Source organism: Ranitomeya variabilis, chromosome 8 (assembly GCF_051348905.1).
Source record: "Ranitomeya variabilis isolate aRanVar5 chromosome 8, aRanVar5.hap1, whole genome shotgun sequence".
In the NCBI taxonomy this organism is placed as follows: domain Eukaryota; kingdom Metazoa; phylum Chordata; class Amphibia; order Anura; family Dendrobatidae; genus Ranitomeya; species Ranitomeya variabilis.
Window position 1 is genome coordinate 23,579,143 of NC_135239.1, and position 113,194 is coordinate 23,692,336.

The 113,194-nt window shown below is 45.5% G+C and overlaps 1 protein-coding gene across 2 annotated transcripts; it reads left to right on the plus strand.

Annotated features, from left to right (window-relative positions):
* Nucleotides 1–6,446: 6,446 nt before the first annotated feature.
* USP24 (ubiquitin specific peptidase 24) lies at nucleotides 6,447–93,985 on the plus strand. 2 transcript variants are annotated; one of them, XM_077276241.1, is made up of 67 exons: nucleotides 6,447–6,978; nucleotides 39,007–39,172; nucleotides 40,329–40,396; nucleotides 40,926–41,069; nucleotides 41,178–41,300; nucleotides 43,984–44,019; nucleotides 44,300–44,365; nucleotides 45,353–45,418; nucleotides 46,071–46,145; nucleotides 47,479–47,637; nucleotides 48,174–48,288; nucleotides 48,375–48,478; nucleotides 49,330–49,437; nucleotides 49,985–50,080; nucleotides 50,152–50,313; nucleotides 51,063–51,170; nucleotides 51,333–51,482; nucleotides 51,897–52,028; nucleotides 52,936–53,047; nucleotides 53,584–53,660; nucleotides 54,125–54,265; nucleotides 54,351–54,404; nucleotides 54,770–54,885; nucleotides 66,995–67,061; nucleotides 67,291–67,401; nucleotides 68,130–68,228; nucleotides 68,401–68,568; nucleotides 68,726–68,811; nucleotides 68,903–68,996; nucleotides 69,086–69,235; nucleotides 70,774–70,871; nucleotides 71,456–71,551; nucleotides 71,628–71,856; nucleotides 71,946–72,108; nucleotides 72,610–72,765; nucleotides 78,948–79,018; nucleotides 79,119–79,279; nucleotides 79,419–79,480; nucleotides 79,786–79,977; nucleotides 80,062–80,179; nucleotides 82,439–82,583; nucleotides 82,702–82,821; nucleotides 83,022–83,147; nucleotides 83,773–83,871; nucleotides 84,133–84,215; nucleotides 84,336–84,477; nucleotides 84,673–84,792; nucleotides 84,888–85,105; nucleotides 85,187–85,311; nucleotides 85,392–85,533; nucleotides 85,984–86,131; nucleotides 86,383–86,478; nucleotides 86,551–86,654; nucleotides 87,057–87,170; nucleotides 87,423–87,519; nucleotides 87,591–87,707; nucleotides 88,075–88,167; nucleotides 88,296–88,398; nucleotides 88,735–88,850; nucleotides 88,938–89,051; nucleotides 89,329–89,394; nucleotides 89,484–89,547; nucleotides 89,767–89,845; nucleotides 90,213–90,288; nucleotides 90,823–90,909; nucleotides 91,012–91,122; nucleotides 91,572–93,985. In XM_077276241.1, the coding sequence occupies exons 1-67, from the start codon at nucleotides 6,733–6,735 to the stop codon at nucleotides 91,632–91,634; spliced, it is 7,713 nt and encodes a 2,570-aa protein (XP_077132356.1). In that variant the 5' UTR covers nucleotides 6,447–6,732; the 3' UTR covers nucleotides 91,635–93,985. The 2 variants fall into 2 exon arrangements, with proteins under 2 accessions (XP_077132356.1, XP_077132357.1); XM_077276242.1 differs by having other exon boundaries at nucleotides 69,089–69,235.
* Nucleotides 93,986–113,194: the final 19,209 nt, after the last annotated feature.

Genomic DNA, 113,194 nt, shown 5'->3' on the forward strand with positions numbered 1-113,194 from the left:
AATGCAGGACAATGCCAGACCTCATGTGGCTGGAGTGTGTCAGCAGTTCCTGCAAGATGAAGGCATTGAAGCTATGGAATGGCCCGCCCGTTCCCCAGACCTAGAATATGGGATTTTAGTGTTTCCTTTATTTTTTTTGAGCAGTGTATAAAAGACCATAAGATATAACCCAGGCCACTTAAAGAGCAGCCTGGGTTGTGTTTGAGAAAGATTCTGCCATTTTGAGTCGAAATGTTGCATGGGCTGAATAAAACCTGTTCTGTCATCATCTAACTTTGAAGAGCTTCCCCCATTTTTTTAGCTTTTATTTGTCTATCATCTATCTATTATCTGTTATCTATCATCTATGTATCTATCTATTATCTATCTCTATCATCTATGCATCTATCTATTATCTATCTATTATCTATCTATTATCTATCTTATAACCACTTCACCCCTATCTTTCTCATATCTATCCGCTGTACATTTACATCACTGTTTTGTGCTCAGTATTCACTAATTCTCGTGGATTTCCATTATTCCTTCTGGGTTTTTGGCTTTTCATATGTTTTAGAATTTGCACAGAGAAAGAATGTAAATCAGGTCGAGGAATATGTCAGCGGAGAACACTTGCTTCACTGTGATTCATTTGGCGCACAACTGCAGAGACGCTCCAGTGTATTACTCATCTGTGGGACGGATCCATCAGAAATCATTCTGCAGACTTACATGTTATATTAACCCTGTATGTGCCGCACCCTCACTGTGCATATACTCCACTTTGTGCAGCTTTTCACTGCTCCTTAATTTCCTCTGCCGCAACCTAATAAATGTATGAATCAGTAGGGGCTGACAAGCAGCACAGGAGAACGCCACCCCACCCTGAGGTGCAACAAAATAAATCTATTTTATAAAATATCTTTCCCAAGTAACTCAAAGGGGATATCCACTCCTGAAAACAATTATTTTCATTTATTTTAGATTAATAAATTATAATCTCATAATAATAAGATATATTTAAATATTTACATAATTCCCTCCACATAGAAATAGAGATAAATGATACAATTATGTTTACCTGCAGCTACCACTAGGGGGAGCTCACAGCATACTGTATGTACATTGCACTCAAAAATACCACAGTATGCAGTGAGCTCCCCCTAGTGGCGAATTTAGGAAGACAGCATGTTATGTTTTAGTTTTTTTTGTCTATACAGAGGATTTGGTGCTCTGAATCAGAAAATATGGGGTTCAGCTGTGGTAATGGTATAGAATGTTGGACCTAAGAATAACTAAGTGATAAAATTAGATATTTGCTGTAATAACCTTCTGTGTATAATTAATGCGACTAACATTGCCCTTTAATGGATAGAATACCTATGGACGCCAGGTGTGTACAAAAAACTTGCACAAATTAAACATAACTGATACAATGTATCACTCCAGGTAAAATGTAACAAACTATGAGTTGATGTGTTCACAGAGGAAATAGACTGGATGCAATTGTAACAAACCTTCAGGCGTGAGAAGAACTATTCGGTCAGGACACATTTATTCTGAGTTCACATTATGGGGTCCGTCAGGTTTACCTTCAGTGACAGGAAGCGGAGATCTAATGGCAATAAAGGGGCAGATTCCTCATCTGCACATTCTTCTTTGTGGTCTTTGGATTCACCATATCCATCGTTAATTCCTGGAGAGTTTTTGCTTCTGCATCGTTAATATGTGCATGGTGGACAGATCAATATCATGGATAAAGTTAGAAAAAGTTGCAACATATTTGCGCAGTGAAACTACCTTTCACCAATTTTTCATATTTGTATTATTTTTTAAGATGCTCCAAATTTTACAAAACAGTAAGACATTCTGACGCAGAAGGCAAAACCATAAAACTAGGCAGTAATTTAAAAAAAACCCCATATCGAATGATGAATCGGCCCCAAAGTATAATAGAAAGCGCCAGAACTTATTATTATACTATAATTAAGGCTTCATTACCAAGACCTGAGCGTCCCTTTAAGGCGTCTGCTCCCTTTAAGAGCCTGCAAATGAGCTTTACGTAATGTTTGCACATATTTAGCCTTTTTTTTCCATGGATTTCTGGCCAGAATTATGACAGTAGCCAGGAACTCACCCTCCATCAATCATTGCTCTGGAAAAGTAAATGCTCCCTGGCGGAGGAAAAATAATCACTTGCGAGAAGGCGTCTTCTCCGATCGATAAGTCAGGACACCCTGGGCACAGCGGCCGGTGGTGGTGTTACCGTGGGCGGCAGCTGGTCAGGAAACCTTCCATGGATACAAGATTAGAAGGCATCACCGGGACATGGAGGACCGTTATAGGCAACCGTGAGCGCCATATACCGCGTGCAGAATCAGGAGGCAATTTGTATTTTTAATCATTTTATTATTGAACATCTCCAGAGCCGTCATCAATCCAAAAGGTTAATTAACCTGAATATTTAAGAAACTAAAAATGAGGTTGTCTTTATTAGAATCTCTTTATGTGCAGAATTATTATGCAACTAAATGAAAAATGTAAAGTTATTTACTTTAATCTTTACAGTGAGAATAACAACCAAACAACTCAATGTACAAAATGACATTTTACAAGTTCTTGTTCTGATTCCGTCCAGATTATTGAGATGAGACATTGATGTATAACAAGGGATTGATGGAGCAGGATGCTAAAAAGTCATCTTCCAGTAGAGCCATGTATAGGTTGGCATACTGGGGTCATCGTGACGCCCATAGCAGTTCCCTTGTACGTTTTAGCTATCGCTCCTCATTGACAGAGAGGAAGTTATGTGAGAGGATAAATCTGGTAAGTCTCAGAGGAAGTTGAAGAAACACTTGGCCATCAGCTCGTCCATCTTCATCTGTGATATTAGAGGATGGGGACTCCACATTAATGGTGGCTATGATGGGACCTCCGGGAGGGACCTAGTATGGATGGCTTGTTCAGGTCCGTGGTGTCCTGAAAATGGCTGACTGTTCTTCTTACCGGCAGTTAAAGGACATTCTCTGCCCACCCTGAGATTTCGCCAGTGAGTGTCCATATGTGGAGAATGTCCTTAAACCTCTGGTATGAGCAGGCTCCATTCACCCTGATGCTCAGGATCTGCGGGGCCTGCGGTCAGACACCTGGCAATCGGGACGTCATTCCGTACAGAACTTAAGGTTAAATTCTACATTTGACAATAAAGCTTGAAAGTTTTTTTTTGTTTTTTCTAAAGCTCTTGGATAACAGTACAGACATTTTTCAGAATACATTAACCCCTTTATCCCATATAACGTACTATCCCGTCGAGGTGACCTGGGACTTAATTTCCAGTGACGGGATAGTACGTCATAGGCGATCGGCCACGCTCACGGGGGGAGCGCGGCAGATCGCCGCCGGGTGTCAGCTGATTATTACAGCTGACATCCGGCACTATGTGCCAGGAGCGGTCACGGACCGCTCCTGGCACTTTAACCCCCGGAACACTGCAATCAAACCTGATCGCAGTGTTCCGATGGCATAGGGAAGCATCGCGCAGGGAGGGGGCTCCCTGTGTGCTTCCCTGAGACCCTCGGAGCAACGCGATGTGATCGCATTGCTCCAGGGTCTCCTACCTCCTTCTCCCTGCAGGCCCCGGATCCAAAATGGCCACGGGGGGCCTTCCGGGTCCTGGAGGTAGGTGGCTTTCAAGTCTCCCTGCAGTGCCTGTGTGATCGCTGATCTGACACAGTGCACTGCAAAGTGTCAGATCAGCGATCTGTCACTATAATATGATGCCCTCCCCTGGGGCAATGTAAAAACGTTAAAAAAAAAATATTTACATGTGTAAAAAAAAATAAAAAAAAAAAATTCCTAAATAAAGAAAAAATATATATATTGTTCCAATAAATGCATTTCTTTATCTAAATGAAAAAACAATAAAAGTACACATATTTAGTATCGCCGCGTCCGTAACGACCTGACCTATAAAACTCTCCCACTAATTAACCCCTTCAGTGAACACCGTTAAAAAAAAAAAAAAAAACGAGGCAAAAAAACGACGTTCTATTATCATATCGCCAAACAAAAAGTGGAATAACACGCGATCAAAAAGACGGATATAAATATCCATGGTACCGCTGAAAACATCATCTTGTCCTGCAAAAAATGAGTCACCATAGAGCATTATCAACGAAAAAATAAAAAAGTTATAGCCCTCAGAATAAAGCGATGCAAAAATAATTACTTTTATATAAAAGTTTTTATCGCATAAAAGCGCCAAAACATAAAAAGATATAAATGAGGTATCGCCGTAATCGTTCTGACCCGAAGAATAAAACTGCTTTACCAATATTATCAAACGTGGAATGGTATAAGCGCCCCCCCCCCAAAAAAAAAAAAGAAATTCATGAATAGCTGGTTTTTGGTCATTCTACCTCACAAAAATCAGAATAAAAAGCGATCAAAAAATGTCACGTGCCCGAAAATGGTACCAGTATAAACATCAACTCGTCCCGCAAAAAACAAGACCTCATATGACTCTGTGGACCAAAATATGGAAAAATGATAGCTCTCAAAATGTGGAGACGCAAAAACTATTTTTTGCAATAAAAAGCGTCTTTTAGTGTGTGACGGCTGCCAATCATAAAAATCCGCTACAATAACACGCTATAAAAGTAAATCAAACCCCCCTTCATCACCTCCTTAGTTAGGGAAAAATAATTACATTTTAAAAAATGTATTTATTTCCATTTCCCATTAGGGTTAGGGTTGGGGCTAAAGTTAGGGTTGGGGCTAAAGTTAGGTTTAGGGCTACAGTTAGGGTTGGGTTTAGGGTTGAGGCTAAAGTTAGGGCTAGGGTTGGGGCTAAAGTTAAGGTTAGGGTTGGGGCTAAAGTTAGGGTTGGGGCTAAAATTAGGGTTGGGGCTAAAGATAGGGTTAGGGCTACAGTTAGGGCTAGGGTTGGGGCTAAAGTTAGGGTTGGGGCTAAAGTTAGGGTTGGGGCTAAAGTTAGGGTTAGGGTTGGGGCTAAAGATAGTGTTAGGACTACAGTTAGGGTTGGGGTTAGGGTTGGGGCTAATGTTAGGGTTAGGGTTAAAGTTAGGGTTAGGGCTAAAGTTAGGGTTGGGGCTAATGTTAGGGTTAGGGTTGGGGTTAGGGCTAAAGTTAGGGTTGGGGCTAATGTTAGGGTTGGGGTTAGGGCTAAAGTTAGGGTTGGGGCTAAAGTTACGGTTTGGATTACATTTATGGTTGGGATTAGGGATAGGGGTGTGTTTGGATTAGGGTTTCAGTTAGAATTCGGGGGTTTCTACTGTTTAGGCACACCAGGGGCTCTCCAAACGAGACATGGAGTCAGATCTCAATTCCAGCCAATTCTGCATTGAAAAAGTAAAACAGTGCTCCTTCCCTTCCGAGCTCTCCCGTGCGCCCAAATAGTGGTTTACCCCCACATATGGGGTATCGGCGTACTCAGGAGAAATTGGACAACTTTTGGGGTCCATTTTCTCCTGTTACCCTTGGTAAAATAATACAAGTTGGAGCTGAAGTAAATTTTTTGTGAAAAAAAGTAAAATGTTCATTTTTTTTTTTAACATTCTAAAAATTTCCCTGAAGCCCCTGAAGGGTTAATAAACTTCTTGAATGTGGTTTTGAGCACCTTGAGGGGTGCAGTTTTTAGAATGGTGTCACACTTGGGTATTTTCTATCATATAGACCCCTCAAAATGACTTCAAATGAGATGTGGTCCCTAAAAATAAATGGTGGTGTAAAAATGAGAAATTGCTGGTCAACTTTTAACCCTTATAACTTCCTAACAAAAAAAAATGTTGGTTCCAAAATTGTGCTGATGTAAAGTAGACATGTGGGAAATGTTACTTATTAAGTATTTTGTGTGACATATCACTGTGATTTAATTGCATAAAAATTCAAAGTTGGAAAATTGCGAAATTTTCAAAATTTTCACCAAATTTTTTTTTTTTCATAAATAAACGCAGGTAATATCAAAGAAATGTTACCACTATCATGAAGTACAATATGTCACGAGAAAACAATGTCAGAATCGCCAAGATCCGTTGAAGCGTTCCAGAGTTATAACCTCATAAAGGGACAGTGGTCAGAATTGTAAACATTGGCCCGGTCATTAACGTGCAAACCACCCTTGGGGGTGAAGGGGTTAAGACTGATTGAGTCTCCTCTCCCCTCCACTGCCTGCTACAACAGCAACATGCTGACGCCGGCCGGGGAACTGACCGCTGCAGCTAATAATCGGCTGCAGCGGTTACATGTCCTGAGCTCTCCCATGATCAGCTTCACACCAGGAGAAACAGCCACTAGAAACTCCAGTGGAAAAAAAAGTAAAAAAAAAACACAAAACAAAAAAATCCTGAATTCATGATCAAACTCTGTAGATACTAAACCCCAAAACTTCCTGATATTGTAAGCCTCAAAAAATGATCCCGCCATCCACAATATGGTTGCCGAGCTTCTTCCACTCACAAGATGGCTTCCGCCACCATCCGGTTTAGGGTCACATGATTACATCACGTGCTAGCCCCGCCTTTCAGAGCATTCTTCCAACCACAAGATGGCTGGCCATCACGTGAGAAGTCAGTTGACACGGCTCGCTCCGCCCTCATTTCCAGCCGAGTGTGGGCGTGTCCCGGGGCGGACAGTCAGAGCTGCCAGTCAACATGGCGGCGCACAGGAGCTCTCCCGTGAGGCGCAGAGCGTGATTCCCGGTGTGTGCAGCGGGCTGTCCCCGGAGGCTGCAGCATGGAGACGGAGGAGGAGCAGCACATGACTACGCTGCTGTGCATGGGATTCTCGGACCCTGGCGCCATCCGCAAGGCCCTGCGCCTGGCAAAGAACGACATTAACGAGGCGGTGGCTCTGCTGACGAACGAGCGGCCCGGCCTGGACTACGGCTACGAGCCCATGGACAGCGGCTCCCGGAGCGACAGCAGCAGGAGCACAGGCTTCGACCCGCCCCCCGCCTACCATGAGGTGGTGGAGCCAGAGGTGAGAGGAGCTGTCAGACCTCCGCCATGTGTGACAGGAGCAGGGAGGGGCCGTGTGTGACAGGAGGAGGGAACGAGGGGCCGTGTGTGACAGGAGCAGGGAGGGGATGTGTGCGACAGGAGGAGGGAGCGAGGGGCCGTGTGTGACAGGAGCAGGGAGGGGATGTGTGTGACAGGAGGAGGGAGCGAGGGGCCGTGTGTGACAGGAGCAGGGAGGGGATGTGTGTGACAGGAGGAGGGAGCGAGGGGCCGTGTGTGACAGGAGCAGGGAGGGGATGTGTGTGACAGGAGGAGGGAGCGAGGGGCCGTGTGTGACAGGAGCAGGGAGGGGATGTGTGTGACAGGAGGAGGGAACGAGGGGCCGTGTGTGACAGGAGCAGGGAGGGGATGTGTGTGACAGGAGGAGGGAACGAGGGGCCGTGTGTGACAGGAGCAGGGAGGGGATGTGTGTGACAGGAGGAGGGAATGAGGGGCCGTGTGTGACAGGAGGAGGGAGCGAGGGGCCGTGTGTGACAGGAGGAGGGAACGAGGGGCCGTGTGTGACAGGAGGAGGGAACGAGGGGCCGTGTGTGACAGGAGGAGGGAACGAGGGGCCGTGTGTGACAGGAGGAGGGAGCGAGGGGCCGTGTGTGACAGGAGGAGGGAACGAGGGGCCGTGTGTGACAGGAGGAGGAAACGAGGGGCCGTGTGTGACAGGAGGAGGGAACGAGGGGCCGTGTGTGACAGGAGGAGGGAACGAGGGGCCGTGTGTGACAGGAGGAGGGAACGAGGGGCCGTGTGTGACAGGAGGAGGGAACGAGGGGCCGTGTGTGACAGGAGGAGGGGCCGTGTGTGACAGGAGGAGGGAACGAGGGGCCGTGTGTGACAGGAGGAGGGAACGAGGGGCCGTGTGTGACAGGAGGAGGGAACGAGGGGCCGTGTGTGACAGGAGGAGGGAGCGAGGGGCCGTGTGTGACAGGAGGAGGGAACGAGGGGCCGTGTGTGACAGGAGGAGGGAACGAGGGGCCGTGTGTGACAGGAGGAGGGAGCGAGGGGCCGTGTGTGACAGGAGGAGGGAACGAGGGGCCGTGTGTGACAGGAGGAGGGAACGAGGGGCCGTGTGTGACAGGAGGAGGGAACGAGGGGCCGTGTGTGACAGGAGGAGGGAACGAGGGGCCATGTGTGACAGGAGGAGGGGCCGTGTGTGACAGGAGGAGGGAACGAGGGGCCGTGTGTGACAGGAGGAGGGAACGAGGGGCCGTGTGTGACAGGAGGAGGGAACGAGGGGCCGTGTGTGACAGGAGGAGGGAGCGAGGGGCCGTGTGTGACAGGAGGAGGGAACGAGGGGCCGTGTGTGACAGGAGGAGGGAACGAGGGGCCGTGTGTGACAGGAGGAGGGAGCGAGGGGCCGTGTGTGACAGGAGGAGGGAACGAGGGGCCGTGTGTGACAGGAGGAGGGAACGAGGGGCCGTGTGTGACAGGAGGAGGGAACGAGGGGCCGTGTGTGACAGGAGGAGGGAACGAGGGGCCGTGTGTGACAGGAGGAGGGGCCGTGTGTGACAGGAGGAGGGGCCGTGTGTGACAGGAGGAGGGGCCGTGTGTGACAGGAGGAGGGGCCGTGTGTGACAGGAGGAGGGGCCGTGTGTGACAGGAGGAGGGGCCGTGTGTGACAGGAGGAGGGGCCGTGTGTGACAGGAGGAGGGGCCGTGTGTGACAGGAGGAGGGAGCGAGGGGCCGTGTGTGACAGGAGGAGGGAACGAGGGGCCGTGTGTGACAGGAGGAGGGAGCGAGGGGCCCTTTGTGACAGGAGCAGGGAGCGGATGTGTGTGACAGGAGGAGGGAGCGAGGGGCCGTGTGTGACAGGAGGAGGGAGCGAGGGGCCGTGTGTGACAGGAGGAGGGAGCGAGGGGCCGTGTGTGACAGGAGGAGGGAGCGAGGGGCCGTGTGTGACAGGAGGAGGGAGCGAGGGGCCGTGTGTGACAGGAGCAGGGAGCGAGGGGCCGTGTGTGACAGGAGCAGGGAACGAGGGGCCGTGTGTGACAGGAGGAGGGAACGAGGGGCCGTGTGTGACAGGAGAAGGGAACGAGGGGCCGTGTGTGACAGGAGGAGGGAACGAGGGGCCGTGTGTGACAGGAGGAGGGGCCGTGTGTGACAGGAGGAGGGAACGAGGGGCCGTGTGTGACAGGAGGAGGGAACGAGGGGCCGTGTGTGACAGGAGGAGGGAACGAGGGGCCGTGTGTGACAGGAGGAGGGAACGAGGGGCCGTGTGTGACAGGAGGAGGGAACGAGGGGCCGTGTGTGACAGGAGGAGGGAGCGAGGGGCCGTGTGTGACAGGAGGAGGGGCCGTGTGTGACAGGAGGAGGGAGCGAGGGGCCGTGTGTGACAGGAGGAGGGAGCGAGGGGCCGTGTGTGACAGGAGGAGGGAGCGAGGGGCCGTGTGTGACAGGAGGAGGGAACGAGGGGCCGTGTGTGACAGGAGGAGGGAACGAGGGGCCGTGTGTGACAGGAGGAGGGAGCGAGGGGCCCTTTGTGACAGGAGCAGGGAGCGGATGTGTGTGACAGGAGGAGGGAGCGAGGGGCCGTGTGTGACAGGAGCAGGGAGCGGATGTGTGTGACAGGAGGAGGGAGCGAGGGGCCGTGTGTGACAGGAGGAGGGAGCGAGGGGCCGTGTGTGACAGGAGGAGGGAGCGAGGGGCCGTGTGTGACAGGAGCGAGGGGCCGTGTGTGACAGGAGCGAGGGGCCGTGTGTGACAGGAGGAGGGAACGAGGGGCCGTGTATGACAGGAGGAGGGAGCGAGGGGCCGTGTGTGACAGGAGGAGGGAGCGAGGGGCCGTGTGTGACAGGAGGAGGGAACGAGGGGCCGTGTGTGACAGGAGGAGGGAACGAGGGGCCGTGTGTGACAGGAGGAGGGGCCGAGGGGCCGTGTGTGACAGGAGGAGGGAACGAGGGGCCGTGTGTGACAGGAGGAGGGAACGAGGGGCCGTGTGTGACAGGAGGAGGGAACGAGGGGCCGTGTGTGACAGGAGGAGGGAGCGAGGGGCCGTGTGTGACAGGAGGAGGGGCCGTGTGTGACAGGAGGAGGGAGCGAGGGGCCGTGTGTGACAGGAGGAGGGAGCGAGGGGCCGTGTGTGACAGGAGGAGGGAGCGAGGGGCCGTGTGTGACAGGAGGAGGGAACGAGGGGCCCTTTGTGACAGGAGCAGGGAGCGGATGTGTGTGACAGGAGGAGGGAGCGAGGGGCCGTGTGTGACAGGAGCAGGGAGCGGATGTGTGTGACAGGAGGAGGGAGCGAGGGGCCGTGTGTGACAGGAGGAGGGAGCGAGGGGCCGTGTGTGACAGGAGGAGGGAGCGAGGGGCCGTGTGTGACAGGAGGAGGGAGCGAGGGGCCGTGTGTGACAGGAGGAGGGAACGAGGGGCCGTGTGTGACAGGAGGAGGGAACGAGGGGCCGTGTGTGACAGGAGGAGGGAACGAGGGGCCGTGTGTGACAGGAGGAGGGAACGAGGGGCCGTGTGTGACAGGAGGAGGGGCCGAGGGGCCGTGTGTGACAGGAGGAGGGGCCGAGGGGCCGTGTGTGACAGGAGGAGGGAACGAGGGGCCGTGTGTGACAGGAGGAGGGAACGAGGGGCCGTGTGTGACAGGAGGAGGGAGCGAGGGGCCGTGTGTGACAGGAGGAGGGGCCGTGTGTGACAGGAGGAGGGAGCGAGGGGCCGTGTGTGACAGGAGGAGGGAGCGAGGGGCCGTGTGTGACAGGAGGAGGGAGCGAGGGGCCATGTGTGACAGGAGGAGGGAACGAGGGGCCGTGTGTGACAGGAGGAGGGAGCGAGGGGCCCTTTGTGACAGGAGCAGGGAGCGGATGTGTGTGACAGGAGGAGGGAGCGAGGGGCCGTGTGTGACAGGAGCAGGGAGCGGATGTGTGTGACAGGAGCAGGGAGCGAGGGGCCGTGTGTGACAGGAGGAGGGAGCGAGGGGCCGTGTGTGACAGGAGGAGGGAGCGAGGGGCCGTGTGTGACAGGAGCGAGGGGCCGTGTGTGACAGGAGCGAGGGGCCGTGTGTGACAGGAGGAGGGAACGAGGGGCCGTGTGTGACAGGAGGAGGGAGCGAGGGGCCATGTGTGACAGGAGGAGGGAGCGAGGGGCCGTGTGTGACAGGAGGAGGGAGCGAGGGGCCGTGTGTGACAGGAGGAGGGAGCGAGGGGCCGTGTGTGACAGGAGGAGGGAGCGAGGGGCCGTGTGTGACAGGAGGAGGGAGCGAGGGGCCGTGTGTGACAGGAGGAGGGAGCGAGGGGCCGTGTGTGACAGGAGGAGGGAGCGAGGGGCCGTGTGTGACAGGAGGAGGGAGCGAGGGGCCGTGTGTGACAGGAGGAGGGAGCGAGGGGCCGTGTGTGACAGGAGGAGGGAGCGAGGGGCCGTGTGTGACAGGAGGAGGGAGCGAGGGGCCGTGTGTGACAGGAGGAGGGAGCGAGGGGCCGTGTGTGACAGGAGGAGGGAGCGAGGGGCCGTGTGTGACAGGAGGAGGGAGCGAGGGGCCGTGTGTGACAGGAGGAGGGAGCGAGGGGCCGTGTGTGACAGGAGGAGGGAGCGAGGGGCCGTGTGTGACAGGAGGAGGGAGCGAGGGGCCGTGTGTGACAGGAGGAGGGAGCGAGGGGCCGTGTGTGACAGGAGGAGAGAGCGAGGGGCCGTGTGTGACAGGAGGAGGGAGCGAGGGGCCGTGTGTGACAGGAGGAGGGAGCGAGGGGCCGTGTGTGACAGGAGGAGGGAGCGAGGGGCCGTGTGTGACAGGAGGAGGGAGCGAGGGGCCGTGTGTGACAGGAGGAGGGAGCGAGGGGCCGTGTGTGACAGGAGGAGGGAGCGAGGGGCCGTGTGTGACAGGAGGAGGGAGCGAGGGGCCGTGTGTGACAGGAGCGAGGGGCCGTGTGTGACGGGAGGAGAGAGCGAGGGGAGACGTGTGACGTGTGACGGGAGGAGGGAGCGAGGGGAGACGTGTGACGGGAGGAAGGAGCGAGGGCAGGCGTGTGACGGGAGGAAGGAGCGAGGGGAGGCGTGTGACGGGAGGAAGGAGCGAGGGGAGGCGTGTGACGGGAGGAAGGAGCGAGGGGAGGCGTGTGACGGGAGGAAGGAGCGAGGGGAGGCGTGTGACGGGAGGAAGGAGCGAGGGGAGGCGTGTGACGGGAGGAAGGAGCGAGGGGAGGCGTGTGACGGGAGGAAGGAGCGAGGGGAGGCGTGTGACGGGAGGAAGGAGCGAGGGGAGGCGTGTGACGGGAGGAAGGAGCGAGGGGAGGCGTGTGACGGGAGGAAGGAGCGAGGGGAGGCGTGTGACGGGAGGAAGGAGCGAGGGGAGGCGTGTGACGGGAGGAAGGAGCGAGGGGAGGCGTGTGACGGGAGGAAGGAGCGAGGGGAGGCGTGTGACGGGAGGAAGGAGCGAGGGGAGGCGTGTGACGGGAGGAAGGAGCGAGGGGAGGCGTGTGACGGGAGGAAGGAGCGAGGGGAGGCGTGTGACGGGAGGAAGGAGCGAGGGGAGGCGTGTGACGGGAGGAAGGAGCGAGGGGAGGCGTGTGACGGGAGGAAGGAGCGAGGGGAGGCGTGTGACGGGAGGAAGGAGCGAGGGGAGGCGTGTGACGGGAGGAAGGAGCGAGGGGAGGCGTGTGACGAGGAAGGAGCGAGGGGAGGCGTGTGACGGGAGGAAGGAGCGAGGGGAGGCGTGTGTCAGGGCTGTATGGATACAGGAGGAGTACATGGGGGGGACTTGTATGTGACACACTTGGGGGCATGGGACATGTGACATGTTAGTCTTTCCGCTGTATGTAATTTCTGGGGGGCTTCTCAGTGTCTGGACTCCTGGGGTCTTGTGTTATTGCTTCTATTCATCTCACCTTCTTCCCAGTTTGAGGAGTGATGAGATCCCAGAGCTGTCAGTTTTCAGGTCTTCCTGGATTTATGGATATTTTGGGGGTCTCTCGGTTATGGGGCAGCCTCCTCATCGGATGCACCGCCCTCTGTTGTGATGCCTGTATGTATAGAGATACTTCTGTCAGCGGCACATACACATGATTGTCCAGGCTGCAGGAACATATGTCATCTGGTGAAATTATAAATGGCTGTCACTTCATGTAACGGCTGTGGAGCTGACGTATAGTGCGAGTAGTCCGCACACGGGTGACGTTCAGTGTAGGCCCATGTTCACATTCATGATCACTTCTGGGGCTTCCGCCCAAATACATGGAAAAAAAATTGGAATTCAGACAGCGATTTAAAGCGAGTGTCTGGTGCCGTCCTGAGAGCCGGGTGCGAGATGTGTGCAGCAGCCGCAGCTACAGTGTGTCCTATTCGAAGGCGCAGGATACGAGCAGAAAACCTGCAGATCGTGTGCGGGGTCATAATTTCATCTGAACCATTCACCTTCGATGCAGAAGTGAGTAGCTCTGGATTTTACCAAATAACATCATTTGGGCAAATGCAGTCCAAAATCTGAAATCTTGGTCTCGTTCTACCTTGTTTTTTTTTTTTGTTTTTTTTACTGATGGTTTTTATATACATTTTTGTAGTCGTTCCCGCGGTGTTGATGCTTGCGGCTCCGTAGCTGTGATGCAGTATAATGACACGAGATGCTGAGCGCCCAATCAGCGCTGGTGTCAATGTCTCCGCCTTTGGACAAACTGAACATGAAGAGGAAGTCAGGAATGAGCTGCATCCCTGGCTTCCTCTTCATGTTCAGTTCTTACGAAGGTGGAGACAGTGACACCAGTGCTGATTGGGCGCTAGCTCTATCTGTCAACACCGCATCACAGCCCCGGTGAGGGCAAGTGGCGATACCGCGGAAACGGTGCCGGCATGGGAGTTGAGTATGGGCTTTATTATTTTATTGGGGCTGACCATTTAGTTTAAGAAGGGGTTCTCCTAGTAGTGTACACCCCCTTTAAGGAAAAGCAAACCTGTACCACTATCCACTTTATATTGTACTTAGAGCTGCATTCACTATTCTGCTGGTGCAGTCACTGTGTACATACATTACATTACTGATCCTGAGCTACATCCTGTATTATACTCCAGAGCTGCACTCACTATTCTGCTGGTGCAGTCACTGTGTACATACATTACATTACTGATCCTGAGTTACCTCCTGTATTATACCCCAGAGCTGCACTCACTATTCTGCTGGTGCAGTCACTGTGTACATACATTACATTACTGATCCTGAGTTACCTCCTGTATTATACTCCAGAGCTGCACTCACTATTCTGCTGGTGCAGTCACTGTGTACATACATTACATTACTGATCCTGAGTTACCTCCTGTATTATACTCCAGAGCTGCACTCACTATTCTACTGGTGCAGTCACTGTGTGCATACATTACTGATCCTGAGTTACCTCCTGTATTATACTCCAGAGCTTCACTCGTTATCGTCTTCAGTGCTAGCCGCTATTACAAGGCTTCTCTGATTAGTGGCTCCAGTTCACCTGCACGGTTCTTTGGTGTCTATAGTAGTCAGACTTTCACCTCCTGTCTAATCAGGAGCTCAGGCTGCTGTTCTGTTCTTCTCCATGCTTTACACTGCAGCACTACCACAGTTTGGTCATTGGGTTATAAGCAAGAGCTCAGCAGGCAGTCTACATGGAGAGAGGATTTCCATCGCTTAATTATTAAAGAGGAGGATTGTGAGGAAAGGGCCTCAGTATGGGAGGGAGTCTGTGAAGCAGTTTTATGCCTTTTCTTTTAGAGAGACAGAAAATTTAAAATGTCTCAAGTTCTGCAGAAGTGAATGTCACTTGTATCATCTGGAGGTACGTACAGGTCCCACCTCTGGCCTCTCCTGCACTTGCCAGATACTTCCTTCAATACGAGAGTCCGCTGCCATATTTCCCCTCAGTCAGGACACCACATCACTCATAAACCACAAAGCCCCCTATGTGATCCCGGCTATGCAGGGGAAGGAAATGGCCGAGTAGGTAGGCGTATGGTTTCGTTGAGCGAAAAAAATTATTCCCAGGCTGACAAAAGTCTTGTCAAGCATGCCTGGTCTACAACATGCTGGGAGTTGTAGTATTACTAAAGTCTGCAGTTATCTTTTTCCGTGCCATAGAGCTGCATGGTTAGTTAAATCATCCCAGTGAAAATAGCAATATCAGCGGAGATAATCCCGTTTCTTATATTCTCGCAGCGTGAAGACAGGAGAATATCACATCGAGATCATTGACACAAATCCCCTTAAACTAAGAGCAGATCAGAGCCGCCTGTAAGCTGATTGGACTGTGTGGATACTTGGCGCCGTTAGTAAGAGTTATCAGCAGCTAGAATCACTGCTACTGGGCAATATAGACCACAGACACCTAAACCATCGCCTTATAACAGTGCTGGGGCGTTATAAGAGGAGAGAGACCGATATCAGACACCTAAGGCTATAAACGTCTCGAGGTTATAAGATGCTGATATCTGTTACATAAGGATACAAATGTCTCAGGTTATAATGGTTCAGGAGCGTTATAAGATGCTGATATCCGTTACATAAGGATACAAATGTCTCAGGTTATAATTGTTCAGGAGCGTTATAAGATGCTGATATCCGTTACATAAGGATACAAATGTCTCAGGTTATAATGGTGCAGGAGCTTTATAAGAACAGAGACCGATACTGCTATATGTTGATGTAAATGTCTCTGGCATAAAGTAGTGGTCATGCGGCAGAGAGATTTCCAGACTTCTCATCAGGTGACCTACCAAAGAACACTAGAGTCAGCCTGGTATTGGCTGACAACAGGGAACAATAGATTGCCTTCATCTGCACAGCGATTGTAAAAGAGCTGCAGTTCAGTGTCCCTTTAAATCTGTGTTTTGTTTCTGGTCTGGCGAGTGGTCACATTACTTCTCTCTGTGGAAGGTGCTGACTTTGCGGGGCTGACGTGATGGGCACTATAAATAGAAGAATGTCCGCTGGTTACATGTATATGCGAGGTACATCACACGGGCATCATCACAAGTGTTATCCTAAAGCTGCATCATTGTGTAGCTTGCCTATTCTATCATTGTCCTGTGTGTCAGTCTTTACTGTAGGCTTGGCATTGTAGTCATGATGAACAGATATGTAGGTTGCTTTCAGAATGCACAAGATTGTACACAGAAGTGAATATAAATTATAAGCTGGATACATTGTATCTTCTAAAGGTTTGATAATTGTCTACAGTACATGTCCAGGCCTGTTTGAAATTCGCCAATGACCATCTGGATTTTCCAGAGGAGGTGGGAGAAGGTCATGTGGTCAGATGAGACCAGAATAGAACTTTTTGGCGTCCACTCCACTCACTTTGTTTGGAGGAAGAAGGATGAGTGCAACCCCAAGAACACCATCCCAACTGTGAAGCATGGTGGGGGAAACCTAATACTTTGAGGATCATGCTTTTCTGTAAAGGGGGGCAGGACAACGGCACCGTATTGAAGGGAGGATGGATGGGGTTATGGATCACGAGATTTTGGCTAACGACCTCCTTCCCTCAGTAAGAGCATTGATGATGGGATGTAGCTGGGTCTTCCAGCATGACAATGACTCGAAACACACAGCCAGGGCATCTAAGGAGCGGCTCCCTAAGAAGCTTTTCAAGGTCCTGCAGTGGCCTAGCCAGTCTCCAGATCTAAACCCAATAGAAAATCTTTGGAAGGAGCTGAAATTCAATGTTGCCCAGTGACAGCCCCAAAAGCTGAAATATTTGAAGAAGATCTGTATGGAGGAGGGGGCCAAAATCCCTGCTGCAGTGTGTGCAAACCAGGTCAAGAACTACAGGAAACGTCTGACCTCTGTAATTGCAAACAAAGGTTTCTGGACTAAATATTAAGTTCTGTTTTTCTATTGTAATAAATAGTTATTTAATACAATAAAATGCAAATTAATTATTTACAAATCATACAATGTGATTTTCTGGATTTTTTTTTTTTTTTAAGATTCTGTATCTCACAGTTGAAGTGTACCTACGATAAAAATTACAGACATCTCCATTCTTTGTAGGTGGGAAGACTTGCACAATCAGTAATTTATAGAATACTTATTTTCCCCACTGTATATAGCGATGATCAATGCTTAGAGGCAGAATATGTGAGGCCACAGAGGCTGTACTCCCCATAGACCGTAATGGAGAGCTGTTCCCTTAGTCATAGGATGCCATATTGGATCTCTTTCAATCTTTAGTCGTTTGAGAAGCGATACCTGGCAGGTCTCCCGTCCCCTTCTCATACATAGCGTCAGAAAATTATGGGGGAAATCCCGCTTTATGTGATGGCATATCACTATTCCTATGAGAGGTAAGGGGTCTTTCCTGTGGGAATGGTGTTCAGATACTGAATTGGTACGAGGACCGTTCCTTTTCCTACCCTCCCAAGTGTAGGGGCTGCTGCCGGCCTGATTTTTGTTGGTTCTTCTGACGGTTATGTTTCACCCTATCCGTACTTGTATTCCCCATACGATAACAATTCCAGGGCTGCTTTCCTCAGAACTGTGTATTGTCGTTCCTCTGTTTATTCCTCCTAGAAACTTCAGAATAAATTGACAACTGGGTGTCAAAAGTGGTGTGACTAAAATAGTCAGCACTGATTGGACAGTATCCGGCTGTGTCTAAACACACCATCAACTGGTAGCGCCAACCCAGTTGTCAAATTTTTAACTACGTTTCCAGTGTGAATAATAGAGGAACGGCACAACACAGAACAGAGAAGATGCTGCAGAAAAAAATATATCATGGGTGATGCAGTTATTTACTGAAACATATGACAGGAGCCAACACATTCACACCTTCACTGATCGATTTGTTGTTCCTTGTCTGATTAATCACTGTTTTAAGTCATATGCAAATGAGGTTTAAATGCTCTGGGAGTATCCAAGCACTGCCTTAGCCCTTCCTTCCTTTGCTTGACTGACCGCTCACAGTCTATTATATTCTCTGGAGGAGTAGAGGGAGACACAGAAAGAAAGCTACTTTCACAGTTTTTTTTTTTGTTTTTTTGGAATGGTTTTGAAGAATTTGTCAAGTATTCTTGGAGAGTTTGTTTATTGAAGCCTTTTTATTGATTATTGCCTCGTTTTGGAGCATTTTCCATTAGGTGATGCTTCAAAGAAGTAAAATGCACTTTTTTTCCCTTCCGCCAGGGTACTTTTTTCAAACTTGGAAGCGGAGAAAAAACACTCAAAAAGCCTGAAAATATTTACCAGCAAAGTGTTTTCACAATAGAAATAAATAGGAAGAGTCTGGCAAGTGTTAAAAACACGTTTTCAGGCATCTTTTAGAGCTGACGTGCTCCAAAAAACTCCTTGTGCACGAACCCACACAAGGGTTCACCTCACTCCAGAGCTGGATTCACATCTACATTGAGTAGTACTGCTGTATAATAGCCGCGTCTAAAATAACAGCTGCAAATCATGCAGCCGCAGAGACTCGAACATATTATCCGATCTGATAATATCCGATCACGTTTGCTCATCTCTAACGCTCATCTTTGTGTACTAAAAGCAGAAATCCTTCCTGTCTCCAGGAACATCATAGCAGCTGTTCTCTACCAAATAGCTCAGAAAGAAATTATAATTACAGATGGCGCCTGCAGAGGGGAAACTTGGTGATAAATGCAGGATGCAAGTGATAATGGCCAGAATTAGTCTTCCTCGTCTTGTGAGGTGTTATTTAATGTACAGTTACACTTATTCGGCCCCTTCGTTCTCAGATTCGGTGGGAGATGTCCGCTGTGAGATTAAGCTTCTGTCCCCCTGTAATAGGGCTGTGATGTTTGTGCTCGTGGCTCTTATCTCTCTGGCACGTTCAGAATTTTTCTCAGCGATCGGTTTCACATTTGTGACTTCAGGGACATTCTCTGCACATCTGCTGCTTGTACTGGAAAAATCACCTCCCTTAGGAGCCTAGTCTTCTCCTCTGCTGGGGCTGCACGCTCCATAAATACAACATAACAAAGCGAATCCCTGCATGATCTACAGGTTTGCTGCTTACTTACAGACTTCATAGTTCAGATCCTCTTTATTTCTCCTCCCATCAAACAGACATTTTGTTTACAAACCTACAAACATAACGCCTCTCACAGCTGAGGGTTTGCTACATTTGTATCTAGTTTGCACAGTTGTGCTACAATTGTATCTAATTTATGCAATCTCTTTTTGAATACATGCACTGACACATTGTTGCACACTAAGGGTATGTGCACACAAGATTTGCCTGCAGAATTTTCTGCTTGGAATCTGCATCTCTTGGCAGAATCTGCAGGTCAAAATCTGCACTTTGTTTGCGGATTTACTGCAAATTCTTTGCGGATTGTCATCTGTTTTTACACCTGCGAATTTCGATAATGTAATAGGTGAAAAACGCTGCAGATCCGCAAAAAAGTATTGACATGGTCCTTAAAGTAATCCGAGGCGGATGCCGTGCAGATTTTTCCGCAGCATTTGAACAGATTTTTTTTTTTTTCGCATTGATTTACATTGTACTGTAAATTACTTGCGGTTCTGCAGCTATTCTGCGCGGAAATTCCGCCCCAGATCCGCAGCAAATCCACAACGTGTGAACATACCCTAAGAGAGACTTGCGTAACTGCTTTGTTTAGCTCGCACAGGATTGTTTAGATGAGGCTGCATTTGTAACAAACCCACAGCTGTGGATAGACTGGGTCAGCAGTGATGTGAATTTGCGGTCAGTCTATTACTGCACCATGTACAGAGCCGTCAGACGGATTATCTTCCGTGGATTTTGTATTTTCGGCACTGTCGTGTAGCACAAGTAAAATTCTCTAATGAAACTTGTCTGTGGATGATTTTTTTTTTTTTGTCTGTGTGACATGGTCTGATGCAAGGACTTGTCAATATGTGATTCTCTTGCTGTGCAGCCATCTCACCTCCAGTCTCACTACGTATTGTATTAACCTCGTCAATGCCAGTGCATGAGCATGGAGGCTCTGGATGAACATATAAGTCCCGATTCATCATTGTTTTTGCATCTTTTTTTCTTGAGTAAAAATGTATCTTAATTTTACTTTTCTTGCTTTCGTTATTTATTTATTTTCCTTATGTTATTATGTTACATTGTGGATGTGGTTTACTCTGTACAGGAAAATGGCCGCCGCGATCTCCATCTGCGCACGCGCGGCATCCCGCGGCCATTTTCCTGAAGCCCCGGGAAGCCGAGCACTACCATCTGCGCACGCGCGGCCTCAGGAAGATGGCCGCGCCCACGATAAACCGCTGAATAGCGCAGATCGCGCGCTTTTCCTTCAGCTGCGGCGCAGTGGATTCGCCTGTTGGGCATGCGCACACCACTACGCCACCAACGGAAAGCTGAGCAAGATCTGGGGGAGAAACAGCGATGTCACCACGCCCATATGAGCAGACCAGCGTGAGTGACAGCCCAAAACGGCGACTTTTACAAAGGTATTTCGGCAGCATAGGTGGGGAATAAAGGCACAAAAAATACACTAATGTAAAGCACAGCTCTGCCCCTATTTAACGCTATTTTTATCTCATCTTGAAATAAACGGGGTGACAGGTTCCCTTAACCCCTTCATGACCCAGCCTATTTTGGCCTTAATGACCTTGCCGTTTTTTGCAATTCTGACCAGTGTCCCTTTATGAGGTAATAACTCAGGAACGCTTCAACGGATCCTAGCGATTCTGAGATTGTTTTTTCGTGACATATTGGGCTTCATGTTAGTGGTAAATTTAGGTCGATAATTTCTGAGTTTATTTGTGAAAAAAACGGAAATTTGGCGAAAATTTTGAAAATTTCGCAATTTTCACATTTTGAATTTTTATTCTGTTAAACCAGAGAGTTATGTGACACAAAATAGTTAATAAATAACATTTCCCACATGTCTACTTTACATCAGCACAATTTTGGAAACAAATTTTTTTTTTGCTAGGAAGTTATAAGGGTTAAAATTTGACCAGTGATTTCTCATTTTTACAACAAAATTTACAAAACCATTTTTTTTAGGGACCACCTCACATTTGAAGTCAGTTTGAGGGTTCTATATGGCTGAAAATACCCCAAAGTGACACCATTCTAAAAACTGCACCCCTCAAGGTGCTCAAAACCACATTCAAGAAGTTTATTAACCCTTCAGGTGTTTCACAGCAGCAGAAGCAACATGGAAGGAAAAAATGAACATTTAACTTTTTAGTCACAAAAATGATCTTTTAGCAACAATTTTTTTATTTTCCCAAGGGTAAAAGGAAAAACTGGACCACGAACGATGTTGTCCAATTTGTCCTGAGTACGCTGATACCTCATATGTGGGGGTAAACCACTGTTTGGGCATACGGCAGGGCTTGGAAGGAAAGGAGCGCCATTTGACTTTTTGAATGAAAAATTGGCTCCAATCTTTAGCGGACACCATGTTGCGTTTGGAGAGCCCCCGTGTGCCTAAACATTGGAGCTCCCCTACAAGTGACCCCATTTTGGAAACTAGACCCCCCAAGGAACTTATCTAGAAGCATAGTGAGCACTTTAAACCCCCAGGTGCTTCACAAATTGATCCGTAAAAATTAAACAGTACTTTTTTTTCACAAAAAAATTATTTTAGCCTCAATTTTTTCATTTTCACATGGGCAACAGGATAAAATGGATCCTAAAATTTGTTGGACAATTTCTCCTGAGTACACTGATACCTCACATGTGGGGGTAAACCACTGTTTGGGCACATGGTAAGGCTCGGAAGGGAAGGAGCGCCATTTGACTTTTTGAATGAAAAATGATCTCCATCGCTAGCAGAGACCATGTCACGTTTGGAGAGCCCCCGTGTGCCTAAACATTGGAGCGCTCCCACAAGTGACCCCATTTTGGAAAGTAGACCCCCCAAGGAACTTATCTAGAAGCATAGTGAGCACTTTAAACTCTCAGGTGCTTCACAAATTGATCCGTAAAAATTAAAAAGTACTTTTTTTTCACACAAAATTTCTTTTAGCCTCAATTTTTTCATTTTCACATGGGCAACAGGATAAAATGGATCCTAAAATTTGTTGGGCAATTTCTGCTGAGTATGTTGATACCTCATATGTGGGGGTAAACCACTGTTTGGGTGCACGGCAAGGCTCGGAAGGGGAGGCGTGCCATTTGACTTTTTGAATGGAAAATTAGCTCCAATCGTTAGCGAACACCATGTCGCGTTTGGAGAGCCCCTGTGTGCCTAAACATTGGAGCTCCCCTACACGTGACCCCATTTTGGAAACTAGACCCCCCAAGGAACTTATCTAGATGCATAGTGAGCACTTATAACCCCCAGGTGCTTCACAGAAGTTTATAACGCAGAGCCGTGAAAATAAAAAAATAATTTTTCTTTCCTCAAAAATGAGTTTTAGCCCAGGATTTTTTAATTTTCCAAGGGTAATAGGAGAAATTGGACCCCAAATGTTGTTGTCCAGTTTGTCCTGAGTACGATGATACCCCATATGTGGGGGTAAACCACTGTTTGGGCACACGGCAGGGCTCGGAAGGGGAGGCGTGCCATTTGACTTTTTGAATGGAAAATTAGCTCCAATCATTAGCGGACACCATGTCACGTTTGGAGAGCCCCTGTGTGCCTAAACATTGGAGCTCCCTAACAAGTGACCCCATTTTGGAAACTAGACCTCCCAAGGAACTAATCTAGATGTGTGGTGAGCACTTTGAACCCCCAAGTGCTTCGCAGAAGTTTATAACGCAGAGCCGTGAAAATAATAAATGTGTTTCCTTTCCTCAAAAATATTTTTTTAGCCCAGAATTTTTTTATTTTTGCAAGGGTAACAGGAGAAATTGGACCCCAAAAGTTGTTGTCCAGTTTCTCCTGAGTACGGTGATACCCCATATGTGGGGGTAAACCACTGTTTGGGCACATGCCGGGGCTCGGAAGGGAAGTAGTGACGTTTTGGAATGCAGACTTTGATGGAATGCTCTGCGGGCGTCACGTTGCATTTGCAGAGCCCCTGATGTGCCTAAACAGTAGGAACTCCCCACAAGTGACTCCATTTTGGAAACTAGACCCCGCAAGGAACTTATCTAGATGTGTGGTGAGCACTTTGAACCCCCAAGTGCTTCACAGAAGTTTATAACGCAGAGCCGTGAAAATAATAAATGTGTTTCCTTTCCTCAAAAATATTTTTTTAGCCCAGAATTTTTTATTTTTGCAAGGGTAACAGGAGAAATTGGACCTCAAAAGTTGTTGTCCAGTTTCTCCTGAGTACGCTGATACCCCATATGTGGGGGTAAACCACTGTTTGGGCACATGCCGGGGCTCGGAAGGGAAGTAGTGACGTTTTGGAATGCAGACTTTGATGGAATGCTCTGCGGGCGTCACGTTGCATTTGCAGAGCCCCTGATGTGCCTAAACAGTAGGAACTCCCCACAAGTGACTCCATTTTGGAAACTAGACCCCGCAAGGAACTTATCTAGATGTGTGGTGAGCACTTTGAACCCCCAAGTGCTTCACAGAAGTTTACAACACAGAGCCGTGAAAATAAAAAATCATTTTTCTTTCCTCAAAAAAGATGTTTTAGCAAGCAATTTTTTATTTTCACAAGGGTAACAGGAGAAATTGGGCCCCAATGTTTGTTGCCCAGTTTGTTGTGAGTACAGTGATACCCCATATGTGGGGGTAAACCACTGTTTGGGCGCACGTCAGGGCTCGGAAGGGAAGTAGTGACATTTGAAATGCAGACTTTGATGGAATGGTCTGCGGGCGTCACGTTGCATTTGCAGAGCCCCTGATGTGCCTAAACAGTAGAAACACCCCACAAGTGACCCCATTTTGGAAACTAGACCCCCCAAGGAACTTATCTAGATGTGTGATGAGCACGTTCAACCTCCAAGTGCTTCACAGAAGTTTACAACGCAGAGCCGTGAAAATAAAAAATAATTCTTCTTTCCTCAAAAATTATGTCTTAGCAAGTAATTTTTTATTTTTGCAAGGGTAACAGGAGAAATTGGACCCCAACAGTTGTTGCCTAGTTTGTCCTGAGTACGCTGGTACCCCAAATGTGGGGGTAAACCACTGTTTGGGCACACGTCGGGGCTTGGAAGGGAGGGAGCACCATTTGACTTTTTGAATGCAAGATTGGCTGGAATCAATGGTGGCGCCATGTTGCGTTTGGAGACCCCTGATGTGCCCTAACAGTGGAAACCCCTCATTTCTAACTTCAACACTAACCCCAACACACCCCTAATCCTAATCCCAACTGTAGCCATAACCCTAATCCCAACCCTAACCCCAACACACCCCTAACCACAACCCTAACCCCAACACACCCGTAACCCTAATTCCAACCCTAGCCCTAATTCCAACCCTAACCCTAAGGGTATGTGCCCACGTAGCGGATTCGTGTGAGATTTTTCCGTACGACTTTTGAAAAATCTGCAAGTAAAAGGCACTGCGTTTTACCTGCGGATTTACAGCAGATTTCCAGTGTTTTTTTGTGCGGATTTCACCTGCGGATTCCTATTGAGGAACAGGTGTAAAACGCTGCGGAATCCGCACAAAGAATTGACATGCTGTGGAAAATACAACGCAGCGTTTCTGCACGGAATTTTCCGCACCATGGGCACAGCGGATTTGGTTTTCCATAGGTGTACACGGTACTGTAAACCTGATGGAAAACTGCTACGAATTCGCAGCGGCCAATCCGCTGCGGATCCGCGGCCGATCCGCTGCGGATCCGCGGCCGATCCGCTGCGGATCCGCGGCCGATCCGCTGCGGATCCGCGGCCGATCCGCTGCGGATCCGCGGCCGATCCGCTGCGGATCCGCCGCCGATCCGCTGCGGATCCGCCGCCGATCCGCCGCGGATCCGCCGCGGATCCGCCGCCGATCCGCCGCGGATCCGCCGCCGATCCGCTGCGGATCCGCCGCCGATCCGCTGCGGATCCGCTGCCAAATCCGCACATGCCATAACCCTAACCCTACCCGTAACCCTAACCCTAGTTCTAACCCTAACCCTAGTTCTAACCCTAACCACAGTGGGAAAAAAAAATATATATATTTTCTTTATTTTATTATTGTCCCTATCTATGGGGGTGATAAAGGGGGGGGTTTATTTATTATTTTTTTTATTTTGATCGCTGTGGTAGAACCTACCACAGCGATCAAAATGTACCTGTAAGGAATCTGCCGGCCGGCGGGCGTACTGAGCATGCGCCCGCCATTTTGGAAGATGGCGGCGCCCAGCGAGGAGATGGCCGGACACCGGGAGGATCGGTAAGTATGAAGGGGTGGTGGGGGGGTGGATCTGAGCACAGGGGGGGGTGATCGGAGGACGGGGGGAGCGGACAGCAGGACGGGGGAGCGGGCAGGAGCACGGGGCAGCGGAGCACAGGACGGAGGGGACCGGACCCCATAACGGAGCGGTGGGGGGGCGATCGGTGGGGTGGGGGGTGGTCACTTCAGGTTTTCCAGCCATGGCCGATGATATTGCAGCATCGGCCATGGCTGGATTGTAATATTTCACCTGTTTTTTAGGTGAAATATTACAAATCGCTCTGATTGGCAGTTTCACTTTCAACAGCCAATCAGAGCGATCGTAGCCACGGGGGGGTGAAGCCACCCCCCCTGGGCTGAAGTACCACTCCCCCTCTCCCTGCAGATCGGGTAAAATAGGAGTTAACCCCTTCACCCGATCTGCAGGGACGCGATCATTCCATGACGCCACATAGGCGTCATGGGTCGGATTGGCACGGGTTTTCATGACGCCTATGTGGCGTCATGGGTCGGGAAGGGGTTAAAAAAAAAACAAAAAAAGAAGAAAAAAAAATGCGAGAAAAGGTAAAAGTTTGGTCAAACCTCATCATCCCACGCTCGCCTTTTTGGGGCAAAAATTGTCAAGAATTACCACAAAATAAAAACATAAAGCCCATTAAAAGCATAAATGATGAATCAGGTCTTTTTTCTCCTTTCCCACATTTTAGTCTCCAGGATAATTTGTGCATTAGGCTCTTGCAGGTTACTTGCATGAAGTGAAGACGGTCTTATATATGTAGACCAGACAAGTGCAGGACTCTATGGACGGCCAATAATGGCCATTAGCTTCTGCTGGTCCTGTACTGTAACCGCTGGACATGCTGCTTAATAATTAACCAGGCATTTGACGAATCAAGTAATGAGATATAATAGAGCTGCTGTTTAACCCTCCAGAACTTGCTGCTGCCGGCCTTACCTACATTGATTTTAATGTAGGTTGTTTTAGGAACAAAACAAGGGAAACGTATTTTCAGGGTATTAATAAAATAATTCTCTCCTTCCTTTTGTAAATTCTGGTTTATTTAGGGAAGCTCCATGTAGGACTTTCCTTTGGGCAATGGATGAAAGAGTGGCCTCTGATTGCTTTTTTCTCTCTGAAGGTGCCAGCACTTTGGAACTTGGTAATAACTTCCCCTCCCTAAGATGGCGCTGTACGGGAATTTAACATCTCCTGTCCAATTTCCCTACAAGATTGTTTATACATGTGTGGTGCTCTGTCTGCTCATCTTTTCTGTATTTCACAAAAACACAGCAATTAGTATAACAAATCTCAAATTTTGGCTCATCGGACCACAGTACAGATTTCCACTGATCTAATGTCCAGTCCCTTGTGTTGCTTGACCTAAACATGTTTGTTCTTTTTTGCGGTCCTTATTAGTGGCTTCTTTGCATCCATTTGAGCATAAAAGCTTCCTTCCCACCAGGGTGGATTTGATTTAAATCTAACTGATTTAAATCACGATTTAAATCACTAGTCAGTAAGGCTTGATTTAAATCAGTGATTTAAATCAAAGTTTCTACCTAAACTAGTTCTTGCTACTTTAACATGCAAGTAGATGAAGATTTTTAGAATCACTTTTTATATTACTTTTTTCTCCCCAGTTTAATGGGTTAATCATTCATATTTGGACACCACTGTTCTGTTGTACTTAGGAAGGAGAAAGATAATCCTGACCTTAATAACAATTTAAATAGATTTATTCAACTGAAACAATGACAACATTACATCATAAGTTATTTGCTTAAACAAACATCCATGTTTGTTAACTAATTTGGCTAAACAAAATATATATATATTTTAAGAAACTTAGACTGTCAGCCCAGCCGACACATGAAAAACTTAAATACTACTGTCCCTGCTGTCCTCTGTAGCTCACTTGTCGTCATCTTCATCATCATCTTCTTCTTTGTTCCTATTCATAATCTGGAAAAGAAAAACAAGCTTTCCTGCTTTATTGGGTCCCAACCGATTTCTCAATTTAGAATGAATGAGTCCAAAGGAAGAGAATATTCTTTCAACGCCTGCAGAAGAAGCTACTGCTGTTAAAAGTGAAATCATTACTTGAACAGTCTCTAAATCCAAGCGCTTAAGTGACTTCCACCAGTTTACTGGTGTGACCTTCCTTAAAATATCTTCAGCAAACATATATTTCTTGAGTGGTTCCCCCTTAGCTCTGAAGTTTATTATAGTTGGCATTAAAGATGGATGATTGCTGGATACCCATGTCATAGCTAACTCCTCTTCCTCAGCACTTAGGTTTTGACCCTGATATTGGATATTGACAATATTTGCCAAAAAATGAGCTGGAGTCAGTGCTTGTCCCATTCGTTTGTTTACTGCTTGTAATTTAATTCTGTCCATGTGTAGTTCTGTTTTTAAGTGTTCACTCAGTTCCTTCCAAATTTCAACAGCATCCGCAATAAAACAGCTATTTTTCTGTATTTTGTTTAAAGCTTGAGAGATGGGTTTCAGGAAGCTCAGCATATGTTCAACATTTCTCTTAAGCCCAATGTTGAGGATTTTGGCCGTGACAGTGCCATCTATTTTATCTCGATTTTCTTCACAAAGTGTCATCAGAATAGGCCAGTTTTTGATATACTGCTCAAAACAGTCCACCACAGAGTTCCATCTAACATCTTGTGGGAGCGTTAGCTTGGTTCCACCCATCCTTTTCAGAGCTGCTGCAGCAAAATGATTATTACGGAAGTATTTAGCAATTTCAACAACATTAGCCTTTATTTCTGGAACACTTAAGTCTTTGGCTAAGAGGTGCAGCAAATGAGCAGTGCAACCATATGTTATTAGCAGCTTTGTATTCCCTCCCTGCTCTTCTAAATCTCTTCTCATCTTGGATACGTTTGCAGCATTGTCAGTGACCAAACTGCGTACTAGATATTTGAATTTTTGTTCACATGTCGTTATAGCTTTTACTGCCACTTCTTGTAAGTATTCTGCTGTGTGTGCATTTCCTGACGTATCAGTTGTTTGTGCAAGGAAGACTTTACCTTCTTCTGTTGTTATACAAGCACATACAATAGGATCATTGTGGACATTACTCCACCCATCAATACTTAGGTTAACAATTTTACCCTCCAGAGCTGTTGCACATTGCTCCATTTCTCTGTCATACACTTGATCCAGCAGTTTCCCTGCAACATCAGCTCTGCTGGGTGGACTGTATCCTGGTCTCAGTGACTGAACCATATTAATGAAATGTGGGTTCTCAGTCAGATGGAAAGAAGAGTTCGTTGCATAAATAAACTGGGCAATTTTTTCATCAATCAACTCTTTTTCTAATCTGCTAGTTCTTGTCACAAACCTATCTATGGTGGTTCCAGGAGGTAAAGGTTTTTTCTTCCTTTTGGGTGTTGGTGATATGTGGCTGTGGGTGTCTGATGATGATGCTGCTGCTAATGAAGCACTATCCTGGATGGATAACTCTGAAACTGTAGAACAGGATGATGGTGATCTTGGAGGTGGATAGTTTCCAGAATCCATGAATTCCCCTAAACAAAAAAAAGTCAATGCTGTTATTTTATTGTTTATACAATTTCTGCTTATTGTACACAACACATCACTGCCCCTGCCCCAAAAGGAATATTTGTTTTTCTTCATAACTGTACCAAATGACAGTAACATGCAGTAATAATAAGAAATATGATTTTTCTCACACATGACTGTTCAGTCTTTACAAATAGGATTCAATAAAAATGTTTACCAACCTGAAGATCCTGCCTGTTCAGAAGTGTTTCTTTGGTCATCTTCATCACCGCACTTCTTATGATGTTGCCTCATTCGCGCCACCAGGCCTTGCATCTCTTTGTTGCATCGTTTGCATTTTGCACGCATGCCTGCCTTACCGATAGGCGAAGGAGCTTCATTAAAATATTCCCAAACTGGGTCTCTTTTACGGCCTGCTGCCATTATAAGGAAATAATGTAATAAACCTCAGATCGTACACACAAACAGATCCAGACTTGTCTGTCTGTGGCTATGCTGCAGTATTGTGCTCAAAGTTTCACTTTCATTTTCTTGTCTGCTTGCCCTTCCTCCTCCTCACACTTAGATTCACATTCTTCTTGTGTTGTGCAGATCTATTCCACTCCAAACAATCAGAAACATATTGTCTAACTTCTTGGACTTGGCACTGAAGGGGTTGATTCTGTATTCATAGGTTTGTAGAACAATAGGATTAAGGTCTTTTTCTCAACTCTGTTCATGTTGTAACATTTTTGCCATGAAGAAGAGGCTGGGACCTCTGCGGAGTCAAATTCAGTTTTGAGAACTGCGTAAGTAAAGCGAGCGTCTGTGATAATATAGGAGAGAAACTGCCCACTAATCCTACAGAAACCTCTGGAAGAGCATGGCATTGTGAATGTTACACATATACAGCCTTTATTCTACTGAGTTAAACAACTCAGCTTTATCTCATGATGGAAGAACCTTTGGATGGTGAAATATTTTCCTCAAAAAGCAGTTTATTAAAAAAAAAATCCGATTTAAATAAAAAAAATCAGATTTTTATTTTTTTTTTTTAAACATTGATTTTTATCCACCCTGCTTCCCACTGTCTTTTGGGAGTGCTGATGCTGGCATGTGTCTGCACCTTGATGCCCGAGCAACATTTATGATGGCTGTTATCTGAGGTGCTGTCTATTTGCATTTTCTGAGGCTGGTAATTGATGAACTTATCCTCTGCAGCAGAAGTCATTCTTGGTCTTCCTTTCCTTGGTCCTCAAGAGAACTAGTTTCATCTTAGCAATCGGGGGTTTTCATGACTGCACTTGAGGATATCTTCAAGTTTCTAGCAACTTACCGTGTTGAATGACCTTCATGTCTAATCAAGTACTGATGGACTGAAGTTTTTCTTTGTTGAGAGGTTCTTGCCATATTGTGGCGTAGAACAGATGATGGATAGAGCTCAACACTGTATGAAGCTGCGCACCAACACTGCCTCTGCAAAACACACAGGATGGTCGCCACCACTGCAGATGATTCCACAAGTGAGCTCTTGGTGAGGCATATATTGGAAGCCGTTCCAGGTGATGAGCTAATGAAGCTGCCACGGGGGTGTAAAGCAGAGTAAAATGGGGGTACTCTGAGGAATCTAAGGTGTAACACGTATTTTGGTTTGTTTCACACATGTCTCTTTACTCCTTTTTTCCATACCTCTTGTTTTCTTGTTTTGCTTTCAGTCTGAATCTACAATGTGCACATTCCAATAAGAACAAAGAAAACCAGTGCATGAACAGGAGTGTTGAAATGTTTTATTTTTCCTGTAAAACAATAGTATTCTGTTTTCTGGGTAATATGACTCTATAGAAAGTATGTAAATCTGGCTAAATATTCTAACACAAATCCCCCACTAATTGCCGTGTGGAGCGGCGAGTTCTGCACTTTGTATTAGTCCGGTGCACTTGTGTGGACACGTTCAGGGTCTCCAGCTTTCTGCATAGACCAGTAAATGCCGGTAAACATAGAATGCATTACAGTCCCAGCAATCAGCTGCAAGGTCACATCCTGCAGATCATTGCACGAGGCTCGTCTCACAAATGCGGATGGAAAGTCACGTTAGCCTGCGATTACTTCTGTGTGGGAGACGTCGCTAGGAGCTTACATCGCAGATTCTGATGCTTTTGACAGGAAAAATATCACCGCACGCATGCTACTTTTTTTTTTTTCTCTCTGTCAAATCAAAGGACACGTTGACTGCACCCGCCGGATCCAGTATAAATCCTTGGGCTTGGTCAGGCACTGCTGGTGTTCCTCATCACATACATGATAACAAAGCCTGCAGCTGCTACTGGGCTTTTCCTGTTTACATACAGAATTATCTACTTGTGCATTACTTTCCTTGTACAAACCAATATTACAGAGCTGTATTCATAGTTCTGCAGATTTCTGAGTTTGTCTCCTAGCAGTCCCTACATGTTCATTTTCAGTAGTAGGGAATGGAAGGCCAAATGCAGCAGCAGGGCTTTAAACTCATAAATTGTGAGATGACTGTACCATGCGTGGTGAAAACATAAGAAAGAGAACATGCAGGTAATAATAGATTTTACCTATTACATCTGACTTGTAAATTCAGCTCTGCAGTATAATAAAGGCTGTACTTTTGAATTCACACAATAAAGTAATGTATATACACACTGACTCCATTAGCAGAATAGTAAGTGCAGCTCTGGGGTATAATACAGGATGTAACTCTGGATCAGTACAGGATCAGTAATGTATGTACACAGTGACTGCACCAGCAGAATAGTGAGTGCAGCTCTGGAGTATAATACAGGATGTAACTCAGGATAAGTAATGTAATGTATGTACACAGTGACTGCACCAGCAGAATACTGAGTGCAGCTCTGGAGTATAATACAGGAGGTAACTCAGGATCAGTAATGTATGTACACAGTGACTGCACCAGCAGAATAGTGAGTGCAGCTCTGGAGTATAATACAGGATGTAACTCAGGATAAGTAATGTAATGCATGTACACAGTGACTGCACCAGCAGAATACTGAGTGCAGCTCTGGATATGTGCAGTGGATGGTGTTACTTTTACTACCACTACATCCCCGTATTGGTCGTCTCTCCTGAGATCTGATTCATCTTCATGCCCAGCCGTCTGCAGCATGACATAATAATCTACGGTGGAGCAGCGATGTGTTGCCATCGTACATAGCTGCGCTCTGTGTAATGAAATAATTCCCTAATCTCCACTTCTCAGACTTTGTTAATTAACAGAAGCAACATCATCTCTGAAGCAGAAGCTAATTACGCCTTTGTTAGCTCCCCGCGTTTTGTCGAAGCGTTGGGGGTGAAACATGAGCCCCCTCTTCTCTCCCTTTGTACAGAAGTCTGTCACAAGCCCACGGCTTCCACAATTTTATTTTTTGCTATGTGATCTGAAGAGCGAGGATCAGTTAAAGGGACCCCGGCTGCCTTAGACAAGTTCTCTGTTGGCACGCAGAGAATATCTCAGTATAGAGTCAGTGTATCGCTCCATACACAGAATACACATCAAAGTATATAGTGTCCACAGGTGAGTGTAAATGGGGTCTAAGAGAAGACGATCAAATTCACATAGTGAAATGGAAGTTTCATTTTGCACCGTAAGTGCCATCAGAAAATGACTTATTGATTAAATCAGCTTCTAGGTAAAATTTGTTTTGAAGTTGTGTCAATCTTGTTCAGATTGTCATATCCCAATTTATATTACAGATAAAATCAGAAATCTTGCACTTTCTACACAAACCCTAATACTAGACTTAAACTCCATATTCTATACATTACTTTTTTGGAGTTTCATTATCATCACAGACAGGATTCTGATGGTTGATAACACCTCTATATACAGTAGATAACACAGGATCCACCATTCACAATATGTGATGTCACAGCTCACCTCCTCCTCCTGTACAATGACTGATAACACCTCTATATACAGTAGATAACACAGGGTCCACCATTCACAATAGGTGATGTCACAGCTCACCTCCTCCTCCTGTATGACTGATAACACTTCTATATACAGTAGATAACACAGGATCCACCATTCGCAATAGTTGATGTCACAGCTCACCTCCTCCTGTACAATGACTGATAACACCTCTATATACAGCAGATTACACAGGATCCACCATTCACAATAGGTGATGTCACAGCTCACCTCCTCCTGTATAATGACTGATAACACCTCTATATACAGTAGATTACACAGGATCCACCATTCACAATAGATGATGTCACAGCTCACCTCCTACTCACTGGAGATGCCTGTATTTCCATTCTCGCATGAGCGATGCATCCTCCTGCCCTTTTGCTTATTGATGGGTCAGCTCCATATTACTGAAAGGTGTTAGGTTTGGAGCGATGTCTTGCAGGTGATAAATGAGACAGGACCAGGGTGATTTTCCCACAGACTAGGTGCAAGGTTTCAGTCTTGAAAGCAGCAGATTGCAGGAGTCAAACCTGATTTTCCAGGAGCCAGGAAGCCAATACTGGTATTGTCTCAGCTAGAACTGGTCAGTCTGCAGCACTCGTCAGATATGTAAAACCTAATCCCACTATGATTAGTAAAATATTCCAATAGTTTGGCACTCTGATAATCCAGGATGTTTGATGAGCTGGCCCTATAGTGTTTTTTTTTTTTTTTTTTTTTATTCTCCTATTATTGGCTTTGTGTAAATGAAAAGTGCCAGTAGCTGAGTGTCCCGATGTTCATGTTTCCGTAGCTGGAGTTGTGGACAAAGCATCTTTACCGCAGACTTCCTGTTCTGTATAATAGAAAGTCGTGTTAGTTTAGAAACGCATAGGAGGGAACCATATCTAATATATAAAGCTGAATGTGTGTATGTATGTATGTATGTATGTATGTGTGTATGTCCGGGATTGGCATCTGAACCGTCGCAGCTACAGCCACAAAATTTTGCACAGTCACACGTCTGGACCCAGAGAGCGTCATAGGCTATGTTGTGAGGTGAAATTTTAACCCCGCGCTTTCCAATTCACCAAACAATTTTGCCCCTATCTACATAATGGGGAAAAAATGAAAGGAAAAGTGTTGGAGGCAAATTAACAGCTGCCAGATGTGAACAATGAGGACTTAAAGAATGAGAGCGATGGCGCCAAAGAGTATATACCGTACAGTTGCTAAGGTGGGGCCCCGACATGGGATAATCACCACACCACCACGGGGATATGTACACACACACAAAATGCGCCACACACTACCACGTGCTCGAACACATATACCACCCTCAGTGCACATTTCACCACACATACACCAACCTCGCCACATAAAAGTCGAAACACAAAAGTCGCCGCTCAAAACTCTCCACGCGCAAAACTCTCCACGCGCAAAACTCTCCACGCGCAAAACTCTCCACATGCAAAACTCACCACACGTGCAAAACTCACCTCATGGAAAACACGCAAAACTTGCACACGCGGAAAAATTGCCACATGCACAAAAGTTGCGACACATGCAAAAGTTGCCTCACACAAAACTTGCACATACTCAAAAGGCACCACACATAAAACTCGCCATGCGCAAAACTTGCTGCACACAATTTGCTACACTAACCTGTCACATGCAACTCGACACACAAAAAGTTGCTACACGCATGTCGCCACACAAAACTCATCTCACAAAAGTCGCTACATGCATGTCGCCACACGCAACTCAACACACACAACTTGACACACGAAACTCGCCCTAAAACACACACAAGTCTGGTATTATCCTTCAAAAATAAAAATCTGATTAATAAGCAGACAAACTACAAGAGCAACAAATGTACCATATAGGAATCCGGCAGCTGTCAGTCACATGACCAGTCTATTATGTGTATGTGTGAGCTAATATATACTGCCAGGGGGTGGGCTTACTGTTGGCTGGGGATTCATCAGGCTGCCAATTTAGCTTACAAATACTGAGGTAAAAATACTGAGCAAATAACGTGTGAACGAGGTCTAATACAGGAGGAGATGACATACAGATATATACTATATACAGGGGAGATGACACACAGGTACATACTACATACAGGAGGAGATGACATACAGGTATATACTATATACAGAAGGAGATGACACACAGGTATATACTATATACAGGAGCAGATTACCTACAGGTATATAGTATATACAGGAGGAGATGACATACAGGTATATGCTATGTATAGGAGGAGATGACATACAGGTATATACTATATACAGGAGGAGATGACACACAGATATATACTATATATAGGTGAGATGACACACAGGTATATACTATATACAGGAGGAGATTACATACAGGTATATACTATATATAGGAGGAGATGACATACAGGTATATACTATATACAGGGGAGATGACACACAGCAGGTATATACTATATACAGGGGAGATGACATACAGGTATATACTATATACAGGAGATGACATACAGGTGTATACTATATATAAGGGAGATGACAAACATGTATATACTGAGGTGAAAATGAGAGGTGTGAGGTGAAAATGAAAAGGTGTGAGTGCAAAATGAGAGGAGTGAGGGAAAATAGTGGAGTGATCGGAAAATGACAGATGTGAGGTCGAAATGACAAGTGTTAGGGGGGAATGAGAGGAGTGAGGGGGAAAATGAAAGGTGTGAGGGAGAAAATGAGAGATGTGAGGGGGAAAATGAAAGATGTGATGGGGAAAATGAGAGGCGTGATGGGAAAATAAGAGAAGTGAGGTGCTATAACTAACCACAGATATTTACTATGCCCAGGCAACGCTGGGCTCTTCAGCTAGCTTAGATTTACAATCTCCATGCTTTTCTCATGGTCAACTTTGTGGCCTGTTCAAGAGTTGGAACAGCCAAAAATCTGTTTGTCTTTGCACCTGAAGGAAAAACTAAGAATGTCGTTTATCAAAAGGCTCTCGAATAAGTAGTAGATTACTTCACATTACTTGGCCAATTTAGTTAAATCTGTGTGGAATATCTCTGGTGTTGAAATATATGTTGTAAAATGCTTCTATTAGCTTAGTTTTTGCCTTTTAATAATTACATTTCTATCTATTTGTTTTGTGGTATTTTTTGTGCAGAATAAATTTTTGTTAACACATTCTATTTTGCTAACAGCAGTTATTACCCCGGGCGAAGCCGGGTAGTACAGCTAGTACTATATAAAGCAGAGGAAGCGTATACTAGTACTGATAATAATTATAATGTACACAGTGACTGCACCAGCAGAATAGTGAGTGCAGCTCTGGAGTATAATACAGGATGTACCTCAGGATCAGTAATGTATGTACACAGTGACTGCACCAGCAGAATAGTGAGTGCAGCTCTGGAGTATAATACAGGATGTAACTCAGGATCAGTAATGTAATGTATGTATACAGTGACTACCAGCAGAATAGTGAGTGCAGCTCTGGAGTATAATACAGGATGTAACTCACGATCAGTACAGGATCAGTATTGTAATGTATGTACACAGTGACTGCACCAGCAGAATAGTGAGTGCAGCTCTGGAGAATAATACAGGATGTAACTCACGATCAGTACAGGATCAGTATTGTAATGTATGTACACAGTGACTGCACCAGCAGAATAGTGAGTGCAGCTCTGGAGAATAATACAGGATGTAACTCACGATCAGTACAGGATCAGTATTGTAATGTATGTACATAGTGATTGCACCAGCAGAATAGTGAGTGCAGCTCTGGAGAATAATACAGGATGTAACTCACGATCAGTACAGGATCAGTATTGTAATGTATGTACACAGTGACTGCACCAGCAGAATAGTGAGTGCAGCTCTGGAGTATAATACAGGATGTAACTGAGGATCAGTAATGTAATGTATGTACACAGTGACTGCACCAGCAGAATAGTGAGTGCAGCTCTGGAGTATAATACAGGATGTAACTCAGGATCAGTAATGTAATGTATGTACACAGTGACTGCACCAGCAGAATAGTGAGTGCAGCTCTGGAAAACAGGTGGCTTTCTCCTCTTAAATGAGTGAAGTGTGGCCCAGACCCATCTGCTTGACTGCTCTGTAATTACTGGCTCGGGCTCAGCCTTTCCCTTTGGGTTGTGCTTTTCCTCCCTCTCTGTCTACGTCCGCAGTAATCTCCCCTCCTGGTAATGTCATCTCCCACTAATGAGAAATCTTTATCACAAAGACGAAATGAAACTTCTTCGGAACATTGTGTAATCGTCACCACTTAATAACGGCCGCAGCGCGAAGTGCTGCCAAACGATCCAAAGCAAACAGGGGACGGGTCACAGCCACACAGCCCAGCAATTACATTGTGTTAAAGGGATTGTCCAGTTTGCACAATACTTATAATGAAGTTTGGTATTAGCCAGTTGATTTCAGCAGATGCTTCTAGCTTATTCTCGGGTTGCTGAATGTGGGCCCTTTTAATGACGCCTCCCATGTTGCCTGTGGTGTTTTTCTGGTACATGGTTGCTGGTGATTTATTGGAGAAGGAAATCAGCCCCTGCCCCCTTTTCTCGCCATTGTGCTACGTTCTCACTAGAAGTAAAAAAAAAAAAAACGGACGCTCGAATCAAAAATATGACCTTCTTGAACGTTCCCTTTCTCTGTATTTAGTAAAATTGTTGTGTCCTGATTTCCGTCCATATTACAGCAGCAGGACCGAGACCCCTGGTGGTCCAGCAGAAGTGAACTTTTGCCACATTTCTGGCATCTGCACCCAACCTGTGGTGTCCATATGCCCGGAGATAGAAATTCTGGTGCCCTTATACACCGCTGGGATAAATGCGCTGATCATCTTTGTGGTTTTGTCACATACAGTTTTTTGTTTTTCTTTTACCTTGAAAAAATCTTATTTTGTTTTCTACTTTGTCGCCTGTGAGTTACATCGGGGAGAGTCACCGGACTTCCTGGATGATCACACAAACTATGGGCTTTGTGACCGGCGCCCCGTCTGCGCTGCACGGCTGCGGCTTGGCGAGTTCTCACGCTGCCACTGTTCCTCCAGCTGTGGGGATGGCGGGGGGCCACGCTGCTGAATTCATCAATGGACCCTGTGTAAATAAGACATCAGCTAATCCTCGCAGCAAGTGACCAGAAGAACAGTGCAGATTAGCGGATGTCAGCTCCGCAAATAATAATGGGCGCACTTTTATCTGATGCACTCAAGCTTCCTCCCGTCCCCCCGTGCAGATAAGGGACCCCTAGAAATAGATATATAACACACCGATGAGTCCTCTTTTGCCGTTATGAAGGGGGCTACGTTCTCTTTTCTCTCCACTGCAGGCTTGGGGTCTGCAGACGCTGAGAAGGAACTTTGTTTAGCACCCAACTTTTCACTTGTCAAGTTGGTAAAATTTCTGTTCGGACACTTCTTAGTTTTATCTGTTGGGAAAGCTGGACCACCAGCAGTATGATTGGGGGTTGTACCCAGCTTTCCCAGATCCCTGAATGCCAGATCTGCCTACGTAGGAACCCTCTGCTCGGCCAAGGACTCCCGTGTCTTCTGAGATGGCGACTGTCAGACTTTTCCGACAACTAATTATCTCCTAAAGGAAATATCATGCTGGATTTGTCTTTTCCACGACATCACCTGTTGGGGGAGAGTCGGGAGGCCCCCATACATAAGACTGCTCCATTCCTTGTTCCGGCATGTGTCCATTGGCTATTTTAGGCAGTAAGGGGGGGCTCTAAAACAGTATATTGGTAGGTTGGAAAAAGGAAGACCCCAAGCTTAATTGCTCCTTAATACCCTATCAGATGTTAAATTTGGTCCTCTGCCCGGAGGGTCGCTACAAGCATTGTGCCTCCTATAAGCTGTGACCATCTCTGAATCTCCTTTCCCATCGCTCTGCCCATGACAAAGCTCCTCTGTGCCGCTGGCCTAGAATAAACCTTGTGCCAACTCTGCGCCCTGCCAAAACCCTGAAAGCCCTCCGCTCATGTGACACTGGACACTGGCTGCACCCTCCGTCTCGTGACATGGACATTTCTGAGCTTTCTTGTAGACTTTATATTTGACAATCTGTGCTGTGTCTGATTGCTGTCAGTGAATAGAAACGTTCTTGGCAAGGCTGCGTTCACACGTTCAGACTGCAATGACCCAAACTTCAGGAGACCTGCGGCTGGTCTGTGGTGTGTGACTGTAGCCTTATAGAGAGGCGATTATCCTACAGGTTCGGGGCTTGTTACAAAGTGTCAGAGCCTTAAATAGAAATACAGTACCATGGGAAATTGACTCTTGCTCCATAAATTAGAAGCTAAAGTTGTTGCATATATCAGCACGTGCGGTATTAGCATTTTTAGTTTTTCTTAATTTCATCTTCATTTTAGAAAAACGACGAGAATGGAAACTGCTCCGGAGACGGCATCGAATTCCCAACCACAAACCTGTATGAACTTGAGAGCCGGGTGCTGACGGACCACTGGTCCATCCCCTACAAGAGAGAGGAGTCCCTGGGAAAGTGCTTGATAGCCTCCACGTACCTGGCAAAACTTGGTACGTTAACCCCTTTTTGATCAGGACCTTAGTAAATATATATATAGTCCTGGTGGAAAATCTGCAGCTTGTTTCAGTTTCTGCATCATAGATGAGATTTTACTAAATTATATCCTCACACACTGTGAAAAAAAACACCTGCAAATGGATTTTTTATTCTTTTTTTTTTTTAATCCGTCATCTTGTCAATTACTGCTTTGGATTTGCACGGCAAAATTTCCATAGCAAAATTCTGCATAATGTTGTGCTGTTTTTACACTGCTAAATGTTAATGCATCAGTCCTGTGTAGCTGTACTCTCTAAGAGAATGTGCACACGGGGGTCTGCTCCAAAAAGAATCATAAAAATCGCCCAAAATGACACTTGAAAGTCTTTCAATGCATTGCTATTTAAAAAACACTTTGGAGTTCATATGTTCAGTCTTTAGTCTTTTGGGCCTTTTTACCCCCCACTTCAGATTTTGAAAAATACCTGGTGGGGGGAAAAAAGTCATTTCTTTGAAGCGGCTTCTGCTGGAAAATGCTCCAAGGCTGAAAAAATCCATTAAAGTGGTTATTCAAGACTATTTAATTTTTTTTTTTTGTACTATAGGCTTAAGAACCAACAGGTAGTTTGTAGTTGCTAACTACCTGCCTGTTGTGCCGATCTCTGTCGGCACAGTGCAGTCACAGACTGCTCCACCGGCGATTCAGCGGCTGCCGCTGGCATCGCGTCGACAGCACCGGCATTGTTGATGAGGTGTGACCGCCGACGTCATCCTGTTTGACACCTGGCTCCCCACTGCCTAACTGCGGGGAGCCAGCTGTCAATCACCATGATGCCAGTAGTCACCATGATGCCAGTAGTAACGCCCTGTCGATAGCACAGCCTTGAAGAACAGCTGCTCTGTAGACGCGGAGCACCTGCATCGTCGGCAGAATCAGTTGGTGACCGCTCTGAGCTGGCGCTGGATAGAACAGGCAGGTAGTTGCCTCTGTTAACAGCCACCTGCCTGTTAGTTTTTAGGATTATAGTAAAAAATAAAGAAAAAACAGTCCTGGACAACACCTTTCAATCTAGATTACTTGTTTTCAGCCACTTGCTCCTTTCACAATGAGATGTTTTCCCCACTTGATTACAAGTCTTAGTGACTGACGCTCTTTTCTCCTTTTGACAGGTCTGTCCGATTCTGATGAAAACTGCAAAAGGTTTATGGAGAGATGCATGCCGGAAGCTTTCAAGAAGGTAAAATGGAGAAATCTATTCCTTGAATTCCTTAGAAAGCGTCACTTTCTTGCAACCAGAAGCTATCGGGATTTGACAGTCAGCAGTTTGTTTGTTTTTTTCTTGTTTTGCTGTCTGCATTGGATTAATATCATGTAAAATTCCTTTAAAGGGATTAATGAGCTGTTTCGGGGTCTCGTCGTGGTTCAGTAGGAGCTTAGCTGCAGCGCCTGGGTGCACTACCCTTTAACTTGGCACGGGATAATCCAGAAAGTCCTAGAACTGTATATTGCTATAGATGGTGGCACTTCATCAGACCCTGGGCATCGGCGGCTCGTGCGGCATTGCGCAGTGTCTTTTGAATCCCCCAGAAATTAAGCTCATCCTAGCAGTGGTTATACAGTCAGAGGACCTCTGTCTATGGCGTCCATATGCCCCTGTAGTGCACATAGGCCGTGCCTTTCCCCTTCAAGGAATAAAAATATGCAAAATCGTGGTTCTGGCGGCTCCAGCTGTCGCACTGACACGCTTCTGGTATGGTTTCCTGCAGCTGCTGACGTCCAGCGCCGTCCACAAATGGGGCACTGAGATCCACGAGGGAATCTACAACATGCTGATGCTGCTGGTGGATCTAGTGGCGGAACGAATCAAGCAGGATCCCATCCCCACTGGTCTCCTTGGCGTCCTCACTATGGTAGCTAGAGTTCCTCGCCTTCCACAAGATTTCACCTCTTGTGGTGCGACTAGAAGTCGCCGTCCTGCATTGGTGGTCCTGGATATTTTGTACTTTTTGTGTTTTCAGGCCTTTAACCCCGACAATGAATATCATTTCAAGAATCGGATGAAAATGTGTCAGAAGAATTGGGCCGATGTCTTTGGGGAAGGAAACACATATGCAGTTTCACCTCCCAGCGCTCTGCAAAAGGTGAAAATACTTTACATAAAAACTGAGAATACATTTTTTTTTTATTTATATTTTAGGAGAATAAAAAATCTTGTGTATTTGAACAATTTTCTTCAACCTTTGTTTCCTTTTTTATCCTTTTCTTAAAGGCCCCGTCTCACATAGCGATTTACCAAGGATCACGACCAGCGATACGACCTGGCCGTGATCGTTGGTAAGTCGCTGTGTGGTCGCTGGGGAGCTGTCACACAGACAGCTCTCTCCAGCGACCAACGATCAGGGGAACGACTTCGGCATCGTTGAAACTGTCTTCAACGATGCCGAAGTCCCCCTGCAGCACCCGGGTAACCAGGGTAAACATCGGGTTACTAAGCGCAGGGCCGCGCTTAGTAACCCGATGTTTACCCTGGTTACCAAAAAAACCAAACAGTACATACTCGCCTTTCGGTGTCCGTCAGGTCCCTTGCCGTCTGCTTCCTGCTCTGACTGAGCCGCCGTACAGTGAGAGCAGAGCGCAGCGGTGACGTCACTGCTGTGCTGTGCTCTCACTGTACGGCCGGATCTCAGTCAGAGCAGGAAGCAGACGGCAAGGGACCTGACGGACATCAGATGGTGAGTATGTAGTGTTTTTTTTTTTTTACATTTACGCTGGTAACCAGGGTAAACATCGGGTTACTAAGCGCGGCCCTGCGCTTAGTAACCCGATGTTTACCCTGGTTACCAGTGAAGACATCGCTGGATCGGTGTCACACACACCGATTCAGCGATGTCAGCGGGACCTCAACGACCAAAAAAAGGTCCAGGCCATTCCGACACGACCAGCGATCTCACAGCAGGGGCCTGGTCGCTGCTACGTGTCACACATAGCGAGATCGCTACTGAGGTCGCTGTTGCGTCACAAAACTTGTGACTCAGCAGCGATCTCGCTAGCGATCTCGCTATGTGAGACGGGGCCTTTACACTTTTTGGTCATATTAGAGAACTTGACAGTGCGAATTGGCCACAGTGCTCCTTTTTTTACAGCATATTATGCCACCACAGGGTCTTTTCAGTGTATACTGAAGGCAAAGCTGAGGGCTCTGCCATTTTGAAACCATTGGCAACCCTTTATCACTTTGCAGGGGGGTGACTGAGACCCTATTAGTTTATCCATTTAGATGCCACTAGTGAACCCATCTGAAGGGTTAAACGGCATGGACGGAAGTTAGCTCTAATATCGGCCATAGCCGCAGAGACTCGGGGGTATATACAATCATGGCTGAAAGTGTTGGCACCCTTTAAATTGTTCCAGAAATTATAAGTATTTTTCCCAGAAAATTATTGCAATTACCCATGTTTTGCTACACGTTTATTTCTTTTGTGTGTATTGGAACACCACAAAAAAACAGAGCGAAAGTCAAATTGGACATAATTTCACACACAACTCCAAAAATTGTCGAGACAAAATTATTGGCACCTTCAGCTTAATATTTGGTTGCACACCGTTTGCAATAATTAACTGCAATCAGTAATTTCCTATAACCATAAACAAGCTTCTTACACCTTTCAACTGGAATTTTAAACCACTCTTCTTTTTGGTGTTTCTTGAAGTATGTTTGTGGTCATTGTCCTGCTGGAAGACCCATGACCTAGGACACAAACCCAGCTTTCTGACACTAAGCACTACAGTGCGACCCAAAATCCTTTGGTAATCTTCAGATTTCATGATGCTTTGCACACAGACAAGACGCCCAGTGCCAGAGGCTGCAAAACATCTTTGAACCTCCGCCATATTTGACTGTAGGTACTCTATTCTTTTCTTTGTAGACCTCATTCAATTTTCCCATGACAATAGAATCCTGTGCTTTACCAAAAGGTTCTATCTGGGTCTCATCTGTCCACAAGATGCTTTCCCAGAGGGGTTTTGGCTTACGTACATTTTGGCAAACTGCAGTCTAGCTTTTTTGTGTCTGTGTCAGCAGTGTGGTCCTCTTGGATCTTCTGCTGTAGTGCAAATGTGGATAGATTTAGTGCTGACACTGATCCGCCCTGAGCAAGCAGGACAGGGTGAATTTCTTTGGAACTTGATTGGGGCTGCTTATCTACCATTCAGACTATCCTGCGTTGTAACGTTTCATAAATTTCTCTCTGCCGTCCATGTCCAGAGAGATTAGCTACAGTGCCATGGTTTGCCAGCTTCTTGATTATGTTCCGCACCATGGACAAAGGAACGTCTAGATCTCTGGAGATGAACTTATCTTGAGATTGTTGATATTTTTCAACAATTTTGGTTCTCAAGTCCTCAGTTCTCTTTTCCTCTTTCTGTTCTCCATGTTTAGTGTGGCACACACAATGCAAAAATTGAGTCGACTTCTCCCCTTTTTATCTGGTTTCTGGTGTGCTTTTCATATTGCCCACACCTGTTACTTGCCACAGGTCAGTTTAAACGAGCATCACATGCTTGAAACAAAGTTGTTTTGGAAAGGTGCCAACAATTTTGCCCAATTTGCCTTTTTTTCTGTTCTATTTTGTGTTGTTCCAATGCACACCAAGGAAATAACCTGTGTATAACAAAACGAGTAATTACAGCCCCTGTGCCTGCTCCATCCTTGTGCCATGCATTTACAGCACCTGGCACTAGCTACATCACGTGCATTGAGCTGATATCGTTTCTTGTAATTTCTAGAGCTTTTCCATTATTTCTACTCCCTTGTTCCTTTCACAGGAACCGCACGGTTGGCTGGTGGACCTCGTGAACAGGGTAAGTAGTGGAGAATTTGGGTCCTGATACTGAAACATCAGTTATTTAATGGAGAATCTTATCTTTAGTTCTATCAGTGCAGTTCCCATCTGTAGATCTGTCAGCATCCGTAATAATGGCTGCTTATGGGAACATTAGTCACAGACCAAGATTTGTTTTTGAGGACGCCATCTGGGAATGGGAGTGAGAGTTGTCCCCTGATGTGGGGTGCATGCTTGGAGTAATAATTGCTATAGACCAGTATTGATAATTGTGTGTCCTGCCTCTCTTGTTTCTGCAGTTTGGAGAACTTGGTGGTTTAACGGCGATTCAGACGAAACTGAACTCGGAACAAATAGAACTTGCGGTAAATCCTTTTTTTTTTTTTTTTTTCTTTTTTTTTTTCATGGAGGGAAGGGGCCATTCAGTCCATATTTTCTTACAGATCAGTTTATCACCTTTTTAAAAAAAAAAAAAAATCTCTGCTTGCTGACAGTGAACTCTTGCCCTGACCTGACCCAGGGTGTGTTACAATGCAACAATCTCTGGATCCCTCTGTATCTGCCATTGTTGAAAGCTCCACCGGCCATCGTGTATTACAGGCCTCTTCATATTGCTGCTGTGACCGGCTGCTCATTGTCAAGTCTTTTAATGGAAATGACCCCTTTTAAATTTTGCAGATTAAGGCCCCTTTCACACATCAGTTTTTTGCCATCAGTTGCAATCCGTCTATTTGTGAAAAAAAACGGATCCGGCAACTGATGCCGCTGGTTCCGTTTTTTTCTCATAGACTCGTATTAGCGACAGATGGCCTCATGTTTCATCCGTCGAACATAGTTTGTCCAGAGGCAACAGACAAAGTAACGTTTTTTGTGTACGTCAAAAAACGGACAGACGGATCCGTCGCCGTCCGTCGTTTGCTTCAATGGAAACCTATGGCGTCGGATCTGTCAAGTAACGGAATCCAGCGACGGATTCTGTTTTTTTTTTGACTGAGCATGCTCCGATCCAATTAGTCAGATCCACTAGTCAGATCCGTCCAAAAAAACTGATCCGTTGCATCAGTTCTTCACAATCTGCGACCCATCCATCGAGCCAACGGATTGTGACTGACGGCAAAAAACTGATGTGTGAAAGGGGCCTAACTCTAATGTATTGGGCTCCAGCACCTGTCAGGTCTCTGCTGGATAGTGGTTTCATGATGCAGTTTGCCCCCTTGAGTGTAGCCATATCTCCCCGGCTGCAGTGTACGTTGATTGCACCTGAATTTACTGCTTTACGTTGCAGAAGCATTTTTTTTCCCTTCTGTGATTTTTTTTTTTTTTTCTGTGTTTTTTTTTTTTTTCTCCAAAAGGAAGTGTCTGCATTGGTTCAACCTCTTGGCGTGTGTGCAGAATACCTCAATTCCTCTACTGTACAGGTACGGGACCTTTTTCTGTGAGTTTTGATTAGGATAGAGAGAATATAACTGTAATATCATTGCAACTTTATTATGATGATGATGACTTCTTGTGCTTAGCAGGAGGAACTTGCCACTTGTAGGGTCCATGGGGGGATATCTATGGTGGCCCTATGTCCTCTAGGCAAGGTTCACCTTCTTGCCCATGGCTCTGTGGCTTAGACGGAAACATGGAACAGTGAGAACTAGTTGCTGAGAACCAGACTCCAAAATGACTTGTTAGAATGGAGCAGCTCCATTCATGGTCTACAGGCCGACAGAAACAGCCGAACGTCAGAGCTCCCGTTCACTTTAATAAGAGTTATGGCAAATCAGCAGTCTTTATGGCTAAAATTGAAATGCCACTTTAACTCCTTCAACAACATAGGTCGGGGGTCTGGGTCCTGAAACCCCCAAGCAGCATCTCAGATGAGTGCAGAGACAGATCGGTGTACAGTCTCAGTAGAAAGTCTCGGGGTCCATGCACCACTCATGCTGCTTGCAGAAATGATCACTTGTGACTAGTCTTTGGGGCGATCAGGACCCCCATTTTGTTTAAGGGGGAGTAACGTATAGAAAAAAAGAACTCAATGATAGATTCCCTTTACATGCTCTCCGCTTCTTTCCCTGTCAGACAATGCTGGACCGAGTGATACACAATATGATAAAGTACGTGCAGAACGTGGAAGAGAAGGATCTCAAAGACAAGGTAAATCTATGCTGTCAGGGCATGCTGGGACTTGTAGTTTTACAATAATTGGAGTTCAACTGGAGAGGAGTGCAAGTTGCTGACCCCATTTCGGCGCTAAATGGGTTTTATGTAAATAAAGATTAATCGTTGCATGACGTTTTACAACTTTGTGTTTTTCCTCAGCATTGTCAGGATCTGTGCTTGCTGACATTGGATGGGGAAACTTTCTTAGGCCAGTTTCACACGTCCTGATATTTCCGGTAACGGAAAAAATTGTACCGGAGATATCCGCGTCCGTTTGTCACAATCGTGTGGCGTCCGTGTGTACCATCCGTGTGCTGTCTGTGTATTGAAGCAATTTATTTCAACTTTAACCCTATGACTTTAAAAACGCACACAGACACCATCCGTGTTCAGTACGTGTTTACACGGACCCATTGACTTGTATGGGTCCGTGTGATCCGTCCTGTCGCTTAAAAACGGGCATGTCAGCGTGTTTTGCACACTGACACAGGGTCCGTGAAAACACGCTGACATGTGCATAGACCCATTCATTGGAATGAGTGTATATGTGTCAGTGTCTCCGGTACGTAAGAAAACTGTTACCACACGTACCGGAGACACTGACGTGTGAAACGGCCTTAGACTGAATAACCCCCTCTCCCACCCAGACCTTTCCTAGCTCACACAGCTGGCGAGTCGTTACTGTGTAGTATGACTGGAGATCAAGACTGGACATATGATCCACACTGATGTATCCGGCCTCTGAAAATTAACTGACTGCAAGCAGAGATCTTGAATCTTAAGGAATTACAACACATTTTAGGTTGGAGATGTTTTTATTATTCAGTGTTTATGCTTTATTTCTATGGACTCAGAAATCCCCTATAGTTTCTCTTAGGGGAACTACTTAAGAAAATTCCCCATCAGTGTAGTTCACCTTAATGCAGGTAGTCACGTGGAAATATTCGGCTTTACTTTTAATAGCAGTGTGGCGCTCGTTCACACAGCACGCCTGATGGGGTTTTATGCTCATTTTGCAAATGATTAAATGGGGTTTTCCAAAACTCCTAAGAGCAGATTGTTTTTGTGAGGTCTTATTAGCAGTGACGCAGCCGCTCCCCTGTGCTAGCATAACTGCAAAGATTTACAGTTTAGGTGACCACTTTTTGGGGAACTATAATAGTTCATAACATTGCAAAAAACAAGCCTACAGAGGGCAATTAAAGGTTTTATATTTACAGGGTTTTTTTGTTGTAGTAGTTTTATTATTATTATTATTATTATTATTATTATTATTTTAGAGGTTTGTTGTCTAACATAACCATTGTCTGTTCCTATGTCCCCGCAGAGGCTGGTCAGTATCCCTGAGCTCCTTTCTGCCATCAAATTACTCTGCATGCGTTTTCAGCCAGATCTGGTGAACGTCGTGGACGACCTCAGGCTGGATATCTTACTCCGAATGCTCAAGTCTCCTCATTTCAGCGCAAAAATGAATTCTCTAAAAGAGGTAATGACTCTAGCTAATAAAGGTGGTGTTCACCTCTTGAGATTTTTTTTTTTTCCCTACTTTACATTTTTTACATTCACGTCTAAAATGACTTTTAGTAAAAAACAAATGCATATAAGCAAGAAAAAAAGTACTCAAAGGTGGATTAACATGTTTCACTGCTGTGATATTGATGACCTATCCACAGTACAAGTCATCATTATCAGTTCAGCGGGGGTCTAACACCCCCACCATTATTGTTTTCAGAACGGCGCTCTTCTTCTGAGGATAGCACGTTGGGACAGTGTTTTGATTGATTGGTGGGGGTCTCAGGACCCAGACCCTCACCAATCTGCAGAACATTTAGGTACCTACACTATATAAAGAAATGTTAGGCTGAAGCATCTATGCAGAAAAGCGAAAGCGAGCTCTTCAGCTATTTCATGGGTCCCCATGAGTTTAACAATCACCACGAAAGTCAATTAAAGGATTTTCGTATTTGTTTTCACCATTTCAGGCCTCATTCTAATTATACATTTGTACATTTCTTTTTTGAGGTAACCAAATTGATTGAAGACAGCACTTTATCAAAATCTGTGAAGAATGCCATAGACACAGACCGGCTCCTAGACTGGCTGGTAGAGAATTCTGTCCTGTCAATAGCGCTGGAAGGTCTGTATTTCTAGGGTTGAAGGGGGATAATGGGAAACGACTACTCATTGCCAAGCTGCTAAATCCTCGTCTGTTGCTCTCCTTAGGTAATATCGACCAGGCACAATACTGTGACCGGATAAAGGGAATCATTGAACTGCTTGGCAGTAAATTGTCTTTGGATGAGCTTTCCAAAATCTGGAAGATTCAGGTATTGTTTGCATTTTCTTAATTGTAACACACTTGCAGCCTTGTTGTGTCTTGCGAGTATTAAAGGGTTATCGCATCGTATCATAATACAACCGATAAAATAAAATGCCATCTGCCTTCAGCCACAGCTGGGGGAAGCCTGCAACATTCAACTTATTCATAAATCTGTACTAAGCTGCATCCAGCTTCAATGCTAGAGGGCAGGGATCTAACGTATGAGTACTGTTCTGCTCTTTTTTTTTTTTTATAACCATTTCTTGCTGCTGGTTTAATTTCTTTATGGGGTCGACATACTACTAACTATATATGCTGCAGTTGAGCAATAAAATTTGCAAAACCCGGGCTCACCGGCCACGTTAATACGGTATAGCCCTGCAAGCTTCCTCCAACATCCCCGACGCTTCTTGTGTTTAGTAGGCCCAGCGCACCACTCTCATGATGTTACACCGGCCATACTAATCAGTGGGAGGTATGTCGGCAGGTAGGTAGTGGCTTGAAGGGTGGTCTGGCTGCTTTGAAGTACCTACATGGTTGCTAGACCAGGATCCTGTAAATCTTTTTGCTCATCTCTAATGTATGCCATAAATGGCTGACAATTTCGGATCTTATTTCTAGGACCTACACCTATCCAGAAAGATCACTGAGCACATTTGCGAACTGAGCAAATGAGCTCAGTGAGCTACAGAGCTCATTTAGAAATGAATGGAAAGAGCCTCTAAATTGCCACAGTACAATCATCTAACATCTGTCGATCGTTAACTAGCATATTATGTATAAACTATGCACACTGTATATATACACTGATCTGTTTGTGCTAATCAAAGCTTTTGTCGCTTTTCCCTTTATGACCAGTCAGGGCAATCGTCCACTGTGATAGAAAATATCCACACCATCATTGCCGCTGCAGCCGTGAAGTTCAGCTCCGAGCAGCTCAACCATCTTTTTGTGCTTATTCAGAAGGTAATGTCTCCCGATGCGGCTCCGGCCTGGTTGGTTCTGGGGCCAGTGTTACTCCTCAGTTGTGGGTACTAGTATGTACTAAATACAGGAGGCCTGATGTGCTACTTTTACGGTCTAAGTGTTAGAACCATAGTTAAAGAGGTTCTCGTGCCTTGCAGTACAAGTCTGCATTCACTCTGTGTGACTGCAGACTTGTGAATCCTCATATCGCATACAGTCCGCGCTGTGAGGTTTCTCCGGTGCCAGCGCCGGGAGCAGGCAGTCACGCATTCTTCCAGCCACATTCCAACTAGCCGTGTCCGGCATTGCTCAATTCACTTGCATTGAGTGAGGCCGCACACATCTAGTTGGCACATGACGGCTTGCATGCATATCGCATAGTTGTGGTCACGCTCCCGACACCGGAGAATCCTGACAGTGTGTACTGCAGATATTCATGTATTATGTAGTAAGTTTTTTCTTGGTAGATATGGCACCAGCTATTTACTCTCCCTTTGTACCATGTTTTCCTTTCATCTTGATAACCATCGACCTTTCCTCTTCACAGAGTTGGGAGATTGAGTCTGATAGAGTTCGGCAGAAATTATTAAGCCTCATAGGCCGTATCGGAAGAGAAGCTCGCAACGAGACCACAACCGGAAAGGTGACCGTCCAGAGCTAATAAAAAGCCTCATGATTGTGGCCGCGGCACAACTCACCTCTGTTTTCTTACAGGTCTTAGAAGTCTTATGGGAGCTCGCCCATCTGCCCACTCTGCCATGTAACTTAATCCAGCAAGCCTTAGAGGAGCACCTGACAATCCTTAGTGACGCCTATGCAGTCAAAGAGACCGTTAAGAGGAGTTATATCATAAAGTGCATAGAGGACATTAAGAAGGTGAGAGAACTTCTTCCCAAAAGCTTCAAGTCCACCTGCTGAAAGGTGCGTGGTCATGTGATCTCGCCAGGAAAAGAGTTTTAACATGTACTTTCATAGTATTGCGCCACCTAGTGTTTAATGTGTATGGCCATATGAACGTCCACCTATTGGGTTGAGCGCTGCTGGTCACTCATGCCCAGTCGCTCTACCCACAGCTGAGTATCTGCATAGAGAAGCTCTAATCATGGTAGACAATAGACATGTCTTTCTGCCCTTCTTATTTCACATGGAGAACTTCTACAGTACGTGGCAGTACAACTAAGAAATAAGAAGGGAATACATTGTCAGCTGCCAGAGGGGGAAGGTGACTGATTGCGAGCACAGCGTGCTCTGAGGAGCACAGATTAGGGGAAATGTGAAAGCAAAGGATTTATTAAAATTTTTATTAGTATTTCTTTATATTTTATGTGAACTTTTGATATAAAAATGACCCCTTTTTATAGAGTGTATGGAAAAAGACTGACCATTTGCATCAACCACAAGCTAGCCATACACACAGGAAATTACCTGACCTTTTATCTTTCCAAACTCTACTATAAAAATGCATGTGCAACGCTGCTGAGCATCCATATTTACTGCAAGCGAAGTAGTTCAGTAGATCCATGCAAATTTATAGGGATCAGACTGTTTACATAATAATGGAAGTGGATGAAATGATGATTATGTAGATTAATATTATAAATACTGCTTTCTTATTTCTGATTCAGTCATCCCAGCACAACAACCCTCAGGTGGTATGGGTGGTGCCCGCCTTACGTCAGCTCCACGAGATCACTCGCTCATTCAACAAGCAAACCTATCAAAAGCAAGACAAGGTAAGGGCCATCGGGCCTTGCGCGTATGATACACGTCTCTTACTTTTATGTAAAATGGAAATCTTTGGTTACTTCCTAATTCTGGTGCTTAGATCTGATTTCATGTGGCGTGAGAGGTGCATTTATTTTTAAAAAAATTTTTTTTTGTTTTGCTGTTTCCAGAGCATCATTCAGGACCTGAAGAAGAACTTTGAAATCGTTAAGTTGGTGACCGCAAGTTTAGTGGCGTGCCATCGATTGGCGGTATCCACCGTTGGTCCGGGTGGGCTCGCTGGATCGTCTTTGGTTGACGGCAGATACACTTACCGGGAGGTATCTGACATTGAACATTGAACGTCTTGCCGCAGGGAAAAAGCAATATTTAGTAACACGTCCATTGGGAGAATCCTAACATCCCCAATAGATGCATCATTGAGTTTAGAAGTTTTGGGTGATGTCCGCTTTAGAAACCCCAGATTACACAACAGCTGCAGGCAAATTGTAGCCTCATTCAGATAATGCAGAACTTGTGCTTTTCTGGGTTCTCTAAAATCCAAGCATTTTACAAAAAAAATTTAAAAAAATTGTATTTTTTTTTTTTTAATTCCCATGTCCTAATTAATGTACTTTCAGTTTTAGAGATATTCAGTTATGGGTCATTGTAATTTGCAGTCGTTAGCTGCATGAATGACAGATGTAATGCACCATCAGAAAAAAAATGAATGCCCTCTCTGTTACCTATTGCAGTATTTGGAGGCTCATTTGAAATTCCTGGCGTTTTTCCTTCAAGAAGCCACGCTGTATCTTGGCTGGAGTCGCGCCAAAGAGATCTGGGAATGTCTGGTGACCGGACACGACGTGTGTGAGCTGGACCGGGAAGTAAGTAATAGTTAGACGATGACTGCATCTCATAGTCCTGTTGATAATCACATGCCCATTATTCCATATCCTGACCGGCACTGGTTATCAGGCTGTTACTGAGACATGGAGGTTAATTCCAAACTACGTGCTTGTGACCAAGTCTTGCAAAGATGATGCAAGGCAGTACATATGATGACTGCAGATTTTGTTGCAAAATTTTCACTGTCAATCATCTGAATTGGGTTGATTCAGATGAATGGGGCAGTTCTACAACCATAGACTACATGTGATCCTGCCCTCGGGCTCCACGACAATGTGTCTTGTGACTACTTTTGGGGACCGCATTTTTAGCTGCAGTAAAATTGGCCAAACCACAGACACCGGTTTCGATGCAAGAAGCAGTCATGTGCGACCTGACCCCAATATTGCTATTGCATGGAGTTTCATAGTTGCAATAAAATCTCATTGATAAATCGTTAATGCGATATCATAGTGCAATACTGCTACCTTCGCCGTATGTGGCTTTAGGGCTCATTTGGATGTTTTTCATGTTTGTCATTCGGATGTTTTTGACGTTCGTTTTCTATCCGTATTTCTCACTGGTAGATCTCATACCTATTGTAGTCTATGGAGCTGTTCACATGTCCGTTTATTTTCGGATCAAACTCTCCAGTGCAAGTCTATGGATTCATGAAATAAATCTGAGCGCATTTGGATGCCATCCATGTCCTGTCCATGTTTAACAGACTGTTAAATCGGAGAAGGTGGAGAAATGTTTATCATTTATTTTTATTTTACATCCAAGAAAATCTGATGAAATTCAGACTGATTTTTTGCGTTGAAAAATCACTGATTGAGCACTTTCTGTTTTCTATATTAGATGCCGATTATATTGCATAGTTTATTTTATTATTTTTTTCCCCAGATGTGTTTTGAGTGGTTTACTAAAGGACAGCACGACCTCGAGAGCGACGTCCAGCAGCAACTTTTTAAGGAGAAAATACTAAAGTTAGAGTCTTACGAAATTACAATGAATGGTATGAGAAATCAAGGGGTGGCGGTGGGGCGGTACATGCTGGTCTCTAATACTTGTCTGGAGTATAAACTCTTTTGTTTTTGTATTATTCTCGTGAACTTTATTTTATTTAGCATGCAATTGTCCAGAAAGGTTCATAATCTGCATTTTCACAAATTTTTTAAAACTTTTATGCCTCATTCACACGTCATGATTTTTTGCATCATCGTTTGTATGCCGAAGCCAGGAGTGGAACTTGAAGAAAATCTATATTTGAACGATTGACACCTGTTTTGCAGACAATCCTAGTTTTGACATAGAAATACTGATGCAAAAATACTGGCTTGTGAATGAGGTCAAACAGAGAGAATGAAAACTGCTGCTCCCGAGAAGGAAAAATAAATCTTTTCTCATTGTAATAGTGCTTTCTTTTAACTGTCTAGTAACTTTTGCATTGTTTTTAAGGACCTGCAGTAATCTAGCGTATTTGATATGTAGATCCTGGTAATCCTGGGTTACGTTATATTGTTGCCTTTAATCCCTGTATATGACTTGCAGGTTTCAACCTCTTCAAGACGTTCTTTGAGAATGTCAATCTTTGTGATCATCGATTGAAGCGTCAGGGAACACAACTGGTGAGCGCTCCTGAGATCTGGAATATTTTACCCCCCATCTGCTATCTGAAGTTTTGCTTCATTTGTGATATAAAAATCTCTCTCCTTGATTTCTGCATGAATATCCAAGGAGACGGGGGGAAAAAAAGAGCTTGTGCCAGGCGCTTATGGCAATTCTTACCTTCAGGAAACTAATGGATCTGATGTAATCAAATGCATCCTTTGTGATCATTGCTGTTCTTTATGATGGGGGATAAGTTACTGATTGCTGGGGTCACACCACTGTCCTGGTAATGGGGCTAAGACAGACACATAGACATCATAGAGGGAGATCCTTCACCATTAGCCAGAGCCTTTCAGTGAGTTCAGTTATTGCTGCCTCTTCTCGTTTATTGTACAGGGGCAAGAATCTGTCAAGACACACACATAAGTTATCTTGTTTTATTATATCTTTGGTCTCCATCTTTCAATTTTTTTTTTTGCAGCATGTTGAGAAACTGGAATTGATCGGCATGGATTTCATCTGGAAAGTGGCAGTGGAATCTCCTGATGAAGAAATCGCCAATGAAGCTATACAGCTGATCATCAACTACAGCTACATCAGTCTCAACCCTCGGCTGAAAAAAGTGAGCGAGTGCACGTCTTGCGAGCAAACAAATTGCCTCTGTATATCCGTGAGATCCTGATATACGTGTCCCATTTATTTTACAGGATTCTGTCTCTTTGCACAAGAAATTCATAGCTGATTGCTACACGCGGCTAGAGGTAAGAATCGAGCTTGCATTGATTTGCTTGTTTTTGAAGGAAGTGTCTTTACCCTTATTCATGTTAATTGGATTAATCACAGCAGCACAGAGTATTTTAGGAAGTTGAGGTAAAAGCTGCTTTGATAGATATGTGTATGACGGAGTGTCAGTGTGAGGAGGAGAGTGGAAGTTACATAGTGAAAGGAGCACGGTCTTGAGCTGCACAGAGTATTTCAGCAGATGAATGGGCTGATCTTTTGGATCTGCAATACTATAGGAGGGGAATGATGATGGGGAATGATGCTGCAGTAAGGCAAAAGTCACCGCATTAGGTTATTTTTGCTTTGTGCTGTAGGCGGAAACTGTTTTTCTTTGTGTTTTTAGGCTGCAAGTTCTGCACTCGGAGGCCCCACTCTCACCCATGCAGTGACCAGAGCTACAAAAATGCTGACTGCCACCGCTATGCCATCAGTGGCCACCTCTGTACAGTCCCCATACAGGTGAGGGTCCGCAGAGCCAAGAGGGTACGTAGGTGGCAGTAGAAACCCCTCTTTCTCCTAGGTATCATTGGGGGACACAGGACGAATGGGTGTTATGCTGCTGCCACTAGGAGGACACTAAGTTAAACACACACAAAAGATTAACTCCTCCCCTGCAGTATACACCCACAGACTGGACAATCCAGAGCCAGTTCTTACTTAGTGTCTCAGGAGGCACTTGGGTCCTCAGGACCCCACCAATTTTTTGTTTTTGATTTAACGGAAAGAAGGGAGCGACAGGCAAATTTTTTAGCTCTGATCTCTCCCGCACCAACAACGGGCAAGTACACGGAGCGTTCCTCCTGTATCCTTTCCCGCAACGATGGATGCCAGCCCTGGCTCACCTTTCAGTGTGGCGACGGTTCCCTAGCGTCCCGATCTCCTTCCATCCTTCTCAGGCGACCATGGGGACTAATCATCCACCTAAGTCTCCTGGAGCCAGGGCACAGCCGGACAAATTGACAGGGCGTCCGCGCAGCCGCCCACTGCACCACCACTGAATATAGTGGCTGATACATGGCGGCAGTAGCTCTCCACCCTCTCCCTATCATGGTGAAGGTGGATGGAGCATCGGTCCCATCGCACAAGGTAAGTGCGGGGACCGACCAGCTGGCAGCAGGGGGCCCCCCCTTATTCTCTTCTAAATGCGGCTCTGCAGCCGCAGGACAATGTGCGGCTCTGCAGCCGCGGGGCAGCGTGCGGCTCTGCAGCCGCGGGACAATGTGCGGCTCTGCAGCCGCGGGGCAGCGTGCGGCTCTGCAGCCGCGGGGCAGCGTGCGGCTCTATAGCCGCTGGGCAGCGTTTACTTTCTGAGAGGGCTCGGCGGCTCCCAGGCCTGGGTCGGACTACAGCGCCCGCCTACAAGCATGCCGCCGCCCGCCCACGACACGCCCCCTCCCTGGGCGCTTCTCGCTCCCGAGAAGCGCCCTTCTCACTTCTCGGCGGCCATCTTGGACCAGGAAGTGCGCTGGCGGCTCTGCAGCACCGCAGCGCTCAGGACAGGAGGAAAACTTCAGGATCTCCCTGCCAAGCCACCGCGGATCCTGGGTGAGACGCACCCAATAGGATTGCCTCCCCCCCCCTGCCAGTACGCTCACTCCACAGCAAATATGTCACAGTCTAGGCAAAAACGGACTGGAAAGACCCACTCTGTTATTTTTGCTGTGTGCACCTCCTGCAAGATTTCTCTGCCCCGAGGTCACACCACCCCGCTGTGCTCTGCCTGTGAAATGCCCGCGGCACAGGATAATCCGGCCTCTGACCCGGAATGTAGTGAGCCTAGTACCCCCGCATGGGCGTCCTCCCTTGCTCGATCTGTGGCATCCTTGGAAAGGACGATACAGTCCCTCCGTGAGCCGTCCCTTACCCAGGGTACTTCCAAGGATGATGTAACGCGGTCTAAGAACCCCTCACGGCCCAGAGGTCGTACAGTTTCCAGAAGCCCTCACTCATATAGAAAGAAGTCCAGGGTAATATCTCCGGTCCGTGATCAGCCTTCTGGTTCAGAGAGTGAAGTCTCTCGTCACTCATCCCCAGATCATAGCAGGGAATCTTTTCTGGACGACGCTTCCAGCGTGTCCTGTTCCCCAGAGTACCGTCATGACCAAGAGACCCTTGATTCTCTCATAGACTCTGTAAGTCAGACTCTACAGTTAGAGGAGGAAGCCCCGTCTAAGGCGGCTCATCCCGTGTCATTTGGGCGGACTACAAAGGCTCATAGGTTTTTTCCCACGCATCCTCAATTCAAGGACATTGTCGATCTCCATAGAGTCCGTCCGGATAAACGCTTCTCAGGTCAGAAGGCTATGCAATTGAAGTATCCGTTTGCTCAGGACCTTGCTAAGGAGTGGTCTCAGTCACCCTCCGTGGACCCGCCAGTGTCGCGGCTAGCCACAAAGGCGGTTCTATCTTCCTCCGAGGGCGCGTCCATCAGGCATCCCACGGATAGACAAATTGATCAGATGGCTCGTTCGGCTTTTGAAGCTTCCTCGGCTTCTCTCTTTCCTTCTTTTGCCGCCACATGGGTTGCAAAAGCCATGACCCATTGGGCCGAGTCTTTAGCCTCTACTGCACTTCATGCCGACTTACCCCCTGAGGTTTCTCACCTGGCCACTCAGATTGCCAGAGCGGGGGACTTTGTAGTTTCCGCATCCTTAGACGCGGCCAACTGTGCCTCACAGGCAGCGGCCAATGCTGTCACGGTCCGCAGATCCCTTTGGCTCAGGGACTGGAAAGCGGACTCAGGATCCAAAAAATCTCTCACGTCCCTTCCATACCAGGGTGAACGTCTGTTTGGGGACAAACTAGATAAAATGATCGCAGACTCCACAGGGGGAAAGAGCAAATTCCTTCCCCAGCAACGGACCTTTCGTCCCTTTCGCAACCAACAGGGCCGAGGCCGATATTTCCGTTTCGGTTCCAACTGGTCCAATCCTTCCTCCGCGCCACCTGGCGTCGGGAGAGGTCAGCGCAAGGACAGAACCTCCCAGCCATCTTACAAACCTTCTCCCTCTTGGAGAGGCAGACCCAGACAACAGGGGTCCAGGGGGTCCAGATCTAACAGGTCTCCTCCTCAATGACTCTTGGCAGACGCCAAAGGACACCGACAGAGTTGGCGGCCGCCTACTCTTCTTTCGGGACGCGTGGCTCTCGGTAGTTCCCGACCGATGGGTCCGCGATCTGGTATCCGTCGGTTACAAGATAGAGTTTGTCTCTCTTCCCCCATCTCGTTTCTTTCAGTCCCCTCCTCCCAGAGCAAGGGTCCGTCAGTATTTCCAGGCCATAAAATCGCTATGGGACGACGGGGTCATCATCCCGGTACCTCAGGACGAAAGGTACCAAGGTTTTTATTCCAATCTTTTCATTGTACCAAAGAAGGACGGCTCCGTACGTCCGATATTGGACCTCAAACTCCTCAACAGGTACGTCCGTGTACGTCAATTCCGAATGGAGTCCCTCCGCTCGGTAATTGCCTCTCTGGAAGAGGGCGAGTTTCTTGCATCTCTAGATGTTCAAGACGCTTACCTGCACATTCCCATTCTGCCGTCTCATCAGCGCTTTCTCCGCTTCGTGGTCCAGGGCCACCATTTTCAGTTTGTCGCCCTACCGTTCGGGCTGGCCACCGCTCCTCGGGTGTTCACCAAGGTCATGGCGGCTGCCGTGGCCATTCTCCATGCTCGAGGCATAGTGGTGTTGCCCTACCTGGACGACATTCTTATAAAGGGACCCTCTTTCCGGTCCTGTTCAGAGGCGGTAGATGTCACTATAAATACTCTTTCACGCCTGGGCTGGAAACTCAATTTCAAAAAATCTTCCCCAGTCCCGGCCCAAACCATACCCTACCTGGGCATGATCTTAGACTCCTCTCAGGGTCTAGTACTCTTGCCTCCGGAAAAGGTATCTACTCTACAGAGAGAAGTCCGGAAGCTTGCTCAACCTCGCTCTCACTCCCTACGCTTCTCCATGAGGGTACTCGGCAGGATGGTGGCGGCAATGGAGGCAGTGCCCTTTGCGGTTTTTCACCTCCGGCCCTTACAACACGCCATTCTGGCAGTATGGGACAGGAATCCCGCCTCGCTCGACCGCCGTCTCCTTCTCTCTCGCCAAATCAGACAATCCCTCAGGTGGTGGACCGAGAGGTCCTCCCTGACTCGGGGGAAGTCTTTCCTTCCGGTGCACTGGCTGGTTGTCACAACGGACGCCAGTCTCTTCGGCTGGGGTGCAGTGTTCCAGCGCCACTCGACCCAGGGTCGCTGGTCGCCGCAGGAGTCCCAGCTACCCATCAATATCTTAGAGATTCGGGCAATCAGACTAGCCCTCCATCATTTTCAGCAGTTCCTCTCCGGACGTGCAGTAAGAGTCCAGTCCGACAACGCTACTGCAGTAGCCTACGTCAACCGCCAAGGGGGCACTCGCAGCAAGGCGGCCATGGTCGAGGTGACGCTAATTCTCCGCTGGGCCGAGGCACATCTTTCCATACTCTCAGCAGTTTTCATACCAGGCGTGGAAAACTGGGAAGCGGACTTTCTAAGTCGCCACAGCCTCGATCCCGGAGAGTGGTCTCTTCATCCCGCAGTCTTTCACCAGATCTGCTCTCGTTGGGGGACCCCGGACGTGGATCTAATGGCATCCCGCCTCAATTGTCAGGTTCCCGTCTTCATGGCCAGGTCTCACGACCCCTCAGCCTTCGGAGCCGACGCTCTCGTCCTCTCATGGCAGGGCTTCAGTCTCCCATACATCTTTCCCCCAATTCCCCTTCTGGGGAAGGTTATCAGGAAGATCAAGGCAGAACGGATTCCAGTAATCCTCATCGCTCCGGATTGGCCACGCAGGACATGGTATGCCGAGATGGTTCAACTGGTCTCAGACGTACCTTGGAGGCTGCCGAATCGCGCAGACCTCCTGTCTCAAGGGCCCATTTACCACCCGAACTCAGAGGCCCTGTGTTTAACGGCGTGGCCGTTGAGTCCTGGGTTCTGAGGCAGAAGGGGTTGTCTCAGACGGTGATATCTACCATGCTCCGTGCACGCAAGTCTTCTTCTATGCGCATCTACCACCGCGCTTGGAAGGCATACTTCGCCTGGTGCAGGGATCGGAGGCGTTCCCCCCTCCGTTTTTCTATTCCTCACATTTTGGAATTCCTCCAATCAGGCGTAGACTTGGGTCTTGCACTCAGCTCTCTTAAGGGCCAAATTTCTGCTCTCTCGGTCCTTTTTCAGAGAAGGATCGCAAACAGATTGCAGGTCAGGACCTTTATCCAGGGGGTTTCTCATATGGTTCCGCCTTACAAGATGCCTTTGGAACCATGGGACCTGAACTTAGTTCTCTGTGCTCTTCAAGAGCCACCTTTTGAGCCCTTGCACGAGGTGTCTTTGCTGTTCTTGTCTTGGAAGATTGTCTTCCTCGTGGCTGTCACGTCTATTCGACGTGTCTCTGAGCTGGCAGCTCTGTCGTGCCGACCTCCTTTCCTCGTGTTCCACCAGGATAAGGTAGTTCTGCGGACATGTCCGACTTTTCTTCCGAAGGTCGTTTCCTCCTTCCATCTTAATGAGGAAATTGTTCTTCCCTCACTGTGCCCTGCGCCTTCCCACCCCACGGAAAGGGCGCTCCACACTCTGGACTTAGTGAGGGGTCTCAGACGTTATGTCTCCAGGACTGCGTCTTTCCGTAGATCAGATGCCTTGTTTGTTCTTCCGGAGGGGCCACGGAAGGGACTACCCGCTTCCAAGGCCTCCATTGCCAAGTGGATTCGTTCCGCCATCCAAGAGTCCTACCGTGTCAAGGGTCACGCTGCACCTCCGGGGATCAAGGCTCATTCTACCCGGTCAGTCGGCGCGTCCTGGGCCATCCGGCACCAGGCATCGGCAGCACAGGTCTGCAAGGCTGCTACATGGTCCAGTCTCCATACATTCACGAAACACTACCATGTGCACTTTCAGGCCTCGGCAGACGCTTCCGTCGGTAGGCGTATTCTACAAGCGGCTGTGTCTCATATGTAGTTTGTAGGCTCGCACAGCACTCATAACTTCTGGTGACCCGCCCAGGGACTGCTTTAGGACGTCCCATTCGTCCTGTGTCCCCCAATGATACGTAGGAGAAAAGGAGATTTTTGTGTACTCACCGTAAAATCTTTTTCTCCGAGTCATCATTGGGGGACACAGCACCCTCCCTGTTAGCCTAGTTGGCTCAATTGTTTTTTTCAGTCTGTGTTTGTTGACTTTGACATGTTTTCTGTTTGATAACTGGTTTACTCCTACTGCTTTGTTACCGAACTGGCTCTGGATTGTCCAGTCTGTGGGTGTATACTGCAGGGGAGGAGTTAATCTTTTGTGTGTGTTTAACTTAGTGTCCTCCTAGTGGCAGCAGCATAACACCCATTCGTCCTGTGTCCCCCAATGATGACTCGGAGAAAAAGATTTTACGGTGAGTACACAAAAATCTCCTTTTCTTTATCGCTTCATTGGGGGACACAGATAACCATGGGGTGTATGCTGCTGCTGCTTGGAGGATGACACTATGCAAAAAAGGAAAAGAACAATAGCTCCTCCCCGGCAGTATATACCCACCGACAGGCACTGAGCACCCCAGTTTATGCTTAGTGTCTGTAGGAGGCGGACCTGGATCTCCCAGATCCGCAGCTAATCATTTTTTGCTTTCGCAGGTTTGTTGTGTTTTACTAATTATTTATTTTGTCTTTCAGATTCAACTTCTAGGGAATCAGGGTGTTCATTCACTCTGCCTTCCCATTATTAGCGGCTGAGCGAGCAGTGTGGTGTCACCCACATCGCAACACTCAGGCCTGCTGGCAGGACATTTCTCCCCTGCGCCTTCATTGGTGCCTCAGGGTGAGTTTGGTGGCCGGTCCTTGCCGAATTTCCTCCTCACCCCTCTCCTTGGACAGGGCTGAGAGGGAGACAGTAGACACCAGCGGTGACCTTCCCCCCCCCCTTTTTCCCTAAGGGGGTTGATGCCGTCTCCTGGAAGAGGGTTCTTCTCTCCAGCGTCCCTGCCTTCCCTTGGGCCCCTGGACGACACTCATACAGCGCTGAAGATCAAGGTAATGAAGATATATCGGGGGGAAGGGGATTGTTGTTTGTATTACACGCTGGCTCCCTTCCCTCCCCTGGACCTGTCGGCGCTGCCCTGCCGTCTATTCCATGCGTTGTCCATTCAGCACCGCGGCTCCCCTTTTTTACTTTCACTTTACCTCAGTTCGGGCCGGTCGGCCGCGCCTCCTAATCGCCCGCGCTTTCTTGGCGCCCAGTGATATTTTAAACAGCTCACACGCCTCCTTCTGCCGCTGGACCTATCAGGGGTTTCTCTCTTCCCGGTCATTTGCTGTGCGCTTAACCACTCCCCCCCCCTTTCCCACGAGGCTTCTATTCCTCCTCCATCTTGGATTCTGCTTCCTATGCAGACGCTACTCCACTCGGGGGGCACAGATACCGACGCAGCGGAAGCTCTTTCCTTCCTGTACGGTAGGCTTTCATCCGTACCCTAGCAACCCTCCCCTGCAGTATACCATACTCCGGAGGCAGCGCTGCAGTAGTTTAGACTTACACAGGCAGAGCTTTCCAACCCTTTTTTTCTTACTATAAGCTCACAGCCTACATATGTCCAACTCTATTGGGGCTTCTGTTTCCAAACCCACCATCATTCATTACGCTTGCTCACGCTGCAAGAAAAAGTGGTCAGCAGGTCAGTCGTCACCCTTCTGCCAATCCTGCAGTCCGCCTACCATGTCTGCTCCGCAGGAAGCTTCCGAATCTCGGGATGAGTGCACTCCCGCTCCCCCAGAGTGGGCAGTTGCTATGTCTCAGTCAGTCTCTGACTTGACTAAAGTATCACAATCTCTGGTCCAGGCACTTGAACGACTTCCGCATCTAGCTACAGCCACCAGTGCTCCGACCTTCTCTCATGGCGAGTCGCATGCACCTGTTATCGACCCTCAGATGAACGCGCCGGCCGTTCTAGAAAGAGGTCCCTGTCTGGCTCCTCTTCCAGCTATCCGGGTCCCTCAGCAGTTCCCAAGCTGCTCACCTCTTCCCAATTCCCCTCTTCGGAGGAGGACCTTGGGTCGGACATAGATTCCCAGTCCGGGTCTGACTCTGACTCAGACCAGACGCCTGGCATACAGGCTATTGTGGATAGTGTCATCTTGGCTATCTCCCAAACTCTTAAGCTTAAACAGGATGAGGTTCCCTCACAGGATCCTTCTGTCTCCTTCAAACGGGTCAAGCGTCCTTCTCGCCCCTTTCCCAATCACAAGGAATTTGAGTCTACCCTGTCTAAGCACTGGGAACATCCTGAGAAGCGCTTCCCAGGTAGAAAACACCTGGACGTATTATACCCATTTAGTGCTGACCTCCTTGCCAAATGGGCAGAATCTCCAAAGGTGGACCCGCCGGTTTCCCGTCTTTCATCCAAGACGGTCTTGTCCTTACCTGACGGTGCGTCGCTTAAGGATGCCACGGACAGACAGATTGAGACTCTAGCCAAATCAGCTTTCGAGGCATCAGGAGCTTCCCTCTGCCCCAGTTTCGCCTCCACCTGGGTGGCAAAGGCCATTTCCGCCTGGGCCAAGATTCTTCGACGAGGCATTTTGGCTTCGGCTTCCCCACAGGAACTGGCTGATTTGGCGGACCAGATCGGCCACGCGGGCAAATACGTTTTGGCTGCCTCCTTGGATGCAGCGGCCTGTTCCGCAAGGGCAAGTAGCAACATCATTGCTATACGCCGCATTCTTTGGCTCAAAGCATGGAGTGCAGATACAACTTCTAAGAAGTCTCCCACCAACCTAGCCTTTCAGGGTTCCAGACTCTTTGACTCTCGCTTAAACCAGATCATTTCTGATGCCACGGGAGGAAAAAGTACTTCCCTCCTTCAGTCTAGACCAAAACGTTTCTTCAATAAAAAGGGCCCTAGGCCTTTTAGGCACTTTCGTCAATTTCGGACCTCTGACTCCTCTTCCCAGCAGGAGCAACCTTCCGCTTCAGGAGAGCGGAGGAGAGACCCTCTTACAAGCCTGCCCCCAGATGGAGAACTAAGAGCCAACCTTCCAGGTCCTCTGGCTCCCGTTCCGATAGATTTCATTCCAAGTGACTGGTCGCCCCCACCTGGAATGACTTCCAGGGTGGGAGGCAGACTTCTTTCCTTCCGGGACGCCTGGTTCTCTGTAGTCAGCGACGCCTGGGTCAGAGAGGCAGTTACCTCCGGTTACAAGATCGAATTTTCTTCCCTTCCGGAAAATCGTTTCTTCCTCTCTCGGCCACCAAGGCAACCGTCTTAACTGCCCGAGTTTCTCCAGGCCGTCTCTTCCCTGGTCACAGCTGGCGTAGTCGTTCCTGTCCCTTCAAACGAGCGGTTTTCAGGGTTCTACTCGAACCTCTTTGTAGTCCCCAAGAAGGACGGTTCCCTTCGCCCAATTCTGGATCTTAAGTTTTTGAACCGCCATGTTTGACTCCGCCACTTCAGGATGGAGTCCTTCCGGTCTGTGATTGCCGCCATGGAGCCCGGGGAGTTCCTGTGTTCGGGAGACATTCAGGATGCTTACCTTCATGTTCCTATCTGCGTACGGCACCAGAGGTACCTTTGGTTTGCTATCCAGGAAGAGCACTACCAATTCACGGCTCTCCCGTTCGGCCTGGCGTCTGCTCCCAGGGTCTTCACCAAGATCATGGCGGCGGTCATGGCCATCCTTCGTTCCAGGGGGATACTCATTATCCCCTACCTGGACGATCTTTTGGTCAGGGGTTCTTCTCATCGAGACTGTGCGCGAAGCCTCCTGATCTCTCTGGACACTCTGACTCGCCTCGGGTGGATCATCAACCGGGACAAGTCCTCTCTGATTCCCTGCCAGCGTCTGTCCTTCCTGGGCATGGAATTCGACACGAACTTGGCTCGGGTCTTCCTCCCACCGGACAAGTTCTCCGGTCTCCGCAAGGCAGCCCGATCTCTCAAACACCCAGCACCTAGCTCGCTTCGGTTCTGCATGGCAGTCCTGGGAAAGACGGTTGCCTCCATGGAGGCCATTCCCTTTGCCCAATTCCACACACATCCCCTCCAACTGTTTCTTCTCTCCACTTGGAACAGATCCACGACCTCACTGGACCGCCCCGTTCGCCTGCCTCGGCAGGTTCGGCAGTCACTGACCTGGTGGACCCTCTCTTCATCGCTCCTCAGAGGGAGGTCTTTCCTTCCGCTTCAGTGGCAGGTCATCACCACAGATGCCAGCCTGCTCGGTTGAGGAGCGGTCTTCCGACATCTCACAGCGCAGGGTCGCTGGACCCACCAGGAGGCTCTTCTTCCTATCAACTTACCGGAGATCAGAGCAATCTTCCTTGCCCTACTCCACTGGCAATCACTCCTGGCCGGTCGTCCCGTCCGCATCCAGTCGGACAACGCCACGGCCGTGGCGTACTTAAACCACCAGGGCGGGACGCGCAGCAGTCAGGTAATGGCAGAGGCAGCAAGGATACTTCATTGGGCGGAACGTCACGTTCCAGTCATTTCAGCTGTCCACATTCCGGGCGTCAAAAATTTGGCAGCTGACTTCCTCAGCCGCCAGGGCCTGGCGGCGGGCGAGTGGTCTCTCCATCCCTCAGTATTCGACCAGATTTGTCTTCGTTGGGGCACCCCAGACGTCGACCTCATATCATCTCGGATGAACCACAAGGTTCCTCAGTTTGTCGCCAGATCCCGGGACCCCCTGGCCATCAGCCACGACGCCTTGGTAATCCCATGGTCGCAGTTTCAGTTTCCTTACATGTTTCCCCCACTTCCCTTGATCCCAAGGGTAGTAAAAAAGGATAAAGTTAGAGGGGATTCCGGTCATACTCCTAGCTCCAGACTGGCCAAGGCGCCCCTGGTACGCGGAGCTGGTCAACATGCTCGTGGATACCCCTTGGAGACTCCCAGACCGCTCAGATCTTCTCTCACAGGGCCCACTCTTCCACCAGAGTTCTCAGTCCCTGCATTTAACGGCATGGCTGTTGAGGCCGCGGTTCTGAGGGAGTCTGGTTTTTCTCATCAGGTCATACAGACCATGATCAGAGCCAGAAAGCCGGCTTCTTCTCGCATTTACCACAGGTACTGGAAGGCTTTCTTCCGGTGGTGCGAGACACACAACGTCTTTACGATGACTTTTTCCCTTCTGGACTTTCTGGGCTTCCTGCAGTCGGGTCTCGACTCGGGTTTGTCCCTCAGTACCCTAAAGGGTCAAGTTTCCGCCTTGTCCATTCTTTTCCAAAGGGACTTGGCTTCCGTCTCTCAAGTGAAGACTTTTCTGCAAGGAGTTGCTCATCTTGCTCCTCCTTTTCGTCCTCCGCTGGAACCTTGGAACCTCAATTTGGTTCTCAGTGCCCTTCAGACCGTTCCTTTTGAACCGCTTCAGGACAACTTTTTCCTTTCTTTCCTGGAAGGTGGCCTTCCTCATTGCCATCACTTCAATTAGAAGAGTTTCCGAGCTGGCAGCATTATCCTGCCGCTCCCCCTTCCTGATTCTTCATCAGGGCAAGGTGGTTTTCACTTTCCACATCAATGAGGATATCATTCTTCCTTCTTTTTGCCCTTCTCCTGTTCACCCCTTGGAGAAGTATCTTCACAAGCTTGACGTTGTCAGGGCTGTTCGGATCTATCTTTCTAGAACTGCCCATTTTCGCAAATCCGACTCTGTTTGTCATTGCTGAGGGTCGCCGAAAAGGCCTTCAAGCGTCCAAATCCACTATTTCTCGCTGGAATCGTTCTGCTATAACAGAATCCTACCGTGCTCGAGAGACACAGCCCCCTCCTGGGGTACGGGCCCACTCCACCAGAGCTGTCGGTGCTTCCTGGGCTGTTCGTCACCAGGCCTCCGCTTTGCAGGTTTGCAAGGCCACCACCTGGTCGTCTTTACATACGTTCATGAGGTTCTATAGGGTTCAGACCCAGACCTCGTCAGATGCAGGTTTTGGTAGGAAGGTACTGCAGGCGGCGGTCGCACACCGGCCGACCTGAGCCCTTTTCTCGCTTCCTTTCTACCCACCCTTTTCCGGGACTGTTTTTGGACGTCCCACGGTTATCTGGGTCCCCCAATGAAGCGATAAAGAAAGAGGGATTTTTGGTACTCACCTTAAAATCTCTTTCTTGGAGCCTTCATTGGGGGACACAGCACCCTCCCTGGTTATTTATTCTTGGTACCGTGTTTGGGCCTACAAGTCCTGATTGAGTTGGTACTCATGTGTTCTCTGTTATGGTTGTTTCTCCTACTGCTTTTTTCACCAACTGAGGTGCTCAGTGCCTGTCGGTGGGTGTATACTGCCGGGGAGGGGCTATTGTTCTTTTTCCTTTTTTGCATAGTGTCAGCCTCCTAGCAGCAGCAGCATACACCCACGGTTATCTGTGTCCCCCAATGAAGGCTCCAAGAAAGAGATTTTACGGTGAGTACCAAAAATCCCTCTTTTTGCCTAAACTAGGCTGGGTGTTTTTCACATTGATTTTTAGGTTGAGTGTCCCTTTGCAATGCACTTACTGCAGATTGTCTTTGGTTTTTACATTATTGCAGTCGTCTTTCTTTTTATTTTATCTTTGGCAGGTCAACCAAATTGGTCATAATCGAGAGGCTTCTTTTGCTGGCAGAGCGCTATGTGATCACTATCGAGGTAAATATGCCATTGGCACTTGTGTGTACACAGACTTTAGCCATACAGTAACCCTGGTGAGCTAGAGATGTTCGGTAGGAACATAGAAGTTGGTAGTTTATAGTAGCCATATTGTACACCCAGTTACACATTGTTTCAGCTGCATTTTTTGGAAATTATTGGATTGTGCGTGATCTCCGTAGCATCGCTGCTTTTCTTTGGTGTTGATTTATTTTTTTTCCCACTGCAGGATCTGTACTCCGTTCCCAGAACAATTCTACCTCACGGTGCCTCTTTTCATGGACATCTCTTGACGCTGAACCTTACTTATGAGTCTACCAAAGATACATTCACCATAGAGGTCTGTGAATCCTCTGACGTATCTGATTACAAGGGGTTGCAATTGCTCTGCATCTGGTTGTTTACATGGGAAATTAAAAAAGATAAAATATTCCATAAATGTCTGATAGAAGGAAGTGCACTCAGTTGTATTTGGAAATCCCAAAGCTGTGAGTAGAGAGAGTCGGCGCCCCTCTCCTGTCACTGCAGGCCGGGCACCAACAGGGAATCTAGGGACTCGTACAGGTGTGATCTGCCTCTATTAGACGTTTATGGGTATGTTGAGGATATGTCATCAACATATGTTGGGAGACTTACCAGACCGGGCCAGTCTCAAAAGGCCAACGTTCACAGTCCGAGTGGCCATGGATCTCCTGATCTGATCTTGACAGCCTCATTTATGGCTACAAGGATATTAAGTTTGGGTCAGGAGACCTGTGCCCGATCCAGACGTTGTGGTCCGTAGTTGGACCGTGCATGTCCAATGTGTGCAATAAGTTACTGTTGTTTGCAAATTCCTGTCCTGTGCAGAACTTGTTTGGGAGAAATATATGGACCGACCCCATACAGGGAGCAGTTATTTACCATGCTAATATACCATGGCCAGGTTATTATATTGGTAAAAACTAATGTAGTCATCCAAAAATATCTGAAATATCACATTATGGTATATACCAGCAAAGTTTACTACTGGGAATATGTATTTGTGTGATGTTTAAAGACAGATAAGACTTGTCATTTATGTACCAGGCCCACAGCAATGAGACCATCGGCAGCATCCGCTGGAAGATAGCCCGGCACCTGAACTGTCCTGTAGAAAACATGCAAATATTCGCGAACGAGAGCTTGGTAAGTAGCGTCCGTGAGCTCCGAATTGTCCCTTTGCTCTTCTAGGAAAGCTGTAACAATACCTGTTTGAGAGCGATTTGTTCATTATCAGATACTACATGATAAAAATCATCTTCGGGTCTGCAGCCCTCACTCTTGCGTCTTCAGTAACCTGGCGCCTGCTCTGTTGTAGCTGACGGTGAATAAAGACCAGAAATTGCTCCATCAGTTGGGATTTTCAGATGACCAGTCGCTCACAGTGAAGACCACAGGCAGTGGTACCCCGTCTGGGAGCTCCACAGAAACCTCCTCTGCTTCCAGCAGCAGCGCCGGCTTCAGCTCATCGTATGTGATGGAACAGGTATGTAGGGTAAAGTCAGCAACACAAGTCCAAGGCCTTCAGGAAGGACAACGAATGCTTCTTACCCCTTACTGGCTCCTCTATAGGTGAACTTGTTTTTAGAGGAACTAGTTTGAGTATCTTTGTGACTTACCTTGTTTCCGTTCCTCCTTTCCAGGAAAAGTCTCTCCCAGGCGTGGTGATGGCATTAGTCTGCAATGTGTTTGACATGCTCTATCAACTAGCCAACCTGGAAGAGCCCAGGTAATTGTGCGTTATACCTCTGTCTTCCATACGATTATGTATCAGGTTAGTACTTTATACCTGGTGCACTGACGAATGTCCGTCTCTGCAGGATCACCCTAAGAGTCCGGAAACTTCTCCTGCTGATTCCTACAGACCCAGCAGTGCAGGAAGCACTGGATCAGCTCGACTCTCTGGGCAGGAAGGTAAATGAAGTTTTCACTCACTTAAATCATTACACCCCACAATCTGAATTTTTTTTTTTTTTTTTAATAAATGTTTATTTTTCACTCAGAAGACACTTCTGTCAGAGTCACAGCCTTCAAAATCCCCATCTCTGTCCTCCAAACATCATCACCAACCCAGCGCCAGCTCCATCCTGGAAAGTCTGTTCAGATCGTCTGCCCCTGGCATGTCCACCTTCCGTGTCCTGTACAATCTAGAGGTAATCACAAAATGTTACCTCTGAATATTTATACATACATATGATCTACCGTACATAAAAGCCACTGTGTGGATACATTCCTTGCATGCCGTATAAAACCCCAAAGCTGCACTCAGTATTCTGCTGGTGCAGGCACTGTGTACATACATTAAGTTACTGATCCTGTACTGATCCTGAGTTATATCCTGTATTATACCCCAGAGCTGCACTCACTATTCTGCTGGTGCAGTCACTGTGTACATACATTACATTACTGATCCTGAGTTACATCCTGTATTATACTCCAGAGCTGCACTCACTATTCTGCTGGTGCAGTCACTGTGTACATACATTACATTACTGATCCTGAGTTACATCCTGTATTATACTCCAGAGCTGTACTCACTATTCTGCTGGTGCAGTCACTGTGTACATGCATTACATTACTGATCCTGAGTTACATCCTGTATTATACTCCAGAGCTGTACTCACTATTCTGCTGGTGCAGTTACTGTGTACATACATTACATTACTGATCCTGAGTTACATCCTGTATTATACTCCAGAGCTGCACTCACTATTCTGCTGGTGCAGTCACTGTGTACATACATTACATTACTGATCCTGAGTTACATCCTGTATTATACTCCAGAGCTGCACTCACTATTCTGCTGGTGCAGTCACTGTGTACATACATTACATTACTGATCCTCAGTTACATCCTGTATTATACTCCAGAGCTGTACTCACTATTCTGCTGGTGCAGTCACTGTGTACATGCATTACATTACTGATCCTGAGTTACATCCTGTATTATACTCCAGAGCTGTACTCACTATTCTGCTGGTGCAGTTACTGTGTACATACATTACATTACTGATCCTGAGTTACATCCTGTATTATACTCCAGAGCTGCACTCACTATTCTGCTGGTGCAGTCACTGTGTACATACATTACATTACTGATCCTGTACTGATCCTGAGTTACATCCTGTATTATACCCCAGAGCTGCACTCACTATTCTGCTGGTGCAGTCACTGTGTACATACATTGCATTACTAATCCTGAGTTACATCCTGTATTATACCCCAGAGCTGCACTCACTATTCTGCTGATGCAGTCACTGTGTACATACATTACTGATCCTATACTGATCCTGGTTTACATCCTGTATTATACTGCAGAGCTGCACTCACTATTCTTCCAGAGGAGTCACTGGGGAATCGGGCCTTGGAAAAAAAAAAGTGACCCCACAGGAATCTGCTCATAAAATAATTTGTGGTCCGGCGGCAGCGCTGGAGTGGGGAATGTATTTTGGTGATGTCGTCGTCTTTTCTATCTCTCCAGGCTGACTTCCCTCTGTGAAGTATACACTGATTTCGGTACACACGTTTTAGGTTTGACATGACAAAAGGCCCCGCACAAGCTTCACTATTCAGCAATTCTAGTTGATGATGGACCATTCCTGGTTGAGTGTAGATAAGATTGCAGGTTGCTGCTCTTCTTAGGTTTTCTTTGCTCATCACTCGGCCGGTGACGACTTCTGTTTCTCATTCAGGTTCTCAGCTCCAAGTTGATGCCGACGGCCGATGATGAGATGGCGAGAAACTGCGCCAAGTCCTTTTGTGAAAACTTTCTTAAAGCTGGAGGATTAAGGTTGGCTACTGTCCTGCTCACTGCAACTTTCTAATCTATAAATTCTCTGCTTGCTGTCTGCAAGTGAAAACTTATGTTTCTACAACTGACGTCTAAAATTTTTGTGCTGTGCAATTTTTACAGATGAAACCGGTGTTTTATGTTTCATTTATAAATACCACAGAGCAAACTTTATGTAAAACATGCATATATAATACTTGTCACACATATGAAGGTTTGCTGCAATTTAGGTCTAATACAAACAACATAATAAAACGTGTACACACACACACACACACACACACACACACACACACACACACACACACACACACACACACACACACACACACACACACACACACACACGTATTCACCGTGGACTAATTTCGAGGCAAAATTGCCTGGAGCGGCAGAGGAAGCTGACTGGAACTCTAGTGCCACCTATTTTTAATTTCACAGAGAAGCATTGCAAGGCTTAAAAGTCTCCTCACCTTGGCAGGCTTGACGTGCCACTCTCCACAAGCAGAAATGTTACCACTGGGCATCATATAGTCACTTGTGTCACTGATTCTCTCACGCTGTCGCCTTTTGCTTCCCTGCAGTTTGGTTGTGAACGTCATGCAGAGAGACTCCATCCCTTCCGAGGTGGACTACGAGACGAGACAAGGCGTCTACTCCATCTGTCTGCAGCTCGCCAGGTTTGCACATTACCAGGAATCAGTGACCTATGAGGCCGATTCTTCCCGTGTTGTGAATGAGTTGCCTCTCTCTCAGGTTTTTGCTGGTGGGGCAGACCATGCCAGCCGCATTCGATGAAGACCTGGCAAAGGATGGAGTAGAGGGGCTATCATCAAGACCTTTCCGGAATGCAGGGCGACAGTCTAGTAGACAGATGTCCATTTGTGGGACTCCAGAAAAGTCCTCGTATCGGCAGCTGTCCGTCTCCGACCGCTCGTCTATCAGGGTGGAGGAGATAATTCCTGCCGCTCGAGTTGCTATTCAGGTGATGTCCGATTTCAGGATGTGTCCTCTAGGTCGGGGTTGTGTCATTTCTTACTAAGCAAATGTGTGTCCCCTTTTATATCTTTGCAGACCATGGAGGTAAATGATTTCACACTCACAGTCGCTTGCTTCATGCGTCTGTCCTGGGCTGCAGCTGCCGGAAGATTAGACCTTGTCGGCAGCAACCAACCTATCAAAGAAAGTAACAACACTCTGTTTCCTGCCGGGCTGCGGAGCCGACTAAGCAGCTCAGGTGAGAGGCAGTCATTATACAACCTACAGACCGCTCAGCCGCAAAATACCTTCTCTTCTGGTAATTCTGAGCTACAGCCTGTATTATACTCCAGAGCTGCACTCACTATTCTGCTGCTGCAGTCACTGTGTACATACATTACATTACTGATCCTGAGTTACATCCTGTATTATACCCCAGAGCTGCACTCACTATTCTGCTGGTGCAGTCACTGTGTACATACATTACTGATCCTGAGTTACATCCTGTATTATACTCCAGAGCTGCACTCACTGTTCTGCTGGTGTAAATAGCCTGATGTAAATACAACACTTCCCAAATGTTGTAAGATTTCTGCTCTGAAGGCGACTTTGAATTTATAATGCAGTCTATTTACAAAGAATTTCACTAATTGAGGACCTAATTGTATATTTTATGTAACAAGTTTGCAGACTGGAGAAAAAAAACTGTATAAGTCTTGTCGCCACCTCCGCGTTCAGCACTTCTTTCTCGTCGTTGCAGGAAGTAACTGCAGCTCTGGCAGCGAGGGAGAAGCCACTTCACTACACGCCTGGATCTGCGTCCGGCAGCAGTCTGTGTCCACCAAAGATGCCATTATTGCTGGAGAGGCCTTATCTCTGCTGGTCACGTGTCTTCAGCTCCGCAGCCAGCAGCTGGGTATGTGTTGTGAATTTGGATTCTGGGCTCCCCCGGTGGCTACTGGTGGAATTGAACTTGTGACATCATCTTCCCTGTTCACCTGTTCTGATTAGATCTGGGTGTCGCTATATAACCTGGCTTCTCTGTTAGATGCTTGCCGGTCACCAATGTTATCAGAAGCCTCTCTGTGCTTGTTCCTGCTCCCAGACATCTACTAGATAAGTTGGACATTCGTCCATGTTTTGTTTTTGTATTTTGGTTCCAGTTCACAGCTGCAGTTTCGTTACTGTGTCTGGAAAGCTCTTGTTGATCAGGAATTGCCACTCTGGTATTATGAGTTAATGCCAGAGTCCTAAAGTAATTTCTGGATGTGTTTTGTTAGGGTTTTCTACTGACCATGAAAGTATGCTTTCTGTCTTCTGCTATCTAGAAAGCGGACCTCAAATTTGCTAAAACTATTTTCCTGCTGCGTTTGTTGTTTCATCTCATATCACCGCCAATATATGTGGGGGGCTTCTGTCTCCTTTTTGGGCATTTCTCTAGAGGTGAGTCAGGTCTTATATTTCCCTCTGCTAGCATTATTTAGTTCTCCGGCCGGCGCTGGGCATATAGGGATAAAAAGTAGGACATGCTACCTGGCTACTTCTAGATGATGCGGTAGGTTTAGTTCATGGTCAGTACAGTTACATCTTCCAAGAGCTTGTTCCTATTGAGGCTTATGCTAGTTCTCTGGCCATGGAGATCATGACAGTTTGACCGGCCCACTAAAGGGTTAAAATCCTTGGCTGAGAAAGGAGAGAAATAAGAAGTCTGCTGAGAATTTTTTTTTTTTTTTTTTTTCTCTAGTTGTGAGTGTGCTCTTAATTGGATCACTTGCCAGTCTGTCTATGCTGCAGTCTTTCTTTTTTTTTCTCTCTCCTTCTAATCTTTGAATGGCTCTATGTTCACCTGTCTATAATGGATCTACAGAGTGTAACTGCAGGTTTGAATAATCTCGCCACGAAAGTACAAAGTTTGCAAGATTTTGTTGTTCATGCTCCGGTATCAGAGCCGAGAATTCCTTTGCCGGAATTCTTCTCAGGGAATAGATCTAGCTTTCAGAATTTTAGAAATAATTGTAAGTTATTTTTGTCCCTGAAATCTCGTTCTGCTGGAGACCCTGCACAGCAGGTTGGGATTGTGATTTCCTTGCTCCGCGGCGACCCTCAAGATTGGGCTTTTGCATTGGCACCAGGGGATCCTGCGTTGCGCAATGTGGATGCGTTTTTTCTGGCCTTGGGCTTGCTTTATGAGGAACCTCATTTGGAACTTCAGGCAGAAAAAACTTTGATGTCCCTATCGCAGGGGCAAGATGAAGCTGAAATTTACTGCCAAAGATTCCGTAAATGGTCTGTGCTTACTCAGTGGAATGAGTGCGCCTTGGCGGCTACTTTCAGAGAGGGTCTTTCTGATGCCATTAAGGATGTTATGGTGGGGTTCCCTGTGCCTGCAAGTCTGAATGAGTCCATGACAATGGCCATTCAGATCGATAGGCGTCTGCGGGAGCGCAAACCAGTGCACCATCTGGCGGTGTCCACTGAGAAGACGCCAGAAAACATGCAGTGTGATAGAATTCTGTCCAGAAGCGAGCGGCAGAATTTTAGACGGAAAAATGGGTTGTGTTTCTATTGTGGGGATTCTACTCATGTTATATCAGCATGCTCTAAGCGTACTAAAAAGCTTGATAAATCCGTTCCCATTGGCACTTTACAGTCTAAATTTATTTTGTCTGTGACCCTGATTTGCTCTTTGTCATCTATTACCACGGACGCCTATATCGACTCTGGCGCCGCGTTGAGTCTTATGGATTGGTCCTTTGCCAATCGTTGTGGGTATGATTTAGAGCCTTTGGAGACTCTTATTCCTCTGAAGGGGATTGACTCCACCCCATTGGCTAATAATAAACCACAATACTGGACACAAGTGACTATGTGTATTAATCCGGATCACCAGGAGACTATTCGTTTTCTGGTGCTGTATAATCTACATGATGATTTGGTGCTGGGATTGCCATGGCTGCAGTCTCACAACCCAGTCCTTGACTGGAGAGCTATGTCTGTGTTGAGCTGGGGATGTAAGGGGACTCATGGGGACGTACCTTTGGTGTCCATTTCATCATCTATTCCCTCTGAAATCCCTGAGTTCCTGTCTGATTATCGTGACGTCTTTGAAGAACCCAAGCTGGGTTCATTACCTCCGCACCGGGAGTGCGATTGTGCTATAGATTTAATTCCGGGTAGTAAATACCCAAAGGGTCGTTTATTTAATCTGTCTGTGCCTGAACATACTGCTATGCGAGAATATATAAAGGAGTCCTTGGAAAAGGGACATATTCGTCCATCGTCATCTCCCTTAGGAGCCGGTTTTTTCTTTGTGTCAAAAAAAGACGGCTCTTTGAGACCATGTATTGATTATCGGCTTTTGAATAAAATCACGGTTAAATATCAATACCCATTGCCGTTGCTGACTGATTTGTTTGCTCGCATAAAGGGGGCCAAGTGGTTCTCTAAGATTGATCTCCGTGGGGCGTATAATTTGGTGCGGATCAGGCAGGGGGATGAGTGGAAAACCGCATTTAATACGCCCGAGGGCCACTTTGAGTATTTGGTGATGCCTTTTGGTCTTTCTAATGCCCCTTCAGTCTTCCAGTCCTTTATGCATGATATTTTCCGCGATTTTTTGGATAAATTTATGATAGTGTATCTGGATGATATTCTGATTTTTTCGGATGACTGGGACTCTCATGTCCGGCAAGTTAAGAGGGTTTTTCAGGTTTTGCGGTCTAATTCTCTGTGTGTCAAGGGTTCTAAGTGCGTTTTTGGGGTTCAGAGAATTTCCTTTTTGGGATATATTTTTTCTCCCTCTTCCATTGAGATGGATCCTGTCAAGGTTCAAGCTATTTGTGATTGGACGCAGCCCTCTTCTCTTAAAAGTCTTCAGAAATTTTTGGGCTTTGCCAACTTTTATCGTCGATTTATTTCTGGTTTTTCGGATGTCGTTAAGCCATTGACCGATTTGACTAGACAGGGTGCTGATGTTGCTAATTGGTCCCCTGATGCTGTGGAGGCCTTTCAGGAGCTTAAGCGCCGTTTTTCTTCTGCCCCTGTGTTGCGTCAGCCTGATGTGACTCTTCCTTTTCAGGTTGAGGTCGACGCTTCTGAGATCGGAGCTGGGGCAGTGTTGTCGCAGAAAAGTTCTGACTGCGCCGTGATGAGGCCTTGTGCCTTCTTTTCCCGTAAATTTTCGCCCGCTGAGCGGAATTATGATGTTGGGAATCGGGAGCTTTTGGCCATGAAGTGGGCGTTTGAGGAGTGGCGCCATTGGCTTGAGGGGGCCAGACATCAGGTGGTGGTATTGACTGACCACAAAAATTTGATCTATCTTGAGACCGCCAGGCGCCTGAATCCTAGACAGGCGCGCTGGTCATTATTTTTCTCTCGGTTTAATTTTGTGGTATCGTACCTACCGGGTTCTAAGAATGTTAAGGCGGATGCCCTTTCTAGGAGTTTTGAGCCTGATTCACCCGGCAACTCTGACCCCACAGGTATTCTTAAGGAGGGAGTTATCTTGTCAGCCGTTTCTCCAGACCTGCGGCGGGCCTTGCAGGAGTTTCAGGCGGATAGACCGGATCGTTGTCCGCCTGATAGGTTGTTTGTTCCTGATGATTGGACCAGTAGAGTCATCTCTGAGGTACATTCTTCTGCATTGGCAGGTCATCCTGGCATTTTTGGTACCAGGGATTTGGTGGCAAGATCCTTCTGGTGGCCTTCCCTGTCACGAGATGTGCGAGGCTTTGTGCAGTCTTGTGACGTTTGTGCTCGGGCCAAGCCTTGTTGTTCTCGGGCTAGTGGATTATTGTTGCCCTTGCCTATTCCTAAGAGGCCTTGGACGCACATCTCGATGGATTTTATTTCGGATCTGCCTGTTTCTCAGAAGATGTCTGTCATCTGGGTGGTGTGTGACCGTTTTTCTAAGATGGTCCATTTGGTTCCCCTGCCCAAATTGCCTTCTTCTTCCGAGTTGGTGCCCCTGTTTTTTCAAAATGTTGTTCGTTTGCATGGTATTCCTGAGAATATCGTTTCTGACAGAGGAACCCAATTTGTGTCTAGATTTTGGCGGGCATTCTGTGCTAGGATGGGCATAGATTTGTCTTTTTCGTCTGCTTTTCACCCTCAGACTAATGGCCAGACCGAGCGGACTAATCAGACCCTGGAGACATATCTGAGGTGTTTTGTGTCTGCTGACCAGGATGATTGGGTTGCTTTTTTGCCATTGGCGGAGTTCGCCCTCAATAATCGGGCCAGCTCTGCCACTTTGGTGTCCCCGTTTTTCTGTAATTCGGGGTTCCACCCTCGATTTTCCTCCGGTCAGATGGAATCCTCGGATTGTCCTGGAGTGGATGCGGTGGTGGAGAGATTGCATCATATCTGGGGGCAGGTGATGGACAATTTAAAGTTGTCCCAGGAGAAGACTCAGCTTTTTGCCAACCGTCACCGTCGTGTTGGTCCTCGGCTTTGTGTTGGAGATTTGGTGTGGTTGTCTTCTCGTTTTGTCCCTATGAGGGTCTCATCTCCTAAGTTTAAGCCTCGGTTCATCGGTCCGTATAAAATATTGGAGATTCTTAACCCTGTTTCCTTCCGTTTGGACCTCCCTGCATCCTTTTCTATTCATAACGTTTTTCATCGGTCGTTATTGCGCAGGTATGAGGCACCGGTTGTGCCTTCCGTTGAGCCTCCTGCTCCGGTGTTGGTTGAGGGTGAGTTGGAGTACGTTGTGGAAAAAATCCTAGACTCCCGTGTTTCCAGACGGAGACTCCAGTATCTGGTCAAGTGGAAGGGATACGGCCAGGAGGATAATTCTTGGGTCACTGCATCTGATGTTCATGCCTCTGATCTGGTTCGTGCCTTTCATAGGGCCCATCCTGATCGCCCTGGTGGTTCTGGTGAGGGTTCGGTGCCCCCTCCTTGAGGGGGGGGTACTGTTGTGAATTTGGATTCTGGGCTCCCCCGGTGGCTACTGGTGGAATTGAACTTGTGACATCATCTTCCCTGTTCACCTGTTCTGATTAGATCTGGGTGTCGCTATATAACCTGGCTTCTCTGTTAGATGCTTGCCGGTCACCAATGTTATCAGAAGCCTCTCTGTGCTTGTTCCTGCTCCCAGACATCTACTAGATAAGTTGGACATTCGTCCATGTTTTGTTTTTGTATTTTGGTTCCAGTTCACAGCTGCAGTTTCGTTACTGTGTCTGGAAAGCTCTTGTTGATCAGGAATTGCCACTCTGGTATTATGAGTTAATGCCAGAGTCCTAAAGTAATTTCTGGATGTGTTTTGTTAGGGTTTTCTACTGACCATGAAAGTATGCTTTCTGTCTTCTGCTATCTAGAAAGCGGACCTCAAATTTGCTAAAACTATTTTCCTGCTGCGTTTGTTGTTTCATCTCATATCACCGCCAATATATGTGGGGGGCCTCTGTCTCCTTTTTGGGCATTTCTCTAGAGGTGAGTCAGGTCTTATATTTCCCTCTGCTAGCATTATTTAGTTCTCCGGCCGGCGCTGGGCATATAGGGATAAAAAGTAGGACATGCTACCTGGCTACTTCTAGATGATGCGGTAGGTTTAGTTCATGGTCAGTACAGTTACATCTTCCAAGAGCTTGTTCCTATTGAGGCTTATGCTAGTTCTCTGGCCATGGAGATCATGACAGGTATGTATGAGCAGCCAATACCGTCCTCCGTAAAACCCCTAATATTAAATGTCTTCAATATTTAACTTTATTAGGCTTTTAATTTTAATCTCATGTAAATATTATTGTCACTAAATAATAGGTCTCAAATATGGGTGCGCTTTTTATGCACATTTTGTTTTCATTGCCACCTTGCAGCCACTAGGGGGAGCTCACTGTATTAGGTGTATAGCTCCCTATGCAACTGTCTAAACCAGTACTTCTTGCTCCCCCTAGTGGTGGCTGCTGGCACAAGAAATGTAGCGGGAACAGTCAAGGAAGCACCACTTTATTACTCTCCCTCCTGTAGTATATGCATAGAAAATAAAAGCTTGGGTACAGTGCACTTCAGACACAATTTGTTCATGCTTTCTTTTTATTGGTGCAGTCATATCTTTATTTTATTACTTATTTAATCGCCTTTAATTTGTTGCAGGATCCTTCTACAATTTGCCTTCAGTTACTGACTTCACTATTGATATTCTCCTGGGGTCTCCCAGTGCAGAGGTAAGTTGCACCCGGGATTGTTCCCAGATGTCTGCCATCTCCTACATCACGTCTGATGTATGTACCCAGTCACAAATACACGATTTGTGCATCCCCACAGATCAGACGTGTTGCGTGTGACCAGCTGTACACCCTGAGTCAGACCGACACCTCCACGTACCCCGAAGTCCAGAAACCCAACCTCTTCCTTCTCAACGTCATCCTGTCTGCACAGCTGCCTCTCTGGTCACCGACCAGCATCATGAGAGGAATCAATCAGAGGTAGGTCCTGTATGTGGGTCGGCTCTGGATGCCTCGCGGCTTTGAGCCTTGTAGTACTTCTCTATATAAAGGTATAATGTTCAGTGAGAGATTATCGATGGAAGTGAATGAAAACCTCATCATTGTTTCTTCTTTTTAGGTTATTGGCCCAGTGCACAGAGTATTTTGATTTACGATGTCAGCTCCTCGATGACCTCACGAGTAGGTGTCGTTGCAATCGTTCGATAACTATATACATTAATTTACTATATCTAGAAAGGAGGAAACATCAACCATATCTATAGGCGCTATTCCCATGGGAGGGTCGTTTAACGACTAAAGTTACGTTCAGCAATGCTGAGCCCAATTTAAAGACCGTGTATGAAGTTAGATACCGGACCAGCTCTGCAACATTCCACCTGCAGATCAGATACAATTTTCAACACGACTCATTCCCTTTAACATGGTTATTGTATGGCTTCTATCTCTGACGAGGCGATCCTGATCACTGTGTTCATTCCCCTCAGCCACGGAGATGGAGCAGTTAAGCATCAGCCCAGCGACCATGTTGGAGGACGAGATAATGTGGCTGGATAACTTCGAGCCAAACCGAACAGCGGAGTGTGAAACCAGCGAGGCGGACAACGTGTGGCTGGCCGGTCATCTCAGGCTCATTAAGACGCTCCTGTCACTGTGCGGCGGCGAAAAAGAAATGCTTGGTCAGTGTATAAATGAAGCTACAGTCACCCCACACACAGCAGTGCCGCCCCTTACTGAATCATGGCGTTGTGTATTGTATACAGGTCCTTCCCTTATTAAACAGCTGCTGGACGATTTCCTCTTCCGTGCCTCAAGAATAATTCTAAACAGCAACTCACCCGCTGGTAGTGGAGCATTAAGCCAGCAAGATTTCCACCCCAAGTAAGATATCCGCCAGGTTTATGAGAAGTTAACATTTAGCTTCACCTTTTATCACTTTTTGCAGGACTGAAGGTCAAGTATAAAACTGCTGCAATACTGCCCTAATGTGCAAGAATAAAACTGTTATACTGCTCCCTAATGTACAAGAATATAACTACTATAATACTGCTCCTATGTACAGGAATATAACTACTACAATACTGCCCCTATGTACAAGAATATAACTACTATAATACTGCCCCTATGTACAAGAATATAACTACTATAATACTGCTCCTATGTACAAGAATATAACTACTATAATACTGCCCCTATGTACAAGAATATAACTACTATAATACTGCTCCTATGTATAAGAATATAACTACTATAATACTGCCCCTATTTACAAGAATATAACTACTATAATACTGCCCCTATGTATAAGAATATAACTACTATAATACTGCTCCTATGTACAAGAATATAACTACTATAATACTGCTCCTATGTACAAGAATATAACTACTATAATACTGCCCACTATGTACAAGAATATAACTACTATAATACTGCTCCTATGTACAAGAATATAACTACTATAATACTGCCCACTATGTACAAGAATATAACTACTACAATACTGCCCCTATGTACAAGAATATAACTACTATAATACTGCCCCTATGTACAGGAATATAACTACTATAATACTGCCCATATGTACAAGAATATAACTACTATAATACTGTCCCTATGTACAAGAAAATAACTACTATAATACTGCCCCCATGTACAAGAATATAACTACTATAATACTGCCCATATGTACAAGAATATAACTACTATAATACTGCTCCTATATACAAGAATATAACTGTTATAATACTGCTCCTATGTACAAGAATATAACTACTATAATACTGCTCCTATGTACAAGAATATAACTACTATAATACTGCCCCTATGTACAAGAATATAACTACTATAATACTGCTCCTATGTACAAGAATATAACTACTATAATACTGCCCCTATGTACATGAATATAACTACTATAATACTGCCCCTATGTATAAGAATATAACTACTATAATACTGCCCCTATGTACAAGAATATAACTACTATAATACTGCTCCTATGTACAAGAATATAACTACTATAATACTGCTCCTATGTACAAGAATATAACTACTATAATACTGCTCCTATGTATAAGAATATAACTACTATAATACTGCCCCTATTTACAAGAATATAACTACTATAATACTGCCCCTATGTACAAGAATATAACTACTATAATACTGCTCCTATGTACAAGAATATAACTACTATAATACTGCTCCCTATGTACAGGAATATAACTACTATAATACTGCTCCTATGTACAAGAATATAACTACTATAACACTGCCCCTATGTACAAGAATATAACTACTATAATACTGCTCCTATGTACAGGAATATAACTACTATAATACTGCCCCTATGTACAAGAATATAACTACTACAATACTGCCCCTATGTACAAGAATATAACTACTATAATACTGCTCCTATGTATAAGAATATAACTACTATAATACTGCTCCTATGTACAGGAATATAACTACTATAATACTGCCCCTATGTACAAGAATATAACTACTACAATACTGCCCCTATTTACAAGAATATAACTACTATAATACTGCCCCTATGTACAAGAATATAACTACTATAATACTGCCCCTATGTACAAGAATATAACTACTATAATACTGCTCCTATGTACAAGAATATAACTACTATAATACTGCTCCTATGTACAAGAATATAACTACTATAATACTGCCCCTATGTACAAGAATATAACTACTATAATACTGCCCCTATGTACAAGAATATAACTACTATAATACTGCTCCTATGTACAAGAATATAACTACTATAATACTGCTCCTATGTACAAGAATATAACCACTATAATACTGCCCCTATGTACAAGAATATAACTACTATTATACTGCTCCTATGTACAAGAATATAACTACTATAATACTGCCCCCATGTACAAGAATATAACTACTATAATACTGCCCCTATGTACAAGAATATAACTACTATAATACTGCTCCTATGTACAAGAATATAACCACTATAATACTGCCCCTATGTACAAGAATATAACTACTATTATACTGCCCCTATAAGAATACTCTGATGCTGCCTTTTATGGATAAGATTATATATATTCTATATTCTCAGACTTTTGTGTTTATCGGGGATCGTTGCAGGTGCAGCTCGGTGAACAGTCGTCTGGCAGCGTACGAGGTGCTGGTGATGCTTGCGGAGAGTTCTCTTGCTAATTTACAACTCATCACCACAGAGCTGCTGTCCATGCACCATCAGCCGGATCCCGCACTCACCAAGGAGTTTGATGTGAGTGTAGTTACAGCAGATCTACCAGCACACACAGATTTGGGATCTTTGATGCTCATCTTTTCCATTCGGTATCTTTGTCCTTCTTACCTGATATTCCTTCTTTTTAACTTTCCAGTTTCTGCCCCCAGTCGACAGCAGGTCGAACTCTGGATTTGTCGGTCTTAAGAATGGAGGCGCCACGTGCTACATGAACGCCGTCTTTCAGCAGCTGTATATGCAGCCAGGTCTTCCTGAGGTCCGGTAATCGCGTATAATCTGTTTTGTGTTATCTTCTGCTTAGTTTTATCCCAGAGTGCCCCCTAGTGGCTGCTCCATTTATCTGCGGCAGGATATCTTAGTAGCTGGCTGTATTATCACCTGTGGCATACCCTTCATATAATCTTCTGCTCTTAGATTATTTCATTCTAACATGAGGTCACCTCCTTGTTCCATCAGGCCTTGCTCTCGATGGAGGATGAAACAGATAATACAGACGACAGTGTCTTCTACCAAGTCCAATCCTTGTTTGGCCATTTGATGGAGAGCAAATTGCAGTACTACGTCCCGGAGAACTTTTGGAAGGTGATTTCCATATATAGTCTGTGAATGGGAAGGAAAACTAGTTATCAATTATCCGCTGGATAGATGATAACTTATAGATCATTTGGGGTACAATTGGGGGGTACGACGCCCTCCATGCCATTCCATTCATTTTCTTTGGGGCCGCTAGAAAAAGCCAAGCACTGCAGTCAGCAGCCCCATAGAAAGTGCAGCAGCCAAGCGTGAGCTCTGCCGCACTTTTGAGGTTAAAAAGTCCCCATTCTTCCAATCAGTGCAGTGATGAGACCACCACCAATCTAATTTGACACTTATCATGTGGATAGTTGATCACTTGTTTACACTGGAGAACACCTAAAAATCAGACTGAGAGCAGCAAAAGTCGCTGCTTTTTATTCTAAATGGAAATCAAGTAACCCAAAATGATTACAAGTCAAAGGTGGTAATTTTTGCAAAAAAAAAAAGTGCCGCTTCTGCATCGGGAGACAGTGAGCTCAAATGGCTGATACCGGGTTATTGTGGGCACAGAAGATAAATGTGAGTTAGAAAGGCTGGAGCATAGCTAGATGCATTTCTATAGCTTCTGGTAGTATTCTCATAGCTGACGCGTTTTACTGCACATTTGAGATGCAGCATTCTTGATCTTTAGATTTTCAAGATGTGGAACAAAGAGTTGTACGTCCGGGAGCAGCAGGACGCCTACGAATTCTTCACCAGCCTCATAGATCAAATGGATGAATATCTAAAGGTACTCCTGCTTAAAAATAAAACAAGCAAGTTTGCAGTTCACTTTTTATTAGAATTTTTCCCCGTTCTCCCACCAGTTATACATAATTTTATTATTACCGACTTGTTTCCATATAGCAGCATTGGAAGCGCATAATGTTCAGCCCAGATGGGCAACAATGTCAGAAGTCTACTCAAGAAGACGAGACAAATCCTATAATTGACTTCATATCAAGATAAGATTATATTCAGTTCAGCTTTCTGCTATTTCTTACTCTTTCAGAAAATGGGACGTGAACAATTGTTTAAGAACACTTTCCAAGGAATCTACTCCGACCAAAAGATCTGCAAGGATTGTCCGCACAGGTGAGGCCGAGAATAGACGCTGCGGTTTACAAATCCATCTACCTGTATTGTTTGAAATCGCTGAACAATTCTGCCTCATTCCCATTGTGCATTGTTCACCTAGATATGTGTGTTTTGCAGATATGAGCGAGAGGAAGCATTTATGGCTCTGAATTTAGGGGTAACCTCCTGCCAAAGCCTTGAAATTTCCCTAGATCAGTTTGTGAGAGGAGAGGTGCTCGAGGGGAGCAATGCATATTACTGTGAGAAGTGCAAAGACAAGGTGAGTGCTCAGATGATGAAGTAATACATTGATATGAAATTAATCTGTACAGTCCTAAATTACACTCCAGAGCTGCATTCACTATTCTGCTCTTTGAGGCATAGTGTACAAATACTTTGATCTCAAGGTATCATTCAAAGTGAAACCTTTGTCCAATTTTAACCATTTTGCTGTCTTAAATTTTTTTTCTTTCAGAGGACGACGGTGAAGAGAACGTGCATCAAATCGTTGCCCAGTGTCCTCGTCATTCATTTGATGAGATTTGGATTTGACTGGGAGAGTGGACGCTCCATTAAATATGATGAGCAGATCAAGGTTTGACACAGAACAGGCGGCACAAATGCACTGGATGTAGTTGCAGCATTCAGGCGCTGACATTACTTCTCTTCCTTTTGCTTTGCTTTTCTTAGTTCCCTTGGATTCTGAATATGGAGCCTTACACTGTGTCCGGGATGGCCCGTCAGGACTCCTCCTCAGAGGTGGGAGACAACGGGAGGCATCCAGACCCCAGCGGAGGCTCTCCACGAAAGAAAGTGGCCCCCACGGAGAATTACGAGTTGGTTGGTGTGATTGTGCACAGCGGTCAGGCTCACGCCGGTCACTATTACTCCTTTATTAAAGATCGCAGGTAAATCCATACAGGGCTCACGAAACAACCTGGAAATAACTGCGGCATCAGCATCTCATCGCTTTTTCTGTCTTGCCACAGGAGCTGTGGAAAAAGCAAATGGTTCAAGTTCAATGACACTGTGGTGGAGGAGTTCGATCTCAACGATGAGACCATAGAGTACGAATGCTTCGGTGGAGAGTACAGACCCAAAGTTTATGATCAGTGTGAGTTGCTGGTCCCCTAATGTGGACTAGGTGACGGTATACCGGGCATACGGTTTACTTGCTTTTTTTATTCTGTGCAGCCAACCCTTACCCAGATGTGCGCCGGCGCTACTGGAACGCCTACATGCTTTTCTACCAACGCGTTTCAGACCAGAACTCTCCAGTTTTACCAAAGAAGAGCCGAGTCAGCGTTGTGCGCCAAGAGGCCGAGGATCTCACTCTGTGAGTTGTTACCCTCCGCAGATAGATATTATCAAGGCGTGATTTCTGCTGTAAATGGTACAGAGCTCACGACTCTTGGAATGCAGATTTTGGTGCTTTTGTTTGAGCCAAAGCCAGACACAGATCCAGCATGAAAAAGTAGTATACATCATTCCTCATTATGTCCAATCCTGGCTTTGGATCATCAGAAACTGCATGTGTGATTCAACCTGAAGGAAAGGTTCACATGACCTTATTGTAACACCATTCACAAGTCTCTGAACTAACAGCACCAGCGGATTATGTGATACAGTTAATTTAGGTTTCGAGACCCACAGTTGACCGAAATAATATAGACTAGTAAATACGGCTATGATATGGTCACATGAACCCACCCAAAAAGGCTTTTCAGAGTGTTTGTTATTTATGGATAAAATTGGTTTAATATGTGGCTGATGTCCATCTTTCCAGGTCTGCACCATCATCTCCTGACGTTTCACCCCAGTCCTCTCCTCGGCCGCACCGGACCAATGACCGTCTCTCTATATTAACCAGGCTGGTCAGAAAGGGGGAGAAGAAAGGTCTATTTGTTGAGAAGCTGCCGCTTCGGATATACCAGGTAAAGTGCAGCTTTCTGGCCAGATACGTTGCTTTTTCTAGATGCAGTAAGTAATGCGAGCAGAGATGTAAAGTGATTAGACAACTGTCGGTTCTCTCTGAAAGAGTCTTTGGAGGGGGTAATATTTGGGGGTCTTTGACACTTGCAGAATATTTCCATTAGCTTGGGGGGCATTTGTAGCTTCCTGTTGTACATGTCATCTTTGCCTGTATTTAGCCTGGTTATCTATAGTTTCTGCATTACATTTACAGATGGTGAGAGATGAAAATCTAAAGTTTATGAAGAATCGGGATGTTTACAACAGCGACTATTTCAGTTTTGTGCTCTCTCTGGCATCTGTGAATGCAGTAAGTACTACATGATTTGTTATTACCAGGACCTGTAATTGCAGAGTTTCACCAGTTTCTCTGTCCCTCCAGACAAAGCTCAAGCATCCAAACTACCCCTCAATGGCCAAGGTCGGAGCACAGCTCGCTATCCATTTCCTCTTTCACACCTACTTGCGGACAAAGCGGAAACTCAGGTAAGGAATGACACCCACCTGTAGTCAATAGGGTCACTAGCAGTGATGAGCGAATATACTTGGTACTCGAGATTTCCCGAGCACGCTCGGGTGTCCTCCAAGTATTTGTAAGTTCTCAGAGAATTAGTTTTCAGTGCCGCAGCTGAATGATTTACATCTCTTAGCCAGCTTGATTACAAGTGGGGATTCCCTAGCAACCAGGCAACCCCCACATGCACTTATGCTGACTAACAGATGTAAATCATTCAGCTGCGGCGATGAAAACTAAATCTTCCATTCACTGACAGCATGCATTTTAGCAATAAGAAAACCATTCATTTCCGTTTCTCGTCATATCGGTCTGAATGGTATTTACACGTCCGTTGTTTGTATCGTGCATCATTCCGTGTGTTCTGGTTGCAGGGTCGACACAGAGGAATGGATTGCGACCATCGAGGCCTTGGTTTCGAAGAGCTGTGAAGCCTGTCAGTGGCTTGTGGAATATTTTGTTGGATCAGAAGGCAGAGAACTCGTCAAGTAAGTTTAAAGTGATTTTTTTTGCCATCATGATGGAGCTTTGTTTTTTCAATTACAGAGCACCAAATCCCTTGCAGAGGCTTAGAAATAAAAGTTGGCTTTCCTGACCCACCACTAGGGAGCGCTTACTGTAGTCCACTGTATATACTGTATATGGTGAGCTCCCCCTAATGGAGTCTTCATGTTCAGGGCTGGTATAGATGGACGTAATCGTTTCTGTACATCTGATAGCTGCATTGTTTTCCTTAACAGGGTTTTTCTCCTGGAGTGCTGTGTCCGAGAGGTCAGATGCGCCGTGGCCACTATTCTAGAAAAGACACTAGATGGCGCTTTACTTCACAGAGACAAGGTAATGGGAGTTGTAATATGTGCTTTGGGGGACATTAAACATCGTCCTCACGTCTGTATGTGGTGCTGCAGGTTAATGGAGTCCATCTGCTGATCGAGATGCTCCTCGGTCTGCTGGACAAGGACGTACCGGAGAACTGCAAGAACTGCGCTCAGTACTTCATCCTTTTCAACAACTTTGTGCAAAAGGTAATTTGTAAAAGTAATTGCACCACCAGGTCCGTAATGAGGCATGCTGGCACTTACAAGAAGTAAATCACTAGTTTACAGTACAGCCAAATGGCAGAACAGTATGTAAATCAAGCCCTGACCCGTATTTTATGGCGTACTTTAAGAGAAATACGGTCAAATAATATCTTTATCGTTTGTGTGGATTGCTTCACTCTGGAGGTTTGTCTCAGAGCTGATATTTCCAGGAGCGTTATCTACAACTTTGTCATGTTGAACTTGGGGAGGGGATCTGATTGGAATTAAAATACCGGTCCCGGGACCTCCCTCCTCTTGTAAATCTGTGCATGTTATAACAGTGTATAATTCTTCATTCTCTCACATTCAGCAAGGAGTGCGAGCTGTGGAGCTTTTACTAAAATACTCTGCACTGCGACATTTCATCAACTTCCTGCTCGGCCCCAATAGGAAGAACAACCAGGTATCCAGACGTTGTGTTTCTACAACATTTACATTTACTTATTACCCTGTGTGTGTACAGCGTCATAAAACGGCTCATCGTTCTGTCACTGTGTTCAGATACAAAACTTTCATTTCATGTATTGCCAGAATCGCCGCTGGAGCCCAGCACAGGCTCGCGAGTTCGGCTTCTTGCACAATACAATTGCACTTTTGGTTCTACATTCTGACATTTCTCCACATCAGACCGTAGGTAAGAACTTTTTTTATTGTAATCTACATGAACAGATAAGTCACAATTCACAACTTATACTGATCCTGGGTTACATCCTGTATTATCCTCCAGAGCTGCACTCACTATTCTGCTGGTGCAGTCACTGTGTACATACATTACATTACAGATCCTGAGTTACATCCTGTATTATACCCCAGAGCTGACTAATCAGTGAGCACTGGGAGATTGCAGCTCTGAAGCACTGAGAGATTGCAGCTCTGGTCTTGGACTGCCGTCCAGGCTTTTACTTTTGTGATATCTTGTGTCTGCACAAAGTATATATGTATAAGTAATTAATGTGATCTTGTGCGTCAGCTCCGGGGGTGTCCAGGCCGCAGCTTTCGGGGGGCAGGCTCTGTGCTCTGCTGCCGCTGCATTCAGAGGTGGAAATGCTGATGTTCATGCATGATGGGAAGCCGTACTTGCTGGAGGTATGCCGCTGCCTGTACGATTGTTTGGGGGGGGGGGGGGGTTCTGTGATTTTGGATTCTCTCCTCAATGGCTGCCTGCACTTCCAGGTGATGTTTGCACTGCGGGAGCTGCCCGGGTCCCTTTCGGTCCTCATGGAGATGCTGGTTTATTGCTGCTTCTGTAACGAGAGATTCTCTCTGACTGCTCTCAACTTCATTAAGGTGAGTGATGCTGCCACAGTCTCAGTGGGCCACAACACAGAAGAATGGGGACCGGTTACAGGAGGTCTCAAGTATGGGAATATCCAGGCGGGATATGTTCTCCTGCAGACGCCATTCTTCCATTACCCCCATTCATGGTGTCTGCCATTTCTTTATGAAACCTGCAGCATAGGAAGACGCCTCATGCATCGCTGTCAGCACTAATACAGAAGAAACCTTTTTGTTTCCTTGGCACATACATACCTTCTGAATATGTTTATCACGTGTTTTTTTGCAGAATCAGCTGGAATCTGCGCCCCCTCATGAGCTGAAGAATATGTTCACTCTCCTCCATGATATCCTGGTAAGTAAAACGAGCTCTTGGAGGAATTTGCAGTTTTTCGGTGCTTTATGTTTTCTCATTTTTCATGTAAATTTCCTTATCTCCTTAAGGTGATTGAAGATCCCATCCAGCTGCAGAGGCTGAAGTTTGCATTTGAGTCTGACGGATTGCTGGGTGAGTCCAGGTTGTCCGCGTCTTACCACATCTCCTTTGCATCCCCCTCTTCTCTGCACTAGGTTTCTGTGTGTATGAGCATGAAGCATCCAAATAAATCTGGTGCTATTCTAATTGCATCCCAGGATATAAGGATTTCCAGACCATGAAGCGTTGAGAATCCTTCAACTCTGACATGGGGTTCATTTACTTATCTCTTCATTTCTTTTGTTCCCTTAGCATTAATGCATCATAGCAATCACATAGACAGCAGCCGCTGCTACCAGTGTGTCAAGTTCCTCGTTACCCTGGCCCAGAAGTAAGTCTGAAATGTCTGTGGATTGTAAATCACGATGAGTAGTCCATGGCCTCTGAGCGGGAGTCCTGCGAACCATCTCCTACCTACGGTAATCCCTGGCTCCTCTTCTGATTAGTCGGCCCGGCGTAACATCATCGCTGCAGTGTGGCTGATACGTGATGTCGTGCGGGGACTACTAATCGGATAGGGATGCCAGCGGATAGCAGGAGGATCGTAGGGATCTGTGAACTAAGGCAAATCGATTCCCTAATTGTAAGCTCTTTGGATCAGCACCCGATTGTGTGTTTCTGCTCCAGACATAAACTTTTGGAATATGAGAGATTAATGTCATTTAAAATTGAATAAAGGTTGCTGTGTTTGGCAACAGGTGCGCTGCCGCTAAGGAATATTTTAAGGACAACTCTCAGCACTGGAGCTGGGCCGTGCAGTGGTTACAGAAGAAGGTGAGTCCCGATCTTCAGCCATCCTGGGCCGTAGTGTCACTCACTGTAAATGCATCATATAGTTGTAATCTGGATAATTTATCTGAACTATCAGGAAGGCACAGAGATTTTTGCTGCTTTTGTTTATATTTATATGGTCAGAATTTATGGTCAACAAAACTATCATCCGTGTGAGCAGTACGAAGCGAGGACATTTTTTTATCTGCCACTGGATATAAGAAAAAAATAGATAAATACTGCTCCTCACTGACAGCAAGCAGAGATCTTAAGAGTGCTGATATTATTAAGACCAATATTTTTCCCTACAGTCTTGATGAAACGTCTGTTCGAAGTAAGGTACATTAGAAGACGGAGCTAAAAATCATAAAATTCCACAAAAATGTAACATTTCAAATAGTTCTACACCATAGAATTCTGCCGAAAACTGATGAATCGGTCCCCTAGTCTCCTAGAAAGTTGCAGAACTTTTTATTATACAATAAAAACTTTTTGTAACTTTAGTCTTTACCCTGCGGTGATTTTCTCTCGTGTCAGATGTCTGAGCACTGCTGGGCGCCACAGAGCAACGTGTCCAACGAGACGTCAACTGCCAAAACCTTCCAGCGGACCATCTCTGCACAGGTAGGGGACCGAGATGTGGGCAGATTGGGGCACACGGTCTGTGTATATATGTGTGTGTGTAATATATGTACGATATCGCCACTGACTGCGGTCTCTCTGCAGGACACCTTAGCCTACGCCACCGCCCTGCTGAACGAAAAGGACCAGTCTGGAAGCAGCAATGGTTCGGAGAGCAGTCCAGCCAATGAGAATGGAGAGCGGAGCATGCAGCAGGTGCGGCACCCGTATCACGCTCTGTGATGGGGCGGATACATGGATGATAGGAGGAGTAGTCACTGCCATTGTGCCAGCAGGAAGATGCACCTTTTGGTATCGCCGCAATTGTACTGATGTGAATTGCATAATGAACACCATAAAAACGTAACAAAAAATAAATTGGTGGAATTGCAAATTATTTTTTCACCTCATTTGGAATCTGGAATTACTTAAAAAAAAGAAAAGAAAAAAAAAAGAATAATTTGCTGCGGCGGGAAGGAGTTTAGGGGTCAGTGGTGTACTTGCATTGAATAGGACGGTGGCACAGCTATTAATTCTTGGTTTTGTGACCTCGTTACATCCATGATCTGAGTCAACAAATGCCCCCATTTGTGCCTTCCTACAGGGGCATTTTTCAGAGCCTGATGCTTTTTTTTAATTTTTTTTTAATTTTTTTATGTATTTAGGGCCCCGACTCTCCGATGATCCTTGGAGACACAAAAAGTGACCTTGAGGACGTCGATCCTTGAATCCAGGTACAAAGAGACGAGGAGGCGCTCGCCACGCTGTGAAGACAATAACGCACTTTGAAGACCACACTAGTCTCATCTCGACTTTTCCTCCGGAGTCTGCGGCTTCGTCTATCCTACAGGTCACCAAGAGACCGGACAGCAACGCTCACCGCCAAGGTCATTTGTGGAACTTGTCGCATCAAGGAGAACTTTGATCGTATTGCTGTAAAAACAACGGATACAAAGTATTTTTCTCAGAATTTTATTGAAAAAAAACATGAAAAATCGGCAAGTGACTGAATTTTTTTTTTTTTTTAAAGTTCGTGAGCATTAAAGGAGTGAATGTACAATTGTTGCTTTTTCTGCAATGCTGCGGAGATTTTGTTTTTTTCTTTTCAGTTTTATACAAAGTGTAACAAAAAGAAAAAAAAAACCTGGAGCTGCGACCGGCAACTTTTTAATCTTTCAATAATAGGAATATTAAAATGATGTACAAAGACGTGGAAGAGACTTGTAAACATTTAGTTTGGATCCGATCTTTTAAAGAAAAGTAAAAGAAAAAAACAACGCTTTGTAATAAATGTCTCCCATAATTTATAGAGTGCCATAGGAATCAATGCACAGCCAATCGTCTCGTGTTACAGACTTACCGGGGTCATTTAAAGTGTATCTGTCATTTGCCATAAATCTGTATATTTTTTTGCCTAGTGTAAATGCCGCTGTTCTCCTGAATCCGGCGATGTTTTTATTTCATTCCTGCTCCTGAGATATGGCCTCCTCTTATCTGTATATAAATCTAGTCTTGTTATACAAGTGGGTGTGGTCTCTATCTCTTTTCTGTGGGTGTCTTCTGACAGACTACGCCCACTTTGCTTAAAAGACTACATGTATATAACAGAAAGAAGGGGACATATCTCAAGAACTGAGAGGCGCAGAAAGAAAATAAAAACATCGCCGGATTCAGGAGAACGGCAGCATTTACTCCAGGTAAAAAAATCCACATTTATGGCAAATGACCGATTCTCTTTAGAGAGGAACTGACGCCTCATTCACAGTGGCCCCAGCCGATCAGAGCTCATGGGAGGTGGTATGGGACAAAAATTAGTTAAAAGGACAATTCCAGAGAACTACCATCTTTATATGTTGGAGTTGACTCTCATCTGGATAGTCCAAGAGTTGGTATATCACCTCGAGGGGACCGTCTCTAGAGACCTCAACCCAAATTGGTGGTTTCTTGCATGTAGACATGTCAGTTACTAGAACTCTAGATGTAATATTTGGATAATTTCCCTTTAAGAGATGGATTGGGACTTGCTGGCTACAATGGCACATTAACCGGGACTGTAGCCGGCTGATATTTATTACTCCACGAGGCGCAGGGTCGATTGTGTCTCATCCCCATCATCTGTGCTTGTTGCATAAGTCCCCCCATTGGGTCTAGGGAGAGGAACACTTTTGTGAGTTTGGATAGTATGTGTTCTGTAATAAACATGATTTCTGTAATTTTTACATCCATTGTACAGATCCCCCAAAATGTTGTATTTTTTTTGTTCCCATTTAGGTCAGGATAACATTACGGTGAGTTTGTGCTTTGTATCATATCGCCGACCTGTGTGTCGCCACGTGGGCCTCATTGTGCACAGCCGTTTGGAAACTCTCCGCGTTTTGTCGGCACATTGGGCCTGTTTTTAAGAACAGATTTTTTTTTTTTGTCATGAAAATGAGGAATGCACAAAAAGTTTAGACATTTCAGAAATTTGCAATCAAAATGTATAAAAGTCAGGTCAGGCAAAGGAGATTTGCATTTTACAGTCTGTGCTTTGCGCACCCCACTCCTCCTCTAGGACGCGGGAGCCGGACATGCCTGGATTAGCTTCATCAATTCCAATTTTTAAAGAGCAATTAATTGCCATTCGAGCAACTGTAAAAAGTTGTGCTGCCCCTTTAAGTTGTTGCATTTTACGTTGTTATAGATCATCATGCAGTGTTCTGAGATCTATAGTTCTGCTTTCATCAATTTCCTCCTCAAATCGCCCTTTTCCCCCCACTATGCAATTTGGGAGGGGGGTGCTGTTTTAGGTGACCTGCACAGGACTCAGATGTCTGTAACACAAGACGATTTCGCTATTTCTGCCTTTTTCATTATAACTGGAATTTGTCTGAACCCCGACAATATCATTGTGCAAAGGGAACTCTGGGGTTTAGGAGCGTCTGATGTGACCTGGGGTCAGACTGAAGCATTTCTCTGTTTTGTGCCAATTGATTTTTATTCATGGTGTTGTACATTTTATTTTTTTGATTTGTTGCACTGATCTGTTTTAATTTTTAGGTCTTTTTTTTTTCCCCAATAAATGCACCGTATTCTACAACGCCTCCTTCCTCGCCCGCCCAGCGTGGATTATAGTCCTGTCCCTGATCTCTTATCTACCATTGTCTTTAAAGGGAATAATGTATCATCAGGGTGTATGTTTTCTCCTTCGCCTCATTGGGGGACACAGACCGTGGGTGTATGCTGCTGCCACTAGGAGGCTGACACTAAGTGATACAAAGAAAGTTAGCTCCTCCCCTGCAGTATACACCCTCCTCCCCTGCAGTATACACCCTCCTGCTGGCTCTCAGCTCCTCCCCTGCAGTATACACCCTCCTGCTGGCTCTCAGCTCCTCCCCTGCAGTATACACCCTCCTGCTGGCTCTCGGCTCCTCCCCTGCAGTATACACCCTCCTGCTGGCTCTCGGCTCCTCCCCTGCAGTATACACCCTCCTGCTGGCTCTCGGCTCCTCCCCTGCAGTATACACCCTCCTGCTGGCTCTCGGCTCCTCCCCTGCAGTATACACCCTCCTGCTGGCTCTCGGCTCCTCCCCTGCAGTATACACCCTCCTGCTGGCTCTCGGCTCCTCCCCTGCAGTATACACCCTCCTGCTGGCTCTCGGCTCCTCCCCTGCAGTATACACCCTCCTGCTGGCTCTCGGCTCCTCCCCTGCAGTATACACCCTCCTGCTGGCTCTCGGCTCCTCCCCTGCAGTATACACCCTCCTGCTGGCTCTCGGCTCCTCCCCTGCAGTATACACCCTCCTGCTGGCTCTCGGCTCCTCCCCTGCAGTATACACCCTCCTGCTGGCTCTCGGCTCCTCCCCTGCAGTATACACCCTCCTGCTGGCTCTCAGCTAACCAGTTCTTGCTTGGTGTCTGTAGGAGGCACATGGGTCTGTTTCAGACCCCAACGTTTTTATTTTATTTTTTACTTTTCTGTAAATTTTTATTTTTTAATTAACGGTGTGAAGGGGGCGACGGTTCCTTTCAAGGTTCCGATCTCCCCCGAATCATCAACAGGCGAGTATACCTCCCCGTACCCTCTCCTGCGACGTGGGAAGCCATGCCTGAGCTCCCTTCAGGGGCGATGGTTCCTTCACGGTCTTGATCTTCCCACACCAGCAGCAGGCGACCACATGGAGTGTCGCCTCCATGTATCCTCTCCTGGAGCCAGGCCTAATGCCGGACAACTGGCCCTGTCCACCCGAGGGCTGAACTCCATGGATGTACAGAGGCCCCTCTCTATGGCGTCCGAGCAGCCCCCACTGTCCCACCACTGTGAAAGCGGATGGCACAAGGAGGCGAACGGTTCCTCTCCACCTCCCTAACAAAGGGATGGTCGATTGAGGTTTATCCCTGCACTGTCCACGCTGCACAGAACAGCGCTGAAACCCACATCCGCGGCGGCTCCATGCCAGGACGCGCACCGATGGTGAGTGGATTCATCTTCGGAGGGATATCCACATGCTGACAGGCAGCCTCAGCCACTTTCCTGTGGCGCACCTCTCTGAGGTAACGCTCTGGCCGGTTGCAAAAATTTAGCCCCTGGCTTCGGCCGATGTGTAGGCCGCATCCCGGAAGTCTCGCCTGGAACGCCCCGCTGGTGTCGCCCGCCGGCTACAGAAATTTAGGCCCCGGCTTGGGCCTATTCAACATCGTGTCCATGGCTCCGCCCCCTGAATTGGCGCTTCTCGCTCTCTGCGAGATTTTATCAACTCTGCAACTCACGATGGCCATCTTGGTCCACCCGGCCGGCTCACCCTGGTCTTAAAGGAGCATGACCAGTATTCCCTGGCCTTAAAGGAGCATGACCAGTATTCCCTGGCCTTAAAGGAGCATGACCAGTATTCCCTGGCATTAAAGGAGCATGACCAGTATTCCCTGGTCTTAAAGGCGCATGACCAGTATTCCCTGGCCTTAAGGGCGAATGATCAATCCGAGGAGCCCTCCACCGCCAACCCCAGCTTATCTTCTAGTCCCCCTCAGTGGACTTCGTCACTGACCGCAATCCATGGTTCTGACCAAGAGATAGGGTACACGAAGGGATTCAATGTGGCTCGGAGTGCTCGCAGGACCGATATACATGGTCCCTATCCTACATGGGAGCCGTCAGCTAGCAGGGGCCGCAAGTATTCTAGAAACGTACAGGTGTCTAGAAACATACAGGCATCTAGAAAACGGAAGTTTTCATTTCCTGCTCCCTCACCAATGATTTGATGACAACAAGTCTCTGAATATGGATTGGATATTGCCTGAACTTGCCAGAGCTTCAGAGAAGAGTAACCAATCTCGTTACATTGTCGAAGACTCTGGTTCTGCTCTAGACTACGCAGTGTCCCTCAGAAGGAGACTAAACTCCCTTGTAGAGCATTTGCCATTCAGTTCGGATAAGCGATTCACTGGACAGAAGCCTCTACGTGTGATGCCATGCCTGGTCTGATTTTTGAGGGCGACGAGTCCTTTAAAGGGAACCAATCTCCCCACACCCCCCTCTGCATCACCACTATTTAGATGATGCAAGAAGGCGGACAATTCCTCTCCACTTCCCTGTTAAGAGGTTGATGGATCGAGGGTTCCTAATTTTTATCTCTGCACCGTCAAAAGAGAGCGGCAATGGCAAGAGACTATGACCTGCCGGACGCAGCCGCACATTCTGCCATGGGGCAGATTAACCGGGTAGAATCTCCTGTGGTATACCTACCAGTATCCCTACCCGATGGGTCATCAATTACAAATGCCACGGACTGTCAGATAGCAAATCTGGTTCGTTGCGGCTTCGGGTTCAGCGCTCTATCCTCCCTAGCCGCCGCATGGATTGCTAGAGCAATGGTCTCCTGGCTGGATACCTTAACTACCTTGATTCACACCAGTAACAACTGGCCAGTCAAATCTTTTGAGCGGGAGACTGACAAAGGATTGTATAAGGATTGTCCAGCACAGTCTAGATCTAAGGGATCTTGGTTCCAAAAAGGGGAACGAAAAGTAAGACCGACCCTGGACCTCAAACTTCTAACAACCTTTGGCATGGTCCTCCTTCGGATGGAATTCCTCCCCTCAGTCATTACTTCAACAGAACAAGGTGCAGTTTCCTGCATCCATCTACATTCGGGATGCTTACCCTCTTCAAAAATTCCTTCGCCTTTCCATTCGTGAACAGCATTTTCAAGTCACAACCTTGTCCTTCTGCCTTGCTTCCGCACCCAGTGTTCGCACGGGTCATGGCTGATGTCATGTTTTCTCTTGTACCCTAGAGGCGTGCTCGTCGTTCCCTGGACTACGCTGAGTCGTCTATATCACTTGCGATACCCTCTCACCTGGGCTGGCAGCTACACTTAGACCTCCTCATTTCCAGCCCAGCAGTTATCCTTTTTGAGGATGATCGTGCACACTTCTAGAAGGATGGTAATTCTCCCTCGAGACGAGGTCATGGCCCTTCAACAGGGAGCTCGCGCAAGGAGAGTTCTGAGGACTTGATTACTCTCCCCTTCATTTCATTCGATTTGCTAGGAGAGTTCAGAGGAAAAATGGTGACGACAATGGAAGTGGTTTCCTTCTCTCCGCTCGTTTTCAGCAAGTCAAACAGACTTTCAGACGATAGGCCCTGGATGAAGAAGGGGCTCAGAGACTTTCTCCCGGTTCAATGGTTATTAGTAACTACCAATGCCAATCTTCTTCTCCCTATCATTGCTCTGGAGATCCGAACGGTAGTCTTTCAGCAGGTCCACTGCCTTCTGGCGGGTCACCCTATCCGAATTCAATCGGATAATGCCACGGCGGTGCCATACGTCAATCATCTAACAGGTTCCCACGGTCAGGCGCCATGACCGAGGTACCTCACTTTCTCTGATGGGCCGAGATCTATCATTCGGTGATCTCTGCAGTATATATCCCAGGAGTAGAACTCTGGACGGCAAACATTCAGCGGTCTGGGTTTCGCCTCAAGTCAGTGGGAACTTCTCCCCGAGGTCTTCCATCAGATCTGCCTTCATTAGAGCTCTCCAGTTCTAGGTCGGATGATGTCCAGACTGAATCACAATGTATTCGTGTTTGTGGTTCAGCCTCGAGATCCAAGAGCCATCGCACGCCATGCTCTGGTTCTGCCGTGGTACCAGTTTCCATTCCTCCCCTTCCACTACTTCCGAAAGCCTTTCGGAAGCAGAAAGGGGCCCAGTGATCCTCCGAGATCCGCACTGACCACGTCAGTTTTTGTTTGCGGTGCTAGTATCTTCCCGCCTTATCGCAGAAAAACTGTAAGTAGGGACTTTCTCACAGGAAGTTTTCACATGTAGTTCTTCCCTATCGCATACCGTTAGATCATTGAGACTTAATGGTCCTAGGAGCCTTACAGTAAACTCCTTTGCATTCGGGCAGACTTTACTATCAGGGAAAGTCACTCCTTTTTTCTCAGCGATATCCTCACTCTGACGAGTCTTTGGAGCTAGCTGCTCTGCTCTTTCAGACTTTTTTCCCTTATTACCTTCAAGGCAAGGTTGTCCTCAGGCCATCCCTTGTTACCAAGGTGGTAATGTATTACAACTGTTATGAGGGCATAGTTCTTCCCTCATCTCTTTCGGCACCAGTCCACAAAATGGAATGAGTTCCCCATATTCTGGACGAGCTGCACTACCTGAGCCACTTGTGTGGGTTGTAGAGTCCGTCTCATGCTACCACGAGTGTGAAAGCACAACCAACATTCAAAAGTGACCAAAACATCAGCCAGAAAGCATTGGTACTGAGATGTGGTCTGTGGTCCCCACCTGCAGAACCACTCCTTTATTGAGGGTGTCTTGATAATTGCCAATAATTTACATCTATTGTCTATTCCATTTGCACAACAGCATGTGAAATTGATTGTCAATCAGTGTTGCTTCCTAAGTGGACAGTTTGATTTCACAGAAGTTTGATCTATTTGGAGTTATATTCTGTTGTTTAAGTGTTCCCTTTATATTTTTTAGCAGTCTATATACACACACATACTGTATATACACATCTAGACTGTGGCCCGATTCTAATGCATCGGGTATTCTAGAATATGCATGTCCCCGTAGTATATGGACAATGATGATTCCAGAATTTGCGGCAGACTGTGCCCGTTGCTGATTGGCCGAGGCAACCTTTATGACATCATCGTCGCCATGGCAACCATTATGACATCTACGTCGATACTGTGCCCGTCGCTGATTGGTCGAGGCAACCTTTATGACATAATCGTCGCCATGCTGTGCCCGTCTCTGATTGGTCAGAGACGCGGGATTTTTCCAGGACAGAAAGACAGACAGACAGACGGAAAAACCCTTAGACAATTATATATATAGATATATATATATATATAGATAGATAGATATATATATATATATATATATATATATATATATATATATATATATACACACACACACATATATACACTCATATATACACTCATATATGCACAGACTCACACATATATACACACATACTGTACATATATACACATGCACAGACTTATACACACACACATATATACACACACACACATACACATTAATTTTACTAAATATCCTAAAGATACAAAAAAAAAATTAAAGGGTCAGCCTGCTTCTCAAAAAATGAGAAGAAGCAAGGCGAAACGTGCGCGTCGGGGCAGAGGGACCAGTGTATTTAACTTTTCCTATACTGCAACTTAACTTCAGGTAACAAACTTCAAACAGTACCATGCTATTACTAACATGTCGTTTTTACATATAGAGCGTCATTCACCTTTAGATTGCATCTTTTATGCATATAAATTGTTCAGTGAGCATTGAATCTATTTGTATTGTTCGCTGTAGCTTATAAAGCATTCACTTGATAATGATGTAAATAGCATCAGGGCGTTATTGCCTGCATACGCATTGGTCTTCAGGGCTTAGTACAATACATTTGAAACATAGGACTCTGTTCTACCTTTAGTATTTTTTACAAATTGTGTATGCAGGATCATTTTTTGCACATTTTAATACCCAGAATGTGTAAGAAGGAAAAAGAAGTGCAAATAAACGTGCACACACAACCCGTAAATAGTGCAAAAAAAGGCTTTATTAAAAGCACAAAGTGCTTGAAGTCATAAAAACATGTAAAAAAGCATACCCAAACAAGCACCCCCTATATAAGGATGTGTATAAGTAGGCTCAATAGGGAATAGTTACTCCAATGAGCGAGAATCATCCAACAATATATGTGCAAAATACAACCATGAGCTCAATATAGAGGAAAGCCCTTTAAATATAATGACCATATTACAGGCGGGCTCTCTTACGCCAATGAGTGGCATGTACAATTAATGTATTTTCTTGATAGTAAATATCATGGGTTCAATGTCGGACACTGATGCTTTCTTATACAACCCCTGGCAAAAATTGTGGAATCACCGGCCTTGGAGGAAGTTCATTCACTTGTTTAATTTTGTAGAAAAAAAGCAGATCACAGACATGGCACAAAACTAAAGTCATTTCAAATGGCAACTTTCTGGCTTTAAGAAGCACTAAAAGAAAACAAGAACAAAAAATGTGGTAGTCACTAATGGTTACTATTTTTAACCAAGCATAGGGGAAAAATTATGGAATCACTCAATTGTGAGGTTTAATGATGATACCAGAATGTACCGCATCTTTATGGAACTAAAGCCTCTTGTGAAGAAACGTGCACAAATGGACAGCGACATTTTTTCCTATCTACATGCAAAAAGGAGAATCTAATCCCCAAAGGACTCTGGATTACAAACCCAATTCTTCATACCTACAATACCCATTATGCACAAAACCTATGACACAGGACTTCTGAGAGATTAAGGAACCACTTTCTGCATGTCTGCTACAGCATAAAGAGTAAAGTCCAAGGGCAATTTGAAACAAGGAAAAGAAACTGCACAGATTGCGCCTCAATTCAGGACTCTATACAAACAGATACAAAACTAGTCATGAAAATACAGAAAAATCTTTAAATGAGAAGGTGTGTCCAAACTTTTGGTCTGTACTGTACATATACATAAACATACATATACATACACACACCTACACATACATATATACACATACACATACACATGCAAACAAATACATACATACACATACCTACACATACATATACATACATACACATATATATAAATATATATACACATACATACATATACTGTATACACACATACACAAACATATACATACACGCACATATGCATACAGAAACATACACATATACACATACATATATACACATACACACATACATATACGTACACATGCATATACATATTCTTACATATACACATACATATACATACACATACCTACACATACAAACATATAAATACATATACACATACAGTACATACACATGCACATACATAAATATTCACATAGATACACATGCATACATATACAAACACATACATAGACACACATAAATATACATACACATACATGCATATACAATCATACATACATACACATACATATAAATACATATACATACATACACGTACATATACATACATACATACACAGACTAGTGATGAGTGAATATACTCGTTACTTGAGATTTCCCGAGCATGCTCGGGGGTCCTTCGAGTATTTTTTAGTGCTCGGAGGTTTAGTTTGTAGCACCGCAGCTGAATGATTTACATCTGTTAGCCAGCATAAGTACATGTGGGGGTTGCCTGGTTGCTAGGGAATCCCCACATGTACTTATGATGGCTATCAGATGTAAATCATTCAGCTGCGGCAAGAAAAACTAAATCTCCGAGCACTAAAAAATACTCGGAGGGCCCCCGAGCATGCTCGGGAAATCTCAAGTAACGAGTATATTCGCTCATCACTAATACAGACACATACATACATAAACACACACATATACATACATGCATACACATACATATACATACAGTACATATACATACATATACACACACATATACATACGCATACATACATATACATGCACATACATATACACACACATGCACATACATACAGTATATATACATATATTGTGCATACATACACATATGTAAATACACACACACATACATATACATTCACATACATACACATACATATACATGGACATACATATACACATACATATCAATACATATGCATACACATACATATACATACATATACATACATATAAATACATAAGCATACATATACACAGACATACACATACATTCACATATACATACATATATACACACATATACATACGCATGCATACATACATATACACATACATGCACATACATACAGTATATATATATACATATATTGTGCACACATACACACACATATGTAAATACACACACATATACATGCACATACATAAACATTCACATCCATACACATGCATACACATACATATACATGCACATACATACAATGCCTACAAGTAGTATTCAACCCCCTGCAGATTTAGCAGGTTTAATAAGATGCAAATAAGTTAGAGCCTTCAAACTTCAAACAAGAGCAGGATTTATTAACAGATGCATAAATCTTACAAACCAAAAAGTTTTGTTGCTCAGTTAAATTTTTATAAATTTTAAACATAAAAGTGTGGGTCAATTATTATTCAACCCCTAGGTTTAATATTTTGTGGAATAACCTTTGTTTGCAATTACAGCTAATAATCGTCTTTTATAAGACCTGATCAGGCCGGCACAGGTCTCTGGAGTTATCTTGGCCCACTCCTCCATGCAGATCTTCTCCAAGTTATCTAGGTTCTTTGGGTGTCTCATGTGGACTTTAATCTTGAGCTCCTTCCACAAGTTTTCAATTGGGTTAAGGTCAGGAGACTGACTAGGCCACTGCAACACCTTGATTTTTTGCCTCTTGAACCAGGCCTTGGTTTTCTTGGCTGTGTGCTTTGGGTCGTTGTCTTGTTGGAAGATGAAATGACGACCCATCTTAAGATCCTTGATGGAGGAGTGGAGGTTCTTGGCCAAAATCTCCAGGTAGGCCGTGCTATCCATCTTACCATGGATGCGGACCAGATGGCCAGGCCCCTTGGCTGAGAAACAGCCCCACAGCATGATGCTGCCACCACCATGCTTGACTGTAGGGATGGTATTCTTGGGGTCGTATGCAGTGCCATCCAGTCTCCAAACGTCACGTGTGTGGTTGGCACCAAAGATCTCGATCTTGGTCTCATCAGACCAGAGAACCTTGAACCAGTCAGTCTCAGAGTCCTCCAAGTGATCATGAGCAAACTGTAGACGAGCCTTGACATGACGCTTTGAAAGTAAAGGTACCTTACAGGCTCGTCTGGAACGGAGACCATTGCGGTGGAGTATGTTACTTATGGTATTGACTGAAACCAATGTCCCCACTGCCATGAGATCTTCCCGGAGCTCCTTCCTTGTTGTCCTTGGGTTAGCCTTGACTCTTCGGACAAGCCTGGCCTCGGCACGGGAGGAAACTTTCAAAGGCTGTCCAGGCCATGGAAGGCTAACAGTAGTTCCATAAGCCTTCCACTTCCGGATGATGCTCCCAACAGTGGAGACAGGTAGGCCCAACTCCTTGGAAAGGGTTTTGTACCACTTGCCAGCCTTGTGACCCTCCACGATCTTGTCTCTGATGGCCTTGGAATGCTCCTTTGTCTTTCCCATGTTGACCATGTATGAGTGCTGTTCACAAGTTTGGGGAGGGTCTTAAATAGTAAGAAAAGGCTGGAAAAAGAGATAGTTCAGGCACAAAGAACAATGAGCTTCACATGTTTGGATTAATTACTTCTTAATACTTTAGGAGAACCAAACAGAATTCTGGTGGGTTGAGGGGTTGAATAATAAATGACCCTCTGAAAAGACTTTTCACAATTTAAAAAAAAAAAATAAACAAAGAAATAACATTCTTTTTTGCTGCAGTGCATTTCCAGGCTGATCTACAGTCCAAATGTCACAATGCCAAGTTAATTCCAAATGTGTAAACCTGCTAAATCTGCAGGGGGTTGAATACTACTTGTAGGCACTGTATACACACATACATACACATACATATAAATACATATGCATAGATATACATACATATACATACATAAGCATACATATACACAGACATTCACATATACAGGTCCTTCTCAAAAAATTAGCATATAGTGTTAAATTTCATTATTTACCATAATGTAATGATTACAATTAAACTTTCATATATTATAGATTCATTATCCACCAACTGAAATTTGTCAGGTCTTTTATTGTTTTAATACTGATGATTTTGGCATACAACTCCTGATAACCCAAAAAACCTGTCTCAATAAATTAGCATATCAAGAAAAGGTTCTCTAAACAACCTATTACCCTAATCTTCTGAATCAACTAATTAACTCTAAACACATGCAAAAGATACCTGAGGCTTTTAAAAACTCCCTGCCTGGTTCATTACTCAAAACCCCCATCATGGGTAAGACTAGCGACCTGACAGATGTCAAGAAGGCCATCATTGACACCCTCAAGCAAGAGGGTAAGACCCAGAAAGAAATTTCTCAACAAATAGGCTGTTCCCAGAGTGCTGTATCAAGGCACCTCAATGGTAAGTCTGTTGGAAGGAAACAATGTGGCAGAAAACGCTGTACAACGAGAAGAGGTGACCGGACCCTGAGGAAGATTGTGGAGAAGGACCGATTCCAGACCTTGGGGAACCTGAGGAAGCAGTGGACTGAGTCTGGTGTGGAAACATCCAGAGCCACCGTGCACAGGCGTGTGCAGGAAATGGGCTACAGGTGCCGCATTCCCCAGGTAAAGCCACTTTTGAACCATAAACAGCGGCAGAAGCGCCTGACCTGGGCTACAGAGAAGCAGCACTGGACTGTTGCTAAGTGGTCCCAAGTACTTTTTTCTGATGAAAGCAAATTTTGCATGTCATTCGGAAATCAAGGTGCCAGAGTCTGGAGGAAGACTGGGGAGAAGGAAATGCCAAAATGCCTGAAGTCCAGTGTCAAGTACCCACAGTCAGTGATGGTGTGGGGTGCCATGTCAGCTGCTGGTGTTGGTCCACTGTGTTTCATCAAGGGCAGGGTCAATGCAGCTAGCTATCAGGAGATTTTGGAGCACTTCATGCTTCCATCGGCTGAAATGCTTTATGGAGATGAAGATTTCAATTTTCAGCACGACCTGGCACCTGCTCACAGTGCCAAAACCACTGGTAAATGGTTTACTGACCATGGTATTACTGTGCTCAATTGGCCTGCCAACTCTCCTGACCTGAACCCCATAGAGAATCTGTGGGATATTGTGAAGAGAAAGTTGAGAGACGCAAGACCCAACACTCTGGATGAGCTTAAGGCCGCTATTGAAGCATCCTGGGCCTCCATAACATCTCAGCAGTGTCACAGGCTGATTGCCTCCATGCCACGCCGCATTGAAGCAGTCATTTCTGCCAAAGGATTCCCGACCAAGTATTGAGTGCATAACTGAACATTATTTTTTGATGGTTTTTTGTTTGTTATTAAAAAACACTTTTATTTGATTGGACGGGTGAAATATGCTAATTTATTGAGACAGGTTTTTTGGGTTTTCAGGAGTTGTATGCCAAAATCATCAGTATTAAAACAATAAAAGACCTGACAAATTTCAGTTGGTGGATAATGAATCTATAATATATGAAAGTTTAATTGTAATCATTACATTATGGTAAATAATGAAATTTAACACTATATGCTAATTTTTTGAGAAGGACCTGTACATGCATATACACATACATACATATACACACATATACATAAGCATACATACATATACATACACACACATACATATACACATACAGTTAGGTCCATATATATTTGGACAGAGACAACATTTTTCTAATTTTGGTTATAGACATTACCACAATGAATTTTAAACAAAACAATTCAGATGCAGTTGAAGTTCAGACTTTCAGCTTTCATTTGAGGGTATCCACATTAAAATTGGATGAAGGGTTTAGGAGTTTCAGCTCCTTAACATGTGCCACCCTGTTTTTAAAGGGACCAAAAGTAATTGGACAATTGACTCCAAGGCTATTTCATGGACAGGTGTGGGCAATCCCTTCGTTATGTCATTCTGAATTAAGCAGATAAAAGGCCTGGAGTTGATTTGAGGTGTGGTGCTTGCATTTGGAAGGTTTTGCTGTGAAGTAAACATGCGGTAAAGGAGCTCTCCATGCAGGTGAAACAAGCCATACTTAAGCTGCGAAAACAGAAAAAAACCATCCGAGAAATTGCTACAATATTAGGAGTGGCAAAATCAACAGTTTGGTACATCCTGAGAAAGAAAGAAAGCACTGGTGAACTCATCAATGCAAAAAGACCTGGGCGCCCACGGAAGACAACAGTGGTGGATGATCCCAGAATAATCTCCATGGTGAAGAGAAGCCCCTTCACAACAGCCAACCAAGTGACCAACACTCTCCAGGAGGTCGGCGTATCAATATCCAAATCTACCATAAAGAGAAGACTGCATGAAAGTAAATGCAGAGGGTTCACTGCACGGTGCAGCCACTCATAAGCATCAAGGATAAAAAGGCTAAAAACATCTAAAAAAGCCAGCACAGTTCTGGAAGAACATTCTTTGGACAGATGAAACCAAGATCAACCTCTTCCAGAATGATGGAAAGAGAAAAGTATGGCGAAGGCGTGGTACAGCTCATGATCCAAAGCATACCACGTCATCTGTAAAACACGGCGGAGGCGGTGTGATGGCTTGGGCATGCATGGCTGCCAGTGGCACTGGGTCACTAGTGTTTATTGATGATGTGACACAGGACAGATGTAGCCGAATGAATTCTGAGGTCTTCAGAGCCGCCATACTGTGTGCTCAGATCCAGCCAAATGCAGCCCAACTGATTGGTCGTCGTTTCATACTACAGATGGACAATGGCCCAAAACATAAAGCCAAAGCAACCCAGGAGTTTATTAAAGCAAAGAAGTGGAATATTCCTGAATGGCCAAGTCAGTCACCTGATCTCAACCCAATTGAGCAGCATTTCACTTGTTAAAGACTAAACTTCAGACAGAAAGGCCCACAAACAAACACCAACTGAAAACTACCGCAGTGAAGGCCTGGGGAGCATCAAAAAGAAGGAAACACAGCGTCTGGTGATGTCCATGAGTTCAAGACTTCAGGCAGTCATTGCCAACAAAGGGTTTTCAACCAAGTACTAAAAGTGAACATTTTATTTAAAATTATTGATTCTGTCCAATTACTTTTGGTCCCTTTAAAAACAGGGTGGCACATGTTAAGGAGCTGAAACTCCTAAACCCTTCATCCAATTTTAATGTGGATACCCTCAAATGAAAGCTGAAAGTCTGAACTTCAACTGCATCTGAATTGTTTTGTTTAAAATTCATTGTGGTAATGTCTATAACCAAAATTAGAAAAATGTTGTCTCTGTCCAAATATATATGGACCTAACTGTACATGCACATACATACAGTATATATATATATGCATATATTGTGCATACATACACATATGTAAATACACACACATATACATGCACATACATACACATACATATACATACATATACAGGTCCTTCTCAAAAAATTAGCATATAGTGTTAAATTTCATTATTTACCATAATGTAATGATTACAATTAAACTTTCATATATTATAGATTCATTATCCACCAACTGAAATTTGTCAGGTCTTTTATTGTTTTAATACTGATGATTTTGGCATACAACTCCTGATAACCCAAAAAACCTGTCTCAATAAATTAGCATATTTCACCCGGCCAATCAAATAAAAGTGTTTTTTAATAACAAACCAAAAAACTATCAAATAATAATGTTCAGTTATGCACTCAATACTTGGTCGGGAATCCTTTGGCAGAAATGACTGCTTCAATGCGGCGTGGCATGGAGGCAATCAGCCTGTGACACTGCTGAGATGTTATGGAGGCCCAGGATGCTTCAATAGCGGCCTTAAGCTAATCCAGAGTGTTGGGTCTTGCGTCTCTCAACTTTCTCTTCACAATATCCCACAGATTCTCTATGGGGTTCAGGTCAGGAGAGTTGGCAGGCCAATTGAGCACAGTAATACCATGGTCAGTAAACCATTTACCAGTGGTTTTGGCACTGTGAGCAGGTGCCAGGTCGTGCTGAAAAATGAAATCTTCATCTCCATAAAGCATTTCAGCCGATGGAAGCATGAAGTGCTCCAAAATCTCCTGATAGCTAGCTGCATTGACCCTGCCCTTGATGAAACACAGTGGACCAACACCAGCAGCTGACATGGCACCCCACACCATCACTGACTGTGGGTACTTGACACTGGACTTCAGGCATTTTGGCATTTCCTTCTCCCCAGTCTTCCTCCAGACTCTGGCACCTTGATTTCCGAATGACATGCAAAATTTGCTTTCATCAGAAAAAAGTACTTGGGACCACTTAGCAACAGTCCAGTGCTGCTTCTCTGTAGCCCAGGTCAGGCGCTTCTGCCGCTGTTTATGGTTCAAAAGTGGCTTTACCTGGGGAATGCGGCACCTGTAGCCCATTTCCTGCACACGCCTGTGCACGGTGGCTCTGGATGTTTCCACACCAGACTCAGTCCACTGCTTCCTCAGGTTCCCCAAGGTCTGGAATCGGTCCTTCTCCACAATCTTCCTCAGGGTCCGGTCACCTCTTCTCGTTGTACAGCGTTTTCTGCCACATTGTTTCCTTCCAACAGACTTACCATTGAGGTGCCTTGATACAGCACTCTGGGAACAGCCTATTTGTTGAGAAATTTCTTTCTGGGTCTTACCCTCTTGCTTGAGGGTGTCAATGATGGCCTTCTTGACATCTGTCAGGTCGCTAGTCTTACCCATGATGGGGGTTTTGAGTAATGAACCAGGCAGGGAGTTTTTAAAAGCCTCAGGTATCTTTTGCATGTGTTTAGAGTTAATTAGTTGATTCAGAAGATTAGGGTAATAGGTCGTTTAGAGAACCTTTTCTTGATATGCTAATTTATTGAGACAGGTTTTTTGGGTTATCAGGAGTTGTATGCCAAAATCATCAGTATTAAAACAATAAAAGACCTGACAAATTTCAGTTGGTGGATAATGAATCTATAATATATGAAAGTTTAATTGTAATCATTACATTATGGTAAATAATGAAATTTAACACTATATGCTAATTTTTTGAGAAGGACCTGTACATAAGCATACACATACACATACATTCACATATACATACACATGCAAATACATACACATAGATTCATATATACATACATACACACATTTACACACATATACATACACGTGCATACATACACATAAACATACACACACATACACATACATATATACACAAACACACATGCATACACATGCACAAACATATACATACATTCATATACAAAAACATACGCATACACACACATATACATACATACACATATATACACATGCATACATATACACATGCATACACATACATACACATACGCATGCATAAACTTACATACATATATACACACCACCAGATGGATTGATTATTCCAAAGTCTTTTTTTATTTCATCCAAATGAACAAGGGACTTCGTGTGGGATTTGCAGGTCAGGGAGGCATGCAGGGAGCGTGCAACTGGTATTCTATCTGTAATGGAGTGGCCAGCGCAGTCACCAGATCTCAACCCCATTGTGCTGTTGTGGGAGCAGCTGGACCATATGGTGCGAAAAAAGTGCCCATCATCCAAACCAACTTGTGGAGGGGCTTCTGGAAGCATGGGAGGAAAGTTCTCCAGATGACCTCAGCAAATTAACTGCTAGAATGCCAAAGGTCTGCAATGCTGGAATTGCTGCAAATGAGCATTCTGTGACAAAAGCAAAGTTTGAAGGAGAAAATTATTATTTCAAATAAAATTCTTTTTTTTGAACCTTGTCAATATCTGGACTACATTTTTAAATCATTTGGCAACTCATTGGATTAATAAAAGTATGCCTTATCATGGAAAACACAAAATTGTCTGGGTGACCCTAAACTTTGGAACCATAGTGTATACTGTACATACGCATATACAAACTTATACATACATACATAAACACACATATACATACACATACAGTTAGGTCCATATATATTTGGACAGAGACAACATTTTTCTAATTTTGGTTATGGACATTACCACAATGAATTTTAAACAAAACAATTCAGATGCAGTTGAAGTTCAGACTTTCAGCTTTCATTTGAGGGTATCCACATTAAAATTGGATGAAGGGTTTAGGAGTTTCAGCTCCTTAACATGTGCCACCCTGTTTTTAAAGGGACCAAAAGTAATTGGACAATTGACTCCAAGGCTATTTCATGGGCAGGTGTGGGCAATCCCTTCGTTATGTCATTCTTAATTAAGCAGATAAAAGGCTTGGAGTTGATTTGAGGTGTGGTGCTTGCATTTGGAAGGTTTTGCTGTGAAGTAAACATGCGGTCAAAGGAGCTCTCCATGCAGGTGAAACAAGCCATCCTTAAGCTGCGAAAACAGAAAAAACCCATCCGAGAAATTGCTACAATATTAGGAGTGGCAAAATCTACAGTTTGGTACATCCTGAGAAAGAAAGAAAGCACTGGTGAACTCATCAATGCAAAAAGACCTGGGCGTCCACGGAAGACAACAGTGGTGGATGATCGCAGAATAATCTCCATGGTGAAGAGAAACCCCTTCACAACAGCCAACCAAGTGACCAACACTCTCCAGGAGGTCGGCGTATCAATATCCAAATCTACCATAAAGAGAAGACTGCATGAAAGTAAATACAGAGGGTTCACTGCACGGTGCAGCCACTCATAAGCATCAAGAAGAAAAAGGCTAAACTGGACTTTGCTAAAAAACATCTAAAAAAGCCAGCACAGTTCTGGAAGAACATTCTTTTTACAGATGAAACAAAGATCAACCTCTACCAGAATGATGGAAAGAGAAAAGTATGGCGAAGGCGTGGTACAGCTCATGACCCAAAGCATACCACATCATCTGTAAACCACGGCGGAGGCAGTGTGATGGCTTGGGCATGCATGGCTGCCAGTGGCGCTGGGTCACTAGTGTTTATTGATGATGTGACACAGGACAGAAGCAGCCGAATGAATTCTGAGGTCTTCAGAGCCGCCATACTGTGCGCTCAGATCCAGCCAAATGCAGCCAAACTGATTGGTCGTCGTTTCATACTACAGATGGACAATGACCCAAAACATAAAGCCAAAGCAACCCAGGAGTTTATTAAAGAAAAGAAGTGGAATATTCTTGAATGGCCAAGTCAGTCACCTGATCTCAGCCCAATTGAGCAGCATTTCACTTGTTAAAGACTAAACTTCAGACAGAAAGGCCCACAAACAAACAGCAACTGAAAACCACCGCAGTGAAGGCCTGGCAGAGCATCAAAAAGGAGGAAACACAGCGTCTGGTGATGTCCATGAGTTCAAGACTTCAGGCAGTCATTGCCAACAAAGGGTTTTCAACCAAGTATTAAAAATGAACATTTCATTTAAAATTATTGAATCTGTCCAATTACTTTTGGTCCCTTTAAAAACAGGGTGGCACATGTTAAGTAGCTGAAACTCCTTAACCCTTCATCCAATTTTAATGTGGACACCCTCAAATGAAAGCTGAAAGTCTGAACTTCAACTGCATCTGAATTGTTTTGGTTAAAATTCATTGTGGTAATGTCTATAACCAAAATTAGAAAAATGTTGTCTCTGTCCAAATATATATGGACCTAACTGTACATACGCATACATATTCACACATGCATACACGTACATATACACACATACAACGCAATTCAATTCAATTCGAAGAAGCTTTATTTGCAGGACCAAATAAACATTAGTTTTGCCAAACTGCACTGCTATCTCCACCGCACTCTATTCTTCATGGTCCTGGTCTCTTCCGCCTTCATGGTGCTGAAATCCGGGGAAAAAGATCGAATAGTCTCCAAAGGTGAATGTCCCTCACTGCTGAGTATTTGGTGCAGTGTAGAAGAAAGTGGGTCTCATACTCCAGGTACATACACATACACACACACACACACACACACACACACACACACACACACACACACACACACACACACACACACACACATACATATGCATGCACAAATATACACATACATACATATATATATACATACATACACTCATACATACACTTACATACACTTACATGCACATACATATACTTATATACACACATACAAACATACATACACATACAGACATAAATATACACACATACATACACATACATACACATATACATACACATATACATACCCATGCATACACATAAACATACATACATACATATACACACATGCATACATATACATATACATACACACATATACACATACATACACATAAATATACACACATACATACGCACACATACATATACATACATGTACATACACATACATACACCTACACATACATATACAAATTCATACACATGCATACACATATACATACACATACATGTACACACATACATATATATACACACATATATACACATACATCCACATACACAAACATATACATACACATACATATGCATATACATACATATACACACATGCATAAACACACACATATACATGCACACGCATACACATATACATACATACACATACATATACATTCACATACATACATATATACACATAAATATACACATACATAGACACACATATACAAATATGCATACACACATATACACGCATATACTTCACATATATACATACACAATATATACATACACAAGTTCATACACATACATAAACATACATATACATACACACACATACATATACACACATTTATATACATACACATATACATACACACACATACACAAACAGATAAATACACACACATATATACACATATATACACATGTATATACATACACACACATGCATAAACGCACACATACATACACACATACATATACATATGCATACACACATACATTCACATACATACATATACGACCAAACCGCTGCATGACCAGCTCTATCCTCACCTACTGTATTCTCACCCATCCCTTGTAGATTGTGAGCCCTCGCGGGCAGGGTCCTCTCTCCTCCTGTACCAGTTATGACTTGTATTGTTTAAGATTATTGTACCTGTTTTTATTATGTACACCCCTCCTCACATGTAAAGCACTATGGAATAAATGGCGCGATAATAATAAATAATAATAATAATATACATACATGCACATACATACATACACACACATAAATATACACACATACACATACATACAAATATGCATACACACATATACATGC

Excerpts from the sequence above, each read along its gene's own strand:
- USP24 (XM_077276241.1), top strand. The coding sequence starts at position 6,733 with ATGGAGACGGAGGAGGAGCAGCACATGACTACGCTGCTGTGCATGGGA. Across the intron at positions 54,266-54,350 it reads TCAACCCTCGGCTGAAAAAA|GATTCTGTCTCTTTGCACAA; the intron begins GTGAGCGAGTGC and ends TTTATTTTACAG. Across the intron at positions 90,289-90,822 it reads TGCAGTGGTTACAGAAGAAG|ATGTCTGAGCACTGCTGGGC; the intron begins GTGAGTCCCGAT and ends CTCTCGTGTCAG.